Below are 144,179 nucleotides of genomic sequence, written 5' to 3' on the forward strand. Positions count from 1 at the left end.
AACCTCCTTCAACACCCCCCACCAGTAATTTTCTTCATCATTTCCTCACTTTTTTCAAGTTTCTTAGTCATCTTCTCTTTCACTCATTTTTTAACTAAGAGGTCTTCTGCTGGAGGCATGTGTCTTCCTTTTCCAACCTGACTATAGGACTTGGCACAGCAAATCCACAGAATCATTGTTTAGTGATTCCAATTTCTGTTTCTTGGTTTAGAGTTTTGTTTTATTGGAGTAAATTCTTCACATAACTGCCTGAGAAAGTTTAATAGTCATTAGTGCTGTTTACCATATATTTTTTTCCTCTGCACACACCACCCACCTTCTAGGTTTGTATGTTTCTACTGCCTAAAGTTAACTTGCTTTCTTCAGTGAAAAGCCTCTTTTGTGTGAGAGTCACCAGATAGTGGCAGTTTTGTCAGCCTGGTTTCTGGGGTGAGGATAATTTGACACACAACTTTCAATGTAACTGCAGTGGACATGGAACATGAGAGAGAAATACACCTTTATTGTTTTAAGACTGGAAAATTTTGGGGTTATTGCAGCATAACCTAGTATATTCTGACTGATGTAGGAAAGAAATGTGAGTTTGTCTTAATTCCTAAAATATTTGAAAGTCTGTTTTCTGAATACTTGATAGCTAATTTGGAGAGATATAAAACTCTAGATTAATAAAGTTTCCCAGAAAAAATAAGGCATTGATCTGTTGTCCTAGCATTTCTTGTTGCTGATGAGATGCTGGGGGAAGTACAATTCCTATTCCTTTGCAGGTAATCAAAAATTTTCCCTTCCCAAATCTTTTAGGATCTTCCATTTATCCTCGTTTAAAAATTCATGGTAATGAAAAATTTTATGCATCCAGCTTGCCTCTCCATTGGCTGTTTTTGAAGATCACATACATGTCTACTCTGGAAAACTTCATTGCATTGTTCTGCTAATTGCTGCTTTTAACCTTCTCAGTTCTTTTTTTCTTCAGTTTATCTTACTTGGACTCCTACCTAGATTAATACTTTCTCTCATTTCTCACATTTTCTGTCATCTTTGTCTTTTGTTTATACATTCTAAGAGATTTCCTTATATTATGTTCCAACATGTCTTTTGTTCTCACGTATTTCAAGATCAGCTACTGTATATTTATCTTTCAAGAATGTCTCTCTTGGCTTAGTTTCCCCCAGAAAGCTGCAGTTAAGACAAGGGCTTGCATGTTAGTATTTTGTTTCTAGAACTGATCCTATGAAACAGGAGTGTGGGAAAAGGAAAGTGACATAAGGAAAGAGGGAAAGCCAGTACCAGTACCAAGGTATCAACCTGGTCACTGTTGTGGAGAATTGGTTTCTATCCTGCTGGGACCATCTAGAGTGGTATGTAGAATAATGGTAGAGGAGAGAATGTATTATGGCTCCTGTCTCCCATTTGTCAAGGGTTCTGTATGGTGTATCTCTGCTCTATTTGGATGTTCATATGGTCAACAGAGCTTCTCATAGGTGTCCCACACAGTAACATCGGAGAGACTTGGGCAGAAAGCAAGATTGTGCAGGACAGCTGGTAAGTGTCTGGTTCTCTCTTTAAGGAAGCTGATTGATAATGCAGTGGCTGAAGGGAAACAAGGGTGGTGGGATAGAAAGCAGTGAAGAGGTGAGGTGGGGCAAAATTAATGATAACTATAGTCTACATTTTGCAATGCTCTTATCCCTTGGCGCCCTCTGTTAAATCCATTCAGTGACAGAGTTTTCAACATGGTGGCCAAGTTCAGCCTTTACAAAGGGGTGTTAGTAAGAACAACCTTTTGTCCTCACTGTGCAACTGGTTCTGAGGGAATAATAAGTATTTATCATCTTCCTCCTCTATTACAAATTTCATATTTCCCTCTCTGTGGGCCAGCAGTTTGGCTGTTTGTTCTGAATTATTAGTCTGATGGGATGACATGAGCCTTCATTCCCAAGTTACCTTAGCCTTCTTGGACGTGGTTGCTGCAAGTACATGCTTAAGAGTTATCAGTAGGCACTGAGTTCCTATCTCTCTGAATTTTCGGCATTCCTTTACATCTCCTGGGTCTTGGAACAATCCCTGTTTCTTTCCCATCATGTAACTGTGATCCTAATCAGAGTAATTGTCAGAGTCAGTTGTCCCCACTAATAACTATTTTCTGTCTCACTGATAACGAGGGGTCCAAAATGACCAAGTCATAGCTTTAGTTGGGTGGAAACCTTACTGTGTCCCCTGATAGATTTTTCTCTATCAACCCACCCTCAGAAGCAGAACTCAGAAGAAACTGGGCATTCAAGATTTTCAGGCTTTTTCCCCGACCCCAGGTCTCAGGGTTCCATTCTTTTTCTTTCCAGGCCCTGACTTCGGCACAGGAGGCCTGTTGAGGTTGTGAGTTGGGTCTCTTTTGTAGCTCTGCTATCTTTGCAATTAAATTCTAAACCTGGTTTTCTGCTGCTTTAGAAGAAGAGTCTAAACACTGCCAGGGAGAACTTCTGACTTTCACAGCATCTTTCGATTTGATACTTGTTTAAACTGAGCTGTCATTTTCTTTTTACAAGCCTTCTAAAACTGTTAACAAAGCTTTTTTCACTCTATATACTATGTAATTAACCGTTGTGCCCATATAGTCTGTAAGTCAGTACTTTACTTCCCCATTCTTTACTCCCCTGTATGAATCAAAAATTCTGATTTTACTGAATTCTAGGAGTTGTCACCCTTGCACATTTGTCACCCTTGCACATGTCATCAGCAGTGAGATGATTCTTGCCAGTTAGGAGTGAATTGTCCCATTCCCAAGTTTCATCTTGTGGGTCTGCTTTTAAAGCCAGTTCTGGTATATATGATATCAGTCTGTGTTCTCCTCAGAGCCTGAGATGAGGATCAGAATGCAGTAGTTTATTTTGAGAAATCCAAGGGTTCTAGGAGGAAAAGACAGGGAAAGGTGAAACAGGAAAGTCCAGGAAAGGGAAAAAGTCAGTACCCGTGTATTACAAAGCTAATCATCACTGTGGACAAAGTTGATCATCACTGGGACTTAATCCCACTGAGACCCAGTAAGCAGCTATGGAATATACTCACAGATGACAACCTGAAGGATAGGAGAGAGCTCCTGTTGAACATGCTGCTAGATTATACACATGAGTGCTAGGTGAGTTCGTTTAGCAGTTGTATGCAGTGGTGCATGGTGCAGAAAGTGAGAGATCTGTGCTATTAGGTTATAACTGTACAGTAGCTCCTTGTCACAGCAAAAACTGGAGGAAAAAGGGCTGAAAAGATACGAGATGGGGCATCAAAGGTGTGAAATAACAAAAGCTCTCCCTTTTTTCCGTTTTATTTTACAGTATATTATTGTATGGATTAAGTATTTTTGGTATCTGAAGTTCCTAATACAGTTAATCTTTCATTTTTAAAAATTCTGTCTTCATTATGTCCATTGTGAGGGTGGTAATGTGTGTGTGTGTGTGTGTGTGTGTATTTTAGTCTTCCTCTGCCATTTTATTAGCTTTCCCCAAATGTTTGCTAATCTTTGGTTGTCTGTTTATATTTAAGAATGAGGCAGTAGAATGACTCACTGGGATCTCTTTGTACCAGTGAAGGACTTGATAACTGGATGGACAATTTATTTCATTTCCTTTAGAAAAGGACCCAGATTTTTTTGGTGGTGGGGAGAATAAGGAGGGTAGAGGTATATAGGGTGTAGGGACCATAGTATAAGTGTCTAGCTTCTAGACTTTTTTTTTCCAACACCAGGATCCAATCCAGGATCATATGTTATATTTAGTTGTCAACCTCTTTAGTCTTTTTTAATCTGAGATAATCTTTTAGTCTTTTTTTCTTCCTCTTAATTTTAACACTTTGGATGAATTCTTGGCCAGTTATTTGATAGAATGATCTTCAGTTTAGGTTTGCTTGATGTTTCTTTGTGATTAAATTCAGATTATGCATTTTTGGCAAGAATACTGCTGAAGTGATGTGCTCTTTTCACTATCATTTTCATGAGGCATATGCTGTTTCTTTTCACTATCATTTTCATGAGGCATATGCTGTTAATGTATCTCAGTAATGATATTAACTCTGATCACTTGATTAAGATGATGTCTGTAGGTTTCTGCACTATAAAGTTACGATTTTTCCATTTAAAATTAAGTGTTTTATAAGGAGATACTTGGAGACTGTGTAAATATCCTGTTTGTCATCATGCCTTTGCCTTCCAATTTTAGTATCCATTGATAGATAATTCTTGCCTAGAACAAATATTACTGTGGTGTCTGCCTACTGGTGATTTCTGTATCCATAATATCTTCTATAATTATTAATTGGAATTCTCCCCTAAGGAAGAACTTCCCCTTTCCTGCACTTACTTATTTTTGTTTCTTTCAATGTAGATTTATGGATATTTCATTTAACCTATGGGTCATGATTATAACTATCATTTTTTATTTTATTGCTCAAATTACTCCAGATCTGATTCATTGGAGCCCTCTCCAGTTGCTTTGTATTTCCTTTTGACATGGTCCCATCATTTAATATACTTCAAGATGATTCGTGCTCATCTTGTACTTTTCTTGTCCAGAACTAAAATCAGTCATTTCTCTAGGAAGCCCTGATTCCTATTATTGAGGAATAATACCTAGAAATTAAGATCTGGGTTATAGCTGTGCTCATGGTTGCTGGGATGTTACTGCTTCTAGGCCCTTCCTGGCAGAGAGTTGAGAAATATATGTACGTACAGTGTAACTTTTATTGGCAGTTGAGAAAAAACATTTTGATCAGTCTAACAAAAAGGCAGGAAAAGGAGAATGCAGTGAGAAAAAACATGGTAATTAAATGTTAAATTGTTAAAGGTAAGTGCAAACTTTTAATGTAATACATTCATTTCATTTAATATACATTTACATTAAATATGAATTAAGTAAACTCACCTTTGAAGAACAAGTATCAGACTTTTTAATCCACCTTTTATTGTTTAAAAGAAAAATAACTAATACAAAATGACCTAGAGTTATTTTATATATGTGTATTTAGCCAGTACTAAGTGAAAATTAATGTAATACTATTAATATCAAAGTAGAATAAAAGATGCAAAGTACAACTTGTGATAAAGAGAAACATTTCTATGGGTAGAAGTAATTCACTACAAATTAACAAATAAGAAACATTGTAAGATTTTAGTATACCTCAGAAACTGATAAACAAAAAATTCGTATGCAAATTGATTGTTTTGGTAACAAAAGTTGGAAGTTGCTTATTTTAGCAACGGAAGTGACAAGATTCATCAATTGAATTCGGCCGCATGAATGTATATGCATTGTATGTAGATACAATGTATATACATTCTTTTCAAATGCAGATGAAAAACTTATAAAATTGAACTTAGGGTCACAAAGTACCTCTATAAAACAACTCTGGACTATAGTGCAGTAACATTTTTAAAAATCATTAAAAGGGAATACCCTTTCCCCAAACATAGACATTTAAGAGTACCGTTCAGTGTAGTAGACTGAGCTTATTTTAACTGACTCAACCCTTTTCCACTTCTGCTTCAATTGCATATACATCCTGAAGAATAGACAACATAGAACAACATACACAGTCAAATATGAAACCAAGAAAGGATATCTGCTAATTGTTAGCATAAAAGGAAATACCATAATAGATGCTTATAGGAGCTATAAAAAAAGTGGCTTTGGGAAAGAAAGAAAAAAAGATAAGGGCCTCAACAGTAGGCATCGAAATTTACTCTTATTTGTAGAGTGTAGTGACTTCAGGCTAAAATAAATTGTAATGAAACTGGTGATCCTGCTAGGCTGCAGCAGAGGCAATCAAAAAACATTCTGAAGGGATGCTTTCACAATACAGTATGTGTGGAATGTTTGCAGAAATCAATACCTGTTGAAGATTAATTCATGAAAACCACACGAGGAGATAACTGACTATACAAAATAGGATGATTTGCACTTAAAGATTATAGATAGAGAAAAAAAGTTGTTTAGACATGAAAGAGTGGTTAACATAAGAATGGACTGGGTTGAGAAGGATGTATAAAACCACCATTCTAAAATTCTAGAAATCAGAAAGTCATTTATTACATGAAATATAATTGATTATTTGAAATAGAACTGAATGGATGAATAGAAGAATGAACAAGATCAGTTGTAGAGAGAATTAGTGAATTTTCTGTTTTCCTGACTGAACCTTAGACAAAGGCTCTAGGAATTTCCAGTAAACTGATTAAAATATAGGTGTTACTTGCCAGCCCCTTACATTAGAGCCCTCCTAATTACCTGTTTTTCTAAAGCTCTCTTGTTTCTAATTGTTTTCCTGACCTTAGTCACCCATCCTGTGCTTCATTGCAGCATTTGTGATTGAGTCACTGTATTTGCCTCAGTTTTTGTCATTTCATTCCGACTGTTGCAACTTAAGCATAGCTCCAAAAGTCATCATCTTTGGGTTAGGATATTTGATTAATTTTTACCAGTTTATGTCATTTTCATTGATCTTAACTGCTTTGCCAATCACTCTGAGCCACTGTCATCCCCTGAATTCTTCAGATTTTTTACATATAACAAATTTACCCTTTGTAGCTTCTTGTCACCAAAGAAGAGTCTGTAGAAAAACACCACAGTAGAGAATGAGTGCAGTACATGCAAACAACAAACCTGAATAGACAAAAAACATACAAAAAGATGGCCAGTGAGATAAAGAATTAGTGATTGCCAATTGAATCAATGAAACACATTTCAATATCTTTTTGAATCGGTAAAATACATATCCACCATAGGAGAGGCACCAAATAATGGATCACTGTAGTGCTGGTTCAATGGCCTGTTGAACAGATTGGTGATGAGTGCAGAGTGGTTACATGTGGGCCTAACAGAATGACTCCCTCTAACCACTACTGCCCTAGCTATTACTGATACAAAGAATCTAGCCTGCTAGTGTGTCTATTCTGATGATACATTTGGAGATCAATGAGGCTACAGACTCAGTGGGCCTCCTTTGGCCTCTTCTTTGAGGCTGGACTTCCCTATAACCCCCCATTTCACAAACTTCATTTTAAAATTACTCATCTGAGTTTTACCATGATGCAGTGCCCAAAGGTACAAAATCTTTGGGATTTGAACAAATGAGAAATGTGGAATGCCATCTGCTGTGCCAGTTTTCAGTTTATTGTATCTCAGCTTCAGATTCAGCTTTGTGATACTGAATCTGAACACTGTCAACATTTCTTCTTTGCTAACTGGCTAAATGTTAAGCTTCATCAGTAGAGGACACTGGGGCGAGCATAGTGTCAGGGGGACCCATCCCTTTAAAGGCCTCATCTTTATTATTCAGTAATTTTTGTGACTCTTGTTGGATTTTAAGAACACGTAAAGAATGTCCTTCAAAATCCTAAAGATAAACTAAACAATATAAGAAAATTGGTAGTATATTTGTATTACTTATCCTTTAATAAATATTGCATTCTATATGGAATATGGAAATTAAAAGTCTTGGTTACATAGTTCCTGACATAGATGGACCCAGCTTCCTACATTATTATCAATCATTTGATTTTTGTCTTCGACCTCTGGTGCTTACATAATTCTGGTTGTAAACAATATATTTGAAATAAACAATACTAGCACAGAGATTATAAAGATGAAAAAACTTACATCAGTTCTGTCATTCTGTGTAACCACTTGGAGTTTTTGTGTTTAAATTTTTTGGACCTCTTAGACATTTGAAAGCCGCTATAATCTTGAAGAAACAAACACGTGGATAGTATTGCAATTTTTGGAATTTATAATGGGACTTTTGTGACTCTGCTAAATGTGTCTTTATGTTTACATCTTTTCCTAACTATAGTATTATATCGCTTTATGGGAAACTTTTCAAAATTAAAAGGAATGAGAATTCTTGATCACCTATGATTGGACATAGGTTTATGTATCTGGCTATATGGTCTAAGGATTGCAAAGATCAATTTTGACAAAGTCATTATTTGCAGAAATTACTTCATTAAGACAAGTGGATTGGAATTCAGCTCGGGTAGGACACGCAGAGCTTCATTATGCCTCAGGCTAATGTGTATGTGTAAGGTGTCGCTCCTTCTCTACCCCCTCCCCCACCTCACTATTTTTTTAAAAAGACATTAATGTAATTAAAGAACATTAATGCATTACTTTTTTCTTCTGTGTACTTTACTATTTTTTACTTTTTAGTGAGATGATTATATATTCCAAGTTTAATAAAAGAAAATATTCATTGTTTCCTTTCTGGATATTATTATTATAATTACAGTGATTATTGCTAAATGTAATTTTTTTGTATAGAGGAATGCTATAAAAATCTCCATATAATCAAAGTGCTAAGAATGCCTCATTTCCATCCAACTGTTTAAATATATCTCTTTGTCACGCAGAAGAGCTGCTCTTAACTTGATTTGCTTTTTCTTTTTGTGGTTTACTTTGTAAGTTGTGTTCTGAGTCTAAAGGCTCTATTACCAATATTTAAAGGCAAGCGCTGGAGACCTTTTTGCTATTTCAAATGCTTTCTTATGCATGGACTTTAAAAATTGTTGCACAAAATATTTGGCTCTTTGTCATCTGCAATTTGCTTTTCTATGTGACGTGAGAAAAGAATCAATAAAAAGGTTATGTAAGTTTCTGTTTTGATATCCTCAGTATCCCATGTATTAAAGGAGTTGGAAATATCTGACTTGACAAGGTAAGGCCAAAAAATGGGAGATTATTGTAGGGGGAGGGGAATCTTCTAACATTATAATCCAGAGGAATTGGACTAAATCTTGGCTGGGCCCCACCTATCATTTCTATTCTTTTATTTTGTGTCTTACTATCCAGTTATAAAGGGTTCAATAAAGTGAGAAAAGGAATTCAGACATATCCAAGGCTTTGTGTGGAAAATACCTTTTGTCCTTTCAACCAAAGATTTTACTGGTTGCATGGTTTTAGGTAGGAAGCCAGTTAAAACCATTCAGAATTCCTGTAACAAAGGAAATTTACAGGAAAGAATATTTTGTATTTCAAGAGGGTTGTGAACTATAAACGCAAAGGACTTGCCTAAACACTGTGCTAAGGCTCTTGACCAAACTTTAACTTCTCTTCCATCTGTACTTAGGTCATGGCTTGTGTCCTTAAGGATGGCCCCATCTCCTGTGTTGAGTCCTTGCTCAAGAAAATGTGATCCTGCCAAACAATAAAACATATATTGTCTAACTCACCTAGCCAAACCATTTTCAGTAATTTTCCACTTACTCCTTTCTGTAATTTTCCATTTCCACATAGCCCCCTAGTCCCTTTTTTTTTATTGTTAATCACCATACATTACATCATTAGTTTTTGATACAGTGTTCCGTGATTCATTGTTTGCATATAACACCCAGTGCTCCATGCAGAATGTGCCCTCTTTAATACCCATCACCAGGCTAACCCATCCTCCCACCCCCCTCCCCTCTAGAACCCTCAGTTTGTTTTTCAGAGTCCATAGTCTCTCATGGTTCGTCTCCCCCTCCGATTCCCCCCCTTCATTCTTCCCCTCCTGCTATCTTTTTTTTTTAACATAAAATGTATTATTTGTTTCAGAGATACAGATCTGTGATTCAGCAGTCTTGCGCACTTCACAGTGCTCGCCATAGCACATACCCTCCCCAGTGTCTATCACCCAGCCACCCCATCCCTCCCACCCCCTGCTACTAGCCGCAATGTCCACAATAGCCAAACTGTGGAAAGAGCCAAGTTGTCCATCGACAGATGAATGGATAAAGAAGATGTGTATGTGTACACACACACACACACACACACACACACACACACACACACACACACACACACTGGAGTATTATGCAGCCATCAAAAAGAATGACATCTTGCCATTTGCAACGACGTGGGTGGAACTGGAGGGTATTGCTGAGCAAAATAAGGCAATCAGAGAAAGACATATATCTAGTCCCTTTTTTATTCCTTTCTCTTTTTACTTGTCTATAGTTCTTTTTTGTTCCCAGTTGCTCTCTCTTTAAAAACCTCAGTCACCTTTGTCTTAGTTGGAGTTGAATTCAGTTTATACTGGAATCTCTCTTCCCTACTACAGTAGTGTGAATAACATCTGTCTTGCCACCTTTAACAAGTATTCAGCTGTGTTTTTCTTTGTCAGGGGCACATGTATTCTATTTGATTTTATTTATACAGCAGATACTTCTGAAAATGCATGGTAAAAACAATCAGGCTTCTTAAGTCACAGACTAAAATGCTAGTGAGTTTTTTTTCCACTTAAGAGATACATGTCCGTATTAAAGTAGAATTATTTGAGGATTTTTAAAATGAGAATTATAAATGGAATATAATCCATCTTTATAGGTAGCATGTCTCTTTGGTTTGATGAACAGAATTGAAGAATGACAAGAAGAATATTGAGGGAAGTAGATGTCAAAAAATACGTAGGATTATTTACTCCTTAGGGTAGAATGGATTAACTAATACAATATATTTAACCAAGAGTAAAAGTTTTGGGTGAGGCACAGGTCTATAAAATGTGGAGGAGAATCTGTCACAACTTGATCCACAGTGGTTGAATTAAATGGAGTGATCTTACTTATGCTTGCTAGCTTACTTGCCTATTATGTCTCAAAAGTCTATTCCCTTTTTTCTTTTGTTTGTTAAACTTTTTTTTTTTTTAAGATTTTATTTATATATTTGATGGAGAGAGAGAGACAGCGAGAGAGGGAACACAAGCAGGGGGAGTGGGAGAGGGAGAAGCAGGCTTCCCGTAGAGTGGGGAACCCAATGTGGGGCTCTATCCCAGGACCCCGGGGTCATGACCTGAGCCTAAGGCAGACGCTTAATGACTGAGCCCCTCAGGCGGCCCCATTCTTAAACTTTTGACAACAAGCAACATTTTATGACAAGGAAAGTAACAATTGCCACAGAGGCCAGTAGGAACCCAATCATATCCAAAGAGTGGTACTGGAACTAGGGTAGGTTGTAAGAAGCTGGGCGTAGGTACTTGGCTCCTTTATGACGAATGACAAACTCAATCCAGAGGACTGCTCCATCCAGAGGCTTTATAAGCTGATCATGATGAATGGTTGATAACCACATAGCATTCTCTTTATAGCTGAAAGAAAATCAAATGATTTACAGAACAAAGTAGAAAAGTGAAAATTTTCATGTGGATGGTAAAAATGAGTGCCACATAACAACTGGAAGAAAATTCTATTATTTTTTTTAGAGACAATTATAGAGATCTTTATGGGCTGGAATTTGTTGAATGTCTAGGATTTCAAACTGAAGAAAAAAAAGTTGGGAGATGACAAGTATTTCTAGCTTAGAAAGTGGAATGAGTTAAGTCCCCAAGGCAAAAAAAAAAAATTACAATATTTTGACATGCAAATTTTGAATTATCCAGTAAGGAATTGTTAATAGATCTGGTAAGCACATTTCAAAATACTATAATAATCCAGAGATAGGAGACAAAATCCTTGTGAGGTTCAGGGAAATGTCTGGGCAGAGCTGATCCAAGAGCTGGTAGTGACTTGATAACAGTGAATTAGTGGTTGCAAGTGTGGAATGGATTGTGTTGGTTTGGGTCTTGATTCTGACACTTTGCTTTTTTATCATTTCTGTTTCTCAGTTTTTATCATTTCTGTTTCTGTTTTTCATTTCTCTTTTATCATTTCTGTTTCTCAGGATAGGAATAGTACCTTTCTTAATCTTAACGATTTTGAGGAATAATGTATTGATTCCTGGAGATGTCCCTATCATTTAGAGACTCCGTTTGTGTTTGGTATTGTTTTTCTTGTTAGTACTGTCATTTTAGAATGTGGAGAGTGCTCAACATTTCTCTTGCAGGCATTGCCAGTTGCATTTGTTTCTACTGTTGAAATGATTATGGACTAACAGAAAGAAGAAGGATTAATAAAGAGGGCTTACAAACTTCAGATCACAATGTGCTATGGCACTGTAGCAAGAACTGTGGAGGTAACTTCTGTCCCTGTCCTGTGAAAACCACTGAGAGCACCACTGGGTTTTTGAGAGGAGGGAAGTAATCCTGAAACATATCTGTAATACAATAGGGAACAACTATAATGAAGAAGTTACTTAATCCGTACAAAGAACTTAGTACAGTGTGTACCAGTATCATAAACATTCAATACATATCCGCTAATAAATTTTCTTCATTTTGGGGGCACAGCTTTACCTTACTAAGAATTAAAAAATGTAAAAAGACATCAATTTTAGAAAGATACGCTTTTACATAAAACTGCCAGATCAAAGATATCCTTAAAAAAAAAAAACAAAAATGTGCTTCCCATGGTGCTTATTTAGGATGAGTAATAGTTGGGCTAAATTAAAATTAAATAACATTACTTTTAAAATGCAGATGTCCCCTGTGATATAACCAAACATTCACAAAATTTTATTTCTAAAGTCATGGAAAAAAAGGGGAAATATATGCTTAATTATGATATTAGTAATAGTAGGAAGAGTATAGCAAATTAATGTATATACTGAAATAATTTGGAAATCAAATATTTCTGGTCCAGAAAGTTTGGCTTTTAAACGGGCGCCTGGGTGGCTCAGTCGTTAAGCATCTGCCTTCGGCTCAGGTCATGATCCCAGGGTCCTGGGATTGAGCCCTGCATCGGCTCCCTGCTCAGTGGGAAGCCTCCTTCTCTCCCACTCCCCCTGCTTGTGTTCCCTCTCTCACTGTGTCTCTCTCTGTCAAATAAATAAAATCTTTAAAAAAAAAAAAGGAATATTCCAATAGATATCTTCCAAGTCAATTACTTTTTGATTTTATAGTTCTATCAAAACAAAAACAAGCATAACGAAAATTAAGAATATAACGGCATTTATAAGTAGTATTCACAAAGTTTTAATTGGATAAATCTGAAAGTTGTAGTTATTTATTGTTTATCAATGATGGGATCAAAATATTAGCATAGAAAATTTTGGAAGTGTTTAATGGGAATTTGAGATCGATAACATGCTGGTTTACAGAAATTAAACCATTTTAGAAGAGTTTAAAACAGTTGAGTTATGCTGAAAGTTGTAATTGTGCAGATTAGTACTGTTGTAACATTCATGGTTCCCTGCTTCAACCTGATTCTCAAAGCTTCCTCTTAATCTTTCTGTTAACCATTTTGGTGATTCTTTTTATTGATTATGTCAAAAATTTCTTTACTATCTTTAAACGTCTTACAAGCTTTTTCCCTAAAACTACCAAAAAAAACTTACTTTGACACAATGGATTATTGATGGTGGTCTTCAAAGCATTGAGCAAATCTTAGTCATAATTGTTTTCATATTTGGACTCATTGCTTCCTGCCTGCCTTTCATATGAGCATCTCTCTAGAAATAGTATCTAGTAAAAAAAAAATTGTACTCACGAAGGATCATTAATGACTGTCCTCAATGCACTGAGCAAATCTGTACTTGACACTGTGTTCAAGTTCAAACTAACAGCTGCTCCCTTGGCCTTCATGTGAGTGATGTTATCAGGTTGATCCGCAAACAAAGGAATGCCCGCCATAGGGATACCATGATAGATGTGGCCTTATAGATGCCATTGGTTCCACCATGAGTTATAAAAGCTTTGGTTTTTGGATGACCTAGGATTGAGTGAATTTCACTAAAATTATATCTTTAAAATGAGAAATGAACATTGTAATGGACTGAATCTAGAGGCAGTGATTTTCTTTTTTTAGATAACAGATTATTATACATGTGAAACTGCATTTAAATTACTTTCAGAACTCAGAGCAAGAAGCATGTAAGTCTGCTAGAGAGGTAGATGAAGATTACATTAAAGAAGTGTGTTTGACTTCAAAAATGAATACAAGATTGGCAGGCGAACAAATGGAAAGAACATTTTGGATAAAAAGAAACAGCATGTGGGGCACCTGGGTGGCTCAGTCGTTAAGCGTCTGCCTTCGGCTCAGGTCATGGTCCTGGGATCCAGCCCTGCATCAGGCGCCCTGCTCAGCGGGAATCCTGCTTCTCCCTCCCCCACTCCCCCTGCTTGTGTTCCCTCTCTTGCCGTGTCTCTCTCAAACAAAATCTTTAAAAAAAAAACGTGCAAAAAGAGGGGGGCATGTTAGAAACATTCTCTTAAATAAGTGATTGAGTCTGATATGAAGGGTGTGTCAGGGTAGCAGGAAGAGTGATGGTGGTGGCACTGGAACCAGAGGAAGGAGAAGCTACATTTAATCATAAAATGTGTTATTAATGCAAAATATTGTAGAATTTTTTCCTGTAGAAAATGGAGAACCACTGGCAATAGAAGAGCTGTTCTTTTTCAGTAGCATTTGAAGTACCCCTGCAAATAGGAGAAAGATAGGTATAATTCAAAGACAGCAACAATTTAGGATGTTACTGAAAAATTCACCTGTGAGGAGTAATTATACCTGAAATAAAGGTATTTTGATTCTGGCCATAAGGAATGTGACTATGTAATAAAATGCCAACTTTTATATTTTTTCCTAGGACTAGAAATAATACAAGTAAGTTTTATTTTTTAGTATTTCAATAGTAAATGCTCAGTAAATTCGTTTTTTGTTGAGCTATTGCTCTGCTCAGCTGTTATCAGCTGTCACCAGCTGTCACTCATGTTTTCAGTATTTGTTCTCCAGAGTCATACCAAGAAGGTCATTTTGGGGGATCCACTTATACAGCTGAGTATTGAGTCCTAAGGTTTGTGGTTTCTTGCCATCAAATCTCCATAGAACCTGTTGGGGTAAAAAAAATACCTATTCTATGAGTTGAACTTCAAAGTTTTACAGCATATTAGAATTCTAGAGAGATTTAAAGACCTCTAGTTAAATGCCTTCCATATGACGGCCGAGGAAATGAGGACAGGGGGTGTTAGGTAATGAGAACCAATAAAACACTGATGTAATAGAAATGCTCATATAACATGTACCTATTTTTTATGTTCAGATATGGAATAAAGTCATGGCATTTCACACATCGTGGCATAGACAAATAGTGGCATAAATTATCAATGACAAATTCATATATTTAAGAAATTGTTAGGCAATCATGATGCCAGTACAGAAAACAGTTGCAAATTATACGTTTATTTTGCTATATATACTGTTGTTTTCTAAACTTAAATATTAACCTGTATTTCTTTTTAATTGTCACAGAAGGGAATTTACTTATATCCACCTGTTTCTCAAGTTCTTATATTGGAGTTTTACATTTTTTGATGTACAAGAAGGCTAATCTATGCAATCAGGTGCTTGTGAGAAGTATTTGTGTTTCCTTATAAATTATTAATTCTGCTTAGGAAGTAAGTATAACTTCTTTTAGATTATAAATTGTTAAGCATTACCTCCAAGAAAAATTTGTTGATAATTTTTGACATGAACTCAGAGTATTACCACTATTGCTAGGTTTGGAAATTCTTTTGATTTAGAAAGAGCTTGTTGATAATTTACAAATAACAACATGGATGTTGAAAAAATTCCAAAATCGGAGTGCTAAAATTTATTCAGCTGACTTTTAACACTTCAAAAATGAGGCACATAGCATTGCCTATGCCAGTACCAAAATCTGGTGTCGACTTTGGAATTCCCAAGCAATCCCCATAAACTGGATTACAATTTATTAGTGTTTAACTTCTATTTGTTATGTGAATATAAAGTAACTTTAGATTCTCAGCAAAAAATTAACATAGGTGATTAGGTGAAGATTGTATCAGATAAGAAAAGTTACTTATATATTAGTAAAAACTAATATTTTATGGAGGAGGCATCTGAGCCCTTTTCATGCCAGTCTTCCTTCTGCCTGACCCCTTTTTTCCCTTCTTCCTCAATCAGGAGCAGTAATCTGATTGATTAGAAGCAGAGTCCATTTGAGGCCAGGGTTCACCTCAAGGACAGGACCCATATCCACCCTTGATCTTTTACCTTCCCATTTCAGACTTTGGTAGGGCCCATTCAACTGGGGCAGACCCATTTTTCTTTCTCTAAATCATTGTGGCTTGCTTGGGCACCCGGACACAGCTTGGTGAGCTCTGGCTATCCTTTCTCTGAATAGCACCCTGAAAAGCACACTGAATAGGCCTATCCAAAGTTTAGGGGAAATAAAAGAGGCCAGGATTACATGGAAAACACAAAAACTGCATGGTGCATTCAGATTTTTATCAATATTGCATAACATTGTGCTGGTACAGCTACTATTAAAGTTTAACTTTTTCCTGATAACATCTGTAGTGTGTACAGTGCCCTCAGGAATCCTTCATCGAAAAGAAACAAGTGACAAAATTTGGAGATTTTTGTACCTGTCCACAATACCATTATAATACCAAAATTTCATACTGCACCTCATATGTGTGTGTGTGTGTGTATATGTATATATCACAGTTTTAATGTCAAAGTTATCATCAATAAAATAATACCCTCTGTACTACTACAGCATCTGCCGTGTGTATTTTGGTTTTTAAACCGATATCTGAGATAAATTGTAGTTGTAATAGTTTACCTTTCTTGCAGGAAATGTTTGTAATCAAAACTTAGAGAGTTTGACTCATTAAGTAGCTGTTCACTAAAAGGTATTTTATCTACCTTTTGTGGAATTTGGCAAGAGCTGATGCAATCACATTGGCTCTTCTGTCATGTTACTGACCATCGACCCCAGAGTGAAAACCACAGTACCATTTTCTCCAGAGCTCTGGGCAAACTCTTCCATTTCCTGTGAAGAAAGAATTTGCTCCATCACAAAAGAGGAACAGCAAAGCAAGCACTGTTGAAAGGAGTACTATAAACAAATAGAGAAAATCAAATATAATCAGGAATTAAAGTAGCATCTTTTTTTTAAATCGTAAAATATATATAAATTTTACCATCTTAATTGTACCTAAGTGTACTCAGTAGGTATATTGTGCAATCAATCTTCAGAACTTTTTTATCTTCTAAAACTGGAAGTCTATACCTATTAAAAGAACTTTATTTCCCTTTTTCTCAGCCCTTGGCAATCCTCATCCTATTTTCTGTTTCTATGAATTTGGCAAGTCTAGATACCTCATATAAGTTGTACAGTATTTGTCTTTTTGTGACTGACTCATTTCACAAAACAACTTTGTCCATGTTGTGACAGATGTTGAATTTCTTTCCTTGTAAAGGCTGAGAAATATTCCATTGTTTGTATTTACCACATTTTGTTTATTAATCTGTTGATGGCCACTTGGGTTGCTTTGGCCTCTTGGCACTTGTTAATAGTGCTGCCGTGAACATGGGTCTGCAAATATCTCATCTGGATCCTGATTTCAGTTCTTTTGGATATATACTCAGAAGTGGAATGGGGGGGATCATGGGGTAATTCTGTTTTAATTTTTTTGAGGAAACTCCTTGTTTTCAGTAGTGGCTGTTTTATTAACAGACCTAATCCTCAGGTCCTTTGGAAAGAGATGTATGCATGAGGTCAATTCCTTCTATTATGTATATTTGTGTAAATGAGTGTGTGTGTAGGCAAGAAATGAAATAGAGCCTGTGCACAATTGTGAGGGGGAGATACTTTTAGACAATAATAGACAGTATACCCAGACTCTTATCAATAATGTTATTTATTACTATGGTAGATTCTTGGAAGTAGGACACACACAACAGGATCTTAAGTTAACTTTAATTCTTTATTATAGTTCTACTAAATCATTTGTTTTTATTCCAGACAGATTTTCTGGAGTATTATTTTAGTCATTAGTATTTCACTTCCCTGACTATGAGCACTAAGAAAATGTTACTTATGATTAAGATAACTTTATAACATTATCTCAGGCCTATAATCCTTTATACCTTACCTTAAACCTTGTCAAAATTTCCCAAACTCTCTCCCTAAATTACTAATCGCTGATATTGAGGAGTGTCATATTATAGTTTGGAATTTCTATGAAATCATCCTGCAGTCTTCTTTATAACCCAGAAATATATTGTGTCGTTACCTTTTTTGAGTAACAGTATTGCGGGTTTGTTTACATATGACACCCTTTGCCCTGAAATCATACTGTAAAATTGATGTCTCGTTAGAATGTGCTTTCTGTGACTGGCGGTGAGGGGCGGGGCCCTGGTCATCACCACAGTGAGGGCCCCAGGGAGCACTTGAACCACAGCAGAGCTGTGATCACCCTCCTGAGTAGCTCAGTTAAGACTAGATAAAGCTCCTGGTGAAGATGTGTTTGCCTGGAATTGTTTCAGAGTCATTTTGTCTTGTCCCTGATCCATGCCAATTAAAAAAATATATATATTTTACTTTCTATGCTAGAATGACTCCACATTGTTCAGTGTACTCTCCTTCCAAAGGGGGGAAAATGTAGTTTCCTGGATACCTGATCAACACCATATGCTTATCCTTTCTCCCTCCCTTCCCTTCCCTTGCCTTGCCTTGCTGGTGCCTGTGCCTTTTTGCCTTTTTGCCTTTACCTTTTTGCCTTGCCTTGCCTTCCCATCCTCCATCCTCCATCATCTCTTTTTTTCTCTCTGGAACATAATGATCTAGCTCTCCAATATAAAAGCTATACTTTCTCATCCTAATCATTGTCATAAAACTTTTCAAAATCATTTTTACAGAGAAAGGAAACAGTTTTCCAACTTCAGTATTTTTTTTTTTAAAGATTTTATTTATTCATCTGAGACACAGAGATAGAGCATGAGCAGGGAGAAAGGCAGAGGGAGAGGGAGAAGCAGGCTCCCCGCTGAGCCAGGAGCCCGATGTGGGGCTCGATCCCAGGACCCTGGGATCCTGACCTGAGCCGAAGGCAGACGCTTAACATCTGAGCCACCCAGGCGCCCCCAACTTCAGTAGTCTTGTATACTATATTTTGTAGAGCATTCTTCAAAAGTATAATTCCACCCTGATGGCATTTTCCTATGACTCACATAGTGCGTCCTGGTATAATGTGTGTGATTCCAGTGACTGTAGCTGCAGTTAAGATTACCTATTTTCAGTGTTTTCTTTCACTGGCCTAAAGCTTCTTCATCCATGCTGTGGAAGATTATTCCCTATAGTATTATACTAATAGATTTTCTGCAGATTAATCACTGATATGGACTGGTGGTTCTCATTCCCTGACATCCTTATGAAAATAAGCTTATTGCAAGAAAATTTGCGAAAGTATAAAAAATTGCAAAAAAGGAAATAAGATTTACTCATACTGTCTTCCTGGGGATATGCCTGGTTTAGAATTTGCTTTCTTTTTTTTTTTAATTGAAAAGTATATATAACATTGTGCAACTTAAGGTGCACAACATGTTGACCTCATACATTTATATATTGTAATGATTTCCATCGTAATTATAGCATCTCATGTCACATAATTATTTCCTTTTTGTGGTTAGGGTAATTAAGATCTAGTCTTTTAGCAAGTTTGAGGATTATAATACATTATTTTTGTATTCACTATACGGTGTATCAGCTAAGACATTACTGCTAGTTGCAAGTTTGTACCCTTAAACAGTATGTCTCCTATTACCCCACTTGCCAGGATGGTTAGCTCCTGATAACCACCATAACCGTTCATGATTCCACATATAAGTGATATCATATAGTATTTATTTTTCTCTCTTTTTGAAAAGATAAAGTTGACAAACCTTTTATATAGACTAAGAAAAAAAGACTCAAAATTAGAAATATGAGAGGAGACATTATAATTGGTAACACAGAAATGCATAGGATCATAAAAGACTACTATGAACAATTATATGCCAACAGGTTAGATAACCTAGAAGAAATGGATAAATTCTTAGAAAAACACAACCTGCCAAGACTGAATAATGAAAAGTAGACATTTGAACAGACCAATAATGAGTAAAGAGATTGAATCAGTAATCAAAAACCTCCCAACACAGAAATTCCCCAGGAACAGACTACTTGTGAATTCTACCAAACATATAAAGAAAAATTAATGCTGGCCCTTCTCAAATTCTTCCGAAAACTTGAAGAGGAGGAAGCACTTCCAAAATCCTTCTCCAAGGCCAGCATTACCCTGATACTAAAGCCAAATAAGGACGCAAGAAAGAAAACTATAAATCAATATCCCTGATCAATATAGATACAAAAATTCTCAACAAAATGTTAGCAAACTGAATTTAAGACCATACTAAAAGGATTATACACCATAACCAGGTGGGATTTATCCCTCGGATACAAGGATGGTTCAACATGGAAATCAATGACAGTAATACTGATCACATTAATAGAATGAAAGACAAAAATAACATGATCCTCTCAATAGAGGCAAAAGATTTGACAGAATACAGCATCATTTCATTACAAAAACCCTCAACATATTGGGTATAGAAGGGACACAGCTCAACATAATAAAGGTTATATATGGCAAACCCACAACTAACATTATATTAAATGGTGAAAAATTGGAAGCTTTTCCTCTAAGATCAGGAAGAAGATAAGTATGCCACTCCTGACACTCTTACTCAGTATGGTACTAGAAGTCCTAACTAGAGCAAGTAGGCAGATAAGAAATAAAAGGCATCCAATTGGAAAAGAATAAGATTGTGTTCATTTGCAGATGATATGATTTTGTATATAGAAAATTCCAAAGACTCACCCAAACTGTTGGAACTAATCAACTAATTTAGTAAAGTTGCAGATATAAAATTGACATACAGAAATCAGGTGCACTTTTACACACCAATAATGAAACATCTGAAAAATACTGTGCTATTCACAAGAGCATCAAATAGGTGTAAATTTAACCAAAGAAGTGAAAGGTCAGTACAAGAAAACTATGAGACATTGTGGGGAAAAAATAGAAGACACAAAGTGGAAAGATATCCCATGTTCATGGATGCAAAGAAAATATTGCTAAAATGTCCACACGACCTAAAGCCATCCATAGATTCAATGCAATCCCTATCAAAATGTCAATGACAGGAGCACCTGGGGGTGAACGGTGTTAGGAAAACTGCATATACATGCAGAAAAATGAAATTGGACCCCTATTTTACACCACTCACAAAAATTAACCCGAATATATCAGAGACTTAAACATAAGATCTGATACCATAACACTCCTAAAAGGAAACATTGGGAAGAAACTCTTTGACATTGGTCTTGACAGTGATTTTTTTGGACATGAGACCAAAACCACAAACAACAAAAGCAAAACCGAAAAGTGGGACAACATCAAACTTAGTAGCTTTCACACAAAGAGACAACAAAATGAAAAAGCAACCTACAGAATGGGAGATAATTTTTGCAAACCATATATTGGATAAGAGGGCTAATATAAAAATATATAAGGAACTCCTACAACCCAATTACAAAAAACAAACAATGTGATTAAAAAATGGGCAGAGGAACTACATAGACATTTTACCAAAGAAGACATCCAAATGGCCAACAGGTACATAAAAAGATGCTCAACATCACTAATCATTAGGGAAATTTGAATCAAAACCGCAATGATATATCACCTCATGCCTGTTAGAATAGCTATTATTAGGAAGTGATAAGTGTTGGCGAGGATGTGGAGAAAAATGTATCCTTGTACACCATATATGGGAGTGTAAATTGATTCAGCCACTAATGATAAACAATATGGAGATTCCACAAAAACTAAAAATAGATCTACCCTATAATCCAGCAATTCCACTTCTGAGTGTATACTCAAAGAAAAACAGGATATTGACAAGATATATGCACTCCCATGTTTGTTGATTATTTACAGCAACCAGTGGAAACAACCTAAGTGCCATTTGTGACCATATGGATGGATCTTGAGGACATTATGCTAAAATTTGTATGTTTTCATTCTAATCTTTACTCATATAATTAAATCTACATTATGAGGAACTTGCAAACTGTTTTCCAAAGTGGCTGTACCATTTTTAATTCCCAGAAGCAATATATAAAGATTTTAATTTCCCCATATTCTTGCCAACACTAGTTGTTATTTGTCTTTTTGTTTACAGCTATGCTACTGGGCATGAGGTTGTATCTTATTGTGGTTTTGACTTCTATTTCCCTGATGCCTAATGATGCTGAGCATCTTTTTCATGTGCTTATTGGCTATTTGTGTATCTTCCATGTAGAAATTTCTTTTAGATATTTTGCTCATTTTTGATTGGATTATTTGTCTTATTGAATTGTAGGAGTTCTTTATGTGTTTTCAGTACAAGCTCATTATCAGACATGATTTGCAAATATATTCTCCAATTCTGTGGGTTGGTTTTTTTTTTTTTTTTTTTACTCTTTTGGTGGTATCCTTTGAAGCACACAGTTTTAATTTTGATGAAGTCCCACTAATATAAATTTAATTTGGTTGCTTGTGCTCTTAGTGTTATACCTAAGAAACCATTGTTAAATCCAAGGTTACAAATATTGCCCCCATGTTTTCTATTATGAGCTTTTAAAATGATTATTCCATCTTACATTAGATTTTTGATCCATTTTGAGTTAATTTTTGTATATGGTTTGAGGTAGGGGGGTCCAATTTCATTCTTTTACATGTGGATAATTAATTTTCCTCAAAGAATTTATTCTGGATTGTAAAATCAATTCCAAAGATCTACGTCTATCCCTTTGCCTATAACACGCTCTTGAGTGCTGTAGATTGGTAGCTGGCTTTGAAATCAGGAAGTGACTTAGATCTTTTTTAATTTCCTTTCACAATACTTTAGAGTTTTCAACAGTATGAGTTTTGAATTTCTTTTGTTAAATTTATTTGTATTTTATTCTTCTGATGGTATTGTAAATGGAATTGTTTTCTTAATTTTATTTTGGAGTGGTCATTGCAAATGTATAGAAATGCAGTTGATTTCTGTATATTGATCTTGTATCCTGAAAACTTGCTTAGTTTGTGTTTTGATCCAATATTATTTTAGTGGCACCCTTTAGATTTTCTCTACATAATATCATGTCATCTGCCAATAGGGATAAATTTGTTTCTTCGTTTCAAATTAGGATTTATTTTATTTCACATTCTTGTCTAATGTCTTAGCTTAGTACCTACATAACACATTGAACAGAAGTGAAGAGAGTGGCTTTTCTTGTCTTTTTCCTTATCTATGAAAGAAAGCATTTAAGTCTTTCACCATTAACATTGGCATGGGTTTTTTGTAGGTGCTTTTTTTCAGTTTGAGGAAGTTCAATTCTATTCCTAGTTTACTGAGTATTCTTATCATGAAGTTTGTTGGAGCTCATGAAATAAAGAATTTGTTTGCATTTATTAAGATGATCATGCAATTTTGTCTTTTATTCTGTTGGTATGTGGTATTATATTAACTGATCTTTCAGATGTTAAAGCCACTTTGCTTTCTGGGATTAATTCCACTTTTTTGTGTGTGTATAATTCTTTTTATATGGTTAAGGATTTGGTTTGTTAGCATTTTGTTGAGGATTTTTATGTATATTCATAAGGAATACTGGTCTATTGTTTTCTTGTGATGTCCTTATTTGGTTTTAGTATCATGTTTTATTTGGTATCATGTATTTTCTTGTGTTTTTGGAGGATTTTTAAAAAGAAATGATACTAATTTTTCTTTAAATTCTTGGTAGAATCCATCTGGACCTGGGCTTTCCTTTGTGATAGTTTTTTGATTACTAATTCAGTCCCTCTTTCTGTTGTTATGGGTCTATTCGGATTTTCTGTTTCTGCTTGAGTTATTTCATAGTTCATGTTTTTCTAGTGATTTGTCCATTTGACCTAGTTATCTCATTTGTTGGCATGCGGTTTGTATTAGTATTCTGTTAGGATCCTTTTTATTTGCCTAAGGTTGGTAGTAATATCTCCAATCTCATATCTTATTTTAGAAATGTGAGTCTTCTCTTTTTTTGGGTGTCCATCCAGCTAAAGGTTTATTAATTTTGTTGATATTTGGAAAGAACCAAATTTTGGTTCTGTTCTTTTGCTTTATTGTTATTCTCTATTTTTTGGTATTCCAACTCTAATCTTTGTTATTTTCTTTCCTCTACTAGCTTTGGGTTTTGTTTGCTCTTTTTTTTTTTTTCTAGTTTCTGTGTTTTAAAAATCTGTTTTCCAGTTTTACTGAGATATATTAGCATATAACACTGTAAGGTATACCACTTAATAATTTGGCATATGTATTGTGAATTGATTACTATAAATTCAGTTAACATCCATCACCTCATATAGGTATAATTTTTTCTTGTGATGGGAACTTTTAAGATCTCTCTTAACTACTTTCAAATATACAATACAATGTCATTAACTATAGTCAACATGTTGTATATTACATCCCCAGATCTTATTTATGTTATAACTAGAAGTTTGTACTTTTTGACCACCTTGACCCATTTCCCCCAAACTCCAGCTTTGGCAACCACCAGTCTGTTCTCCATTGCTAGGAGTTCAGTTTTTTTTATTTCACATATAAAAGAGATCATACAGTATTTGTCTTCTCTGTCTGATTTATTTCACTTAGCATCATGCCCTCGAAGTCCATTCATGTTGTCACAAATGGCAGGATTTCTTTCTTTTTTGTGATTGTATAATATTTCTAGGTGTGTGTGTGTGTGTGTATATATATATATATATATATATCCATTCATCATTGATGGACACTTAGAATGTTCCTATGTTATGGCTATTGTAAATAATGTCAAAATAAACATGGGAGTGCAGATACCTTTTTGAGATAGTGATTTCATTTCCTTGGGTAGCTGGGTCATATGATAGTTCTATTTTTAATATTTTAAGGAACCTCCATAGTGTTTTCCATGGTGGCTGCACCAAGTTACGTTCCCACCAGAAGTGTACAAGGGTTTCATTTTCTTCACATCCTTGCCAACACTCACACATATATGGTCTCTTGTCTTCTTGATAACAGCCATTCTAATAGGTGTGAGGTGATATCTCATTATTTTGTTTTGCAATTCCCTGATAATTAGTGATGTTGAGCATCTTTTCATGTACCTATTGGCCATTTGTATGTCTTCTTGGAAAAATATCTATTCAGTTCCTCTACCCATTATTTTAATTGGATTGTTTGTTATTTTGCTATTAAGTTACATGAGTTCTTTATATATTTTGGATATTAACCCCTTATCAGAAATATAATTTGTAAATATTTTCTCCCGTTCTGTAAAAATTACCTTTTCTTTTTCTTGATGGCTTCCTTTTCTGTGCAGAAGCCTTTTATTTTGGTGTTATCCCACTGGTTTATTTTGCTTTTGTTGCTTTTGTTTTATGTGTTATATCCAAAAAATTATTGCCATGATCGGTGTCAAGGAGCTTATCCCCTATGTTTTCCTCCTTGAAGTTTTATAGTTTCAGGTCTCACATTTAAGTTTTCAATCCATTTTGGGTTAATTCTTGTTTTGTATGTGGCTGTCCAGTTTCCCCAACCACATTTATTGAAGAGAGTGTCCTTTCCCTATTGCATATTCTTGCCTCCTTTGTCTTAGTTGACCATATATGTGTGAGTTTATTTCTGGGCTCTCTCTCCTATTCCATTGTTCTATGTGTCTGTTTTTATGCCAGTATTATACTTTTTTGATTCCTATAGCTTTGTAATATGATTTCAAATCAGGAAGTATGATGTCTTTAGCTTTGTACTTGTTTTTCAAGATTGCTTTCACTGTTTGGGATCTTTTGTGGTTTCATACAACTTTTGGGATTATTTGTTCTATTTCTGTGAGAAATACTATTGGAATTTTGATAGAGATTGCATTGAATCTGTAGATTGCTTTGGGTATTGTGGGCATTTTAACAATATTAATTCTTCCAATACATGAGCATGAAATATCTTTCCACTTATTTGAATTTTCTTCAATTTCTTTCATCAGTCTCTTTAGTTTTCAATGTATAGATTTCCCATCTCCCTTGTTAAATGTATTTAAGTATTTTATTATTTTTTTAAAGATTTTTATTTATGAGAGACAGTGAGCGCAAGCAGGGGAGGGACAGGGACAAGAAGACTTCACACTGAGGGTGGGGAGCTTGATGAGGGGCTCGATCTAATGACCCTGAGATCATGACCTGAGCTGAAATCAAGAGTCAGATGCTTAACTGACTGAGCCACCCAGGTGCCCCAGTATTTTCTTCTTCTTGATGCAATTATAGAATGGGGTTGCTTTCTTAATTTCTCTCCCCCTTTTTTTTGGTAGTTTTATGTTTTTACTAACACAAATACAACAGGCACATAAGCTGTCTATTCACTTTCTTCACCCTGCTTTCTGGCATTGGGATTGATGACTCTGATGGCCAGCTGGGCTGCTTTTTCTGCAATGACTTTGTGGTTCTTGGAGGAGACATTGTGAGCAATCTCTGCACATCAGCAGCACTTCAAGCTCCTTGACGTCGTGAAGTAGGAACTTCCAGAAGCCACTGGGCAGCATGTGCTTTGTTTTCTTGTGGCTCCCATAACCAATGTTGGGCATCAAAATCTGGCCCCTGAATCTTCTGTGTACCCTATTGTCAGTACCTCTGGGTTTCTGCCGGTTGTGTTTTATTTTGACATATCGGTCTGACTGATGCTGGCTGAACTTCTTGGTCCTCTTTTTAATGATCTTGGGATTTACCAGAGGTCTGAGGGCAGCCATGATACTGAGTAGGAGATGGCTGCTGCCTTCTCAGGCAAAGCTGAGAAAGAGAGCTTAATTTCTCCTTCAGATAGTTGATGTTAGTGTATAGAAATGCAACTGATTTTTGTGTATTGATTTTGTATACTACAACTTTACTGACTTCCTTTATACTTCTAGTAGTTTTTTTTTTTTTTGGTTTATGCAACTTTATTGAAGAAAAATCAGTTACTAGCAGGGTTGATCACTCATCCATTGACAACTTATACCATTTATTCGGTGCTATATTAAACAGTGTGTTGGAAGACAGATTAACTAATAGCTCCAAACCTCCTAATAATTTAAATGAGGATTACAAAATGTTTGAGACCCTAGTTTTGAATACAAAGGGTGTTTGACTTCCAATTTCTATCCTCTCTAGAACAAGAACAGGTCATTCCTTTATTGACATGCATAAAATACATCACATTTTTTGTTCTGCTGATGCTATAAATACAATACCAATTTTCCAGCCACATCAGTATGAGCATAAAGTATATCATGTAACTTCGAATCAGTAACAGTGGAAAGCTTAAAAAAGACTGGGTGCTAGAATAATGCTGCTTCCTTTGATGTGACAACTGAACATCCATCTCCCTCCCCCTCAGATGATTGCTTCAGCATGTTAGAGCAGTGAGGAAACATGCTCCATTTTTTAAAAAATTCTGAATCTTGGACAACTGTTCTCTTGTAACTACTTTACAGTTTCTAAAATCAATTATTATTGAAAGCTGGAAGAACTTAAGTCTTCTCAGATGAGCATTGAATGAATGGAGGGAGGTAAACAAAAAATAAAATTAAAAAAGATAAGGTCTGATAGGGGAGCAGCTGGATAAGAATATAAAAAAAAAAGGAACAGTAATTTAAAGTTTATTCCAGCTATAATGCAGGTTATTTGACTTTAAGGTAGCATGACATGACATAGTTCTGAGTCCATTCCCAAGATATTCTGTTGTACTTATCTCTGCCTGTTTTATAGATCCATGCAATCTCTGGTACTAGGGGGTCATCTGGGTTTGAATCACATAGCAATGAACAAATGGATAAAAGAACTTTAGAAATAGTTAAAGCAGGAGGCCATTTTGATCTTAGACTATCAAGACAAATGCTGCCATTACTGTTAATATTTGGATGATAAACTTGTTGTAAATGCAACCTTAGGTGGTTTGAAGGTGTAATCTATAGGAAAATGAATTGTCAAAAAGAATACACTGTACATTGCCTTGATATGAGCTATCATTAAGTCCCATAATTGTTGCTTGCCAATGAAACATGCAATCCCCAACTAGACCTGCAGAACATTGTGCTGGTGAGTCATGGGCCAAATCACTAAATTCCTTATTAATCCGTTTCCCTGCTATAGTCTGTGCTTTTTGGCTGGCTCCTCACTGGCTCAGTGTGTACTCAAAGGTCCAGCCAAAACTCTTGATTATCCGGGGTAGCGGGGAAGGATTGTCTCTTCATCTCACACCGGCTCTGACAGACACAGGTGCAGAGAGTCTGGGTCCTCCCTCAAGCTGTAACCTTGGCCTCCTCCCCCTGGGGAAGCTGGTACCTCCACCATAAGGGCTCACACTCAGGCCACAGCCCTCATAGTTGGTTTTCATTCTTTCTGTTTTGTTTTTGTTTTTTTTTTGGTGGAGTCTTTATAGTTTTCTATATGTAATATTATGTTACCTGAAAATAGAGACCATCTTAATTTTTCCTTTCCAATTTGGATGATTTTATTTTGTTTTATTTTATTTTTTTAAAGATTTTATTTATTTATTTGACAGAGAGAGACAAGTGAGAGAGGCAACACAAGCAGGGGGAGTGGGAGAGGGAGAAGCAGGCCTCCCGCAGAGCAGGGAGCCTGACACGGGGCTCAATCCCAGGACCCCAGGATCATGACCTGAGCCGAAGGCAGACGCTTAATGACTGAGCCACCCAGGCACCCCTATTTTATTTTTTCTTGTCAATGCCCTGGGAAGGACTGCCAAGTACTGTATTAAATAAAAGCGGCAAGAATGGGTATCCTTTTCTTACTCCTGATCTTAGAGGGAAAGCTTTCAGTTTTTCGCCTTTGGGTGTCATCTTAGCTGTAGGATTGCCATATATGGTCTTTATTGGGTTGAAGTGTTTTCCCTCAATACCCACTTTGTTGAGAGTTTATATCATAAATGGATGTCGACTTTTATCGGTTGTTTTTTTCTTGCATTTATTGAGATGATCATATAACTTTTCAGCCCTGATTTTGTTGAGGTGGTATAATCAATACAGTGATTGACTTGCAGATGTTGAACCATCACTGGACTAAATCCCACTTGATGGTGTGTGATTCTTTTAATACATCCCTTTAATTTATTGTTGAATTCAGCTTGCTAATATTCTGTTGAGGGCTTTAGCATCTATGCTTATCAGGGATATTGGCCTGTAATTTTCTCTTCTTGTAGTGTTCTTGTCAGGTTTTGGTTTCAGGGTAATGTGGGTCTCATAAAATAAGTTTGAAATTCTTCTCTTTTATTTTTTTTGAAGAGTTTGAGAAGGATTGATATTAATTTTTCTTTAAATGTTTGGTAGAATTTGCGAATGAAGCTATCTGGTCCTAGACTTTTATTTGTTGAGAGATTTGAATACTGATTCAGTCTGCTTACTGATAATTGGTAAGTTCAGACTTTCTGTTTCTTCATGATTCAGTCTTGGTGGGTTGTGTGTTTCCAGGAATTTTCCCATTTCTTTTAGGTTGTTCAAATTTTGGTATATATTTTTTCATAGTAGTCTCTTATGATCTCTCACATTTGTGTGGTATCATTTGTGATGTCTCTTCTTTCATTTCTTAATAAAATTTTCTTTTGGGTCCTTTCTCTTTTTTCTTTATTAGTCTAGTTATATGTTTTCTAATTTGTTTATCTTTTCAAAAAAAAGGCATTTAGTTTCGTTGATCTTTTCTGTTGTCTTTTTAGTCTCTATTTCTGCTCTGATCTTTGTTATTTCCCTCCCTCTACTAATTTGGGTGTAGTTTATTCTTTTTCTAATTTATTGAGGTGTAAAGTTAGTTTTTTTTTTAAATATGGGATTTTTCTTTTTAGATGTTTATCCATATGAACTTCCCTCTAGAACTGCTTTTACGGCATCTTGTAAGTTTTCTTATTTTCATTTGTCTCCAGATATTTTTTGATTTCCTTTTAATTTTTTCTTTGACCTGTTGGTTGTTTAGTACTGTATTGTTTAATCTCCATGTATTTGTGAATTTTCCAGTTGTCTTTTTTGAATTGATTTCTAGTTTCATAACTATGTAAGGAAAAAATACAGTATTCTTCCTGTGTTTCTCCTTTACTTTTACACTACTACCATGCTCACAACACTTGTGACACTCTGGCCACCAAATATGCAGGGTTTTTGTTTTTTTTAACCACATCAAGGAATTCTCTGTGACACTACCTGGGTGTCCTTGAATTTAACTCAATTCTGACATCAGCTACCTGGAGACAACATCAGAGCTCACAGGTTAAGAGCTGTTGTCTCATGAGATGCCAATTACAAGTAGTACATCCTCTGGTTACCTATAGCTTCTGTTCAACTTGGATACAAATTGGAAGTTTTCATGGCCTCCTCCCCCTTGGTTTTGATTATTTGCTAAAACAGCTCACAAAATTCAGGGAAACACTAAATTATATTTATCAGTTTATTAAAGGATATGGGCAGCCAAATGAAAAGATACATAAGACAAGGTCTAGGAGGTTTTGGAGTCTAGCAGGCTCTATATCAGTGAATTTGGGGTGTATCACCCCCAAATACATGGATATGTTCTCCAATCTGAAAGCTCTCTGAAACCTATATTTTTGGGATTTTTATAAAGCTTCCTACATAAGCATGATCAATATTAACTCCAGTTCTAGCCCCTATCCCCTTTCTAAAGAAGTGGGGGTGAGGTTGAAAATTGCAAGCTCCAATTATGCTGTGGTTTTTCTGGTTTAGCCCCCTTCCCCATCCAGGAGCCCACCCTAGAATTACCTCATTAGAAAAAAAGATGCTCTTAGTGCTCTTATCACTTAGGAATTTATAAGGGTTTTAGGAGCCCTGTGTCAGGGACTGGGGTCAAAGACCAAATATTAGAACAAAAGAGGCTCCTAGTGCACGTATCACTAAGGAATTTATAAGGATTTTGGGAGCTCTCTGTTGGGAACTGGGAGCCGAGCCAATATATGTATTTCTTATTATTTCACAATATAACACTTCTGACACATCTGGCCACCAAATCAGGGAAGTTGCTTGATACGATTTCAATTTTCTTAATTTTATTTAGACATTTTTTGTGGCCTAACATATGTTGTAGTTGAAAAATATCCCAGAGCCAACCGATCAAGTTTTATATCTCCTGTGCTTCTGCTACAAAGGCCAGCATGGCAGTCATGTGTACAAGCTCATTCCAGTGAGACAGTGGTGGTCTGGAATGGGTGAAAGTGTGAGCATGAAAATGGCACCCACTGGACTCCAGGGAGGTTTGCAGTTTATTGCTAGATGTGTGCTGAATTTGAAGCCTGCCCCTTGGGCAGCAGCTTTTAAAGTACACAACTAGGCCTCTTTCAGGGAAAAACTGGGAGATGGGCATTTCTGTCTGCTGCCTCTGCTGAGCCCTGAGGGGCTAGCCAGGTTAATAAGACCTTACATCCATTATCAAAGGCTGAACATGAGAGTGAAAGCAACCAGGTGAATACTCTTAAAGGTCAAGAACAGGAAACAAATTGAGGGTCGCTGGAGTGGTGGGGGGTGTGGGAGGGGTGGGGTGGCTGGGTGATAGACATTGGGGAGGGTATGTGCTATGGTGAGCGTTGTGAATTGTGTAAGACTGTCGAATCACAGACCTGTACCTCTGAAACAAGTAATACATTATATGTTAAAAAAAAAAAAAAAGAAGAAGAAGAAGATAGCAGGAAGGGAAAAATGAAGGGGAGGAAATCAGAGGGGGAGACGAACCATGAGAGACTATGGACTCTGAGAAACAAACTGAGGGTTCTAGAGGGGAGGGGGGTGGGGGGATGGGTTAGCCGGTGATGGGTATTAAAGAGGGCACGTACTGAATGGAGCACTGGGTGTTATACGCAAACAATGAATCATAGATCACTACATCAGAAACTAATGACGTAATGTATGGTGATTAACATAACATAAAATTTAAAAAAAGGTCAAGAAGGGGAAAGAATTTGGTCATGAAATCAAAGACTTTCAGGTAGTTCAATTTTATAATAAGATGCAGGTAGTGTTGTTATATTTCTAATTCCACAAACATTTCACTGAAAAATGAGTAGGCCATCAACTTGCCATGTTCTTAGGTAAGGAGTGATGCTGAGGCTGGATCCACAGTAAGAGCCAAGGAGAATTAGTGGTCTTCCAAAACAAAATGGATGGGTAAATCATTTTACACAATTTCAACTATCTGTAGTTTCTCTAGCAAGGTACAAAACTACAAAATTCTGCACCAAAATTAAGTTAAAATATTCTGAGTATTTGCACAATAATGATATTGTGAATAACCTTCTTAATGTTCTTGTGTCCATGCCCAATGTTTGAAACACAGTTAAGCTCAATAATTTTTGGAGGGGGATGACTTTTGATTTAGAATAATAATTTTCAATAAATATCCATACAGTCTTATTTTTATTTTATTTATTTTTTGCCAGTTTTTCTGTGGGCATGACATATTTCTAACTCTTAAACAGGTAGTAAATCCCTTAAAAGCAGATTTTCATCTGAGAAGCTAAGTTGTGAAGTCATTTTGTCACAGGATGAAGGGAATCTTACATCACAACTTCTTTCTGGAATAAACTGGAGGAGTCCCATCTATGAGGCATACCAGCTTGAGGCCCCAGATACAATTACTCCTTTTTTTCCTTCTTCCCTATTTTTGCAAACTTCTGGTAACAAAACAAACAACACTGTGTGGTGACAAATAGAGCAGTTGCCACACAGGCCAGCAGGAACCCAATCACATCCAAAGAGTGGTACTGGAACCAGGTCAGGTTGTGGGAGGCTGGCCTGAGGTGTTTGGCTCCTTTGTGGCGCATGACAAACTCGATCCAGAAGACTGCTCGATCCAAGGGCTTTACAGGCTGATCGTGGTGAATTCTTGATAATTTCATAGCATTCTCTTTGTATCTAAAGGAGAAACATAAAGATACTGATATTGAAAGGAAGCTAATTTGCCTAATCATATAATTCCCTTGAAAGGTTTTTGAAAAGTGCCATACAAATGATTCAAAATAAATGCCATAGAATTACAGAAGTAGTGTGTTTTTTATTTGGGTCCACATAGGAGATTGGGCTTTTAAATTGGAATTTTCCCATCAACAAATATTTTAAAAAGTGAAAATGGAAGTTTAGTTAGGATAGTTTTATCTTTTCTAACAGAGAAAATGATATGGGCCATTGTAACAGCTATAAATGCGGTGGTGGGAATGCACTTATAGAATGATCCTCATGAAGCAGTAAAGGGAATTATGTCATGGTGAGTAAAATGCCACCTCACTGGTCCCTGTGTCTCCACTCGTCTACCCTCTACTCTTTATTTTCCATCATGTAGCCAGTCTGATTTTTGAAACAGATATCAGATCATGACACTTCCCTGCTCAAAATTTCCATCTGGCTTCTCATTACATTTAGAATAAAATCCAACTATGAATTTTGGACTATAGGATCTTATAGATACAGACCCTTAGCAACCTCTTCTCCTGTCACTTTGTCCCATGTACACTCTGTTGTAGGCACAGAGGCCTGCTAGCTGTTCACTGAAGTTGCCAAACATGTCCTCACCTTAGCACCTTTGCACTTTCTGTCCTCTCTGTCTCTCTGCTGGACACTATTCCCTATAAAACTCCAAGGCTGTTTCTACCTCTTGATGACCCAGCTTCATGTTCCATCTCAGAGAGGCTTTTCTGGGCACACTATCAAAGCACCCTTGGACATTTGTTCTGTGTGTGTGTGTGTGTGTGTTGCTATTTGAAACCTAGAATTTGAAAACATGTTATATTTTCCAGAAAAACATTTAAGTATATTACATAAGAAAAATGCACATAGTTTTAACTGAATAGCTCATAAATTCAAAATTAGCTAGAATATTATTGTGAAGTGGATGTAATAATATACCTACTACTAAGATATTGTTATAGGGTATCACAAGCTACCCAGAAGCACCCCATCTTCCCTGATCCTTTTAATCATCATAGATTAGCTTTTATTATTTATATATTGGAATGATAAGGTAACACTCATTTCCTTTTTTGTGTAACAGTTGTTGGTTAATTCTATCACTGTATAGTATTCCATCGTTTGGCAATACCACAGATTATTTCTTCATTTAACAATCAGTGGACATTTGTGTTAATAATTTTTTAGCCATTACTACTAATGCTGTCATAAAAATCTTGTGTATTTCTTTTGATTTACATGTTTATACAGTTGTGTTTGTATGTAATGTAGAAGTAGAATTGCTGAGGTGTATTTATGATTATGATTTCTTTATTGACTGAATTATGTAGAAGTATATTGCTTAATTTCCAAAATTTAGAGATGTTTCAGTTTTCTTTCTTTTTGACAATTTCTAAGTGAATTGCAGTAAGGCTGGACAATATACTCTTGATGATTTATATTTTTCAAATTTACTCTTGGTTTATGGCCCAGCATATGGTTAATACCAGTATGTATTCCATTCTTGAAAAATGTGTATTCTCTGTTGTTTTACATATAATGATGTATATGTATGTCAGACAGGTTATATTTTTAAATTGTGTCTTTCAAAACACAGGTATTTATCCATTCCATTACCTTTTTCTTTTTCCTTTCTTTCCTTCTTTTCTTTCTTTCTTTCTTTCTTTCTTTCTTTCTTTCTTTCTTTCTTTCTTTCTTTCTTTCTTTCTCTCTCTCTCTCTCTCTCTCTCTCTTTCTTTCTTTTTCATTCTTTCTTTTTCATTCTTTCTTTCTCTTTCTTTCTTTTTTGGTCTTTTTCTATGTTATTGAGAAAGATGTTTGAAAACTCAATATTATGACTATAGATTTGTATATTTGTTTGTTCTTTTGTCCACTTCTGCATTTTGATGTTTTAATAGTAGGTGTCACCAGTTAGTAATTTGTGTTGTTTTGATACAATCTTCTTGTACATTTCTATTTGAACATGTCTTATAAACAGTATATAATTTTTTAAAATGTATTCTGACAAAGTTTGTCTTTAAATTATTTAGTCTGTTTAGGTTTAATGTAAGTAGTGGCATATTTATATTTTCATCTACTGTCTTATTTCTATTTTCTTTTCTATTTGTCCAACCTGCCATATATTTCTTTTTCTTTCTTACCTATTTTAAAGTATTTTTATTATTTGATTGTTCTATCATTTTCTTCTCGATAATACATTTTTCAGTATTTCTTTAGATGATACCCTCCTAATATAATATTAATACTATAGCAGTAATAAATACTGAATTCATGGTTGCTGTGCTGGGCACTACAAATTCCCTCACATTGTTTTCCTCTGTAATATAGAAAATTTCAATATTTATCTTATCATATTTAAAAAGTTTTATCTTCAATAGGACACAAGAAAGTGAAAAATCAAGTCAACCAGAATGGAAGAAAATATTAACAAATCATATATCTGATAATATATTGTATCCATAACACATAACAAATTCTTTAATAAGGTGAGACAAGTAATCAAATTTAAAAATTATCAAAGAATTGGAATAGACATTTCTCTAAAGAGGATATATGAATGGCAATTAGTATATGAAAAGATGCTTAATAACTTTGGCTATAAGGGAAATGCAAATCAAGACCACAAGGAGGGACCACTTCACATCCACTAGGATGTCTGTAATAAAACAGATGATAACAAGTGTTGGTAATGATGTGGAGAACTTGGATCTCCCATACTCAGCAGGTGGAAATGTAAAATGGTGCATCTCATTTGGACATCAATTTGGCACTTCCTCACAGAGTTAACATATGACCACCAACTCTATTCCTAGATGTCTATCCAAAAGAAATGAAAAATTTTGTTCACACAATAACATATGTAGCAATATTTGTAATTCCTAAATGTGGAAATAACCAAAATATTCATGAACTGATAAATGAATAAATAAATTGTAACATATCCATACCATAGAATATTATTCAGCAATACAAAACTCCACATGAATGAAACTCAAAAACATGCCAAGTGAAAGAAGCCACATGCAAAAGACCATAACTTCTATGATTCCATTTGTATGAAATATCCAGAATACAGCAATTTGTAGAGATAGAAAGTAGATTGTTTACCTAAGGCAAGAGGAATGAGAAATGACTTCTAAGTCATATGTGATTCCTTTTTGGGCTAATGAAAATGTCCCAAACTTAGATTATAGTGATGGTTTCATAATTCCATAACATTTTTATACTTTAAATTTTATGTTACATAAATTACATATTATAAAATATATTAAAATAAGAATAAAATTAATTTTGGGGCAAAAAGATATTTTTAGTTTTAGAAATTTTTGGTACTGCATTGGAAGTTATTTTACATAACTGCAAATTCTTCATTCTTTCATTTTTTGGATTCTATTATATCTTTAAAAATGTTTTCTTACAATTACCTGTATGACTTTTGCATTTGTTCATGTGGAAAATTGCTGCAGCAATTGGTTACCCATTAAATCAATGGGGTTAAAATGCAACTTTGAAATAAATGGTTGAAAATAAAAGTAGATTTAAGATCAGTTAAATCATATTAAAATTTCAAAATTAGCCTCTTAAATATAGGATGAAACTCATAGTCACCATTGACAGAAGAACCTATCTATAAATACTATTAATGAAAAAAATTATAATACTCACGAAGTGTCATTAATGACCATCCTCAATGCATTGACCAAATCTGTACTAGACAGTGTGTGGAAATCCAGACTGACAGCTGCTCCCTTGGCCTTCATGTAAGCAATGTTATCAGGTTGATCCGCAAACAAAGGAATGCCCACCATGGGGATCCCGTGGTGGATTGCCTCATAGATGCCGTTGGCTCCACCATGAGTTACAAAGACTTTGGTTTTTGGATGACCTAGGATTGGATGAATCTCAGCACATTATTAATTATAAGTCTTAGAAATAAAATGAGAGTTGGGCAACATAAGGCATATAGTATTATATATATGAAACAGCATTAAAATGTCAGATCTCAGAGCAAGAAGCACATAAATCTACTGGAGAGGTAAATGAAGATTGGTGTGGTATTTGTAACTTGAAAAATGAATACAAGATGGCTGGACAGACAAATTAAAAGGGAACATTCTGGATAAAGAATAGCATGTGCAAAAAAAAAGAGGCAAGGAGGTGGTATATTAGACAATATTCTCTTAAGCAGTAAAGTCACTGAGTTAACATGTAGGGTGTCAAGGTAGCAGGAAGTGTGATGGTGGTTCAAATCAGGGGAAGGAAAGACTGCACTTTATCATGAAATGTGTTGTGACTTCATGAAAATGATTATGGTGTTTTCCTAGAGAACATGTAGAGTCACTGATAATTAAAGAAGGGCTTTTATTTTTCAGTGACACTGAATACCCATGCAGAATGAGAAAGGATAGGAATACGGTGGGAGAATTAGGAGACAGAGTGATGATCCAGGTAGTTATTAAAAAATTATTGGAGGAGGCAAGATGGTGGGTGTAGGGGACCTCATTTCATCTTGTCCCTGAATTTAGCTAGAAAACTATCAAATTATTCTGAACACCTATGAATTCAACCTGAGATACAAGAAAAGAATTGCTGGAATTCTACAAATAGAAAAGTGACCACTTTTTGCAAGGTAGGAGATGTATAAAAATGAATCTGAGGGTATATTTGGAAAATAAATGGTAGGGGGGCTCCATAAGCTGGCTACCAAAAATTGATATAGCCCCAGAGTGCAAACTCAGACCCTTTAGAAGTCTGCTCCAGGGAGAGACATTCCTGCCTGAAAGGTGCTCAGGTGGCGAGGTGGGGCAGAATCCTAGGTGGGACAGTGTGGTCTCAGGATCCCTGGGGTCACAGAAAGAATGGGGGTTCCTGAGCTGACAAAATTCCCAGCATTAGAAGAGAAACCAGTTATGTTCAGTGAGACAGGAGGGGGCTCTCAGCTCGGTTCACCATAAACTGCAAACTGCAGCATGATCGGGTGACCGTTCTCTGTGTAGGGGCCTTCCAAAGGGCAGAAATGTGGTGACTCCCCACCTTCCCCCAGAAGGGGCAGTGCAGGAGGGTGCACGACTGGGCTACTGCTCTGTGTGTGGGGGTCCTGAAAAGGGCAGAAATGTGGTGACCCACATTCCCCTGGGAGGATAAGTGCGGGCATGCACTGCAAGAGTCTGTAGAGTTTGGCACACACACAAGTGAAGACTGCTTATCCCTGAAGGTTTACAGAAGAGAGGAGGCTGCAATCTTTCAGCTCCAGGGCTGGAGATTGGGGTGCAGCCATTTTTATTTTCATCCTCTAAAGAGGTACAGAGGGCCTTCAGGGAACAAAAGCCACATAGAGCAATCAGAATCAGCTTACACTGAGCTCAGGCCCCTAGCAAGGGGTGGTGCAAGTCTGCCCAGGCAAAGACACTTGATAATCAGCACAATTGGTGCCCCTCTGAAGACCAGCTGAAACAAGAAGGGAACACCCAGTTTGTGGAGCACACAGGACTGCAAAACTCCAACACTAGGGGAAAATAGTATATAGAAATTGGGTTTTTTTTCGCAAGATTCATTTATCTTTCAGTTTAAATTTTTCCTTTTCAACTGGTTTCTTATTTTATTTTTTAAAGATTTTATTTATTTGAGAGAGAGAACAAGCAATGGGGAGGAGCAGAGGGAGAGAGAGAGAAGAAGACTCCCTGCTGAGGAGGGAGACAAATGTGGGGCTCGATCCCAGAACCTGGAGATCATGACCTGAGCTGAAGGCAGTTGCTTAACTGACTGAGCCAGCGAGGCATCCCACCTGGTTTCTTATTTATTTATTTATTTTTAAAGATTTTATTTATTTATTTGACAGAGAGAGACAGTGAGAGAGGGAACACAAGCAGGGGGAGTGGGAGAGGGAGAAGCAGGCCCATTGATATGCTGTCTGCAAGAGACATATTTTAGACCCAAAGACACTTCCAGATTGAAAGTGAGGGAGTGGAAAACCATTTATCATACTAATGGACATCAAAAGAAAGCTAGGGTGGCAATCTTTACATCAGACAAATTAGATTTTAAACCAAAGACTGTAGGAAGGGATGAAGAGGGACACTATATCATACTTAAAGGGTCTGTCCAACAAGAAGATCTAACAATTATAAATATTTATGTTCCTAACTTGGGAGCAGCCAGTTATATAAATAAATTAATAACCAAATTAAAGAAACATATTGATAATAATACAATAATAGTAGGGGACTTCAATACCCCATTCACTACAATGGACATGTAAGCAGAAGATCAACAAGGAAACAAGGGCTTTGAAAGACACACTGGACCAGATGGATTTCACAGATATATACAAAGCATTCCATCCTAAGAGAACAGAATACACATTCTTCTTGAGTGCACGTGGAACATTCTCCAAAATAGATCACATACTGGGTCACAAATCAGGTTTCAACCCATACCAAAAGATTAGGATTATCCCTTGCATATTTTCCGACCATGATTCTTTGAACTTCAACTTAATTACAAGAGGATATTTGGAAGGAACTCAAACACTTGGAGGTAAAAAAGCATCCTACTAAAGAATGAATGGGTCAACCAGGAAATTAAAGAATTAAAACATTTCAGGGAAATAAATGAAAATGAAAACACAACTGTTCAAAACCTTTGGGATGCAGCAAAGGCCGTCCTAAGAGGGAAGTATATAGCAATGCAAGCCTTTTTCAAAAAAAAATTAAAAAGTCTCAAATACACATGCTAACCTTACACCTAAAGGAGCTGGAGAAAGAACAGCAAATAAAGCTTAAACCAAGCAGGAGAAGAAAAATAATAAAGATTAGAGCACAAATCAATGAAATAGAAACAAAAAGAAGAATAGAACAGATCAATGAAACTAGAAGCTTGTTCTTTCAAAGAATTAATTAGATCAATAAACCCCTAGCCAGACTTATGCAAAAGAAAAGAGAAAGGACCCAAATTAATAAAATCATGAATGAAAGAGGAGAGATCACGACGAGCACCAAGGAAATACAAATAATTTTAAGAACATATTATGAGCAACTATATGCCAAAAAATTAGGCAATCTGGAAGAAATGGATGCATTCCTGGAAACTTACAAACTACCAAAACTGAAACAGGAAGAAATAGAAAGCTTGAACAGACCCATAACCAGGAAGGAGATTGAAGTAGTAGTGAAAAATCTCCCAACAAACAAGAGTCCAGGGCCGAATGGCTTCCTAGGGGAATTCTACCAAACATTTAAAGAAGAGCTAATACCTATTCTTCTGAAGCTGTTTCAAAAAAAATGAAATGGAAGGAAAACTTCCAAATGCTGAGGCCAGCATTACCTTGATCCCCAAACCAGACAAAGACCCCAACCAAAAAGGAGAATTACAGACCAATATCCCTGATGAACATGGTTGCCAAAAGTCTCACCAAGATACTAGCCAATAGGATCCAACAGTACATTAAAAGGATTATTCACAATGACCAAGTGGGATTTATTCCTGGGCTGCAAGGGTGGTTCAATATTCACAAATCAATCAATGTAGTACATCACATTAATAAAAGAAAGGAGAAGAACAATATATGATCCTCTCAAGTGATACAGAAAAAGCATTTGACAAAATACAGTACATTTCTTGATTAAAACTCTCCACAGTGTAGGGATAGAGGGAATATACCTCAATATCATAAAAGCCACCTATGAAAAGCCTACAGAGAATATCATTCTCAATGGGGGAAAAACCAAGAGCCTTTCCTCTAAGGTCAGGAATATGACAAGGATGCCCACTCTCACCATTTTTGTTCAACATAGTACTAGAAGTCCTAGCCTCAGCAATCAGACAACAAAAAGAAATAAAAACTCATTCAAATTGGCAAAGAAGAAGTTGAACTCTCACTCTTTGCAGATGACATGATACTTTATGTGGAAAACCCAAAACACTCTGCCCCAAAATTGCTAGAACTCATACAGGAATTCAGCAACATGGCAGGATATAAAATCAATGCACAGAAATCAGTTGCATTTCTATACACTAACAATGAGATAGAAGAAAGAGAAATTAAGGAGTTGATCCTATTTACAATTGCACTGAAAACCATAAGATACCTACGAATAAACTTAACCAAAGAAGTAAAGGATCTGTACTCTAAAAATTACAGAAGACTTATGAAAGAAATTGAGGAAGACACAAAGAAATGAGAAAATATTCCATGCTCATGGATTGGAGGAATAAATATTGTTAAAATGTCTATGCTGCCCAGAGCAATCTACACTTTCAATGCAATCCCTATCAAAATGCTATCAACATTTTTCACAGAGCTGGAACAAATAATCCTAAAATTTGTATGGATCCAGAAAAGACCCTGAATAGCCAAAGGAATGTTGAAAAAGAAAACCAAAGTCAGTGGCATCACAATTCTGGACTTCAAGCTACATTACAAAGCTGTAATTATCAGGAGAGTGTGGTATTGTCACAAAAACAGATACATAGGTCAATGGAACAGAATAGAGAACCCAGAAATTAACCTTCAACTCTATGGTCAACTAATCTTTGACAAAACAGGAAAGAATACCCAATGGAAAAAGGACATTCTCTTCAATAATTGGTGCTGGGAAAATTGGACAGCCACATGTTGAAGAATGAAGCTGGATTATTTTCTTATACCATGCACAAAGATAAACTCAAAATGGATGAAAGACCTAAATGTGAGACAGGAATCCATCAAAATTCTAGAGGAGAATACAAGCAGCAACCTCTTCAGCCTTGGTCACAGCAACTTCTTGCTAGACATGTCTCCAAAGGCAAGGGAAACAAAGCAAAATGAACTATTGGGACTTCATCAAGATAAAAAGGTTCTGCATGAGAGATGATGGACTCTGAAAAACAAACTGAGGGTTCTAGAGGGGAGGGGGGCAGGGGGATGGGTTAGCCTGGTGATGGGTATTAAAGAGGGCACGTTCTGCATGGAGCACTGGGTGTTATGAACAAACAATGAATCATGGAACACTGCATCAAAAACTAATGATGTAATATATGGTGATTAACATAATAAAAAAATTAAAAAAAAAAGATAAAAAGGTTCTGCACAGCAAAGGAAAGAATCAATAAAACTAAAAGGCAACCTATGGAATAAGAGAAGAAATTTGCAAACGACATATAAGATAAAGGGCTAGTATCCCAGATCTAACTTATCAATCCCAACACACAAAAAACAAATAATTCAGTCAAGATATGGGCAGAAGACATGAACAAACATTTCTGCAAAGAAGACATACAAATGGCCAATAGACACATGAAAAAATTCTCAACATCCCTTGGCATCAGGGAAATGCAAATCAAAACCACAATGAGATACCACCTCACACCAGTCAGAATGGCTAAAATTAACAAGACGGGGACAAATGTTGGCGAGGATGTGGAAAAAGGGGAACCCTCTTACACTGTTGGTGAGAATTCAAGCTGCTGCAGCCACTCTGGAAAACAGTATGGAGGTTCCTCAAGAAGTTAAAAATAGAGCTACCCTATGACCCAGCAATTGCACTACTAGTTATTTACCCCAAAGATACAAATGTATTGATCTGAAGGGGCACCTGCACCTCAGTGTTTATAGCAGCAATGTCCACAAAAGCCAAACTGTGGAAAGAGCTGAGATATCCGTGGACAGATGAATGGATAAAGAAGAAGTGGTATATATATACAATGGAATATTACTCAGCCATCAGAAAAGATGCATACTTGCCAATTACACTGACATGGATGGAACTGTAGGGTATTATGCTGAATTAAATAAGTCAACCAGAGAAAGACCATTATCTTATGGTTCCACTCATATGGCAAATATAAGAAACAGCACAGAGGATCATAAGGGAAGGGAGGAAAAACGGAATGGAAAGAAATCAGAGAGGGAGAAAAACCATGAAAGACTCTTAAATATAGGGAACAAACTGAGGGTTGCTGGAGGGGAGGTGTGTGGGAGGATGGGGTAACTGAGTGATGGGCATTAAGGAGGGCACATGATGTGATGAGCACTGGGTATTATATGCAACTGATAAGTTTTTGAACATTACATCCAAAACTAATGATGTACTATATGTTGGCTATTTGAATTTAAATTAAAAAATAAAAAAATTACCTTTGAGAAGTAATTACACCTGAAATAAAGATACTTTGATTCTGGCCATAAGGAATGTGACTGTGTATAATAACATGCTGTATCTTATCTTTTTCCCCCTAGGACTGCAAAATAAATGTAAGGAAGTTAAGTTTGGTTTTTGAGTTTTTCAATAATAAATGTTCAATCAATTTCCTTCTTGGGAACTCTTATTATTTTGTTTAGAGTTACTTTCAATTCAGTGTTTTCCAGATTCTTACCAAGAAGGTCATTCTGGGGGATCCACTTATATAGCCGAGTATTTGGCCCTAAGGTGTCTGGTTTCTTGCCATCAAATCTCCAAAGAACCTGTTAAAGAAAATACCTTATTTCATGAGTTGAACTTTGAAGTTATAGCATGTAGGAATTTTAAAGAAATTAAGAGATAATCTAGTTAGACCCCTTTCATTGACTGGGTAAGTAATAAGGACAAAAGTTATTAAAAATAAGACTACTAAAACACTGGTATAATAAAATACGCACATTTTTGTTCCTTATTCTTATATTCAATCAGGTATGATTGTAATCATGATGGTTCACACATAGAGATTAGACAAATGAGATTATCAGTGACAAATACAAATATTTAAGAAATTTTTAAGCAGTTATTATAATTCTAGTGCAAACAAGTAGGAAAATACTAAGGCCTACACATTTGTTTTGTTTTATCAATTATAATTGCTTTCATCTTCCAATGTCATATTAACCTATTTATTCCTTTTTAAGTGTTACAGAAGGAGTTCACTTATATCTACTTGTCCCATATGTTATTTTATTAGAGTTTTATGTCTTTTGATATACAAAAAAGCTAAGTATGCAATCTGCTTGTGAGAAATAATTCTGCTTATTAGTAATTTATTAATATAAATAATTTCTACTTAGTACATTTAATTTCTTTTACATTAATAATTATTAGGCACTACTTCCAAGAAAAAGGTAATTTATTACATGAATCCAGATTATTATTACTATATCTTGGTTTGGAAGTTTTTTAAATGTTACAAAGAAGAGCCTGTTGGCACTTCACAAATAACAGTGTAGCTGCTGAAAAAAATCCAAAACTGTGATGATGCTAAATTTTATTTAACTGATTGTTAACACTTCAGTGATGTACTACAAAGCATTGACAGCATTGATGAATATGAGATCTATACCCAAGCAATTTCCATTCCCAGTACCAAAATAGATTGATTTTAGAATTCCCCAGCAATCCTCATAAACTGGATTATAGTTTTCATTGGTTAACATATATTTGCTATGTTCAAGTAAAACTTTAGATATCAAGCAAACAGCATAAAGAGAAACTATATCAGTAAACTAAAAAGTAGTTCACAAATACCCAAATACTCCAGGTTTTTTTCTATATATTGGAAAGTAATTTACTACTATATTTTATGTAGAAAGAGGCATCTGAAACTTTCACTTGCTAGGCTTGTTTCTGGTTGACTCCTTAATATATTTCCATTTCCTTCCTTAATCAGGAAGAGTTAGTATTCTGATAAGTTAAAGTCCTTTTGGAGCCACACATTAGTAAGCACAGGGTCACCTTGAAGGGTAGACCCATCTCCCCACTTTTCATTTATCTTACTCTTTTACTCTTAATAGGGCCCACTCCACCAGTCATGTCAGTTTTTCTATTTCTCTAAATAATCTAGGCTGGATGAATGCCTAGACATAGCTTGGTGAACCCTGGCCATCCTCTCTCTGAACAGCATACTGAATAGGCTTATCTCAAAAATTTAGGGGAAGGAAAAGAAACCTGGATTATCCAGCAAGCATAAACTGAATGATGCTTTTCAGACTTTTATCAGTTCCTGCTTAACATACTGTTGAAATTTAACTCCTTTCTGAGAACATCTCTGAGGTATTCAGTGCCCTTGGAAATCCTGTAAGGAAAAGGAGTGAATGACAGGACAGAATTTGGTGATTTCTGTACCTGCCCATGATACCTTATAATAGCAAACTTTACACTGTACCTCCTAAATATATACCTTCTAAATATATTTCTTTCTGATCTCAATGTTAATACTAAAGTTATTGTCAAAACACCTTCTGTACTACTTTAGTATCTGCTGTGTATATTTTGCTCATATCTGAGATAAATTGGAGCTATCATCATGGTTTCCATGTCATGAAGAAAAGGGTAATCAATCCCTTTACACAGTTTAACAGACTTATTAAGTAGTTGTATACGATTAAGTTACTTTATCTAACCTTTTGTGGAATCTGGGCAAGGGCTGTTGCAATCACATTGGCTCTTTCCTCTGGCATGTTATTGACCATTGACCCTAGAGTAAACACCACAATACCATTTTCTCCAGAGCTCTGGACAAACTCTTCTATTTCCTGTGAAGAAAGTTTTCTCCATCACAAGAGAGGAACCAGCATAGCAAACACTATTAAAAGAATTCTACAAGGGGTGCCTGGGTGGCTCAGTCAGTTAAGTATCTGACTCTTGATTTCATCTCAGTTCATGATTTCAGGGTTGTGAAATTGAGCCCCAAGTCTGGCTCTACACTCAGTGGGGAATCTGCTGGGTATTCTCTCTCTCCCTCTGCTCCACTGCCCCCAGTCCCCCTACTCTATCTCAAATAAATAAATCTTTTTAAAAAAAGATAATTTCTACAAACAGCTGAAGAGAGATACCAAATATTATCAGGAGTTATTAGAATAATGCCTGTTTTTATCTTTAAATTGTGGCAAAGTACATACAAAAATTACCATTTTAACTATTCCTGGGTATGCAGTTAAATAATGGGTATATTTACACTGTTGGGTAACCAATCACCGGAACTTTTTCATCTTGCTAAACTGGAACTCTGTACCCATTATATAACAATTCCCCATTCCCTCCTTCACATCTTTAGTATTATACTTTGTATTTCTATGAATTTGACTAATCTGCATACCTCGTATTAGTGGAATCATAAAGTATTTGTCTTTTTGTGATTACACCTTTCACTTTGCATAATGTCCTAAAGTTTTCCACGTTGGAGTATGTGTTAGAATTTTCTTCTATTTTATGACTAATATTCCATTGTGTGTAAATACATTTAGTTTATGGATTTATCTGTTGATGGACACTTGTATTAGACTGAATAGAACTTTTGCTAGTTTTACCTCAGGATTTAGACCTTGAGAAATTTACCATATACACCTAAACATTTTGTAATCAAAATTGATATTAGGTTAACCATCAAATAAGATCTTAGTTTCATCTTATTACCAATAAGAAGGTAGACAAGATGTTGAAGAGCCCATAAAATCATTCAGTAAGTGATGCTTGTTTTTCAATTATGTCTTAAAGGTACAATATCAACTTAAAACATATTACATTATTGCTTTCTTTCAAAAAAAAAGAAAGCATACAGAACTCTTCTGTAATTTCATATTATGGATGTTTTTCAGATATAAGTGGTAGAAATTATTTGGTCCTTATTAAATATGCAGAATTTATGGTCCTTATTATATACACAGTGTAGTTTTCTCTGTGCTCATTTTGTCAGTCAGCTATAATGTTGAGAACCATGTTCCCCCGATGATCTTTACTGAGATTTTGTCCAGCCTTGGTGTGTGGCAGAAAACACATGTTCTCATAGGCTAAGCAAATCCTTTAATGCTCTAAGTTGTCAAACCTTGGGATCTCAAATGAATTGTGTAAATGTTGGAGTGACAGCAAGCAAACATTGGATTTGCCTGCAGATATTGTTGGGACACACAAACATTGTTGAGGAATGGTGTTTTTAAGCTAGAATACTGGTGAAATGCCTCAGAGAAAATAAAACAAAAGAAACAGGAATCAGTTACCTTAGGCAGGGGTTTGGCAGGTTTGCAGTGGAGTCCTCCAACAAATTCAAAATTTGGTAGGAGTGGGCGAGGAAATTCAAAATCCCAGTAGGTTCGAATGAGCCATATTTGAGCCTTTCCCATTAACTCACATAATGTAGTGGGTCTTCCTGAAGGGAAAAAACCAAACATCACATCAATAAGAGAAAGGATAAAAACCATATGATCATTTCCATATATGCAGAAAAAGCATTTGACAAAGTACACATCCATTCATGATAAAAACTCTCAGTAAAGTTGGTTTAGAGTGAACATACTTCAAAAAATAAAGGCCTTATATGGAAAACCCACAGTGAACATATACTCAATGGGGAACAACAGAGAGCTTTTCCCCTAAGGTCAGGAACGAGACAAGGATGTCCATTCTTACCACTTTTATTCAACATAGTACTAGAGGTCCTGGCTACAGCAATCAGATGACAAAAAGAAATAAAAGTCATCCAAAAGCAAAACCTGCACTATTTGCAGATGACATAACTTACCAAAAAACTACTAGAACTGTTAAATTAATTCAGTAAAGTCACAGGATGCAAAATCAGTGTACAGAAACCTGTTACATTTCTATATACTAATAATGAAGCAGAAGAAAGAGAAATTAAGATAATCCCATTTGTAACTGCACCAAAAATAATAAAGTACCTAGGAATAAGGATATAAGAGGATAAAAGGAAAAGGAAGGCATTCTGTGCACATGAATTAGAAGAACAAATATTGAACTGTATATACTACCCAAAGCAATCTATACATTTAATGCAATCCCTATCAAAACAGCAACAGCATTTTTCACAGAACTGGAACAAATTATCCTAAAATTTGCATAGAACTACAAAAGACCCCAAATAGCTAAAGCAATCTTGAAAAAGAAAAAATGGGAGCTATCACAATTCCAGACTTCAAGTTACACTACAAAGCTGTAATCAAGACAGTATGGTACTGGCACAAAAACAGACACAAAGATCAATGGAACAGGATAGAAAACCCAGTTACATGGTCAATTAATCTTTGACAAAAGAGGAAAGAATATCCAATGGGAAAAAAAGATAGTCTCTTCAACAAATGGTGTTGGGAAAATTGGGCAGCTACATGCAAAGGTATGAAACTGGACCACTTTCTTATACCATACACAAAAATAAATTCAAAATGTATTAAAAAACTAAATGTGAAACTTGAAACCATAAAAATCCTAGAAGAGAGCACAGGCAGTAATGTCTCTGACATCAGCCATAGGAACATTTTTCTAGATATGTCTTCTGAGGCAAGGGAAATAAAAGTAAAAATAAACTATTGGGACTACATCAAAGTTAAAAAAAAAAACCTCTGCATAATGAAGGAAACAATCAATAAAACTAAAAGGCAACGTACTGAATGGGAGAAGATATTTGCAAATGACATTTGAGAAAGGGTTAGTATCCAAAATATATACAGAACTTATAGGGTGCCTGGGTGGATCAGTCGTTAAGTGTCTGCTTTTGGCTCAGGTCATGATCCCAGGGTCCTGGGATTGAGCCCCTCATCAGGCTCCCTGCTTGGCAGGAAGTCTGCTTCTCCCTCTCCCACTCCCCCTGTTTGTGTTCCCTCTCTCTGTCTCTCTCTGTCAAATAAATAAATAAAATCTTTAAAAAAAGAACTTCTACAACTCAATACCCCAAAACCAAATAATCCAATTTTAAAAAGGACAGAAGACATGAACAGACATTTCTCCAAAGAAGGCATACAGATGTCCAACAGACACATGAAAAGATGCTCCACATCACTCATCATCAGGGAAATGCAAATCAAAACTACAATGAGATACCACCTCACATCTTTCAGAATGGCTAAAATCAAAGCCACAAGAAACAAGTGTGGAGGTTTCTCAAAAAGTTAAAAATAGATGTACCCTATGATTCAGCAATTGCACTACTAGGTATTTACCCAAAGAATACAAAAATATTCATTCAAAGGGATACATGTACCCCAATGTTTATAGCAGCATTATCTACAATAGCCAAATTATGGAAACAGCCTACGTGTCCACCAACTGATGAATGGCTAGAAAAGTGGTATATTTATACAATGAATATTACTCAACCACAAAAAAGAATGAGATCTTGGAGCACTTGGGTGGCTCAGTTGGTTAAGCATCCAACTCTTGGTTTTGGCTCAGATCATGATCTAGTGGTTGTGGGATGGAGCCCCTAGTGGGGCTCTGCACTCAGTGTCGAGTATGCTTCAGATTCTCTCTCCCTCTCTCTCCCACTCACTTTCTCTCTCTCTCTAAAATAAAGAAATAAAATCTTTTTTAAAAAATGAAATCTTGCAATTTGCAATGACACAGATGGAGCTAGAGAGTATTATACTAAGTAAAATAAGTCGGTCAGAGAAAGACAAATACCATATGATTTCATTCATATGTGGAATTTAAGAAACCAAACAAACAAAAGACAAAAATATAAAGAGAGAGACAAACCAAGAAATAGACTCTGAAATGTAGAGAACAAACTGAGGGTTACTGGAGGGGCAGTGGGTGGGGGGATGGGTTAAATAGGTGATGGGGATTAAGGAGGACACTTGTGTCCAAGAGTGAACTCTAATGTAAACTATGGACTTTGGATGATAATAATATGTCAATGTAGGTTCATCAGTTGTAACAAATGTACCACTCTGGTGGGGGATGTTTTATGCATGTGTGGGGCAAGGGTTATATGGGAAATCTTGACTCAATATACTGTGACTTAAAATTATTCTAAAAAGTAAAGCATATCAGAAGTAATATTTTCACTCTGTATTTAATAAATAACAAAGAAAGGTTAAAACACTTTATCCAGAAAAAAGTAAAAAAAATTTTTTTTAAGTATTACAAACAAACACACAAAGAATAGATATCTAATTGTTTCAAGAAATCCTTAGTGTTTTAATTTGTGGTTATTGACTTCCTGGAGTGTAATGTACTAAATAATGGACCACAGGGTTCTAACTGGCCCTGTCATATAAGTCTTTCCATAACATTTGTGCGGTTGAGAGATCATTTTATATTTTCATTTCATCATTGCACTTATAAAGGACAAATTCCTCTGACTTTATATTTATACAAACTCACCTTCCTAGGCACTAAGAATTAAAACTTCATGCTACCAGTTAAAAACATGACTTACCTAGTACTTCGCTGTAAAACAGATCCCAACTCTTCTCATTAAATGATTGGAACCAAAAGTCAAAATAAATCACATATATCATATTTTTTACTCTCTCCATGAATGTCATTTGACCACTTAATTCTGACATAATAATAGGCACGTAGGACGGAGGTAAAGGAAGTCCTCCACTATACTTTTCAAATATATAGCCAGGAGAGAAGCGGAGACTGTACACAAAAGGTATTTTAAGTAGCTCAGCCAGCAGTTCACCACAGGGTCCAATGGCATCTGCAAGAATGACATCAAACTTTGATTCTTGTAGTTTTGTCATGAGTTTCCTGTTCAAAATTATATCTTTACAGAACTTTTGAAGGCAGTCAGAATATTCCCACAAGGTTTCTTGCAATTGTGAAAAGTATCCCCAAAATGTATCTCTTGGCAAATTATATATCCATATGTCAATCATTTTCCTGAAAATATCCTCAAAATCCTTTCTCTGTAAATGTACAGGATAAATCTCATATTTAATAGTAGATGATTTGCTTGGATCAACAAGAATGGAAGCTGAAGATGTCAGAACAGTCACTTCATGACCTCTCTGGATAAGTTCATCCAGGATTGTCTTTATATTGATCCAGTGGCTATATTCTGTGGGCCACACTAGCACATTTCCACAACTTCCAGAGCTGAAGTAACAGCTCAGCTGTAGCAGCAGAACTGAAATCCATTTCATAGACATCCTAGTGGAATTCAGTGCTTCTTTTCCAATTCCTGTTTCCTTCTCCCTTGCTTGTACTTATATCCAAGGAGAAATCAATCAGTAGGTTAAAATATAACTCCTACATTTCAAAGTAAACACATTATATGAACAGTCAGAGCATCTGGATGGCAAGTGGAAAGAGCCAAAGGTAGATGATTTCATTTGTGTACAGATGTGTTTAATATTTGTTTGATGCTTATAAGTTCTAGCTAAAAGCCAATGACCTAGCATGTGCAAGTCACCTGTCTTATGTAATTTATCTTGGAAGAATGTCAGGGTCAGTGACGAGAGGTCACTGTCTGCAGTCTCCTTGACACAAGAATTAAAGTTATTATACAGGTGAATTATATTTCTTGGATATGATGGTTCAAGAGATTTTTTTTGTTTTGTTCATAAAAATTTGGTTGACATGTAATTCACATGCTATAAAATTGTCAGATTTAAAGTATACAATTCAGTGGTTCATAGTATATTCACAGAATTGTGCAACTACCACGATGATCAATTTTGGAGCACTTTTTTCACCCCAAATGGAAACCTTTACCCTCTAATAAAATTGCGTTTTCTGCATCTCCCAGCCCTAGTCAACATTTTATCTACTTTTTGTCATATATATTGTCTGTTCTCTTTGTGACTGTCTCCCTTAATTAGCATGATGTTTTATGTTAAAAATTTGTTTTCTGACTTTATTGGGATATCATTGACATAACAGTGTGCAGGTTTAAGGTGTACAGCATGATGACTTGATTCACTTATGTACTGTGAAATGGTTACACCATAAGATTAGTTACCACGTCCATCACCTCACATAATTTTTTTTTGTGGTGAGGACTTTTTAAAAATCTTTTTTTATTACTTTTTTATTAAAGCATAGTTCACACAAACATTTCATTAGTTTCAGGTTACAACATAGTGACTCAGCAAGTCTATCTGCTATGTTATGCTCACCACAAATGTAGATTCCATTTGTCACTACACAATGCTATTACAATAACTTTGACTATATTCCCTATGTTGTACCTTTTATCCTCCTGACATTCATCCCATAACTGGAAGCCTGTTCCCACTCCCCTTCACCCATTTTGCTTTCCCTCTCTCCCTCTTTTTTTTTTTTAGCAACCATCAATTCTCTGTATTTATGAGTCTTTCTGCTTTTGTTTATTCATTTTGTTTTTTTAGATTCCACATATAAGTGAAATCATATGGTATTTGTCTTTCTCCCTCTGACTTACTTCACTTAGCGTAGTACTCTCTCAGTCTGTCCGTGTTATCACAAATGGCAAGTTAACATTATTTCTTTTATGGTGGATTAATATAGCATTGTCTACATATACTACATCTTCTTTATCCATTCATTTATTGATGGACATTTGGGTTGCTTCCATATGCTGGCTATTGCAAATAATGCTTCAGTAAACATAGGGTATATATATCTTTTTGAATTAGTGTTTTTGTTTTCTTTGGGTAAATACCCAGTAGTGGAATTACTAGATCATTACTAGATCATATGGTATCTTTTTTTCTTTTTCTCTAGCTTTATTGTAATAATACAGTATATAATACATACAACATACAAAATATGTGAGTTTTTTTAAAGATTTTATTTATTTATTTGAGAGAGAGAGAATGAGAGATAGTGAGCATGAGAGGGAAGAGGGTCAGAGGGAGAAGCAGACTCCCTGCTGAGCAGGGAGCCCGACATGGGACTCGATCCCGGGACTCCAGGATCATGACCTGAGCCGAAGGCAGTCGCTTAACCAACTGAGCCACCTAGGCGCCCCTGTGAGTTTTTTTTTTTTTTCATATGCCCTCCTTTATTAACATCTAATGTATTATTTGTTTCAGAGGTACAGGTCTGTGATTCATCAGTCTTACACAATACACAGTGCTCACCACAACACATACCCTCCCTAGTGTCCATCACCCACCCCCCACCACCAGTTTGTTTCTAGTTTTACATTTTTGAGGAACCTCCATACTGTTTTCTATAGTGGCTGCACCACCAAGTGTGCACAGGCTTCCTTTTTCTCCATGTCTTTGCCAACCTTTGTTATTTCTTGCCCTTTTGAGTCTAGGCATTCTGACAGGCGATATCTCAATGTGGTTTTGATTTGCATTTCCCTGATGATTAGTGACGTTGAGCATCTTTACATGTGTCTGTAGGCCATCTATTTGTTGTCATCATCTTTTTCTCCTCCTCCTCCTTCTTCCAGATTTGTTCTTCTTTCTCAAGATTTCTTTGCTTATTTGGGGTCTTTTGTGGTTCCATACAAATTTTAGTATTATTTCTTTTGGTTCTGTGAGAAATGCTATTGGTGTTTTTTTTTTAAAGATTTTATTTATTTATTTTAGAGAGAGAGAATGAGAGATAGAGAGCACAAGAGGGAAGAGGGTCAGAGGGGGAAGCAGACTCCCCGCTGAGCAGGGAGCCCGATGTGGGACTCGATTCCGGGACTCCAGGATCATGACCTGAGCCGAAGGCAGTCACTTAACCAACTGAGCCACCCAGGTGCCCGCTATTGGTGTTTTGATAGAGATTGTATTGGCTCTGTAGATTGCTTTGAGTAATATGGACATTTTAACAATATTACTTCTTCCAGTATGTGAGCATAGAATATTTTTCCATTTGGTTGTGTCATTTTTTATTTCTTTCATCAATGTTTCATAGTTTTAAGTAGGTCTTTCAGCTCCTTGTTTAAGTTTATTCCTAGTTTTTTTATTCTGGGAAACTTTTTATCTCTCTTTCCATTCTGAATGATACCCTTCCCAGGTAGAGTATTCTTGATTGTAGATTTTTTCCTTTCAGTACTTTGAATATATCATGTGTTCTATGAGAGGGAGGTATTTGCAAAATGACCTCCAAAGGCCAGAGGAACTATAAAACAGAATAAAAAGGCTGACAAACCCAGATGGACAATAAATGGTTTATTAAGGATACTTATGGACAGAAGTATGTCTTGGGTGTCTACAAATAGATCTCTGTAACCCCACTTCCTACAAGACCTACTTTTATAGCTCTAGTGGCTGGGGGGTATATGTTGATAGACCACTGGGGAGGAGATGTTAGAATTATAGTCATATCTCTAAAGCAGATCAAGGACATTATGTCCCAAGAGTGTACATAAGGGTTGGTTAAACAAAAACTGTGACCAACTAACAGAGTTTACTTATTAAAATACAGCTTTCTCACTGAGACTAAATTTCAAGATCTCACCTCACTATGTCCAGAAACCCAAAGTTATGTCATAAACTTTGCCCAGTCCCAACAATTTTCATGCTTTACAAAGTTTTCCTTGAGATCATCAACCCAGGAGCCAACACCTTAGAATGATCTTCCCTTGACATCCTTCTCAAATCGTAGTAAAATCCTGTCAAAATGCTGTTCTCCTTTCTTGTTATATCAAATAAACCTAGCGTTGCTTGATCGATTTTTTATTTTTTTTGTATTTTTTTTGAGGAGGTGGCTGTTGACCTATATATTCAAAAAATCTGAACTCCTAACAGAAATCCTTGAATAAAGTGAAAGAATCTGTAACTAGCCTTCTTGAATTTGTATGTCACTCTGTGTCCAATATAGTTGTTATTGAATTGACCCTTATTTCTTCTTGGCAATTTTTCATGAACACTCTTTTGATATGTAGGCTTTCCTGATTTTGAAGGTTAAATATGATAATAAAACAATTATGAGATTACGTTTAATTGCTTTGTTAAAAGAAGGAAAGTGCTCTTGTTAAATCATCTGTATGCACATAAGAACCCTCAAATTATTAACCACAACATTTTCTGGTGTTTCAAATTCCCAATACCAACAGGCTCCCTAAATTTAAGCTTCAGCTAAGATTTATCTATTAATCTTTTTTTCCTGGTGATATTATTTTAATTGAATGAGACAGATTTATGAAAATAATTTTCCTTTTCTTAAGGTTTTATATCCTTTTTCTTTCTGCCTCATGCTCTGCTAATATCTGGCATGGTATATTAATCTCATTTCATATTAAGGAAATAACTTTTCATAACTTTCTGTACTTTGTTTCTTCCTATTTTTACTAAGAGTTCTAATGAAATTACAATGATGTGTATTAACATTATTTTTATACAAAATGATTAAATCTTGAATATAAAATTGATTCTATTTCTGATCCTGGCCCAGATATTTTGAGGGAACTAAAGCCATAATTTATAATGAATGTGACAAATTTTGCCTATAAACTACTTGTTTTGGGTGGATTTTACTCCTTGAGAGTGTGATTTAATGGATAAGACTTCTAATCAGTCTATATATAAACTAATTGGAGTCCATGGCATAAAGTTATTGAAAAGTTTCATTTATATTTCTCATTGTGGTTTGTTTTGTAGGTTAATATTAAACAGGATATTTCCTCCCCAATATCTTACTTATTGTATTTGTGCTTAAGTCTAGCTAGTGATACTAGGCAATTTAAATGATTGAAATAAAATTATCCAATTTATGCACTACTGAATGAGTTTTAATGCACCAGAATGAATAATTCCTGAGAGAGGCTTATTTCCATGAATTATATTATCAGGCTACAATGATCTGTGCTGTTTTGTGCTGTGAAATTCTTTATCTCATATGTATATGTCAGAAGGGATCCTTCTAGTTTAGATGACTGGTGACACTGCTTAAAACTTCAAATTGATTTTAACATTTTTATCTTATCCTTTGCTTTCAAAAATGAATTCTTTTTGTTCAAAGGGATGCTAATAAAAATTGAAATCATCGTAGCTAATATTTATTAAGCACTATGTTCTTGACACTGGGTAAAGGCTTTACATGTTTAGTTGATTCTTATTATTCACAGTAGTTATGTTCTCAAACAGCCCATGTTAGCAAATACTGACTCATTGCTCCCAGGGGAAATACAGAGTTAGGGTCCTGCAAGCTTCTCACATTTTCATCAGTTGATAAACACATAACCTTGTTTCATGTGTTTTTCTGCTTAAATAAGGTGTCCTTATTTAATATATATTGTTGATTCATTACCATTAAACTCATTGCCAATAGTGCTGTAACTAATGGGACTGAATGAAGTTTAGCTAACAAATATATTTCCTACCTGATGTACATCTTCTTGTCTCTTCAAAGGAACACTAGAAAACACTTTAGCATTGTTTTCAGGGGCCATTCTAAACAGTGAAATCACCAAGAAAAAGCATAAAGATGCAAAAAAAAATGTGTCATTAAATACACTAGGAAAGGGACACTTATTTACAATATGAGATGCAACAATAAGGCAATACTCTGTCTCAACTGGGAACATGCCTATTGGGTGAGTCAATATTTTGTTGTTCTATGCATATCCATGAGTGACCATGAAAGTACCACAAATATTGATTTTGAAGTTACAAGTAAATTTTAGTCAGTAGACAAGTTTAAAAATATGGCATCTGCAAATAATGAATGATTGTCTTAGAGATTTTTATTCTCACACCAATCCAATGAGATAGGTAAGTAAAACCCTTTTTTCCTTCCCATTTTTCTTTTTCTTGTACATTCATATTTTATAGGAAAGGTATTAATGCCAGGATTGGGGTCTTTGTATATTTGCTGGCTATCATAATATCATGCTTTATTTATTTATTTATTTATTTATTTTTAAAGATTTTATTTATTTGACAGAGAGAGACACAGCGAGAAAGGGAACACAAGCAGGGGGAGTGGGAGAAGGAGAAGCAGGCCTCCCGCGGAGCAAGGAGCCTGATGCAGGGCTCGATCCCAGGACCCTGGGATCATGACCTGAGCCAAAGGCAGATGTTTAACAACTGAGCCACCCAGGCGCCCCCATAATATCATGTTTTAAAACACAAGATTCTTTTTATCTCTAGCATAGACTTGGAATACTGTCACATATTTTCACTGTACTATAACATTATTAGTATGTGATAGTTTTGCAATTTGAAAAATTCATTAAGAACATTATATACCTAAAATTATGTTACATATTATTAAAAGCAAATTGCAGAAGACATGAACAGACATTTTTCCAAAGAAGACATCCAAATGGCCAAAAGACACGTGAAAAAGTGCTCAACATTGCTCGGCATCAGGGAAATCCAAATCAAAACCTCAATGAGATACCACCTCACACCAGTCAGAATGGTTAAAATTAACAAGTCAGGAAATGACAGATGTTGGCGGGGATGTAGAGAAAGGAGAACTCTCCTACACTGTTGGTGGGAATGCAAGCTGGTGCAACCACTCTGGAAAACAGTATGGAGGTTCCTCAAAAAGTTGAAAATAGAGCTATCCTATGACCCAGCAATTGCACTACTGGGTATTTACCCCAAATATGCAAATGTAGGGATCTGAAGGGGTAAATGCACCTCAATATTTATGGCAGCAATGTCCACAATAGTCAAACTATGAAAAGAGCCCAGATATCCATCAACAGATGAATGGATAAAGAAGATGTGGTATATACACAATGGAATATTATGCAGCCATCAAAAGAAACGAAATCTTACCATTTGCAATGACGTGGATGGAACTAGAGGGTATTATGTTAAGCAAAGTAAGTCAATCAGAGAAAGACGTGCATCATATGGTCTCACTGATATGAGGAATTCTTAATCTCAGGGAACAAACTGAGGTTTACTGGAGTGGTGGGGGATGGGAGGGATGGGGTGGCTGTGTGATAGACATTGGGGAGGGAATGGGCTATGGTGAACGTTGTGAATTGTGTAATACTGATGAATCACAGATTTGTACCTCTGAAGCAAATAATACATTATATGTTAAAAAAAAAAAGATAGTAGGAAGAGAAAAATGAAGGGGGGGAAATCGGAGGGGGAGACGAACCATGAGAGACTATGGACTCTGAGAAACAAACTGAGAGTTCTAGAGGGGAGGGGGATGGGGGATGGGTTAGCCTGGTGATGGATATTAAAGAGGGTACGTATTGAATGGAGCACTGTGTTATACGCAAACAATGAATCATGGAACACTACATCAAAAAAAAAAAAGAAAAAAGAAAATTACATAATTACATAATAAATTATCATAAACGACACCACTAAGACTATATAGAATGCCTATGACAGTTTGTTTCCTCTTGAGGTATTTCTAGAGATATTGGCCCTATCAGCTGGAATTTGTTAGATGTTTGTAGTTAAGTAATAATTGGAGGTAAGGGAGAAAAGACATGCTAATAGGAAATAGCATATAAAAAGTTTAGAAATAGGAATGTAGAATATGTAGGTTGAGAATACAGACTTTTGATCTCATTTGCTAAGCATGGTATAAGGAACAAGGTAGTGACAGGAAGCAGTATTGAGGGGCAGGTCTATGATAAGGGACGCCCTCTCCACCTACCCTGGTTTGGTCTGAAGTGTTAGTGGGATTATACAAGTAAAATGAAGCTGTCTTCCTTTTCTTCTTGGGCAATTATTCTCAGTTTTTTGTTCCACTGTGTTGCTAATTTTTTTTAAGTGGACTCTAGAGCTCTTCTGGGGCTGTTTTCCTTCACAGATAGTTGTCTAATTCTTGATCTTTGCTGGGGACCCCAGGAGTCTGGGGTCTTCTATGTTGCTGTTTGGATCTCTCAATGTTACTTTATTTTCTTTCTCTTGTTTTAAATTAAAATATACTAATATAGGATTTTTTTTTATTAAAAAGTAGCCTGATCAAAGTTTTATAAAATTATTTCCTTTTCTTCTCTATAAATTAGCAAATGAAATACCTGAAGTAATATTTCTTTACTGCTAATTGGCTATAGCTGCATGAGGAGAGTTATTCTTTATTTTTATTTCTCTATTTTTTGCTATATTGCCTCAATTCTTTGTAATGGTAATATCTGCAATATTTAAGGAATAAACAATAATTATTATTAATAAAAAATAAGGATTTGTGTCTCTTCAACAATAACTTACTTTCTTTAAATAAATTTAGTATTTCTTTGAGGTTGTAATCTATTGCCTATTAATAGTAGATGAATCAATATGCCTAGATAGAATTTGATAAGTATAAAGCAATTGTATTTGATATTGGTTATGTGCTGGTGATGACTTAAAAGTGTCAATCTAAAATTTGAATGAAACAATTTACTCCTTTTAAAACACTGTATGCTTCTCAGAAAAGAGTATCTTCTATATTCACGAAGGGTTGTTAATATCTGCCTTCGGGGTGCCTGGGTGGCTCAGTCAGTTGAGTGGCTGCCTTTGGCTCGGGTCATGATCCCGGGGTTCTGGGATCGAGCCCCGTGTTGGGCTCCCTGCTCAGCCTGTCTGCCTACTTGTGCTCTCTATCTCTCTGTCAAAAAATAAATAAATAAAATCTTAAAAAAAAAATAACTTCAAACTGCCTTCAAAACGTTAAGCAGATTGGAACTCATCATTGTATGCAAATCTACTTCAACAGCTGCCCCTTTGGCCTTTATAGGAGCAGTATTATCAGGCTGATCACCAAACATGGAAATTCCCACCACAGGGACTCCATGGTAAATAGCTTCATAGATCCCATTGGTTCCACAGTGACTGATAAAAGCTCTGGTCTTGGGATGACCTAAGAGGTAAAAAAAAAAATGTATCATTATTTAAAGTTGTGAGAATTTCAGAAACAGAAAGTCTTGACACCTATAAGCCATTGATTCAATTAGGCAGCATCCTCTATACAATTCTGTGTCATAAGGCTATATATAAATTCCTTTAAGCTCTAAAGAAGGCAGCAATTAGTTATTCCAGGCTAAGTAGCAATTACTTATTCTAGCAATTAAGTCATTTCACAAACCTCTGAGAAGGTCTGTGTGGACTTTAAATGATAGAGAGTAGTTGCCAGGTGGCCAAGTTGTTGAGGTGAGGAATTAATTAATAAAAAAGAATGGAGGGATTTAAGAAATGATACTCTTGTGTGGATAAGGGAAGGGGTGGTGGGATGTACATGGTTTCAGTGGGAGACTATTGATGTAACAGGCCAGAAAGATAGATTAGGGTAAGTTCATGAAGCACTGTGTTTAATAAAGTAAGATTTTGTATTTGATTTAAAATAATATAGAGCCATTTTTAATATTAGAAATGGTGAATAGGATTATCAGATTTTTCTTTTCAAACAGGGGAAGAGAGAAGGGAGGTGAGAGAAAATTGATACAGAGAACCAGGAGGCTGCTGCAATATTTTATGTGAGAGTTAGTGAGAGCCTGATCTAAAGGTATGTTGTCTCTGATTCTAAGGAGACAAGGAATGTATCATAAATGAGAGAATTGTAAATTCCATATTTAGATTGTAATTCAGAGTTTAGAAAAGATGCACTCATTGACCAAACTCTAGTCAAATTCCTTTGAAACCTATTCTTGACAAATACCCTGATTTCGGGGCTTCTGCATTTGTCTCTGCATTGCTCAATTTTAGCAAGAATCCTACTGAGTCAGTTTAGCTAGACTCTGCCAAGCTTGGTATCTGATCATCCTTTATAACTGATTGGTTTCCTCACCCTTCACCATCCCCTAGGTGGTATCTGATTATCCTGGTCTGTCTTCAGCAGGAATGTGCTTAGGTTGGTTTAACCAGAATCCTCCCTCGCCCTGATGTTTCCTCTTAGTATTTTTCTATACAGTGACCCCCACTCTGCTCCTTGGTGATAAAATCCCGACTTTTTCTTCTTGTATTCAGAGTTGAGTCCAATATCACTGCAAAAGCCCATGTACTAGTATCTATATTTATCATAATGGTCTTGAATAAAGTGTGCCTCCTAGCTTTAACAAGAATCATGAAGAATTTTTTAACAAGTTCCAGAAGAAAAGTGAAGAAGATATTAAGGATTATGTTTTGCTTGTTTTTAATACAAATTTGTTGTATTTATTTGTTATTGAATGATCATTCAGAGTATCCCTCATTCAGTTCTGTTTAGTTTTGCTTCTCTTTGGTCTTACCAAGAAGATCATTCTGGGGAATCCATTCATATAGCCAGGTATTGGGGTCCTAATATGTCTGGTTTCTTTCCTGTGTATTTCCACAGAGCCTGTTAAGATAAAAGCCTTTACTATTAGAAGATTTTCAGAATCACATCGTTTCAGAATGAGACACTTACTTAGAATTGATCTAGTTCAATGCCTCCATGTAGCAGATGAACAAACTAAGGCCTTAAGTGATTATATAATGAGTATTTAACCATTGAAACTACAACTGTGTTTTCAAATGTTTGCAATAATCCTAATAGACAAACTATCATCATCAGGAAAATTCTCACTTATTAGATGAAGAAACAAAAAAAGACAATCTATATCTAGAACAATTACACATTGGTGTTCCTAGACCATTCTTGTTAAGGGAATTTTTTTAAACAAAGTTTTCAGAGGCAAAGGGAAAGGGTGTTATAGTCACTTTAGGAATTTGTAAGTGTTTTGAACTTTTGTTATAAACTTGGCAGTAATATAAAAGTAAGCATTGTCTTCTTTATTGTGGTAAAATATATATAATGATACTTAGCATTTTAATGTATTGTAAGTATACAATTCAGTGACATTGAATGCATTCACAATATTGTGTAACCATTGTTACTATGTGTAATCCAAATTGTCTGTCCAGCATTCCCAACATAAACTCTATATCATTAAACAATAAATCCCTCTTCCCCCAACTTGGCAGCCCCTGGTAACCTCTCTTCTACTTTCTGTCTCTATGAATTTGACTGCTCTAGTTACCTCATATAAGTGGAATCATACAATATTTGTCTTTTCCTGACTGTCTTATTTCACTTAGCATAATGTCCTCAAGGTTCATTCATGTTGTAACATATCAGAATTTCCTTCCTTTTTAAGGCTGAATAATATTCCATTATGTGTATATACCACATTTGTTTATCTATTTACTTGGATATTGTGAATAATATTGCTGTGACTTTTGGTGTACTAATGTCTGTTTGAGTCCCTGATTTCAATTCTTTTGGATATATAGCCAGAATTGTAATACTGGGTCATATGAGAGTTTGATGTTTAACTCTTTGAGAAACCACAAAACGGTTTTTCATAGCCACTATATTATTTTGCACTCCTGCCAGCAATACACAAAGCTCCAATTTCTCCATGTTCTCATCAACACTTGTTGTTTCTCATTTTTTTATAATATCTATGCTAATGGATTTGAAGTAATATTTTAATGTGCTTTTGATTTGCATTTCCTTAATGATTAATGACATTGAGCATCTTTTCAAGTACTGATTGGCCATTGTATATCTTCTTCAGAGAAATGTCTATTCAAGTCTTTTTCCATTTTTGAATTGGGTTTTTGTTGTTGAGTTTTTGGAGTTCTTTATGTATTGTGGATGTTAATCCCTTATCAAGTACATGATTTACATGATTTTCTCCCAATCTTTATGTTGTGTTTTATTTTCTTTCTTTCTTTTTTTTAAAGATTGTATTTATTTATTTGAGAGAGAATGAGAGATAGAGAGCACAAGAGGGAAGAGGGTCAGAGGGAGAAGCAGACTCCCTGCTGAGCAGGGAGCCCGACGTGGGACTCGATCCCGGGACTCCAGGATCATGACCTGAGCCGAAGGCAGTCGCTTAACCAACTGAGCCACCTGGGCGCCCTGTGTTTTATTTTCTTGGCACTATCTTTTGTTGAAAAAAGTTCTTAATTTGAGAAAGTCCACTTTATTTTGTTGTTGTTGGCATGCCTCTGGTGTCATATTTGTGAAATCAGAGTTAAATCCAATGTGATGTCAATATCATAAAAGCCATCTATGAAAAGCCCACAGTGAATATCTTTCTCAATGGGGAAAAACTGAGAGCTTTTCCCTCAAGGTCAGGAACATGACAGGGATGCCCACTCTCACCACTTTTGTTCAACATAATACTAGAAGTCCTAGCCTCAGCAATCACACAACAAATAGAAATAAAATACATTCAAATTGGCAAAGAAGAAGTCAAACTCTCTCTCTTCACAGATGACATGATACTTCATGTGGAAAACCCAAAACGCTCCACCCCAAAATTACTAGAACTCATACAGTGATTCAGCAACGTGGCAGGATACAAAATCAATACACAGAAATCAGTTGCATTTCTATACACTAACAATGTGACTGAAGAAAGAGAAATTAAGGAGTCAGTCCCATTTACAATTGCACCCAAACCCATAAGATACCTAGGAATAAACCTAACCAAAGAGATAAAGGATCTATACTCTAGAAACTACAGAACATTTATGAAGGAAATTGAAGAAGACATAAAGAGATGGAAAAACATTTCATGCTCATGGATTGGAAGAATAAACATTGTGAAAATGTCTATGCTACCCAGAGCAATCTACACTTTCAATGCAATCCCTATCAAAATACCATCAACATTTTTCACAGAACTGGAATAAATAATCCTAAAATTTGTAAGGAACCAGAGAAGACACTGAATCTCCAGGGGACTGTTGAAAAAGAAAATCAAAGCTGGGGGGCATCACAGTGCCTGATTTCAAGCTATATTACAAAGCTGTGATCATCAAGACAGCATGGTATTGGCACAAAAACAGACACATAGATCAATGGAACTGAATAGAGAACCCAGAACGGACCCTCAACTCTATGGTCAACTAATCTTCGACAAAGCAGGAAAGAATATCCAGTGGAAAAAAAGGCAGTCTCTTCAATAAATGGTGCTGGGAAAATTGGACGGACATATGCAGAATGAAATTGGACCATTCTCTTACACCATACACAAAGATAAACTCAAAATGAATGAAAGACCTCAATGTGAGACAGGAATCCATCAAAATTCTAGAGAACACAGGCAGCAACCTCTTTGGCCTCAGCTGCAGCAATTTCTTGCTAGACATGTCTCTAAAGGCAAGGAAACAAAAGCAAAAATGAACTATTGGGACTTCATCAAGATAAAACACTTCTGCATGGCAAAGGAAACAGTCAACAAAACTGAGAGGCAACCCACAGAATGGGAGAAGATATTTGCAAATGACATTATGGATAAAGCGCTAGTATCCAGGATCTATAAAGAACTTCTCAAACTCAACACCCAAAAAACAAATAATCCAGTCAATAAATGGGCATAAGACATGAACAGACACTTATCCAAAGAAGACGTACAAATGGCCAACAGACACATGAAAAAATGTTCAACATCACTAGCCATCAGGGAAATACAAACCAAAACCACAATGAGATACCACCTCACACCAGTCAGAATGGCTAAAATTAACAAGACAGGGAAAAACAAATGTGGGTGAGGATGTGGAGAAAGGGGAACCCTCTTACACTGTTGTTCACAATGCAAGCTGGTGAAGCCACTCTGGAAAACAGTTATGGAGGTGCCTCAAGAAGTTAAAAATAGAGCTATCCTATGACCCAGAAATGGCACTACTAGGTATTTACCCCAAAGACACAAATGTATTGATCCTAAGGAGCACCTGCACCCCAATGTTTATAGCAGCAATGTCCACAATAGCCAAACTGTGGAAAGAGCTGAGATATTCATCAACAGATGAATGGATAAAGATGTGGTATATATATGCAAAGGAATATTACTCAGCCATTAGAAAGGATGAATACTTACCATTTACATCAATGTGGATGGAACTGGAGGGGATTATGCTAACTGAAATAAGTCAAGCAGAGAAAGACAATTATCGTATGGTATTCACTCATATGTGGAACATAAGGAATAGCGTGGAGGACCACAGGGGAAGGGAGGGAAAACAATGGGAAGAAATCAGAGAGAGAGACAAACCATGAGAGACTTTGGACTCCAGGAACTAAACTGAGGGTTACAGAAGGGAGGGGGATGGAGGATGGGGGAACCAGGTGATGGGTATTGAGGAGGGCACATGTGGTGATGAGCACTGGGTGTTATATGCAACTAATGAATCATTGAACACTACATCAAAAACTAATGATGTACTATATGCTGGCTAATTGAACATAATAAAAAAAATCCAATGTGATGAAATTATCCTTCAAAATTTCTTCTACAGGTTTTATAGCTTTACTTCTAAAGTTTAGGTTTCTGATCTATTTTGAGTTAATTTTTGTATATGGTGTAAGGTAAGTGTTTAACTTCATTCTTTTGCATATGGATATCAAGATTTTACCAGCACTATTTGTCAAAGACACTGTCCTTTCCCCATTGGTCTTAAAACTCTGTTGGAAATCAATTGATCATATATGTGAGGGTTAACGTCTATTCTGTCTTCTATTCCATTGGTTTATATGTCTGTTCTTCTGCCAGTACCACACTGTTTAGTTTGCTGTAGCTCCAAGTTTCAAAACTGAAAAATGTGAGTCCTCTAACTTTATTCTTTTTTATGATTGTTTTGTCTATTTATGGCTCTTGAAAGTCCATATGAAGTTGAGGATTGGATTTTCATTTGTGCAAAAGAGGCCTTTAGAATTTTGATAGGAATTTCATTGAATCTGTAGGTTGCTTTGGATCATGTTGACAACTTAACCCTGGTAAGTCTTTTATCCATGCACATGGTATGGCTTTACATTTATTTAGGAATTCTCTAATTTCTTGAAGAAATGATGTTTTGTTGTTTTCAGCATACAAATATTTCAACTCCTTGTTGAAATTTAGATTAATATTTGTAAGTATTTGATTTGTTTAGTTGCTCTTGTAAATGGAATTGTTTTCTTAATTTTATGTTCAGATTGTTCATTGATGTGTATATAAACACAACTGATTTTTGTGTATTGAGTCTGCAAATTTCTTAAATTTGGTTATTAGCTCTAGTAGCTTTTTGTGGATTCTTGGAGATATTCTATGTATAGGATAATGTCATCTGGAAAAAGGCATGGTTTTACCTCTTTTGTTCCAATTTGGATGCTTTTTTATTTCTTTTTCTTGTCTAATACCCCAGGCTATAATTTTAGGACCATGCTATATAGCAGCAGTGAAAGCAGGCATCCTTGTATTTTTCCTGATCTGAGGGGGAAAACTTTCAGTTTCTATCATTGAATATGATGTTTGCTTTGGGTTTTCCAAGTTTACTCTTTATCATATTGAGGAATTTCACCTCTATTCCTAGTTTTCCGAGATTTCTTATCATGAAAGAACGTTGGATTTTTGTCAAATTCCACTTTTGTGTAAGTTGTGTAAGTTGAACCTGTGGGGTATTTTTCCTTCATAAGTATTAATATGATGTATTTCATTGATTGATTTACTTCCGTGAACTACCCTTGCATTCCTGGGATAAATCCCATTTTATCATGGTGAAAACATCTTTCAATATTCTAGTGGATTTGATTTGCAAATATTTAGTTGAGTATTTTTACATCTATATTTGTAAGGGATCTTGGTCTCTAATTTTATTTTCTTGTTATGTCTTTATCTGGCTTTTCATTTAGGACGTGTTCCCCTTCTTCTCTTTTTTTTGGAAGAATTTGAAAAGCATTAGTTCATTTAATTCTTCCTTAATTGTTTGGTAGTATTTACCAGTGAAGCTATCTGTCCAGGACTTTCTGTCATTGAGAGTTTTTGATTACTAATTCAATCTCTTAATTTGGTGTAGGTTTGTTGAAATATTCTGTTTGTTTTTTTAAAGTAAATTGCATTTTTCAAGGAATTTATTCATTTCTCCTATGTTGTCTAATTTGTTGGCTACAATTGTTCCTAATATCCTCTTTTGCCAGGAATGGCCAGCAATCCCTGTACTGATGGATGGAAGATGACTCCAAACTTTACTGTGAAAGAGAGGAGAAGGCAAGGGGGTCAATGCTCAGAGACCAAGACCCTTTGCTTTTCTTTGCTCCTGCTTTCATCGGTCCTTCAGGATAATCACAAATCCTTATCACTGTTTCTCAAGCACATGATGTGTGACAAGAAATCTTACTGGAACTAGGAGGCTCTGTTTACAGGCAAGATATGATATGCTAATCTGCGTGTTTGATATGCTAATCTGCGTGTTTTATGAATCCAGGAAACATAGCCTAGAGGACAATGCATACATCTCTTAGATCACATGGTGGCTGTTTGGGCTAAGAAAGCTTCAGGGAAGGCAACTCCCCCCTCCTCATTCCAATGGCAGAGTGGTCACGCTGGCCTCAGCATTCCAAATGCCTACACACTTCGAAACCTTCCCACGCCCCCCAGTGGCCTCTGTGTTACATTTTAGCAAGTCAGGTATTACGGCTGATGTCATGCTCTACATTAACCCCAACACTCCTTTTTATCTATGTAAAGTCATTAGTAATCCCCTATGTTCATTTATGATTTTAATTATTTGCATCTTCTCTTTTTTTTCCTCTTTGCCAGTTTAGCTAAAAGTTTGAGAAATTTGTTGATTTTTTCAAAAAACCAACTTTTGGTTTCATTAATTGTCTTTATTATTTTTCTATTCTATTTTATTTCTGTTCTAATCTTCATTATTTCATTCCTTCTGGTAACTTGGATTTAGTTTGCCTTCCTTTTCTAGTTGTTTAAGGTGTAAAATTAGGTTTTGACTTTAGATCTTCTTTTTCAGTGTGGGCATTTAAACTATAACATAGGCTATAAACTTCCTTCTGAATACTGCTTTCATCGCATCTCCTAAGTTTTGGTGTGTTATGTCTTCATTAATTTTTAAAATATTTTCTAATTACTCTTATGATTTGTTTTTTGACCTGCTGGGTGTAAACTACAATAGCATACAAAAACTCTGTTCCTTTATAGCTCCATCCCCCACTTTCTGTTACTGATGTCACAAATTACATATTCATACACTGTGTTTCTAATAATAGATAAGATTAATAATTGCTATTCTGCATTTTTAAATCCTTGAGAAAATAAGTGGAATTACAATCAAAATTGCAATAATTGCCTTTGTTTTTACCTTTGCTGCACATCTTTATTTTTTTCACAGTTTTGTGTTACTATCTAGCAGCCTTTTATTTCTGCTAGAAAGACTTTTCATTTCTTGTAGGGGAGGTCTAATGGTAATGACCTCCCTTGCTTTTGTTTACCTGGGAATGTCTTAATTTCTAACCTCATATTTGAAGGAAATATTCAGTTGGCCACTTTTTCTTTCAGCACTTTGAATATATCAACCCACTACCTTTTGGCCTCCAAAGTTTCTGATGAGAAATTGGCTGGTCACCTTTGGTGTGATGAGTTGCTTCTCTCTTGCTGCATTCAAGATTCTCTTGTTGTCTTTGGTTTTCTGCAGCTTGATTATGTGTTTTGGTGGGGACCTCTTTGAATTTATTCAACTTTAAGTTCATTAACCTTCTTGGATTTGTAGATTTGTGTCTTTTATTTAAATTTGGGACATTTTAAGCCATTATTTCTTCAAATATTCTTTTTGCCCATTTTTCTCTTTTCTCATACAACGTGTATATTCATCCACTTGGTATTATCCCACAAGGCCTTTAGGCTTTGTTCACTTTTCTTCTTTGTTTTTCTTTCTGTTCCTCTTACTTGATAATTTCAATTATTCTTTCTTCAAGTTTGCTGATTGTCCTACTTGCTCATATCTGATTTTAAATCCCTGACATAAATATTTTATTTCAGTTATTATAATTTTTAGCTGCAGAATTTCCTTTTCATTCTTACAATTTCTTTCTCTTTATTGATATTCTCATTTTGTTCCTACATCATTTCCTTCTTTTAATCAGTGTTTTCCTTTAATTATTTGAGTATCTTTAAGATAATTGTTTTAAAGTCTTTATCTAGTAATTCCAACATTAGGCTTCCTCAGGAAGGGTTTCTTTCAATATATTTTGGTCCTTTGGGCCATATTTTTATCTATTTTTGTATGCCTTGTGATATTTTTTGGTGAGAACTGGACATTTGAGTTTTGTAATTGATAAAATCACTCTGGAAATCAGATTCTATCTTTCTTTAGGATTTGAGGTTTGTTTGTTTTCATTGTTGAAGGGTGTCTCTTTGCCAGGAATCAGGCTGAGGTGAATACTTTAGATCGTCTCAGGTCTTTATTTGAGCCTGTGTTTTTCTCTGGACATGCATATTGCTTTTTAAATTCTATTGTATGTGAGGTTGTTTTGAATGGGCTCTTTATTTTTTTTAAAGATTTTATTTATTTATTTGACAGAGACACAGTAGAGAGGGAACACAAGCAGGGGGAGTAGAAGAGGGAGAAGTAGGCTTCCCGCTGAGTTGGGAGCCTGATGCGGGGCTCAATCCCAAGACCCTGGGATCATTACCTGAGCCGAAGGCAGACCCTTAACCATCTGAGCCACCCAGGCGCCCCTTGAATGGGCTTTTTAATGTCTGGCTCCCAAATGGAGAAAAGAGGGGAAAAGGAAAAAAAAATAATGCTGCTTAGGCTAATAGGAGTTGAAACAATTGTGACCAACTTTTGTTCCTAAACCTCAGTCAGTGAAAGGCAGTAAGTAGTAATAAGAATGCAAAATCCTTTGGCTCAGGTCATGATCTCAAGGTCCTGGGATCCAGCCCCAGGTGGAGCTCCCTGCTGAGTGGGGAGTCTGCTTCTCCCTCTTCCTCTGCCCCTCCCCCTGCTCATGGTCTCTCTCTTTCTCTCAAATAAATAAATAAAATCTTAGAAAAAAGGAAATTCAGTATTCTTTGTGAAGATATTTTTAGATTAAATAAACAATTTTTCAAAGAAATTTAGTTCCACAAATAATTTTTCAAAGAAATTTAGTTATGAATACAAGCATTGTCATGATCATTTGGAACTTAAAAGTACATGTAACTGTCTATTTTAACTAAAGCTAGAAAGTAAAAAATGTCCCTGGTAATTTAATCACATTACTAAGTTATAACCTAGAATGTATTCATTTAAAAATCATATTTTGTTGGAAACATCATAGAGTGAACTGCATACTTTTTTTAACATATTACCATATTACTAAAATTTTAAATGGAAGAATCATTATTTAGGAGTATTCCAGGAATCTAATCAGTTCCAGGCTAAACCAGGGCTTTGTCCAAAACCATTAATTAAAAGGATATATAGTCCCAATCATGAAATAAGTCGATATTTTTTGAATATCTTTTCCTTTGCTCTTTATCATGTTAGTTAGAACTTGTATGTGTGCTTCAGACTTAAAAACAAACAAGAACAACAAAACAAGTTTAGATTACATAGAAACCTTAAATCGTAGGCACAGAGCTAACAGATTGCTTAAGATCAGTGAATGATTTATTTTAGCCCACTATTGGGAGGGAGAGGGAGAGACAGAATCTTAAGTAGGCTCCATGTCCAGTGTGTGAGCCTGACACGGGGCTTGATCTCAATAACCCTGAGATCATGACCTGAGCCAAAATCAAGAGTTGGATGTTTAACTCACTGAGCGACCCAGGCACCCCTATTTTAGCCCATTATTTAAAAAAATAATATGGCAATATGTGTTCCTGATAATGCCAGGTTTAAAGCAAAATAATAATCAAATATTTTAAGCCACACTTTCTAACATTTAATACTTTTTCCTCAAAGTTCAGTTAAATTGATACTAACAATACTAATAGCTTTTCTTACATTTGTTAAGTACATTTTTGAGGAGAACTTCATGGCTTTTAAACTGGCTGCCCCTCAAAAAGAGATAAGATTATCTGACCTGTGGAGTCTGGGCAAGGGCTGATGCAATTATATTAGACTTTTCTTCTGTGAGGTATTTGATCATTGACCCAAGAGTAAATACCACAATTCCATTTTTTCCAGAGCTCTGGACAAACTCTTCTCTCTTCTAACTCCTGTAAAGAAAATATTCTTCATAATATGAAAATTTAGATTTATGCAAATTAAATAGCCACATGCCTTTCTCAATGTGTTTGAATTATTAGAACAGTTCTAACTATTCTTACATTAACCATTTTCGATTATGAAATATGACCTGAAATCACTGGTTATGAAGCAAATAAAAATGATTTAATTTGGTGGTTCCCCTGCAATATGTTTTAAATATTTTTGAGCTATGTGTGTGTGTATCTGTGTTTACAAATTATTGACTACATGTTATCTCCTGCCATGTGCTGAGTTCTTTACATGCATCATTTAACTTAGATATATGATGATGTTAAGAAATAGGTATACATTTGTACATGAAGAAACTGTCTCAGAGAGGTTAAGTAATTTGTCCAGGGCTACACAGCAGTAGCTGACAAAGCCAAATTTCTGAGTTCAGCTTGTTGATTGTAAAGCCAATTACCATACTTCGTACTCTCTTCTGCCTCTAACACCCCCTCCACAATGACCAACATGAAGACCATTTGATTATAGCTTTAAATTAAATTGTTCTGGTGCTTCACTTTATATTGAGCATTGGACATTAAGAAGATTATCATGAACTTTTATACTGAATCAGTCAGAATAATGATATGCTAATGGTATATTTACTTTTTTTCCCTGTTTTCTAAATTTCAATTTTCTTTTGATTACATTTATACTTTACAACGCTTCCAAAACTACATTTAGGAATAAGGTGGCCATATAACTTACTGACCAGATAAGTAATGCAGAAATACCTGTAATACATACTCTAGGGATGATGGTAATATTATGGAAATATATGGCTTTGCATTCAAAATAAAAATAGCATATTTAATCATATTGAAGTCAAAAGAAATCTTTTTATCTGATATTTAAGTACTAAATAAACTAAGCCAATCAAGTAAGACAAGAAAAAAAATGCATGATGATTGAAAGGGGAAGACAGAGAAGAGATTTATTTTAAAGAATTGACTAATATGATTATGGTGGCTGGTAAGTCCAAAATCTGCAGAGTAGGCTATCAGTCTGGAGACCCAGAAAAAAACCAATATTGTATGTAGTTCAAGTTTGAAGGCTGTTTGCTAGCAGCATTCTCTTTTGGTTAGGAATGGTCAGTCTTTTGTTCCATTCACGTCTTCAAGTAATTGGATGAGGTTCACCAACATAATGAGGGCAATTTGCTTTACTCAAAATCTACCTATATAAATGTTAATTTAATCCAAAAGTACCCTTGCAGAAACACTCAGAATAATGTTTGACTAAATATCTGGACTTGGCCCAGGCAAGCTGACACATAAAATTTACAGGTGGATTGACATAATATGTAAAACTATCAATCTCTTTATTTTATTTTTACTATCAGTCTCTTTAAATTAATTTTCAATTATTTTTCTCATGATTTTCTTGAGAAATTGGTAAATATTTAAAAATGCATATAGAGGGATACCTTTCATAAATAATTAATGAACTTTGAAAAAGAAAAGGAAATACTTGGGACTACTTCAATCAGATAATAATATGTAATACAAAATGATTGCTACTAACCTCCTAATAGATGAAGTGAACAACAGAACAAAGCAGTAAAAGGCAGGAAGAGAACCATGAACATACAAATGTGATAAAGGTGATATCAGAAGTTAGTGAGACAAAGAGAAAAAAAATCACACTGAGTGGGTTGTTTATTAGGAGTGGTATAATAATATATTCACTATTGAGACAAAAAGGGGAAGTGAATCTTTATGTCATACCATATATTAATACAACATAGTAGTATGATAATAGAATCTATTCAAGCCTCAACTAATTGGACAAGGCTCATCCACATACTAGAAGGCAATTTGTTTTACACAAAATTCACCTCTTTTTATGTTAAGTCTTTAATATGGCAAGCATTTTCATAACGTTTCATTGTTTGAATAATTTATGTGTTTAATTTTGGTATTAGAATATTTTGAGATTTTCAGTAATATCTCTAATTATAAAAAGCAGATTAAGGATACAAAATCCACATGTTACATACAAATACAAGAGCCAATGTGAATGTACAAAGTAACCCATAATGAGGGTGAGAAATAAAGTAATCATGAGGTTTGAGACTCCAATAGAAAGGAACATAATGGGAAAACCTGGTTAAACTTGAATCTTTCCACAAATAATAACATTTGTGTGCTATTTTTGAGTTAGTGTTTGTATACTTTTATAGTGTCCCTGGGGTCCTACTGTGTTTTGGTGGGAGGAGATAGAGGAAATGAAATTTCATCAGAAAGATACACATTGTTGGTAAAATAAATAAGTACGTAAATACACACATAGATTATGTGTACACATATGTGTATGTGTTATTGGATCAATAATAAGGCAATAGGAGTGTTCTGAATATGATTGAATTATTAAGATACAGTAAATACATCTATAAGTAAGTGTCACACTATCACAAGTTGCTTTCTTTGCCTTTAGAACTGAATCTTTACAGTGTGCAGATCTTTTATCAAAAAGTATGAAATAAAATGAAGAAGGCTCAAATTATTTAAGTGCTTACTTTCTGGACAGAAGCAATAGCTTAGAATAATATAGAATGGATTTCCAATATTATTTAAGTTGTCACAATATTAATGTATACATATAACAGGATAAAGTAAAACTTCCTGTTACACGATTTAAAAATTCCAAAATAATTCTCAGTTTCTTCAATGAGTATTCCATATACTTTCTGGTCTTACCTGAAAATTGGGTTTTGCCCTATAATCCTTTAAGTATATTCTACTCATTCTACCATACCTGTATCAATCAGGATCCAGACATAGGTTTGATCTAGTTTCTCCTCTCTTCTGACTGCATTTCCAACGATTTCCTTTTCTATGCTTTAAAAAAGTATCCTCATTTTTATATTTTTATTCTGTATTATCAAAGACCCATGCTCCCTAATGCCAACTGTCAAGCTTTTAGGAAAATTCCTGTTCAGAGAGGCATCTGGTTCATAGTCTTGTGCTCCACCCAAGTTCTGTTTTTACTCTGGGTAGCTTAATGTTCATGATAAGCAGCCAATACAAAATCATGTTTTTTTATTCCATGGCATCCTTAATTTAAAACCACTGCTTATGGAAAAGGTAGAACTATGGAGGCAGTAAAAAATCAACCTCCAGGGATTTAGGGACAGGGAGGGATGAATAAGTGGAGCACAGGAGATTTTTAGGGCAGTGAAACTCTTTTGTATGATACTATAAGAGTGGATACATGACATACATTTATCAAAACCTATAGAATGTATAACACAAAGAATTAACTTTAAGCTATGGAAATTGGTTGATATTCATGTGTAAATGTTGGTTCATTGATTGTAACAAATGGCCACACTGGTGTGGGATATTTATGGTGGGGGAAGCTGTGTGTGGGAGAGGGGCAGGTGAAGGGTGGGAACTCTCTGTACTTTCTGCTCATTTTGGCTGTGAATGTAAATTGGCTCTAAAAATAGTCTATCAATTAAAAAAACACAAACAATGCATAGGTTGATCCCCTGAGATTAAGACACAGTATTCAATAGTTGCTTACCTAATATTGCATCGATACCTCAAATTTAGCATGCCAAAATATAACCACATTATTTTCCCTCACAGCTGCTCCCCTTTAGTTCTTCACCATAGTAACTCAATATTCTCTACTAAATTGACAGTAAGAAACAAATAAAGACATATACAAAGAAACAAAAAACCAAGGATTCATTCTTGAACTCTCTCCCTTAATCTCCACCTCTAAGGCAACCATAAAATCTTATTGACTTTCTTTGTATGTACTTTTTAAATCTTTCTATTTCTACTAAAAAAATCACTATCATATTGTAGTTTGGATCTCTATAATCTCTTGCAAGAACTATTGCTCAGCTCATTTCCCTATGTTAAATCTTGCTCCATACCAAACATTCAATAACCAATATTTATGAAAAGGTAAGCCCTATCACATTATTGTTTAAAAATTATACATTGATCCTTCATTGATCTTAAATTTGAAATAAAGAACACTTAGTATGGCCCATTTGTTTTTTTATAAACTATCTCCCAATTATCTTTTCAGTCTAATGTCTCTTCTCTGTTCAAACCGAACAGTTCATCATTGCTGAACTTCTGCCAGGTTTTTTGGATGAGCCATCATATCTCTATCTGATATATTCTCAAAATATTATAATTTCCCTACTACTATCCATTTCTAAGACTAGGTTATGCTAAATAACATGCAACTCCAAAATCTCGGTGGCTTAAAACAACAGTTTATTTCTTTCTCATGCTGTAGGTTCATCTATTGAGCTGCAGCTGGTACACATATTCTAGAACTCGGGTTGATATATTAGCTACTATCTGGAACACAGCCCATTGACATGACAAAGGAAAAGAGAACTCTGGAGTAACTGGATCTGACAATTAAATGTTGGGTCTGGAAGGGATACATGCCACTTTAGCTCAGACTCATTGTGCAGAGAGTACTCCATGGTTCCACTAAATTCAGGGTCTAGGAATCTCATTCTTATCATATGTGTGGCAAAATCAGTAACAGCTGCCATGATAATGTTATAAGATACCTATGGTAGTGTAATTAATAGTCTAAGAAAATAATGTCCATTAATTGCTGTGACCTTGTTTTCAGTTAAGGGATCAAATATAAAAAATAAGCTAGAAATAATTCCAGGAGATAAAAACTTAAACAAGCAGAAATAGGCATACTTAATTACCTTAGGTAGGAGCTTTGCAGGCTTGCAGTGCAGTCCTTCAACAATTTCAAAATTAGGTAAGGAAATTCAAAATCCCACTAAGTTTGAATCAACCACATTTCAGCTTTCCCCATAATCTCACATAATGTGGTAGGTTTTCCCGAATAAAAATGAAGGATAATAGAGGGAAAATAAACTGATATGTTAAATGGGAAATGTTTGGCCATCTGATTTTCTAAGAAAAATCTTTAAAGAACAAATATTGGGCCTATGTAAACCATACAAAATTGATCCACTTTCCCCCCTCCAAGAGTACATAATAGTGAGATTATGAATAACCAACCAAACAAGGATTTAAGTCTACAACAAGGCCAAAAGCCTGCTGCTCTCTCTCTCTCTCTCTCTCTCTCTCTCTCTCTCTCTCTCTGCCAGTAGAGTCCCTCTGCTTGAGCTAAGCCTGAGTTCTACTTCATGTTCAGAATTAGTAAATACTCTCAGCAGAGAAAATAAACAAGCCCTGACTCTTAGCTCATTGTAGTAGTGTCTCTTCCTTTTCTGGAATTACAACTTCTCTCATTCTTGTTGCTCCAAAAGCCTTTTGATATCTTTAAAAAATGACTTTAGTAATTTATCCATCTTTTTCTAGAGTTTTTGAGTGTACTGCCACAATAAATCACATCTAACCAGGAATGGAAATCTTTCAATAAATTTTTGAAAGTGATTATCTCCTTTGCTCTACAAAGTCAAAGTTTCTGTTTCACAAGACTTTGTCCTCTTTGATGGCAAAATATTAGCTATTCTTTTTGTTTAAAGATTTTGTTTATTCATTTGACAGAGAGAGAGACAGCAAGAGAGGGAACACAAGCAGGGGGAGTGGGAGAGGGAGACATAGGCTTCCTGCTGAGCAGGGAGCTGGATGCAGGGCTTGATCCCAGGACACTGAGATTATGACCTGAGCTGAAGGCAGACGCTTAACGACTGAGCCACCCCGGCGCCCTTGTGAGTCTCCTGGGCAGTAGGTTATAGGAGAAAATTGGATTAAAATGGGAGACATTTAGTCTCGAATGATATACAATGACTTTAGATTTTAATTTACAAGCAAAAATTTACTCAGGTTTTAAAGAAAATCAGTCACAAGATCAAATTTTTCCTTTAACAGTTCTGGCAGCTAAACATAAATTGGCATACAAAGATAAGAGTTTAAAAGAAGAGAAATGATTAAAAATGTGGATTAATAACGTAAACATGGAATCATAATAGCCTGAAACATGGGCAGATGATAGTAAATGTTAGAAATACAGTTGAAATTTATATTTATTGATTGGATCTGTGGCTAGAAAAAATGTATTAGAGCAAAGATATATGGTTTAGAAAAAGATGTGAAGAAATGTGGTTTCTGCCTCAGTAACTGAAAGGCTGATAATATAATTATGTAAAGCATAATACACAAAACTCACAGCAGGTCTAGGAATTAATATGATCTATTTGAGATTTTTTTCTTACGGTGATAGATTTAATAAGACAACTCTATGGAAATGTGCATATGCCCCTTAGATATTCAGATTTAGGTAGATGATAATTTTCCAAGATATGAAGTGGGTAATCTTTCATCTACTCATCTATCTATCCCTTTATGTTAATAACTAATGTACATTAATGTAAATTCTTTTTCCTTAACACATCCAATAGACAATTTCTACCTCTACTAAATGAAAGCTTTTCCAGAAGTTATGATGGGTACTCAAACTGCACAAGCTTTCATATTAATAGATGAATTTGGGAAGAGGGAAAGAGTATAATTTTTCCCATCTTGCATCATTGAGATGACTTTGTGAAGAACTGTGAATCATTGTGTGGTATGTGCATGTGAACGTGTGTGTATTTATGTGTGAAAAATGGAGGTAGAAGGAAAAATATAATATAGAATGGGAGATTATTTAGAGAGCCATGAAAAATGTCATATCTCATTTTTTATGTCTAATAATATTAATTCATTATTCCTACAATAGCAAATCTCAATAGAGGTTGGATTGCAATTATAACTTGACTGGGGGGGGGGGAAGAAGATATTCAGAATCTTGAAATAAAATTTCAAACATCAATACACATTTTGCCATTAACAAAAATCAAGAGCCCTCCTAGGAACACTATTTACCTTGCAATCTTCTCAAAGAGATTTTACTCATACTCTACAACCCAAGCAAAAGATAGCCCCTCTCCATGGTCCCTATTATTAGCTGAATACAGTATTGTTACCCTATTTCATTACTATCTTTTCTTTCTCAATACTGTTTCCTTCCAAAATCCCTAACACTCCACATATCTCTTTTGAAGACTTGGAATGTGTTGTACAATTTTCTTTTTTACTTAAAAAAAAATCTACCATCACACTGATAAAGAACCAACCAATGTTTAGATCTCTCATTTCTATAAAGTCTCCTTTATGCCGTTGACCCTCAACCTATTTCTTTTGCTATTTTCTGAGGTTGAGATCTTGTGTTATCCAAATGACTTCTAAGAATCTCTACCTAAATATCACTTTGGCTCTTTAAAGTGAATAAATTCAAAAGAGAACAGAGCATATTAATCTCAAAGAAGTTGTTCCTCCCAGTCGTTTTCTATTTCTGTAAAAGCCAACTCTGTTCAAATACACTCACAAGGTAGAAACCCCAGAATCCACCTTAATTCCTTCTCTTCCCTGGACACATTCCTTTCACTGAACTTTTTTCTATGAAAACAAACTCTGGTAGGAGATCTTAAAAGGCACATATTCTAATTTCTGTTGTTTATAAATGAACAAAAATAGCCATGTTAATAGTAGACAAATACAGAAAGACATAATGGTCATAAACTTCTCAATATTATTTTCATACCCATGCTTGTAATTCCTTTGTTTGGATCATTACTCATTTTTTATAGAGAAAAGTACAGTATTTAACTTATTAAGTATCATATCCTCTGTAATAACACAATGATTCTCCAAAATTCTTCCATATTTTCTCTAAAAATATTTGTTGAATGAGTGAATGAAATGAACATTGAATTAAGTTTCATATTTCTAGTCATTGTTCATTAACACATATAATTAATACAAATGTAATTACACTTATATAAATGTAATTATATGTATATATAAACATTTGTTTTTCACTTATCTTTGATTATATGACCCACAAAATAACTTTCAGTTCATATAGCTTTCTTACTCATTCTACTAAGATGAACATGTCTGCATCATGGAGTTGTTTTAAGTACTAGAGAAATGTATAAGTCACCTAACAAAATACCTGGCAATAGTTTATATTCAGTAAGTTCAAGCACTCATAGAATTTTCAGTATCTGCTCATTTTATTTAGCTGCTATTAATTCTTGTAAGTATTCAATTAAATAAGTTTAGATTTTCAGGTAAACAATTGTATCTGTACAGATAGAATCTCCTCAGTGATAATTCATGTGCATTTTAAAAAAAGTTAATGTGTTGTAGAAGTTTCCTTGGTTTGACATCACATGTCAATGAGAATACTTAAATAGTTTCACAATTATTCCTTCTCTACTTCTTGAAACACCATCTTCTCCTGGTTTCCTGTTATGTTAATCACCATACATTACATCATTAGTTTTTGATGTGTGTTCCATGATTCATTGTTTGCATATAACACCCAGTGCTCCATGCAGTATGTGCCCTCTTTAATACCTATCACCAGGCTAAATCATCCCCCACCCCCTCCCCTCTAGAACCCTCAGTTTGTTTTTCAGAGTCCATAGTCTCTCATGGCTTGTCTCCCCCTCCGATTTCCTCCCCTTCATTCTTCCCCTCCTGCTATCTTCTTCTTCTTTTTAAACATATAATGTATTATTTGCTTCAGAGGTACAGATCTGTGATTCAACAGTCTTGCACAATTCACAGCACTCACCATAGAACATACCCTCCCCAATGTCTATCACCCAGCCACCCCATCCCTCCCACCCCCCACCACTCCAGCAACCCTCAGTTTGTTTGTTGAGGGTTTGTTTCCTGAGATTAAGAATTCCTCATATCAGTGAGGTCATATGATACATGTCTTTCTCTGATCGACTTATTTCCCTTAGCATAATACCCTCCAGTTCCATCCACGTCATTGCAAATGGCAAGATTTCATTCTTTTTGATGGCTGCAAAAATATTCCATTGTATATATATACCACACCTTCTTTATCCATTCATCTGTCAATGGACATCCTAGCTCTTTCCACAGTTTGGCTATTGTGGACATTGCTGCTATAAACATCGGGTTGAACATGCCCTTCAGATCACTACATTTGTATCTGTGGGGTAAATACCCAGTAGTGCAATTGCTGGATCATAATGGTAGCTCTATTTTCAACTTTTTGAGGAACCTCCATACTGTTTTCCAGAGTGGTTGCACCATCTTGCATTCCGACCAACAGTGTAGGAGGGTTCCCCTTTCTCCGCACCCCCACCAACATCTGTCATTTCCTGACTTGTTAATTTTAGCCATTCTGACTGGTGTGAGGTGATACCTCATTGAGGTTTTGATTTGTATTTCCCTGACGCCAAGGGATATTGAACACTTTTTCATGTGTCTGTTGGCCATTTGGATGTCTTCTTTGGAAAAATGTCTGTTCATGTCTTCTGCCCTATTCTTGATTGGATCATTTGTTTCTTGGGTGTTGAGTTTAAGAAGTTCTTTATACATTTTGGATAATAGCCCTTTATCTGATATGTCATTTGCAAATATCTTCTCCCATTCTGTCGGTTGTCCTTTTGGTTTTGTTGGACTGATTCTTTTGCTGTGCAAAAGCTTTTTATCTTGATGGGGTCCCAATAGTTCATTTTTGCTCTTGCTTCCCTTGCCTTTGGTGATGTTTCTAGGAAGAAGTTGCTGTGGCTGAGGTGGAAGAGGTTGCTGCCTGTGTTTTCCTTTAGCATGTTGATGGACTCCTGTCTCACACTTAGGTCTTTCAACCATTTGGAGTCTATTTTTGTGTGTGGTGTAGGGAAATGGTCCAGTTTCATTCTTCTGCATGTGGCTGTCCAATTTTCCCAACACCATTTGTTGAAGAGACTGTCTTTTTGCCATTGGACATTCTTTCCTGCTTTGTCGAAGAGGAGTTGACCATAGAGTTGAGGGTCCATTTCTGGGCTTTCTATTCTGTTCCATTGATTGATGTGTCTGTTTTTGTGCCAGTACCATACTGTCTTGATGATGACAGCTTTGTAATAGAGCTGGAAGTCCGGAATTGTGATGCAACCAGCTTTGCTTTTCTTTTTCAACATTCTTCTGGCTAATCGAGGTCTTTTCTGGTTACAAACAAATTTTAGGATTATTTTTTCCATTTCTTTGAAAAAAGTTGATGGTATTTTGATGGGGATTGCATTGAATGTGTAGATTGCTCGAGGTAGCATTGGTATCTTCACAATATTTCTTTTTCCAATCCATGAGCATGGAACGTTTTTCCATTTCTTTGTGTCTTCCTCAATTTCTTTCATGAGTATTTTATAGTTTTCTGAGTACAGACTCTTTGCCTTTTTGGTTAGATTTATTCCTAGGTATCTTATGGTTTTGGGTGCAATTGTAAATGGGATCGACTCAATTTCTCTTTCTTCTGTCTTGTTGTGGTGTATAGGAATGCCACTGATTTCTGTACATTGATTTTATATCCTGCCACTTTACTGAATTCCTGTATGAGTTCTAGCAGTTTTGGGGTGGAGTCTTTTGGGTTTTCCACATAAAGTATCATATCCCCGCAAAGAGCGAGAATTTGACTTCTTCTTTGCCAATTTGGATGTCTTTTATTTCTTTTTGTTGTCTGATTGCTATGGCTAGGACTTCTAATACTATGTTGAATAGCAGTGGTGATAGTGGACATCCCTACCGTTTCCCTGACCTTAGGGGGAAAGCTCTCAGTTTTTCCCCATTGAGAATGATATTCGCTGTGGTTTTTTTCATAGATGGCTTTTATAATATTGAGGTATGTACCCTCTATGCCTATACTCTGAAGAGTTTTGATCAAGAAAGGATGCTGTAGTTTGTCAAAAGCTTTTTCTGCATCTATTGAGAGGATCATATGGTTCTTGTTCTTTCTTTGATTAATGTATTGTATCACATTGATTGATTTGTGGATGTTGAACCAACCTTGCAGCTCAGGGATAAATCCCACTTGGTCGTGGTGAATAATCCTTTTAATGTACTGTTGGATCCTATTGGCTAGTATTATAGTGAGAATTTTTGCATCCATGTTCATCAAGGATATTGGTCTGTAATTCTCCCTTTTGATGGGGCCTTTGGTTTGGGGATCAAGGTAATGGTGGCCTCATAAAACGAGTTTGGAAGTTTTCCTTCCATTTCTATTTTTTGGAACAGTTTCAGAAGAATAGATATTAATTCTTCTTTAAATGTTTGGTAGAATTCCCCTGGGAAGCCATCTGGCCCTGGGCTTTTGTTTGTTGGGAGATTTTTGATGACTGCTTTAATTTCTTTGGTGGTTATAGGTCTGTTCAGGTTTTCTCTTTCTTCCTGGTTCAGTTTTGGTAGTTGATATATCTCTAGGAATGCATCCACATCTTCCAGATTATCTATTTTGCTGGCGTAGAGTTGCTCATAATATGTTCTTATAATTGTTTGTATTTCTTTGGTATTGGTTGTGATCTCCTCTTTCATTCATGATTTTGTTGATTTGGGTCATTTCTCTTTTCTTTTTGATAAGTCTGGCCAGCGGTTTATCAATCTTGTTAATTCTTTCAAAGAACCTCTTCCTTGTTTTGTTGATCTGTTCTACTGTTCTTTTGGTTTCTATTTCATTGATTTCTGCTCTGATCTTTATTATTTTCCTCTCCTGCTGGGTTTAGGCTTTATTTGCTGTTCTCTCTCCAGCTCCTTTACGTGTAGGGTTAGGTTGTGTATTTGAGACCTTTCTTGTTTCTTGAGGAAGGCTTGTATTGCTATATACATTCCTCTTAGGACTGCGTTTGCTGCATCCCAAAGATTTTGAACAGTTGTGTTTTCATTTTCATTGGTTTCCATGAATTTTTTTAATTCTTCTTTAATTTTCTGGTTGACCCATTCATTCTTTAGTAGGATGCTCTTTAGCCTCCATGTATTTGGGTTCTTTCTGACTTTACTCTTGTGATTGAGTTCTAGTTTCAAAGCATTGTGGTCTGAAAATATGCGGGGAATGATCCCAATCTTTTGGTACCAGTTGAGACCTGATTTGTGACCTAGGATGTGATTTATTCTGGAGAATGTTCCATGGGCACTAGAGAAGAATGTGTATTCTGTTGCTGTGGGATGGAATGATCTGAATATATTTGTGAAGTCCATTTGGTCCAGTGTGTCATTTAAAGTCTTTATTTCCTTGTTGATCTTTTGCTTAGATGATCTGTCCATTTCAGTGAGGGGGGTGTTCAATGTCCCCCACTACTATTGTATTGTTGTCGATGTGTTTCTTTGCTTTTGTTATTAATTGGCTTATATAATAGGCTGCTCCCATATTGGGGGCATAGATATTTACAATTGTTAGATCTTCTTGTTGGATAGACCCTTTAAGTAGGATATAGTGTGCTTCCTCTTCTCTTATTATAGTCTTTGGTTTAAAATCTAATTTGTCTGATATAAGGATTGCCACCCCAGCTTTCTTTTGGTGGCCATTAGCATGGTAAATGGTTTTCCACCACTTCACTTTCAATCTGGGGGTGTCTTTGGGTCTAAAATGAGTCTCTTGCAAGCAGCATATCGATGAGTCTTCTTTTTTTTATCAAATCTGATAGCCTATGTCTTTTGATTGGGGCATTTTGCCCATTTACATTCAGAGTAACTGTTGAAAGATATGAATTTAGTGGCATTGTATTGCCTGTAAGGTGACTGTTACTGTATATTGTCTGGGTTCCTTTCTTGTCTATGTTGTTTTTAGGATCTTTCTTTGCTTAGAGGACTGCTTTCAATATTTCTTGTAGGGCTGGTTTTGTGTTTGCAAATTCCTTTAGTTTTTGTTTGTCCTGGAAGCTTCTTATCTCTCCTCCTATTTTCAATGACAGCCTAGCTGGATATAGTATTCTTGACTGCATATTTTTCTCATTTAGTGCTCTGAATATATCATGCCAGTCCTTTCTGGCCTGCCAAGTCTCCGTGGATAGGTCTGTTGCCAATCTAATGTTTCTACCATTTTAGGTTATAGATCTCTTCTCCCGAGCTGCTTTCAGGATTTTCTCTTTGTCACTCAACTCGTAAGTTTTACTATTAGATATCAGGGTGTTGACCTATTTTTATTGATTTCGAGAGGGGTTCTCTGTGCCTCCAGGATTTTGATGCCTGTTTCCTTCCTCAAATTAGGGAATTTCTCTGCTATAATTGCTCCAATATACCTTCTGACCCTCTCTCTTTCTTCTTCTTCTGGGATCCCAATTATTCTAATGTTGTTTTGTCTTATGGTATCGCTTATCTCTCGAATTCTGCCCTCGTGATCCAGTAGTTATTTCTCTCTCTTTTTCTCAGCTTCTTTATTTTCCATCATTTGGTCTTCTATATCGCTGATTCTCTCTTCTGCCTCATTTATCCTAGCAGTTAGTGCCCCCATTTTTTATTGCACCTCATTAATAGCCTTTTTGATTTCAACTTAGTTAGATTTTAGTTCTTTTATTTCTCCAGAAAGGGTTTCTCTAATAACGTCCATGTTTTTTTCAAGCCCAGCTAGTATCTTTAAAATCATCATTCTGAACTCTAATTCTGACATTGTATTAATCCTTATTGAGTAGGTCCCTGGCAGTCAGTACTGACTCTTGTCCTTTTTGTTGAGGTGATTTTTTTCATCTTGTCATTTTGTCCAGAGGAGAATAGATGAATGAAAGAACAAAATGCTAACAGGGTACAAATGTCCCCCGAAAATATACTCTAAACAAATCAGAAAAGACCTGAAACTGGAGGAAAAGAAAGGGAAAGAAAGAAAAAAAGAAAAGAAAAAGAAAAAGATAAAAACAAAAACAGAACAACAACAGCCAAAAAAAAAAAAAAACAGAATATGATCAAATATGACCAGGCTGGTGCATAGATTGGTGCCACACACTAGATTTTGGGTGTATTATGAGGATTTAAAAAAAAAGAAAAAAAGGGAGAGAATGTGATCTGGCAGGAGACTAGAACAAAGCCATACACTAGAGACTTAGTGTATATTTTGATCTGTTAGAAGAAACTGTATCTCAAAATTTTAAAGAGAGAGCAACTTATATATATATATGCCAAAAATAAGGATAACTACTATGAAGGGATAGAATATGACTCTAAAAATGAAAAATAAAAATGTTTTTTAAAAAAGGGATTGATAAGATGTCAGTTGAAAAAGGGAAAAAGAAAAATAAAAAAAAAAAGAGAACAGTTAAAAAAATTAATTTTGAAAGACTAAAGAACCATGGTAAAAAAGCCATGGATTCTATGTGCAGTATTCCGCTAGCGCTGGAGTTCTGTCATTCTCATTGATTGGTAAACTTGGTCTTGGCTGGCTGTTCTTGCTGATCTTCTGGGGGAGAGGCCTGTTGCTGTGGTTCCCAAATGTCTTTGCCGGATGTGGAATTGCCCCGCCCTTGCCTGGTCCGGGCTAAATAATCTGCTCGGGTTTGCTCTCAGGAGCTTTTGTTCCCTGCAAGCTTTCCGTTCGGCTTTGGAGGACGAGAGTGAAAATGGCGGCCTCCCAATCTCTGCTCCGGAGGAGCTGAGAACTTGGGGCCCCACTCCTCAGTGCGCCCCCAGAGAAAAGCAGTCAATCATTGCCGTCTCCCCAGTCTCTGGCCACACTCCGTGCTCACCCGGCCTGTAACCGAGTGTTTCTATCTCTGGCACACGACCCCGTGTGGAGTCTCCAAACCCAGCAGATCCCTGTGGTGCGCTCCCGCGCCGCTCCTCCCCGGGGATGAAGGGGAGTCTCCCCGGATCTGCCGCTTGTTGGGTCCCTGCTGGAAGAGCAGTGGCCCGACTGTGCCGCGGATCACGGTTTATGGCAACCCCGAGCTGAGAGCCCGCGCCTTTGCTCCGTCTCTGCAGCCGGCTTCCCCGCTCCGATACCTGGGAGCTCTGCCACACTCAGGCACCCCCGGTCTTTCTGTGACCCCGAGGGTCCTGAGACCACACTGTCCCGCGAGGGTTCCACCCCCGCTTAGCCACTGGAGCGACGTCCCTCGGCAGGTCCGACTTCTAAAAGTTCCAATTTTGTGCTCCGCGGCTCTAGCACTTGCCAGAAGCGGCCGATGGAGGCCTCCTCCCCCGCCGTCTATCCTCCTGAATATCGCCTCAGATTCACTTCTCCGCACATCCTACCTTCCAGAAAGTGGTCGCTTTTCTGTTCAGAGAGTTGTTGCTATTCTTTTCTTCGATCTCCTGTTGAATTTGTAGGTGTTCAGAATGGTTTGATCCCTACCCAGCTGAATTCCTGGGACCAGACAAAATCCACGTCTCCTACTCCTCCACCATCTTGCTCTGCCCCCCTAGTTTCTCTTATTCTCACTTTATATCTTCTATTTCTCTGTCTCTGTTCCCAATGGTGGCCCTGGAATGCTGGGATTATTCTTCATTTATCTTCCCAGATCTATTATTCTCAACTTTCTTTTCTAGTTTTGGGTCTCAGGAGGCTCAGCTCTGTGAACTATATCATGTGAACTCTTCTGCCATGTGGCTTCTGGTTGGATTCAGATAGTGGTGGAAGAGAGCAATTATATATATTTATATATTTTATAGTTCCTTTCCTGGCTTGGGACCTTGTCTTAGGCTTTGTCCTTCCATTACTACATCTCTTGCCATTGATTTCCTCCCCCACAGTTCCTATTTCACCAGCCTCTGAAAACATTACTGCTTTCTTTACATCTTAGCCTAGTGGGTTAGTAATGGCCTACACTGTTGTTTGTCTGGGGGCTTCACCATTCCTTTTAGTTCCCTTCATATTGTCCAGATATTTGTTAAGTATTCTTTTCATTAAAGTGTACTTGTTTGCAATGAGATACCACCTCACACCAGTCAGAATGGCTAAAATTAACAAATCAAGAAACAACAGATGTTGGCAAGGATGTGGAGAAAGGGGAACCCTCCTACACTGTTGGTGGGAATGCAAGCTGGTGCAGCCACTCTGGAAAACAGTATAGAGATTCCTCAAAAAGTTGAAAATAGAGCTACACTATGACCCAGCAGTTGTACTACTGGGTATTTAGCCCAAAGATACAAATGTAGTGATTCAAAGAGGCACCTGCACCCTAATGTTTATAGCAGCAATGTCCATAATAGCCAAACTATGGGAAAAAACCCAGATCTCCATAGACAGATGAATGGATAAAGATGTGGTGTGTGTGTGTGTGTGTGTATAGTCCATTAAATATGGGCTATTATGCAGACATCAAAAAAAGGAATCTTGCCCCATGCAACAATGTGGATGGAACTAGAGGGTATTATGCTAAGCAAAATAAGTCAATCAGAGAAAGACAATTATCATACAATCTCACTGATATGTGGAATTTAAGAAACAAGACAGAAGATCATAGGGGAAGAGAGGAAAAAAATGAAACAAGACGAAGTCAGAGGGGGAGACAAATCATAAGAGACTTTTAATCATAGGAAACAAACTGAGGGTTGCTGGAGGGGAGGGGGGTGGAGGGATGGGGTAATTGGATGATGGACATTGGGGATGGTATGTGTTGTAGTGAGCACTGGGTATTATATAAGACTGATGAATCATAGACATGCACCCCTGAAACAAGTAATACATTATATGGTAATTAATTGAATTTAAATTTAAAAAATTAAAAAAAAAGTCCCCGTTTGAAACACCTTAGGTGACTTTTGTTATCTGTATGGAAACTGAGTGATTGAATCTGATTAAAAAATGGGCAGAAGATCTGAATAAACCTTTCTCCAAAGAAGACATTCAGATGGCCAACATGTATATGAAAAGATTCTCAGCATAACTAATCATCAGGGAAATGCAAATCAAAACCACAATGAGACATCACCTCACACTTGTTAGAGTGGCCATTATAAAAAAAAAAAGACGAAGAAGCATTGGCAAGGATGTGGAGACAATGGAATCCTTGTGCACTGTTGTAATATAAATGTATGTAATATAATACATAGGAAAAGGAAAATGGTGCATCCACTATTGAATATAGTATGGAGATTCCTCAAAAAATTAAAAATTGATTTTTTGATATAATATAGCAATTCCTTTTCTCGATATTTATCCAAAAGAATTGAAATCACTATCTCAAAGAGATATCTGTATTCCCATGTTCATTGTAGCATTATTCACAATAGCCCAGATATGGAAGCAACCTAAATGTCTATCCATAGATGAATGGATAAAGAAAATGTGCTATATGCATAAAATGGAATATTATTCAGCATTAAAAAAGACAGAAATCCTGTCATATGCTACAACATGGAAGAAACTTAAGGACATTATGCTAAGTGAAATAAGTCAGACATAGAAGGAAAAATACTGCATGATTCCACTTATAATGAGATGTCTAAAGTAATCAAACTCACTGACAGAGAAGGCAGAGTGGTAGATGCTGGAGTCAATGGGAGTTGTTGTTCAAGAAGTATAACATTTCAGTTATGCAAGATGAACAAGTTCTAGAGATCTGTTGTACAACACTGTGCTTAATAACACTGTACTGCATATTTAAAATTTTGTTATGAGGGTAGATCTCATGTGTTGTTTTTGTTTACCACAAAAAAAAAAAAGAAAGAAAATCCAAGGGTATCTGCCATGCCTGTAGCCGATAACAATGTTAAATAAACTTTGACAAACTCCAAAAAGAGAATCCTAGGATTTTGAAGCAAAACTATGACCTATTTTCTTGGTAACTCTCCTTCCTAGAAAAAACAGCCCCTGCCTTCTTACTGAGTTCTGGCTGAGACTAAATACCTAACCATAGGCACCAAGTGACTATGCTACTTGTGATGGTCTGTGCTGCGGTAACAACAAAAATATGACTGAACATTAGCAGCAACATTCTACAGTTAAATAGATATACTATATATGAGAATAAGTCAGAGCAATTCCAGAAATACAGATAAATTGTCTCTGCAGATGGCTTAGACTCCTATGGAACCTACCAATGTTTTTAAATAAATCTGTCAATCCCCTTCAGACTCATAAGGGAATTCCCAAATGAAAATAGGGAAAACATTCTGACACATCCCAATTTATGTATGAGTACACAGGATATTCTCATAGCATCAGGGAGTAGCCACTGTTACAGCTCCACTCAAGGGTGTCTCTGCATGGTAGTGGTGGAGTAAAATCTTTCCAATGGGTAGACTATCAAGCAATACATCTAGGTGACTCCATTTTTATGGAGAAAAAAATTGGTCTCCTTTCAGATCTATAGATTCATAGGCCAAGACAAATGGATTGACTGGTTTGTCAAAGATTTGGGAATAATTAGAGGGAAGTTTAAAGGTAAGAACGTTTGAGGTAGAAGTATGTGAATAAACCTCTTGGAGCTTGCATGGATTATGAAGATATTCATATTCTGTGGAAATTCCCTCTATAATGCTACAGACAACTGTCTCAATAATAAGGTGGTTTGGGGGTGCTTGGGTGGCTCAGTCAGTTAAGCATCTGCCTTCTGCTTGGGTCATGGTGTTGGGGTCCCGGGATGTAGTCCCCTGTCGGGCTCCCTGCTCAGCGGGGAGTCTGCTTCTCCCTCTCCCTCTACCCTTCCCACTGCTTGTGCTCTCTCTCTCAAATAAATAAATACAATCTTAAAAAAAATAATAAGGTGGTTTCGATGAGCAGTCCTGCAAATGTTGGTGTCTTTTTCCAGACCCTCCAGAATTTGATCTTAAAGCTCATGCACAGGGGCGCCTGGGTGGTTCAGTTGTTAAGCATCTGCCTTCAGCTCAGGTCATGATCCCAGGGTCCTGGGATGGAGCCCTGCATCAGGCTTCCTGCTCAGCGGGAAGCCTGCTTCTCCCTCTCCCACTACCCCCTGCTTGTGTTCCCTCGCTAGCTGTGTCTCTCTCTGTCAAATAAATAAATAAAATCTTTGAAAAAAAAAAAAGCTCATTCACAAAGAAGCAATGGAGACTGGGGTGTAAACTATATATGAATGCACAGCACGGACTTCACCTCACCAAGCCTCATTTGGCTACTCCAGCTGTTACGTGCTCAATTTATTAACAGCAGGGATCCCCCCCACCTCCTTCCCAATATGGTAAACTCCCAAGAGTTCTAGCTAGCGAAAAAGTAGAAAAATTGCATTGGTCACCTTCCATCCTAGAGAATGCACCATTTTTTCTTCAGAGAAGTAGTTATAATTTCCAAATACCAGGTTTTCCCCTCACTTTCTCTGTAGTATTTCTGCCAGATCACGAACTGTGCACATGAAACCTTAGTAAAAATGTTGATGTTGATGTCAACATTGAGCATGACCAGGAAACATATTTACAATGAAGGAAATGCAACAGTCTAATATTCATGGAATTTGCTGATTTTTACCAAATTCCCCCTTAGCTAATGAGAACTTCTCAGGGTTTTAGCGGGGAGACAATATCCTATATATTTTAGGTGCTGTTTTAAAGGATGCAGTGTACGCTTCAAATCATAACCTCATATATATGCTTTTGTATTTTAGTTTGAATTCATGGGTTCAGATCTTAAGGGGCTGAAAGTGGGAATGAGTCCCCTAACAAGTATGCCTATTTCCCTTAGACAAGTTTGTTTTTCATTATTACAACTTGGAGTCTGGTGGTTTGGAGGCTGCATTTCTCAAGGGAGGAATGATTCCACCCAGGGCTATAGCCATGATTTACTTAGATTATTAACTGTGAATTATTTTGAGCTTGATTATTTTGAGCTCCTCTGCTTCAGAATTCAGTCAGAGAAGGTGTTACTCTCTTGGCTGTGGTCATGGGTTCAAAATACCAAAGATAAACTTGGCTGCTGACATTTATTTGGAGTGCATGAAGTTTTGGATCATTCTATCAGGTAAAGAATCCTAACCAGGGGAGATGCTGCTAGCAGATGAGGGGAACATGGAATGTCTATGAACAAAATGAGTAAAAGTATTAAGTGCAGCCTGTTGAATAATAATCCAGGGTCTGAGAATGTAAGAGCTATGTAACAGCGCTCTGGCTAACGGGACTTGGTTTCTGCTTATTAAGGATGAGAGTTTCTTCATCTGAAGAGTTTTGCAAAAGACAGCTAAGGAAAGTCCACGTATATATGTGTATATACGTGTATATACGTATGTGTGTGTTATTTTTATTTGTTTATTTGTTTGTTTATTATCCAAATATATGCTGCAGTTAGACTGACTAATGCAGTTGGTATCACAGAGGAATTATTGCCGGCTGCCTTCTGGTATTATTCAGGCAAAGGAAGAAATCTGCTGATAATCAGCAGGAGGGGAGAAAGCAGGTGAGCAGGGACTATCTCTATGCAGAAACAAATCTCTGTGTTGTGGGCAGCCAGTCTCAGAAACCAAATGGGTGCCTGAACTTGGTGGTGCTCAACATCATGAATGGCTAGCCCACCTCTCATTGTATCTTAAGCCATTTGCTGTATTCCAATAGCAGAAAATAAACTAGGCACAGAGCAAACATAAACAGCTTTTCTCAGGCCATAATCAAATTGTAAAAGTCAAAATACATCAACATGAATCACCTTTTAAAAATGTTAACATTTAACAAATAAATTTTTAGCCTTCACAAAAAAATTTAAGAATTTATTTGCATTTTTGGTAATGTACATGCTAAAAAAAGAAATACATGTTTTTATATCATATATCATGCAGTTATTTTTAAATTGGAGGTAATTTTCAATATGCCATGTTAAAATGAATATGAATTTCAAAATTTTCAGTAAGTGAACGGATGTCATTTATCACCTCAATTATATATGAAATACTGAAATTAAAACTTCAATTAGAATATATCATTAAATTTATAAGGGGTAAAGAAAGTGCAGTCTTTACTTGTTAAATTAATGCAGAGCTGATTCATTATGAATTTTAATTAGTGCTTTCCATGATAAATATTTACTAAAACATACCCTTAGTCAAGCAGATCTACTAATATCTTGCTTACATCCTTGGCATAATACTTAATTGATAAATTTAAATTTGTAAGAGATACAGACCGAAAAATAATACAATGATCTTACATTCCAAGTAAATATTTGTTGTTGCTAGAAAACTAAACCTTTGATTATAAAAAATGATTATAGATTATGGGCATTACTGATTTTTCAATATAATAAATCGACATTTAACTTTAATATTATCAATATACTGTTAATTAAAAATTTCATAAAAGTTTTTCCATATTTCTTAATTATTTTCTCTATAAATGATCTGGTCACCCTTAATATATTGCTGACATTCTCTGTCCCTGAGAAAAAATAATGACTCAATTAATCTCTTTTGTTTGAGGGCAGTCCCCAGACCCTTGCATTAAAAGGCACACAAGAGGGCTAGTTGATTGCAGGCAGGAACACAGGCCATAATTACCTATAGATTGAATGGGAATTTGTAGACCTTCCCTAGTATGATGCACTATAACCGTTGTTATCAATTTAGGCTCTGACCCCAATAACTTTGGGCAAGCAGAAGGGCTTATTTTTTATGAAAAAAGAAATCATTACACTTCTTATAGCATACTAATCTTCTATGGTGATTCCTTGATTTGTATATTCTATAGGAACTTGTGAATTTTATTCTTCAATATTCCCTACATCCATCACCTTCAACTCATATGTTGTGTGCTCCTCAGGATTCAGCATATTGTTAGTCAGCATATTCTTAAGGTTAAGCATAATGAAAAATATGATATTTTGAATAGAAGATACATAAAATTATTAGTGTACCTGTCATAGGAAAATAAGAAGAAGAGGGTAAAGGCACCTGGGAAAAGACAAAGGAAGCCTGGGACATGTTCACTAATTAATGATCATGTTGAATTCTAGGCTTTATCGCTAGGCTAAGGTAGAAGAATGGGAATTTTGAAAACAGGATGGAGATAATCTGTTTTCATTAAGGTCACTGTGGCTAGAATGAACAGGATTGCCCATTAAGGACTTTGCTAAACTTAGAAAGATCTATTCCCTCTTTTTCTTCTTTCCTGTTTTACCAAATTTTCGACAAGAGAACAAACAACATTTTGTGACCAAGAATATAGCAGTTGCCACACAGGCCAGCAGGAACCCAATCACATCCAAAGAGTGGTACTGGAACCAGGTGAGGTTGTGGGCAGCTGGCCGCAGGTGCTTGGCTCCTTTGTGGCGCATGACAAACTCAATCCAGAAGACTGCTCGATCCAGGGGCTTCACAGGCTGATCATGGTGAATCTTTGATAACCTCATAGCATTCTCTTTATAACTGGTAGGAAAAAATATAGAAATTAGAGAGTTTTTGTTTTCATTACAGGTAAGATGTGATACATGCTATATGTTATATAAGCCAAAGGCCATAGGTACATTGAGTTTGATGAGACATGAACTTTGTTGGTTGCATAGCATCTTAAGAATTGTGAAGGGAGGATGTAGAAGAAATATATTCTTAACAGAATATGGTGAAATGCAGACATAAAAAAATGGACTGTTTGTTGCAGATGTATGACCTCATTTTTCCAAGGAGGAATTTTGATATTGTGTATAGTTTCTAGGATTGTTCAAAAACCAAGACAGCAAATAACCCAAGCATGGTCTTTAATCTCTGGCTACTTCATGATTACAGACAAGAAGCTGATAATTGACATTAGTAAACCATTTCTGCAGTGTTTAAGATCTCGACACTGTGATAATTTCTCCATTCCACACACTGTGTCTTTGTGATGCAAAGGACAGTGTCTATATTGGCAATATCAAGATTGGTAAAGATACTAGGGTAATTTAAAAATTGAATTTTTAAGATAAATAGAAATATCTTGCTAGAACTAGAGCCCCCAATCAATAAGCATCAAAGTAGCAATGTTATATGGAGTTAACTCTAACATCTCAAACAGTAATGGGTAGAGGTATGTATTTGAAAGGCAGGTTTTATCTTCACTTGATATTTCTTAGTTGATGTGCCAGAATTAGTATATTTCCTTTTGGTTTTGTGTTATAAATAATAGTTGCGACTTGGAAACATAAAGATATTGGAAGGTAAGTGGTTTGTGAAGAGATGTCCTGGTGTGAGTTAGACATTGCTGGGATTGGAGAAGAAGAAATGTGATCATCATTCCCCAGTGAACATGGTATGCTAGATCCAGTAGGAGGGGATAATTTAGTTGTGTTCTTTTTTGTGTGCAATGAGAAAGAATAGTCATACTCTTTCAATTGGATTGAAATATAGGTAGGGTTAAAGCAGTAATTTCACGTGGTTTGTCCTAAAATATTTCAGCAAACTACAGTGGCAATAAAAGCCTATCTTTCCAAATCATATTTTTGTCCAAGGTTTTCTCCATTTATAGATAGAGATTTAAAATCTGAAATACGTATATACTAGATAGATAAACTTCTACTTGTGAATCCAAATAAAAATAAAGTATGCTTTCCTATAAATGAGACAAGAAAGGCCTATGCTCATATTTAAAATGATTATTTAACATTTTATTGTACACTAATGTTATATGACTGTTATCTTAAAATATTATCAGATATTAAAATTACTATGGTTTATGTATTTAAGTGTAATCTTTTGTGTTCCTTAATTCCTTTAAGAAGTAATAAATGGAACACAAAAACATCCATATATGCACTCTATACTAAACTCTATTGTTACCCGATGATTTCTGAGTTAGAATTAGGTTTACAGTTAATATTAAGATATTTTAAAATAAATAATTTTAGGTATTTTCTTGGAAAATCCTGAGTATTTATGTTTCTGTCTTTTGCATCAATAGTTTTCAAATCAATAATAAAATTTAATGGTATTCCATGAAATAAGGTAGAGTTCTAAAAAATTACAGAACTTACTCTTATTTAGTAAAATGAACCAAATTATCAGCATTAACAACTCAGTACTAGTTTAATGCATTAGACATCAAGATCATCATTTATGAGAAACAGAAGATCATAGTCAGCCTTCCTGAAGCTCTTAACACCAGCTCGGCTCCTGAGTTGATGATATCTATAATATTTTGAAAATTATGACTTAAACGTGCATCTTAATAAGAGTCATTTGATGGGAATGTGTGTGAGAGGGGGAAATGGACCACTAGCACTGACTTTTTAGGTTGGATTCAAGGCAAACATTCCCTTTGGGGGAGCAATACATTGACCCCGTTGTCTAAAAAACCCTGCAACTAAGGCTTAGAATACATAGTTTTACATAGACTAGTTTCACCAAAAAAAGCTGCACAAAATTGCATTTGAGTTGACCTTCTCACCCACCTCCTGAATTTCAGGTTTCAGTAATACAAATGAAATGTTTTAACTATCGTTTGAGTTTTGCCTCTGAATAAAAATAATTGAGTCTGAGGTAACCTGGAAACAAATTTAAATATAAGGCACTTATACAAATTCAGAGTAAATACTGAGAAAGCTAGATGAAAAATATGCCTTGATAACAACTTATACAATATGGGGGGGAACCATAAAAATGATGGACTTAGAATGTAAGTAAGCATAATACATAGTTCAAAAAAGAGGAGAGTTGAAGTAAAATAAGAATGCAAGGGTTATGAATAAAAGACAAAAATTAGGTTATAAAAAAAAGTGGTGATAAAGTGTATATAGGTGAGCTGTTGAAATAAATTGGCAAAAATACCTCTTAAAGGATTAATAATGAAATTAGAAACTGTAATTTTATTTTTGCTTCTATAAGACATTTATTAGATTACATTTCACAGAGTTCATGTGATTTTCCTATGACAGGTACACTAATAATTTTATGTATCTTCTATTCAAAATATCATATTTTTCATTATGCTTAACCTTAAGAATATGCTGACTAACAATATGCTGAATCCTGAGGAGCACACAACATATGAGTTGAAGGTGATGGATGTAGGGAATATTGAAGAATAAAATTCACAAGTTCCTATAGAATATACAAATCAAGGAATCACCATAGAAGATTAGTATGCTATAAGAAGTGTAATGATTTCTTTTTTCATAAAAATAAGCCCTTCTGCTTGCCCAAAGTTATTGGGGTCAGAGCCTAAATTGATAACAACGGTTATAGTGCATAATTCTGTAATTAATAGTAATTCTGTACATTTTTATGATTTCTCTGTAAAATACTCAGATCCGTGTCATATGTCAGCTGAGAACTAGAATTTTTACCTTCTTTTTTTCCCCCCCATTTAAACTAATGATGTAATGTATGGTGATTAACATAACATAATAAAAAAAAAGAAAAAGAAAAGAGAGGAAAGTAACAGCTGTCAGAAATGTGACCAGAGAAAGGAGGGTCTAACCTAGAAACTGTAATTTTCTAATGGCAAAAATAGTAAATTTACTAATTTATGGATTGAGGGAATCCCAGTGAATTAAGAAAAGTAGAAAATGATTAGGACACTTAGAAAATGATAGAGAACGAAACCAAAATATTTTAACATAGAGAATGCTGAAGTTTGATGTCCCTGAAATACAGATAAAAGGTGGAACTAACATTCTAACAAATAACAAAAAAATAATTTCTGAGAAGAAAAATAATTTTTAATCTAGATTGATGGTATTGAAAGGACATATTATAACCCAGGGAAAATGTAGAAAATAATTTATCAAGATACATCATTAATTAGGTTTCTGAATTTATTTTAAAAATGATTTTTTTCCAAACTGAAAAAGAAACAAATAAAAATGATCAGACAGGCCTCAAATTCCCACAGAAGGATTTAAAGCCAGGAGACCATGAGTCATATTTACACAATTCTGAAGAAAAGAGAGAGCTAAATATCTTATATTCAGAGAGGTGAGATATCATTCTTATATCAAGGTAATCAGCAAATATTGCTAAACGATCAGGAAATTTATATCCATGAATCTTTATTGAAAGAAAATTTCATATAATATATTCAGTTAAAAGTGAATCCAAAATATTTAGGAATAAAAATCTCAGAATTAATGGCAAATATTGATTCCTTTAAGATGCAGCAAAAGACTAAATTTGAGGAAAATAAGTGGCATAAATATTGACAAATTAAAATCTTAAGTAATACATATTAGAGATGAGATTACTTCTATATTTTTGAGATGAGATTATTTCTATAGCAGGAGTTCAACTGTTGCTAAAATAAAAAATACATAAAAATGAAAAAACTGTATTCATATATTAATTCTTAACCTTGATGAGATTTTTCAGAGAAAAAATAAGATACAATGATATATACTTAAAGTTAAATATAGTTTATAGATTCATTTCAATTAATCTTTAGCTAAATCAGATAAAATTCAAAATTTTGTTCACACATAGTAATAACCAGTATTTGTAAAATTATTACCTACTTAGTATCTCTCCTCCCTGTGTATATGCATATACTGATGAATGATATATAGTCAGTGTTAATGATGGCTATTTTTGAATGATAAAGTGAATTATCACTTCCAATTTTGTACTTACTTATAATACTTAAATAGGCATATATACATGGGTCTATACAAACAAGCAGATTGTTCAAAAAATGTCGGAGAACTTATGTGATCATTAAAATGATTGATTTTGAAAAAAGCATTGATAAAATATTTGAAGTAATAGTATTTTTTCCCCAATTTCAGCAAATTACTTCAATGTTAGGGAACTGAAATAATAAAGGCACTTCCATATTGGTCATGTTATAGTTGTTATTTGAAAATAAACCTGTTAACAAAGTCAGGAGACATTGAACATTTCCAAGTATGATGGGTAGCATAATCAATGGTAAGCCTTTTAAAACAGTAGTACTCACGAAGGTTCATTAATGACTGTTCTCAAGGCACTGAGCAGATCTTCACTGGTCATTGTGTTTATGTTCACCTCCACAGCTGCTCCTTTGGCCTTCATGTGAGCGATGTTATCAGGTTGATCAGCAAACATAGGAACTCCCACCATAGGAATCCCATGATAAATAGCTTCATAGATCCCATTGGTTCCACCATGAGTGATAAAAGCTTTTGTTTTGGGATGACCTAGTTTGGGAATTGGGTGAGGATTTCATTATAATAAGGTAACAGAATTTTAGAGGGAGATAGGGAAAAACCTACGGAGTGACTCAATGAAGAAAGCATTTTCTACAAAAGCTGAGAGCACATGGGCTATTGCTATTTCAGAAAACTATGATCCCAGGAAAGGAGAAATTAGCTCCCTCTGCATTGTCTGGAAGGACTTTACTGAGGAGGAAATATTCAAACTGAGACTGAAACTTGAAGAGTGATGAGAGTCTTAACTGAAATGCTATTTTGTGAATCAAAGAAAGCATTGAATCTATAAAATTAACTGCCAATTCTCGAATTATTTCTGCTTTAAAACTGCAAGTAAAATGTGACATTTTATTTTTTCTAGCTTTATTTATTTATTTTTTTAATCTTATTTTTAATTCCAGTATAGTTAACACACAGTGTTATATTAGTTTCAGGTGTACAATATAGTGATTCAGCACTTCCGTACATCACCCAGTGCTCATCACAGGTGCACTCCTTAATCTCCATTGCCTATTTTATCCATCCCCCCATGCACATTTGCTCTGGTGACCATCACTTTGTTCTTTATAGTTAAGGGTCTGTTTCTTGATTTGTCTCTCTCTCTCTCTCTTATTTTTCCTTTGCTCTTTTCTTTTGTTGTTTTTCCTTAAATTCCTCATATTAGTGAAATCATATGGTATTTATCTTTCTCTGACTTATTTGTCTTAGCACTATACTCTCTAGCTCCATCCATGTTCTTGCATATGGCACAATTTTATTCTTTTTGATGGCTGAATAATATTCCATTATATATATATATATATATATATATATATATATATATATATACCACTTCTTCTTTATCCATTCATCAACTGATGGACATTTGAGCTGCTTCCATATCTTGGCTATTGTAAATAATGCTGCTATAAATATAGGGGTGCATGTATACCTTTGAATTAGTGTTTTTGTATTCTTTGGGTAAATACCCAGTGGTGTGATTACTGGATCATGGGGTAGTTCTATTTTTTGCTTTTTGAGGAACCTCCATACTGTTTTCCACAGTGACTGCACCAGTTTTCATTCCTAACAACTGTGTAAGAGAGTTCCTTTTTCTCCACATCCTCTCCAACATTTGTTGTTTTTTGGGTTTTTGATTTTAGCCTAAAATGTGGCATTTTTAGCTATTAAATACTTATTGAATTATTTGCTGTTAAACAGTTACTTTACTTGTCCATTATCCAACTGTACAGCTTTTCTTTCCCCCAGTCTTACCAAGAAGATCATTCTGGGGTATCCAATCATAGAGTCGAGTATTGGCTCCTAATGTGGCTGGTTTCTTTCCTTTGTATCTCCATAAAACCTGTTGAAGACAGTGCTTTAATGTTGCAAGTAAAAACACACAGTGAAGGCATCTTAATGCTGTAGAATTATTTATAAATCATGTGGCCCACCACTACTTTATGTGCTGGTGAGAGAAGTGGACATAAGGGGTAGTTTGCAAACATGGAGATATAGTAGGACTGTTTACATCAACCCTGTCAAAAAGGGCTTGAACTAATACTCTATTAAGTATGGTTTATTCATTTTTATATTTATCACTTAAAAGTTTTGAGGTATGAGTAAAGATATATAAAATGAAAAGACAAGTTTAATCAATCAGAACATGGGGGTTTAAAAAGTATTAAAATAAACATGAATACTGTGTAAATTTACTAATGTCATAACCTCTCATGTTTCAAATGTAATGTTTTCCAAAATATAATTAGCTTTAAATTTTTGTTGTCTGGTTGCTGAATGATTGTTTTTCCTTCTTCCCTCTCTCCTTCCCTCCACCCCTCTCTCTTTTCTCCCTCTCTTCCTCCCTCCTTTCCTCCCTTCCTTCCTTCCTTCCCCCTTCTCCCTTCTTTCTTCCTTCCTTCCTTCCTTCCTTCCTTCCTCCCTCCCTCCCTCCTTTCTTTCTTTCTTTCTTTCTTTCTTTCTTTCTTTCTTTCTTTCTTTCTTTCTTTCTTTCTTTCTTTCTTTCTTTCTTTCTTTCTTTCTTTCTTTCTTTCTTTCTTTCTTTTTCTTTCTTTCTTTCTTTTTTTCTTCCTTCTTTCTTTCTTTCTCTTTCTTTTTTTAATATTTTATTTATTTGACAGAGGGAGACACAGCGAGAGAGGGAACACAAGCAGGGGGAGTGGGAGAGGGAGAAGCAGGCTTCCCATGGAGCAGGGAGCCCGATGTGGGGCTCGATCCCAGGACCCTGGGATCATGACCTGAGCCAAAGCCAGACACTTAACGACTGAGCTGGCCAGGAGCCCCTCTTTCTTTCTTTTCTTTCTCTCTTTCTTTCTTTCTTTCTTTCTTTCTTTCTTCTTTCTTTTCTCTTTTTTCTTTCTTTCTTTCTTTCTTTCTTTCTTTTTTCTTTCTTTCTTTTCTTCTTCTTTCTTTCTTTCTCTTTTCTTTTCTTTCTTTCTTTTCTTTCTTTCTTTCTTTCTTCTTCTCCTTCCTTCCTTCTTCCTTCCTTCCTTCCTTCTTTCTTTTTTTCTTTTCTTTCCTTTTTCTTTCTTTCTCTTTCTTTCTCTCCTTATAGTTTTGAGGGAGGAAGAGCTGGAGGTTTGCTTTATTTCATTTTTTAATGAAGTATCTTGTTAGGATGTTAACCTTTTGTTACATACTTTTTGCAGGTGGGGGGAGCTCTGTAAGACGAAGTTCAGATTAAATATTAATAGGTGGCAAACTTATTTCTTAAAGTGTTTATTTTATTCAACAATTCCATACCTCACCCACTGATCATTATGACAAGTGCGCTCCTTAATCCCCATCACCTATTTAATCCATGCCCCCACCCACCTCCCCTCTGATAACCATCAGTTTGTTCTCTATAATTAAGAGTCTGTTTTTTGGTTTCTCTCTCTCTCTTTTTCCCCATGCTTATTTGTTTTGTTTCTTAAATTCCACATATGAGTGAAATCATATGATATTTCTTTCTTTGATTTATTTTGCTTAGCATTATACTCTTTAGCTCCACTCATGTCTTTGCAAATGGCAAGATTTCATTCTTTTTTATGGCTGAAAAAATATTCTATTGTGTATGTATACCACATCTTTTTTTTTCAAATTTTTATTTACATTTTAGTTAACATAGTGTATAATATTGGTTTCAGGAGTAGAATTTAGTGATTCATCACTTACATAATACCATATATTCCTTATCCATTCATCTGTCCATGGAAACTTGGCCTGCTTTCATAATTTGGCTATTGTAAAGCTGCTATAAACATCGGGGTGCATGTATCCCTTTGCACTAGTGTTTTTGCATTCTTTGGGTAAATGCCCAGTAACACAATTACCAGATCATAGGGTAGTTCTATTTTTAACTCTTTGAGGAACCTCTATACTGTTTTCCACAGTGGCTGCACATCAGTTTGCATTCCCAACAGTGCAAGAGAGTTCCTTTTTTTCCACATCCATGGGTGGCAAACTTTTTAATAAAAAAGTTAAGAAATAAAAATTCAAAGATTTAACAAGCCTAATTAGTATGCTCACCTTTATGGAGTTTTATATATTTTAACTAATATACCAATATGAATAGTTCTAGGGTATTTCATGAATAGGAGTATATAAAGAGTAGAAATCTAGAACTATAATGACAACAAAATTAAAGTTAATTAAATATCATAAATCAGAAAATATATATTGTTTGATAATAATATTGGGATTTTTAACTGTTTTTAACTGTAGAAATTTCAGTTTAGAAAGATTAGGCTTCTACTTCTAAACCAACTAGATCCTGATACAGCGTCAATTAAATCTAAAAATATAAAGTATATCCTTGAACATAATTCCTATCTACTCTATGTATAACATCTCCCTTTTCCTAGACCTTGGAGCTAACACACTGGAGAATTTGGGGAGTAGTCGATGCAGGTCACAAGATTTCAAATAGTAAAAAGTTATTAAGATCTTAACATTTTCATCTCTACTTCACTGAAAATAAATGATTGTATAAAAAGATGTATTTCCATAGTAATACAAAGGCTTACTAAGCAAATGATTAAATGTGCCTCAATACATCATTTTAATGTTTTAAGAAATTTTTACTTGAAGGTGGTACCAGTTAGGCTCAGTGTCTCAGCTTTGATCTAGAAAAAGTACTGTTAGTCACACTTTCTCTCCAATTGGCAAAGTAACTGTTCACCAGGACCCAATGTTGTACTGACCTTCTGTGGAATCTGGGCAAGGGCTGAGGCAATGAGATTGGCTCTTTCATCTGTGAGGTTTTTGACCATTGATCCCAGAGAAAACACCACAACACCATCTTCACCTGAACTTTGGACAAATTCTTCCATTTCCTACAGTGATAAAATTCTCTTTACTACAAACATGCAGGATCACGGGGTTGGGGGGGGTTTCATCTATTCTAAATAGGCAGAGTCAAGAGATGTGTCAGAGACATTAGACTCGTTCTATCTTTTGCCACAGAGAACCATCTAGTATCTTTAAGAGGAAGTATGTTTCTGAAAACTACGGCTTGAATATATAATGACTGATTACAAATAAAGGCATAGAACCAAACCATTATACAAAGAGAATGGGCAATAAGAGACAGCTCTTCCCATGGTTCATGGAACTCTTACCCTCAAGGCTTAATTTTATGAACCAGCAGAGATGTTTGCAAACAAAAATATTCCTTGTAAGGAAATCCCAAAAAAGGGTCCTAACCAGACTTATAAAATGTGTACCATGTCCCTTTACATCTAATAAATTATTAATAAATCAATCTAACTCCCTGTTAGGCATTCAGGGTATTTTTCTCATGTTCTTTTCCTGATTAATGGGGCTAAAAATGATTTTTTTTTTAGAATTGAGATATATAGCAATATATTTTAAAAGGTAAACCTCTGCTTTTTTTTATCATGATAACATTTATGAAATAGTGCTTCTCTACCTTCCCACAAGTAGCTGACATGCCTTAATTTGAACCTTAGCACAGTGGCAAATATAAACTTCTCTACAAATAAAATCCTCTGGGTCACCACTTAACAATTATGCAAGTTGGGCACTGCAAAATCTGGGACTGGGGTCTTTTGCATTATAATCTATGTGAATGTCAACTTCTAGAGATGTGTCATGCATTCCCTGTGCATTTATTTGTGGCTTCCATGCAATATTTCTCAATATATTTATTATATTTCTCAGTTTTATTTATTTATTTATTTATTTATTTATTATTTATTTTTATTTTTTATTTTATTATCAATGTATTTCTCAATTTAAGGCTAGTAAAATTACTAGGGAAAGGATGATGTCATAAATAAAAGCTATCTTTTAGCTTAGATAATGTTAGGAGAATATCTCTGAAGTCCCAGGAATTGGTATTTTGCCATTTTGATTCATCTCCCTATGACACAGTGATGGAATAAACACACACATGCACGAACACACATATACGAAAATTTACAAATCTAGCAGTTGGGTTTAGATTCCTGATTTGGCTGTCTTTCATTGCTTTTTTTCTGTGTATGCAGTGACTGGCATAAGGTTTTCATCAGAGATATAAGCTTTGATTGGTGTTCATATTGCCCAAATGTTTGTATTAGTAATTGGGTTTGGAATGGAATAATTTCTCCCTCTTGTAAAACATGTCTGAGTTGTTTTGTGAAATTGTGTATATGAAAAATGAGGATAGGAGGATGAATATAATAGTGTGGCACAGAATATTATCTACTGAGCCGAGGACATGTCCTGTCTCTTTCTGTACCTTTGTTTAGATATTGGTTTATTATATGCTATAATAACATTCAATAGAGCTTACCTGCAGCTATAACTTGACTGGGAAGAAAAGCATATTCAGAATCCTAAAATAAAATTTAAACTTAAATGTGCATATTACCCTAAATAGAAATCAAGAACTCTCCTGAGAACACTATTTAACCTGCAATCTTCTACAGAGATTATGCTGTCTTACCTACAACCCAAGCAAATGAGTGTCTGCCTCCTCAATCCCTTGATAATGATAGTTATTGATAAAGATAGTTAAATACAATATTTTTATCATGTTTATCTATTATTCTCTTTTATGTTTCAATATTGTCTTCTTCCAACATTTTTGGCTGTCCACATTTATTTGTTGGTGACTTTGGAATGTGGCATCCTTTTCATTTCAGAAAAGCCAGACATCATGATCTTAAAGAAAGAATTCAGGGTTTGAGTCTCTTAGTTCTATGATGTCTTTATTTTGATGACTCCTAATCTGTTTCTAATGCTCTTTGTTAAAACCTAGACCTTGTATTACCCAAATGATTACTAGAAATATTCACCTGAAACTTTCTTTGGCTCCTTAAAGTGAGTAGGTCCAAAAGTGAATTCATCATTATCATTGCAGAAGAGTTCTTCCATGAATTATTTTTCATCTCAGTAAAGATCACTATTACCCAAGAAGTGCTACCTGATTCCATGTCTTCTGTCAACACTTACTTCTTCTTACTGACGAAACTCTGGAATCTACCTGAGAGTTCTCATGAAAGTATCTTTATCACTCAAACAATCAGAGTTAACTTTCCCAATTCATAACTCCATCATGCTTGTTAGGAAGACTATAGTAATCTCCTGAGTAATTTCCAAGGCCCTACCTTCCTGTTGCTTCAATCCAGTACCCAAACTGTAGACACACTGAAATTTTAACATGCCACTTGATTCACTTCTTTCTTTAGCCATAATATAAAAGTGAAGTCCAAAAAAGGTAATACCAGTCATAAGAGACACCTATGATTTGTAAAATAGATTTGGAGTAGCAAACAGCATATATCTGTTATTGAGACAGTACACCTTAAAGGAATATCAGCATTATCTCATAAGGTACAAAAGAAATATTCCACTGTAATAGACCTACCTTAGGTAATGGTTTGGCAGGTTTACAATGCAACCCTCCTACAAACTCAAAATTAGGTAAGTATGGACGAGGAAATTCAAAATCCCAATATGTCCGAATTAGCCAAATTTCTGCTTTTCCCATAATCTCACATAATGTAGTGGGTCTTCCTGGAGAAAATGAAAAAAGTTGTGTGAAGGTTATTTATATATATTTTTGTTGGGATACAATTTACACTAATTTACTGACAAGCTATTAAGGAAAAAATAAATCTATGTCTCCTAGATTATTTATCACATCTAGATGTTAAAAGGAAGGGGAAATTACAGATTTTAGGACTAGTTCTTCCATTTCTTTGAAAAAAGTTGATGCTATTTTGATAAGGATTGCATTAAATGTGTAGACTGCTCTAGGTAGCATTGACATTTTTGCAATTTTGTTCTTCCAATCCATGAGCATGGAATGTTTTTCCATTTCTTTGTGTCTTCCTCAATTTCTTTCATGAGTATTCTACAGTTTTCTGAGTACAGATTCTTTGCCTCTGGTTAGATTTATTCTTAGGTATCTTATGGTTTTGGGTGCAATTGTAAATGGGATCAACTCCTTAATTTCTCTTTCTTCTGTCTTGTTGTTGGTGTATAGGAATGCCACTGATTTCTGTGCATTGATTTTATATGCTGACATTTTACCGAATTTCTGTATGAGTTCTAGCAGTTTGAACTGGGGTGGAGTCTTTTGGGTTTTCCACATAAAGCATCATATCATATGCAAAGAGTGAGAGTTTGACTTCTTTGCTGATTCAGATGCCTTTTATTTCTTTCTGTTGTCTGATTGCTGAGGCTAGGGCTTCTAGTACTGTCTTGAATAGCAGTAGTGATAGTGGACATCCCTGCTGTGTTCCTGACCTTAGGGGTGGAGTCTTTTGGGTTTTCCACATAAAGCATCATATCATATGCAAAGAGTGAGAGTTTGACTTCTTTGCTGATTCAGATGCCTTTTATTTCTTTCTGTTGTCTGATTGCTGAGGCTAGGGCTTCTAGTACTGTCTTGAATAGCAGTAGTGATAGTGGACATCCCTGCTGTGTTCCTGACCTTAGGGGAAAAGATCTCCATTTTTCCCCACTGAGAATGATATTTGCTGTGGGTTTTTCATAGATGGCTTTTATACTGAGGTATGTACCATCTATACCTACACTGTAAAGAGTTTTAATCAAGAAAGGATGCTCTACTTTGTCAAATGCTTTTTCTGCATCTATTGAGAGGATCATATGGTTCATGTTCTTTCTTTTATTAATGTATTGTATCACACTGATTGATTTACTGATGTTGAATCAACCTTGCAGCCCAGGAATAAATCCCATAGGTTGTGGTGAATAATCCTTTTAATGTACTGTTGGATCCTACTGGCTAGTATTTTGGTGAGAATTTCTGCATCCATGTTCATCAGGGATTTGGGGCTGTAGTTCTCTTTTATGATGGGGTCTTTGGTTTTGGGATCAAGGTAATGCTGGCCTCATAAAATGAGTTTGGAAGTTTTCCTTCCATTTCTATTCTTTGAAACAGCTTCAGAAAAATCGCTATTATTTCTTTTTTAAATGTTTAGTATAATTCTCCTGGGAAGCAATCTAGCCCAGGGCTCTTGTTTGTTGGGAGATTTTTGATTACTGCTTCAATTTCCTTAGTGGTTATGGGTCTGTTCAGGTTTTCTATTTCTTCCTGGTTCGGTTTTGGTAGTTTATACATCTCTAGGAATGCATCCATGTCTTCCAGATTATCTAATTTGCTGGCATAGAGTTGTTCATAGTATGTTCTTATAATTGTATTTCTGTGGTGTTGGTTGTGATTTCTCTTCTTTCAGAAAAGACCCTGAATAATCGAAGGAATGTTGAAAAAGAAAAGCAAAGCTGGTGGCATCACAATTCTGGACTTCAAGCTCTATTACAAAGCTGTAATAATAAAGACAGTATGGTACTGGCACAAAAACAGACAAATAGATCAATGGAACAGAGTAGAGAGCCCAGATACGGACCCTCAACTCTATGGTCAACTAATCTTCAACAAAGCAGGAAAGAATGTCCATTGGAAAAAAGTGTCTTCAACAAATAGAGTTGGGAAAATTGGACAGCCACATGCAGAAGAATGGAACTGAGCCATTTCCTTATACCACACACAAAAATAGACTCAAAATGGATGAAAGACCTAAATGTGAGACAGGAATCCATCAAAATCCTAGAGGAGAACACAGGGAGCAAACTCTTCGACCTCAGCCACAGCAACTTCTTCCTAAAAACATCACCAAAGGCAAGGGGAAATAAGGGCAAAAATGAACCTTTGGGATTTCATCAAGATAAAAAGCTTTTGCACAATAAAAGAAACAGTCCACAAGACCAAATGACAACTGACAGAATGGGAGAAGATATTTGCAAATGACATATCCGATAAAGGGCTAGTATCCAAAATCTATAAAGAACTTATCAAACTCAACACCCAAAGAATAAATGATCCAATCAAGAAATGGGCAGAAGACATGAACAGATATTTCCATAAAGAAGACATCCAAATGGCCAACAGACATATGAAAAAGTGCTCAACATCACTTGGCATCAGGGAAATCTAAATCAAAACCTCAATGAGATACCACCTCACACCAGTCAGAATGGCTAAAATTAACAAGTCAGGAAATGACAGATGTTGGTGAAGATGTGGAGAAAAGGGAACCCTCCTACACTGTTGGTGGGAACGCAAGCTGGGGCAGCCACTCTGGAAAACAATATGGAGGCTCCCCAAGAAGTTGAAAATAAAGCTACCCTAAGACCCAGCAATTGCACTACTTTGGTATTTACCCCAAAGATACAAATGTAGTGATCCAAAGTGGTATGTGCACCCCAATGTTTATAGCAGCAATGTCCACAATAGCCAAACTATGGAAAGAGCCTGGATGTCTATCAACAGAGGAATGGATCAAGAAGATGTGAGATATATATATATATATATATATATATATACACACACACACACACACACACACACACACACAGTGGAATATTATGCAGCCATCAGAAAAGAATGAAATCTTGCTATTGGCAACAACTTGGATGGAACTAGAGGGTGTTATGCTAAGGGAAATAAATCAATCAGAGAAAGGCAAGTATCATATGATCTCACTGATATGAGGAATTCTTAATCTCAGGAAACAAATTGAGTGTTGCTGGAATGGTAGGGGAAGGGAGGGATGGGGTGGCTGGGTGATAGACATTGGGGAGGGTATGTGCTATGGTGAGCGCTGTGAATTGTGTAAGACTGATGAATCACATACCTGTACCTCTCAAACAAATGATACATTATATGTTTAAAAAAAAAAAAAGAAGATAGTAGGAAGGGAAAAATGAAGGGAGCGAATCGGAGGGGGAGATGAACCATGAGAGACTATGGACTCTGAGAAACAAACTGAGAGTTTTAGATGAGAGGGAGGTGGGAGGATGGGTTAGCCTGGTGATGGGTATTAAAGAGGGCACGTATTGAATGGAGCACTGGGTATTATACGCAAACAATGAATCATGGAACACTACATCAAAAACGAATGACATAATGAATGGTGACTAACATAATAAAATAAAATAAAAAAAAAACAGCTGAAGTATAAATTTATATAATCATTGTTGAGGTATAAATTTTTGAGCAAAGTCTGAGATTACCTGGTAGGGGAAAATACATAGTTTATACTTTATTTATACTATTGCTCTTATACAGCAGGAGACATATACAAATGTTCATAACAGCAGTATTACATTAAAGCTGTACACAGCCAGATGTCCATCCACAGAATAGCATGTAGTTACACAGTAAAACACTATCTATAGATAAAACTCTATCTATAGAGCTTAAAAAAAAAGAAAATACATGATTTCATCACCAAAAGAATATTGAGCATAAGTAGTGAATCTGTTTGTATTTGTATATTATTCAAAAAACTAAACAATAGTTTTGAGAGAATTACATATAGATGGCAGATGTAAAATTTTCAAAATTGTTCACCAAAGTCAGGCTTATAGTTTCCACTGGAAGAAGTGTGTTTCTAAGGTACTGACAACAATCTATTTCTGAACTTGGTTAGGGAGGATACAGAAGTTTATTTTATTATTTCTTTCAACTGTACACTTACATTTTATATACCTTTTTTGTTGGTGTGATATTTTCTAAAATGCATATTTTTAAATGGATATAAAATATTTTTATGTCTGTCTAAATTAGTTGAAAGTTCCCAAGTCAAAATATATTTGTATTACATATCATAGAAAAAAGGCTTAAATTCCCTGATATGTTAGTTACAGGTCAGTAAGATAGATAGATCCGAAGAAAATGGAATTGCTATGCACCTCAGAAAAGGTCTGAGGATAAAAGCTAAATGATTCAGCAATTTTAGAGAACACTGTGGCAAGGATATAAGTGCAATAAATTTAGGACAATATTTTTTGTAATACCAGATTTGGAACAAACCAAGTAGCTCTCACAACTAGACTAGTTCAATGATTTGTTACATCCATTAAAATGAATACTATTATGTGAATGTAAAGAATAATGTAAATTTCAAAATATTTTGTAGAAAGATGTGAAATCTAGATTTGGTGAAAAGAAAGGCAAAAATGAATATTTAGTAATTCCTCCTATTAACAAAGAAAAAAAGATGTATATAAATACTTGCGTTTAATAATGCATAGATAATGTCTTGATGTAAAGACAAGCATAGTTAATAGTACATATTTAAGGGAGATATGAAGCCAGTTATCATTCATTATATATATTTTTGTTCTGTTTAAGTTTAGCCATTTGTATTAATTATTTTTATTATGAGATTGAGAATGAAGTTATACTCATGGTGCATTAAGAATTCCCTGATAAAGAACATGAGGGAATGAAGGAATGAAAATCAACAAAAATACATATAGCAAACAAACAAACAAACCCATTAAATACGATAGAGTTAAAAATTTGCCATAGATCCTAAGGACTACATATATTCCATAATATTTATACACACAGAATCCTATAACTTTCCCCTATTTATCATAGTATGACAAATGGCCTAAAAACTTATTGATTAGAACTGGAAAAGCATCTCTAATTATCAGAATATATTTATTTTTCTATGTCTTTCATTTATTTCTGAGAATAGGATTGAGGCCAAAATCCTGTCTTCTTTACTTTAAATCCATAGAGCCCTACACACTGCCTACACTCAGGTAGTGCTTCCTGGTTCTTAAATTATTTATGGTGAAATCAGAATAGTATAAATTTAAATCATGTATAAAGCTAAGGTTTTTAAAGTGGATTCCTTTGAATATTAGTTTGTGAAAGAAAGGATCTATTGGAAAGTCAGTGTTATGGACTGACTTGTGTTCCTCTAATATTCATGTTGAAATCTGATTATATTTTGAGATAAATTCTTTAAAGTCAGAATGAATTCTTAAATTGAAACGAGGTCCTAAGAGTGGGTCCTAATCCAATATCACTGGTCTCCTTATAAGAAGAGGAAGAGACACTGGGTTTATGCATGCACAGAGAGAAGACCATGAGAGGATATAGCAAAAAAAAAAAAAAAAAAAAAAAAGGCCACATACAAACTAGGAGGACAGACCTCCAGAGAAACCAGCTCTGGCAACACCTTCCTTTGTCTTGGACTTCTAGCATCCAGAACTGTGAGAAAACAAATTTCTGTTGTTCATGCCACTTAGTCCATGGTATTTAGTTGTGGCAGACCTAGCAAACTAATACAATCAGGGAGTTAAATTAGTCAATATTTCTAATACTCCAAATTATCTTTTGCTTGTCAGTTCATGTTTCTTTATGATTCTCAAAAACAGTTGGAATAGAAGCCAGCCTCAGTTGATGAAATCAAATGAGAGCTATATATATAAAACTTGCAGAGCAAAACCATTCATTATTAGAAAAAGCAAGCAATTAAAAAATAGAATATGTGTAATTAGTGACATAGAAAATGCTATCTTTCAACAACTCAAGCTGTAAACATTTTTAGTTTTCTATTTAATTTTTCAGTTTTCTGTGTAGTACTCCCTTAAGAAGTATAAAGCATCTTGAAAACTTTTTGGTATGACCAACTATGATGAAACAATTCACATAAGACTTAATAAAGTTTCATCCCACATTTATGAAAGAGATAAGAACGGCAAAGAATGGTCCAACAGGAGAATAATATACATTTTGAATACAATAATCAATGAGTCTCAAAATTTGTGGGTCAAAATTCAGACAAAGTAAATCATATGCCAAAGTTAATCCCATCGTTAATATAGTTCAGATTTCAGTTTATTACTGGAATCAGGCAATGAGATTATCTTACTCTTACAACAAACATTACAATTTTTGATCAATAAAAAGTCAAATCTCCTCCACTATGAAAACTCAGTATACAAAACTTACTTGTGATATCCTATATCTGATAAAAAATACATCTTCCATTAGATTGACATTAGTGTGTTTTATATTTTGTTTTGTTTTGATAACAGTCTATTAGGTATCAAGGTATCTTAAAAAATGGTTGGATGACTGTAAGAAAAGGGTAACATGACAATATATTTCTTGCCTCTCCCTCCCAATTAGTTATTGATAACAGTTCATTGTTATCACCTATAAAGTTTTATGTGGAAGTGAGATTTTTAAAACTTTTCATTTTCTAGATTTTCTTAAACCTCCTAAGTTTCTTTACATAACTACCTTAGAATGAAAAGCAGTCTCTTACCTAATGCTTCACTGTAAAACTGGTCCCAAAACTGAGTGTCCAGTTGGTGGATCCAGAAGTTAAGGAGAATGGAAAACATTACATTTTGTACCCTTTGCAGAAAGGTCATTCTGTCTGTTAGTCCCGCCGTGGCAACGGGCACATAGGAAAGTGGGGCTGGAAGTTTCCCACAGTATTTCTCCACATTGTCACCTATTGAAAACCTTAGCGTGTACACAAAAGGGACTGTCAGTAACTCAGCAATCAGCTCTCCACAGGGTACCGCAGGGTCTATGACCATTACGTTGTAGTTGGTTGCTTGGAGTTTCTTCATGAATGATTGGTTGTGGACTACACTCTCACATAGGAGTTTTAAACTTCCAGTTACTTTAAGAAGGAATTCTTGCAGTTTTATGGCTGACTGCCATCGTGGCAATGTTGGTATAATGTTAGTAGCCATGTCTAAAAAATCACTGAACCTTTTTTCAGCAGTCTCTCTGTTATATGGCATAGGGACCACCTCAAATTTCAGTGTGGAAGGCTTGCTGTAGTCAATGAGGAGACTCTCTGGAGAAACCAACACAGTCACCTCATGGCCCCTTTCCGTGAGTTTCTCCAGAATAATCCTTACATTGAGCCAATGGCTCATGTCACAGGGCCACACCAGCACCTTCCCACAGAATCCATAGCCAATGTAGCAGAGCTGTAGCAGTACAGTTACTGAAATCCATTTCTTAGATACCATGACAGCAGTTCCCTCACACACTGCTCTACAGAGGTTAAATGTTTGCTGGGCACAGAAGTGAAGAGGCAATTTCAATACAGATCAAGTTAAAAATTAATTTCTCGAGTTAGGAAATGTCTATGTGTAGAGAACTTTGTCATTGTTGATGGGGCACAGTACTATAGAATATTTGATCAGGAGGAGATATGAAATATTTAAATATTTTGGAGGAAATGGCTGCAGCATTTTAGGAGTTAGTTTTAAATATATTAAAATAAAAATGATATATTTTAATTGACAATTTTTAAATATAATAAAAGAACGCATTTAATTAAGTCTAGTAGATAATATGGTTTATCTCATGGAATATGATGATTGATAATTTGGGAAAACAAAAATGTAGATCTTGACATAAAGTTGGTTACATGCTAATATATGGATAAGATGCATACATCACATAATAACAAGAGGAATATGTTAATATTATATTAAGATACAGCATTTCAGTGCCCCAGAAGATGCTGTTACCCCAATGTGAAAAAAATCACAAAAAGCTTCAGGATGTAGGGTGCATTTCACCTGAGCCCAGAAGCAAAGGTGATGGAAGGAGGGTTCTGAAAGAGAATGAAAGAACAGGAGAGAAAGAAAGTTGATATAGAAATCATGGCCATTTATAGATACAGTTATCATTTCAGGATGTTTAGAGTGAAGGCTAACACAGAAGTGCAGACAAGGAATATACTAGTTAAAACAGGACACTTTGGAGAGTCTTGAGTGCTATACTCTGGGTTCAATTTTAATCTCCACAAAGAGGTCTACTGAAATTTTCAAATCAGGTTCGGAAAATGATTATATGTGTCCTATAATGAAGCTATTCTAGCTTCTAAATAGGATTTGAGTGGTAGAGAAAAAACAATGTGTAAGGGGCTAAAAGTAAATATTAGGAAAGCAAGGTCTGATGAGAATATCAGGGAGAATATAATATTGGTTTGTGAATGGAAAGCATAGAATGATGGCTGTATGATTGATGAGAAGTGAGAGATGACTGGTAATTAAAAAACAATGAAGTGCTCAGTTTATAGTTTGAGCAACCAGAGTATGATAATGACTAAGCAAAACCATGATATACTAAAAGAGTAGTAGCTGTGGAATGGTTTTTTGACCTGCAGTGTGTGAGTTAATAATTGGACATGTCTGTGGAAATATTGATTTGGCTGTGAACACTAAAATCTCAAGGGAGGGGTAAATTTAGAAATTTAAATTTTGTGTCCAATCATCCATCTATATTTCAACCTGATTTCAATTCCTCTACAAATCCATTAATATTTCATACTTTCAAAAAGCAATTTTTATAAAATGATCTCACTGATACGTGGAATTTAAGAAACAGGGCAGAGGATCATAGGGGAAGAGAGGAAAAAATGAAACCAGACAAAACCAGAGAGGGAGACAAACCACAAGAGACTCAATCTTAGGAAGCAAACTGAGGGTTGCTGGAGGGGCAGGAGGTGGGGTGGGAGGTGGTGCTGGGGTGGCTGGGTGATGGACACTGGGGAGGGTATGTGTTGTGGTGGGTGTTGTGTAAGACTGATGAATCACAGACCTGTACCCCTGAAACAAATAATACATTGAATGCTAATTTAAAAAACAAAACAAAACAAAAACAAGCAAAAACCAAAAACAAACAAACAAAAAAAAGCAATTTTTACCACACAGTGTATGCCAGATTCTGTACTATGCACAGGGCATAAACAAGAAACATCACTTCCAGTTCAAAATGACTTCACAGATTACTGTAGAAAATGTCAGTTAAGCCAATACTTATTCTACAAACATGAGGGGGATGGATCTTAGATGGTCAGGATGAATTGAGGAGGGCAAGCCCATGAAGGAAGTTGCTTAGTGGAGGAAGAGAATGATGAAATAATGCTTTAGCTAAGTCTTTAAGAGTGGTATTTAGCAAGTTGAAAAGTATCACTTGGAAGTAAAAGAGAATACTAATGTGTCTGTGTTCTAAGAAGTATACATAGTTATATCAATGTTTTATATTCAGTTGCAAAATTATATCAAAATATTTGACAAGGACATATTGAAATTCCAAATCTCTTGAGAGTTTTTCTGTTGTGCTAAAAAGATGATCCAAAGTAGAATTGTTTAGAAGATGCAAAGATAAATCTAGGGTCAAATCTCCAATCAACCCTGATCAATTAGAATTTGTTTATAAGGAAACAAGGCTTCAAGACTGCGAACCAGCAAAACCAACAGAAAACACAAATATTAACACAATGATTTGAAATATTATTATTATTTGAAAGGAGATATAAAATTATTTTGTTTAATACGTTTGGGCAAAACCTGAAAACATAAGCAAGGAACAAGAGATTAAAAAGAATAATTGTGAAAATTTGCTAAAGAGACAAAGAGAATTTCTAGAAATTACAAATTCAACAAATGAAATTTAAAGAGTAAATTAGACACACCTGTAGAAATAAACAGTGACCCAGAAGAAGAATCTAAAGATATTACTTAGAATTAAGTTCTGAATAAAAAACATGGAATAGAAAATATGATAGAACAGTTAAGAGACATGGAGAATAGACTAAAATATCCAAATCTAGTTGTTGGTTTGACCTACTTGGTGTCTCCTCTCTCAACTCCCTTTCTACTTTATGGAGTAGTAAAGCTGGTCCTTTTCATGCAACCAGCCTGCACAACTTAAGCCCTATGTTTAAGTTCTTTCAACCAAATTTCCCAGTTTCGTTCAATTTTTTATAATCATTTTAGGCATAAGAAAGTTACAAATGAAGTATAGAGACTTCCATATACCCTGAAGTAATTATTACTATGGTGTTTGCCTAATGGTGATTTACTGTTTTAATTATTCCTTCTTAGTTGTTAATTGGAATTTTACTGTAAAAGATTGAGAAAGTATGTGTAAATATATGGTTAGTATGATTTGCATAGTCTCACGGTAACTCCCTACAAGATACTTATTGATTACATAGGGAGGATCCTGAAAGATACCATCTTAACTAAGTGATCACAATTATTGTCACTAGGACTAATCTATCTATATTATGTGCCTCCTGATATGCCACACTGTAAAGGACAGAAGACTGCTTCTGTAACATTCTTACCAAAAATGCATAATCTCTCTCTAATCATGAAAAAATATCAGAAAAACCCAAATTAAAAGATATTCTAAAAAAAAATAACTAGCCAGTAGTCTCCATAAACAAGAGGCAAAGAAATACTGTGGCAACTGTCACAAGTTGGAAAAAGTAAGGACACTGGACAAATAAATTCAAGACGGGAGTCTGGATTATATATCAGAAAGAAAGAACATTAGGATAATTGACAACGTTTTAATAAGGATTCTTAGTTTTGATCATTTTATTATGGTAATGTAAAAGGTTAATATTAAAAACTTAGTCAATTAAAAATCTTTCATTCTATTTTTATTAATTGGAATTTAAGAAATTGCCTGTTTATTACAATTATTTATTTACTTGTATCAGTAGAACTCATAAATTTATTTTAGTTTATATATTTTATTCAGTTATTATCATTATTATTTTATTGCTCAAAGTGTCCCAGATTTTGGAAACTGTTTTATGTATTGATTCTTATGTCCTTCTGATATGACTCCATTCTTTCATTTTTAGTTTTTTAGAGATTTTATTTATTTATTTGAGAGAGAGAGAGAACACGAGTAGGGGGAGGGGCAGAGGGACAAGCATACTCCCTGCTGAGAGGGGCGGCCTGACATGGGCCTCCATTCCAGGACCCTGAGATCATGACTTAAGCAGAAATCAGATGCTTAACCGACTGAGCCACTTAGGCACCCCTGACCACATTCTTTTAAAGCATTTTTTTTACTTTATGTCACCACAGGATACTTCTGGTTCTACTATTTTCACTGCCTCAACCTTAAAACCAACCATGTCTCCAAAGAGCACTACTTCATTTTATTAGATAACGGCATTTATGATTTCACTCATATGTGGAATTTAAGAACAAAACAGATGAACATACGGAAAGGAAAATAAAAGAGAGAAGGAAGCAAACCCCTGCTCCTTTTGTGTTTTTTTTTTAAGATTTATTTATTTATTTATTTTAGAGAGAGAGCACGTGGAGCAGTGGGAGGGGCAGAGAGAGAGGGAGAAAATCCTCAAGCAGACTCTGTTGAACGTGGATCCTGACTCAAGGCTCCATCTCACAACCCTGGGATCACAACCTGAGCCAAAACCAAGATTTGGATGCTTAACTGACTTTGCCACCCAGGCACCCAAAGAGACTCTTAACTATAGAGAACAAACTGAGGGTTTAGGGCGGAGGTGAGTGGGGGATGGGCTAAATGAGTGATGGGTTTAAGGAGGGCACTTGTGAAGAACACTGGGGGTTATAGGTAAGTGATGACCCACTAAATTCTACACCCAAAACCAATTTTATCATATATGTTAACTAACTAGAATTTAAATGAAATCTTAAAAAGAAAAATAAAAGTTAAGAAAAATTTTTCAAAAAATCAGGATGAGTATGCTAAGTGTGTTCATTGCTACTGACGTGTTAGTTTTATTCAGCAGATGAAACTAGTAAATATAACTACACATCCTAATACTGTCATATATGCCTATCTATAGTTACTTCTATATCTAACCTTTTCTGTTTATTCCCAAGTCCTTTCAACAGTGAGAAACCTGTCTCGCAGCACCACTCTGTGCTTACTTTATTTGGTCGGTTTTAGTAAACACATAAAATAGTTTCAGGATTGTTAGCCCATAGACCTGTAAAAAATTTTTTTGCAACCAGACAATATTTGTCTTATAAATTTATCTTATTTTATTTATTTACTTGAGAAGAAAGCGAGTATAGGGAGGAGCAGAGGAAGGAGGACAAGCAGACTCCACATTGAGCGTGGAACCTCATGCAGCGCTCGATCCCATGACCCCAAGATCATGACCTGAGCCGAAATGAAGAGTGGGTTGCTTAGAGCCACCCAGGTGCCCCTAAATTTATCTCTTAATAGAATTGAGACAGCAGTCAAATTACTTTGCACAAAGTAAATAGTACACCCATATGATTTTATAGGTATACTCTAGCAAAATTACAAGTAATAAATCTTGTTCCATAGGCTGGGGGGGGGGGGTGTGTAGAAATATTCACTTCAGTCATTCCAAAAAGGTAATATAGTCTTATTAGAAAAGGAATGAAGGAGAAACATTTTCAGGATCTGCAGGAATTCACAGTGCCTGGCTAGAGGAGATTTAATAAACACATGCCACTTTGGATAAGATTAGTTGAAAAGCAAAGAAGGGGTGTCTGGGAAACTGGGCCCCTTTAAGTTTTCTGGCTGAAAACAGGCAGATTCTTGTTGGGGCTCAATGCACTCATCCAGGGAGTACATGCTTGACTTAGAAGAAGCATTTATCTTTGGAGGTCACGCTCTCCATGCACTCCCTGTCTGCCCGCCCATCAGGAGCCAGCTTGTTCTATTCACACAATACTCCCTTATGCCACTGTGCCGATTATTACAGTTTCATATTCTTTCTTGTTTTTCGTATCCCCTTGTTGTATTGATAACATTCACAATAAAGGTGGAGGCGGAGTGTGGCTCGGGACCTTTCACCACTAGAACGTCTGGTCCCTAGGCCTCTCCTTTCTCCTTCTAAGGTGTCTGGAGTAATCTTTTCATTCGCTGTCTCAGGTTTGCTGGCCAAACCCAAGGATCTATAATCACTCATGAAAACAAAGGTGAGTATTTCTATTTCTATCAAAACATGAGCAAAATAGATTCAACGATGAACAAGAAATATAAAATATCAATATTGCATTGAAATTAGTTCAATGATAGAAGAAAACTCTTCAATGTTATATACAATGTTTGCAGATTAAAAGAAAAAGAGAAAACCTTATTACTATTTCATTAATGTATAGAAAAAGCATTTGGTAAAAGCTTAAATTTTCAATGAAAAACATTTCTTTTTTTAAATTTTATTTTATTATGTTATGTTAGTCACCATACAATACATCATTAGTTTTTGATGTAGTGATCCACATTTCTTATAAATTAGAGAAAAAAACTTCTTTGAACTAATATGAATGGTTATATATTTAACTTTGTTTTAAGTGAAAGGAAAAAGTTAAAAGCATTCTCTTTAAAATCAAATATGAGATTGCCCTAGAATGACCACTTCTATTTAACATTAAGTGGAAAGTCTCAGTCATCACCAGAATAATATATTAAATACCTAAGAATTAAAAAGAATATAACTGCCATAACTTTCAAATGCTCTAATTGTCTATATTGAAATTCAAAGAAACCTGCAGCCACTGCCTGTTTACAATTCTGCATAGAGACAAGCTTTCAATTTATATATATATAAATTATTATGAATTATAAATATTATATATAATATACAGAGATATGTTAAACATCTAATGCTATAATATTATAATACCATGGTCAATATATATAATATTACATATATTATGATATAAGATGTTATACATATGTGCTGTTTTTTAAGTTGAACATATGTGTATTTAACTATATAATATATAATACCTCTTTATATAGATTGATATGTTCCACTTTAAAAAAACACTATTGGGGCACCTCGGTGGCTCAGTGAGTTAAACATCCTACTCTTTTTTTTTTTAAGATTTTATCAATTCATTTGACAGAGAGAGAGAGCATGCACACAAGCAGGGGAAGCGGCAGGCAGAAGGAGAGGGAGAAGCAGGCTTCCCACTGAGCAGAGAGCTCTGACATGGGGCTTAATCCCAGGACCCTGGGATCATGACCTGAGCCAAAGGCAGACGCTTAACCGCTTCACTGACTGAGCCACCCAGGTGCCCCTTAAACGTTCTACTCTTGATTTCTGTTCAGGTCATGATCTCAGAGTCATGAGATGGAGCCCCACGTCAGGTTCCCTTCTGAGTGCGGAGTCTCTCTAAAAAATTAAAACACAATAAAAATAAAAAAAACTAACAACAACATCACTATGAACATAGATACACACACACACATATGATATTGATGATTTTGGAATCAGAAAGTCATAAGAATAACAAGTAAACCATTATGAATAATTTAGTAAAACAATGCAATTCATGATTGCAATGTCAATTTCTTAGTAAAATGTTTTCTCCATACCCTGTAATCTTAAATATGTAAGTATAGCAAATATTCCAAATATAGCATGGAAGTATTTTATTTTAATTTACTTCCCAGATTTAAATGGATTTTGAGTAGATATTGAGGATTATATAAAAAGAAATGAGCTCAAATCCTACCTAGTGTGTTGAAACTTTTACGAGAATTTATTCTAGTAGAGGCTTACCTTTCTCTTTGTTTTAAAGAGGATTTACCAATAATAACAGCTCAATCTAAACATGGACATTCTTCCAGCATTTTTTCTCCTTATTTCTGAGGCAGTTGGAATGGAACCACATGCATCCAGACCCTTACAAAGTTTCCTTTGCCCCAGATGTGCTTTGGGTCATCTTTATACCCCATGATTTTCCACTCCCACCTCCATCCCATTACAGTCATGCTGACAATGCCAAAGCTATCTTTGTCATTTCCCCAGGACCATAAGCGATCATTTTTTTTTGCACCACTACTATGCCATCTCCTACTTTTTAGAATCTTCATTAGAGTTCTGCAGATTTTATGATATTTGCATTTTCCATTTGGAATCCCTACAAATCAATTCAAATATTGATCTCCCTCACACTAAGTAGAAAAAGTTTATAAACAGGGAATTATGAAATAAGCATCTAAAAAAAAAGAACTCCAAGAGAAATGCAAATAAAATGATACATATTTTCAATAGTAAAACTGATTAAAAAATTAAAACCACTGATTATAGCTGAGTTGTCAAGGACATATTAAAATTCTACATCTCAAATATTTTATTTGGTTAGTAGCTTGGTATTAGGACAAAACCATGAATGAAATCCTATAGCTTGGAGAAATCACTCAAGAACCGGTACTGCAGTGCACACACATGCACACACAATTGCATTATATATCAATTATACACATATCTATGTGAAAAATTATTACATTGTGGTGTTTCCCAAAGAATCCATGACTAAGTGACAGAATATTACTTAAACACTCTTAATAACTGGCATGTGTTTTCTGTATGGGATCCCCCACTCCCTAGTTATAGAAAACATTAATATAACTTTCTTTACTGTTCACTTTTGAAGGAATTTTTTGTCATTTTCCTACTCTGGAAAAGAAAATCAGTGTTACCTGATTCAATATCAAATGATTTTTTTTCTTTTTTTTTGTCTTCCCATTGACTTCTTTTTCTAAAAGCAGGGAACTAAGGCTTGAGTTAATCCTAGAACCACAAGGATTTCTATGAGATATTTTAGCGAAATTAGTTGGGTGGACTTCGGGAGTAAATAGATGTATGTTTTTGTATTGGGCAAAATGATGTTTATGAATGAGAGACTTAATTTTTTTCAACTTTTATTTCATTACCCATAAAAATGGAAAAATGATAATAATTTGTTAGTGTACTGAGAAGATCATAATAATAACAAATATTTCGAAAGGTGCTTCAGTGGAGGGCTAAATCATCATAGATTTTATTTATTTAAAAATTTTTTTTCTTCTTTTTTAAAAATTTATTTTATTTATTTATTTTTTGCTTTCTAATGTCTTTAAAAATTTTTTTATTGTTATGTTAATCACCATACATTATATCATTAGTTTTTGATGTAGTGTTCCATGATTCATTGTTTGTGCATAACACCCAGTGCTCCACGTTATGTTAGTCACCATACAATACATCATTAGTTTTTGATGTAGTGTTCCTTGATTCATTGTTTTCGTATAACACCCAGCGTTCGTGCCCTCCTTAATACCCATCACCAGGCTAACCCATCCCCCCATGCCCCTCCCCCAACACCCTCAGTTTGTTTCTCAGAGTCCATAGTCTCTCATGGTTCCTCTCTCCCTCTGATTTCCCCTCTTCATTTTTCCCTTCCTTCTCCTAATGTCCTCCATGCTATTCCTTATGTTACACAAATAATAAAATCTAAACTGAAGATTGTGCCACAAGAAAGTAAGCCATCCACAGATTAACCACTTAGACATTGATATTGAGAAATAGGTTAGTGACATTTGCACATTCCAAAGTATAACAGAATTCATAATATTATTTTGAACAATAGTAGTATTAACATAATCATAAAATTGACAGACAAGAAAAATATGCTTAGTATGGAAAATAGAAATTAAGAATGAAAGTTACATGTTGTTGATGTTAGCCATTGTGACAGGTGTGAGGTGGTATCTCATTGTAGTTTTGATTTATATTTCTCTGACGATCAGTGATGTTGAGCATCTTTTCATGTGTCTCTTGGCCATTTGGATGTCTTTGGGAAGATGTCTATTCATGTCTTCTGCCCATTTTTTAGTTGGATTATTCATTTTTTGGGTGTTGAGTTTTAAAGTACTTCATATATTTTGGGTACTAACCTTTTATCAGATACATCATTTGTAAATATCTTCTCCCATTCCATAGGTTGTCTTTTAGTTTTATTCATTTCCTTCACTGTGCAGAAGCTTTTTATTTTGATGAATGCTAATAGTTTATTTTTGCTTTTGGTTCCCTTGCCTCAAGAGATATCTAGTAAGAAGTTGCTATGGCCAATGTCAAAGAGGTTACTGCCTGCATTCTCCTCTAGGATTTTTATGGTTTCCTGTCTCACATTTAGGTCTTTAATCCACTCTGAACTTATTTTGTGTTTGGTGTAAGAAAGTGGTCCAGTTTCATTCTTTTGCATGTTGCTGTCCAGTTTTCCCAACACCAGTTGTTAAAGAGACTCTTTTTCCCATTGGATATTCTTTCCTGCTTTGTCAAATAATAATTGATCATATAGTTGTGGGTTCATTTATGGGTTTTCTATTCTGTTCCACTGATCTATGTGTCTATTTTTGTGCGAGTGCCATACTGTTCTGATCTACCATTGTATCATACAGAATAGTTTCACTGCTTTAAAAATCCCCTGTGCTCTGTCTATTCATCTTTTCCTCCCCTAATCGTTGACAGCCACTAAACTTTTTACTGTCTTCATTCTTTGCCTTTTCCTGACTATCATATAGTTGGAATCATACCACATGTAGCCTTTCCAGGTTGGCTTCTTTCACTTACTAATATACATTTACAGTTCCTCCATGTCTTTTCACAGCTTGGTAGCTCATTTCTTTTTAGTGCTGAATAATATTCCACTGTCTGGATCTACCACAATATATCCACTCACCTACTGAAGGGCATGTTGGTTGCTTCCAATTTGGGCAATTACACCTAAATCTGTTAACACATCAATGTGCAGGGTTTCCTGTGAACATAAGTTTTAACCTCCACTGGGGAAATACCAAGGGGCATAATTCCTGGATCATATAGTAAGATTATGTTTAGTTTTGTAAGAAAATGCCAAATGTCTTCCAAAGTGGCTATACCAGATTGCACTTCCACTAGCAATGAATGAGAGTTCCTGTTGCTCCACATTCTCATTAGCATTTGCTGTAGTCTGTGTTCCACATTTTGGCCCTGCTAATAAGAATGTAGTGGTATCTCCTTATTGTTTTAATTTACAATTCTCTAATGACAAATGATGTGGAGCATCATTTTATACGCTTATTTGCCGTCTATTTTCTTTGGTAAGGTGTCTGTTAATGTCTTTGGCCCATATTTTAATTGGGCTATATGTTTTCTTACTGTGGAGTTTTAAGAGTTCTTTTGACATTGTAACTGTTCTTTATCAAACATGTCCTTTACAAATATTTTCTCCCAGTCTAGAGATTGTTTTCTTTATTCTCTTGACATTGTCTTTCACAGAGCAGAATTTTTTAATTTTAATGAAGTCCAGCTTAAAAATTACTTCTTTCATGGATTGTGTTCAGAAGGGAAGACATAGCATAATATTACAAATATTACAAATATTCCTAAACTATAAGTAGCATAATTCTAATATTGCACCATTAAATTGACATGTAGATCAAAATATTTCTTTTCAAATTTCTGTTTGAAATGCTGCCTTCATAAAATAATACAGCATGGTCAGGTATCTAATTTCTATTATCTTTACTAAGGGCTAGAAAAGTGTGATGCATCAGGGATCCAGTATTTCCTTGGATGCCCCATTGTCAAATGTTAATAAAAAGCATGCCAACAGGACACCTGGGTGGCTCGGTCAGTTAAGCATCTGACTCTTTTCAGTTCAGGCCATGATCTTAAGGTTGTGAGATTGGGCTCTGTGCTGGGTGTGGAGCCTGCTTAAGAGGCTGTCCCTCTCCTTCTGCCTCTCCCCCTCGTCCCTCTAAAAAAACATAAACAAAAACGAAACATGATGGCCTTTGTGTTTTCCATTTTTAATAGTGTCCAAATGGTCTTAAATTTCAGATTTAGTGCACATTTACATTATCTGTGAAATATATAAGCAGTAAAAGTCATGAGACATGCAGAACAGTTGGCCTGATCTAAAAATACTAAATTCTAAAGCAATTACTAATTTTTAAATAAAAGAAATTTATGAATACTATATGAGATACTCAATTGTTACTTATCATTTTCTTTCTCTTTTATATAGGTATCCAGTGCATAGGAGACGTTTTATTGAAATTTCAAACATCTTGTTGCAGTGTTTAAGATTATTAGATAGCATAGTATTTCCTAGAAAATGATCTTTCCTAGAAGGTAAACTTTATCGTAGTATCTTGGAAGATGTTGGGAAAGGAGAGCCATTCTATCCATTTGACTTTTCAGAAGTATTTAAAAAGTAACAATTTTCCTGAAGAGTAAAAAATGATGTATGTTGGAAATGCACATATTGATAATATACATAAGTGGAGATGGGAGTGATGTAGCTATAAAAATGAACTACAGAGGAGGGCATTTATTTATTGCCCAAGATTTCTCTTGGGGAATAGATTTCTCCAAGAGAGAGAAGCTTCTGCTTTACTAAGAAAAGAATTTGTATATGCTTGCATTTGTATCTGGGTATAATATTTATAGGCCCAGATACTAGTCTGCAGCATGTGTTGAAGAGTACAACATTTTTCAGCATTATAAAACTTGTGTCCACGAACTTTGGGCATATTAATGAATCAAAGCCGGTGTCATAAAGGGATCTGCAAGAGGTTATCTGGCCTGACTATTACAGGCTCATGAAAGTTAATTGTTAATTTCTATGTGTTTTTCCAAGCTGGCTGTTATATCACCACTAGCTTGAAATTAGTCAAGGTGGGAGGAGTTACACCACAGATATTAATAAATGTTATATAAATGTGTTTTTTTTTTCTTTTTACACCACAGAAAGCCAATTGTTAAAACATTTATAGCACATCACTGGATACCAAAGCGCAAAAAAGAGAGTGCATATGTAGAGGTAGAAGCAAAGTAGAGGTCCAGGATTTAACAAATGGAGTACTTCAAACCTAGAAGTCTTTTTATTCATTTTCTATTATCAAATGACAAACTATGCAAAGCCTTATAGTCTTAAAACAACAACTCTCTATTTACCTCTGACTCCGCACAATTCTGATCTAGTCTAAGCAGAGCTATTCTGTGCTGACCTTTTTTATGATCACATGGATCTGAGTCATCAAAGGGCTAGCTGATACTAGAGGTTATCACATGCATGTTTTGCAGTTGTTTGGCTCATATCTTTGTGGGTAAATACCCTGAGTTGTGTGCCTTGCCATTCAGCATGCTGGAAGGTTAAATCACAAAATGAAAAGTTCACAGCAACATGCTTGGACCTTGAGGACATCATGCTAAGTGAAACAGGTTAGAGAAGGAAAAATAGTGTATGATCTCACTTATATGTAGAATCTAACAATAACAACAACAAGCTTATGGATACAGAGAACAATTGCTGGTTGCTGGAGGCACAGGGTGAGTGAAATGGGTAAAGGGAGTCAAAAGCTCCAAACTTCCAGTTATAAAATAAATACTCATGGGGCTGTATGCCCCATGCATGCTGTAATGTACAGCACAGTGACTATAGTTAATAATACTGTATTACATATTCGAAACTTGCTAAGAAAGTAAATTTTAAAAGTTTTTATCACACAAAAAAATTTTGTAACTATGTATAGTGATAGATATTAACTAGACTTACTATGGTGATTATTTTGCAATATATACAAATATTAGATCATTATATTGTACACCTGAAACTAACATAATGTTGTATGTTAATTATACCTCAATTAAAAAAATAAAAATAAAAATTTTTAAAAATTTAAAAATTATAGAGTCAGAATTTGGTCTATGAAATGTTCTTTCAAAACTTACAACTATTTTAAAGGAAACTTGACAAAGGTTTTCTCAAATTTGGCAATAATCCTGAAAGTTTATCTGATATGACCCAAAAGCAAGTTGTGAAGCAGAAAAAAATTTTTCTTTAATTATCAATAGTAAAAAATAAATTTTGATCAACCATGCTAGAGAGCAGTTTGAATTATCCTTATTCTCTACAGAAAATAGAATTATAAAATGTCATGTGAATAAGGCAATTAAAGAATATTCAGCCAAAAAAGTTACAAAAAAAGCTTATAAAGAAATGCCAGGAAGTAAATTTAAAAATGTGATTTTTTCCTGGATTTTGTGTTGCTTATGGCATTTGTCAGTTTTTACAAAATCAATATTTTGTAAAGGTTTCTTATTCTAAATAAATATTTCCATTTATATATATATATATTTAAATATCACAGAGCAGGGAGAGTAAGCTGCTTGCAAGAGGCCACTTGTATTACATTCACTAAAGTTACACTGGCCAAAGCAAGATAAATAGCCAAGACCAGAGTCAGCATGGAAGATGACTACATATGGGAATGCATTACAGGGAAAGTAGAAAAATCGTAGTAAAAAGGAACTCTAAAAATGTAAAGAGAGTAGATATAAAGAAGACACTTAAGGGGCAGCTGGGTACCTCAGCCAGTTGAGCAACCGACTCTTGATTTCAGTTCAGGACATGGTCTCAGGGTCAGGAGATGGAGCCCCGTATAAGTCTCTGAAGGGAGTCTGCTTGAGATTCTTTCCTTCTCCCACTGCTTCTCCCTCTACCCCTCCCCTGGCTCATGTGTGGTCTCTCTCTCTCTCTCAAATAAATAAATAAATCTAAAAAAAAAAAAAGACACTTAAAAAGTCAGTTACCAGGACTCTAAGAAAATACATTTGATGACTTAAGGATGGATAAAATTATATTATCTATCTATCATCTATCTATCTATCTATCTATCTATCTATCTATCTATCTATCTATCTATCATCTATCTATATCTATCTAACATTAACCAAAATTGACAGAAGTCAAAAAAGAAAGCTTCTAAATTTTAGGAAGTATATATATTGCCAAGCATTCTCTTGCAATAAATTCCTCAGCTCAAGATATTTTACAGAAAATTATAACAAGCCCATTGCTAACATCATCCACAATGGTGAAAGATTGAAAGGTTTTCCTCTAAGATCAAAAACCACAAGGATGCCAACTCTCAGCATTCCTATTCAACATAGTACTGGAAGTCCTAGTAAAAGCAGTCAGACAAGGAAAAAGAAATAAAAGACATCTGAATTAGAAAAGAGGTAGTAAAATTTTCTCTGCTTGAAGATGACATCATTTTATAGACAGAAAATTTTAAAGACTCCACCAAAAATCTGTTAAAACTAATAAATGAATTTAGTAAAGATGCAAGATACAAAATCAACATACAAAACTAAGTTGTTTTTATACACTAACAACAAAACAGCAGTAAAATTAATTTTTAAAAATTATTTTTATCCTATTTACAAAACAGCACCAAAAATAATAAAATACTTAGGAATAAATTTAACCAATAAAGTGAAATATCTGTACATGGAAAACTTTATTATTTTTTACTTTTAATTCCAGTATAGTTAATATACAGTGTTATATTAATTTCTGGTGTGCAATATAGGGTTTGAACAATTCTATACATTACTCATCATGATAAATGTACTTTTAATTCCCTTTACCTATTACATCCATCCTCCCCCATCAACTCCCCTCTGGTAACCATCAGTTTGTTCTCTATAGTTAAAAGTCTCTTTTTACCTTTGTCTCTTTTTTCTTTCTTTCTTTCTTTTGTTTTGTAATCTTTTTTTTTATTTGATAGAGAGAGACACAGTGAGAGAGGGAATACCAGCAGGGGGAGTGGGAGAGGGAGAAGCAGGCCTCTCGCTGAGCGGGAAGCCCGATGTAGGGCTTGATCCCAGGACTCTGGGATCATGACCTGAGCCTAAGGCAGACGCTTAACGACTGAGCCACCCAGGCGCCCCTGTTTTATTTTTTAAATTCTACATGTAAATGAAATCATATGGTATTTGTCCTCTGACTAAATCATTTCAATTAGCATTATCCCTTCTAGAACCATCCAGATTGTTGCAAATGGCAAGATTTCATTCTTTTTCATGGCTGTATAGCATTCCATTGTGTGTGTATCTATTCATTTATTAATGGACACTTGGGTTGCTTCCATAATTTGCTGTTGTAAATAATGCTTTAATAAACATAGGGGTGCATATATATTTTTTGAATTAGTGTTTTCATAGTCTTTGAGTAAATACCCAGTAGTGGAATTACTGGATCATATGGTAATTCTACTTTTAATTTTTTGAGAGACTTCCATACTGTTTTCCACAGTGGTTATGCCAGTTTACATTCTCATTAACAGTGCATGAGTGTTCCTTTTTTTCCACATCCTGTCAACACTCTTTTCTTGTAGTTTTGATTTTAGCCATTCTGACAGGTGTGAAATGATACCTAACCTCACCTGCTTTTGATTTGCATTTCTTTGATGATGAGTGTTGAGCATCTTTTTATATGTTGGTTGACCATCTGTATGTCTTCTTTGGAGAAATGTCTATTGATGTCTTCTACCCATTTTTGAATTGGATTATTTGTTTTGGGGGTGTTGAGTTGTATAAATTCTTCCTATATTTTGGATACTAACCCTTTGGATATATCATTTACAAATACCTTCTCCCATTCAGTAGGTTGTCTCTTAGTTTTGTTGATTTCTTCCTTCACTGTGCACTGTGATGTAATCCCAATAGTTTACTTTTGCTTTTGTGTCCCTTGCCTTAGGAGACATATCTAGAAAAATGTTTCTATGACCAATGTCAGAGAAATTACTACCTGTGCTCTCTTCTAGGATTTTTATGGTTTCAGGTCTCACATTTGGACCTATAATTGTACATGGAAAACTTTAAAACATTGATGAAAGAAATTGAAGACACAAATAAAGGGAAAGACATCTTGTGTTCATGATCATACAAATTAATATTGTTAAAATGTCCATACTACCCAAAGCAATCTATAGATTCAGTGTAATCCCTATTAAGATTCCAATGGCATTTTTTACAGAAATAGAAAAAGTACCCTAAAATGTATGGAACAACAAAAGATCCTGAATAGCCAAAATAATCCCAAGAAAAAAGATCAAAGCTGGAGGCCTCACACTTCCTGATTTTAAACTATATTTACAAGGTACAGTAATTAAAATAATATGATAGTGACATAAAAACAAACACATAGATCAATAGCTCAGAATTGAGAACTCAGAAATAAACACATGCATATATGGTTAACTAATATTTGGCAAGGAATCCAAGAACACTCAATAGAGAAAAGATAGTCTCTTCAATAAATGAAGCTAGGAAAACTGGATATCCTTACGCCAAAGAATGAAATTGGATCCTTATCTTACACCACTCACAAAAATGAACTCAAAATGGTAAAGACAAATATAAGACCTGAAACCATAGAACTCCTAGAAGAAAACATAGAATCAGGGCGCCTGGGTGGCTCAGTCATTAAGCGTCTGCCTTCGGCTCAGGTTGTGATCCCAGCATCCTGGGATCGAGTCCCACATGGGGCTCCCCGCTCGGCGGGAAGCCTGCTTCTCCCTCTCCTGTCCCCCTGCTTGTGTTCCTGCTCTCACTCTCTCTCTCTCTCTGTCAAATAAATAAAGAAAAAAAGTCTTAAAAAAAAAAAGAAAACATAGAATCAAAGCAGCTTGATATTGGTCTTGGCAATGATTATGGATATGACACCTCAACAACAAAACACAAGGACAAAAATAAACAATTGGTACCACATCAAACTCAAAAGCTTCTGCACAGCAAAAGAAACTAAGTGAAAAGTTAACCTACAGAATGGGAGAAAATATTTGCAAAGCACATATCTGATAAAAGGTTAATATTCAAAATATGTAAGGGACTCACAGCAGAAGACCCCAAATAATCCAATTAAAAATGGGAAGAGGACCCAAAGAGATATTTTTCCAAAGAAAACATAAAAATGGCCAACAGGTACATGAAAAGGAGCTCAACATCACTAATCACCAGGAAATGCAAATCAAAATCACAATGAGTTATCGTCTCACACTTGTTAAAATGGTTATTTTCAAAAAGACAAGCGATAAGTGTTGGCAAAACTGTGGAGGAAAGGAACCGTTGTGCACTGCTGGTGGGAATGTAAACTGGTACAGCCACTGTGGAAAACAGTATGGAGGTTCCTCATAAAATTAAATGTAGAGGTACTATATGATTCAGCAATTTCACTTCTGGGTATATATCCAAAGGAAATGAAATTACTGTCTTGGAAAGATATTTGCACTCTCATGTTTATTTCAGCATTCTCACAACAGACAAAATATAGAAACAACCAAAGTGTCTGTTGACAGATGAATGAAGAAGTTGTGATGTATATATCACACAATGGGACAGAAATTAGCCATGAGAAATAAGGGAAACCTGCCATTTTCAACTAGGTTCAACATGGATGAACCTTGAGAGTGTTATGCTAAGTGAAGCAAGTCAAGCAGAGAAAGACAAATTCTGTCTGATCTCACCTGTATATGGAAACTAAAAAAAGTCAAACTCATCAGAGAGTAGAATGGTGGTTTCCAGAGGTAGAGGTTGAGAGGTGGAGGAAATGGGTGAAGGTGATCAAAGGGTACAAACTTCCAGTTACAAGATAAATAAGTTCTGGAGATATAATGTACAACATGGTGACTATAGTTAACAATACTCTATAATATATTTGAAAGTTGCTAAAAGAGTAAGTTCTACCACATACACACACACACACAACTGCAACTATATGAGGTGATAGAAGTGTTAACTAACTTTCTTGTTGTAGTCATTTTACAATATATGCATCTATCAAATCATTACTTTGTACACTTTAAATTTGCACAATATTATGTCAATTATATCTCAATAAATCTGGAGGAAAAAGAATAGAAAATTATACTAAACCTTAAAATATCAAAAATAAAAAAGCTTTTAAAGTGTGACAAGCATAGAAAAAGAAGGAAAACAAAGGTTATTTTCATGAAATGTCTATGATATGGTTCCAAAATCTTAAAGAGATTGCATAAAAGTGGAATATTTTTTATTCTATTTCTATGCAGCCCTTCATTTATCAATAAAAATATATCCAGCAAGATATTAATGATTTATACAAAAATTATTTAAAATCCTTCCAGAAATAATTCAATAATAGGAAATCTATTCATATAATTCATCTATTAACTTGTGTAGAAAATCAAATAATTCTTGCCATAGGTGGAAGAAAAAAGTTGACAAAACTTGACACAGTTCTGATTTACAAAAGAAAACATTAAGTGTGATAGTAATTAAGTAATTGATCTTTTCTTCACATGGCTCATAAACAAGCAAGTTAATTAATGAATAAAATTTAGTCATTTCAACTAAATTTAAAAATAAAAGATGAAGACAACTATCTTCACTATTATTAAATAAGTCTGAATTTATCAGAAGTAAAATTAGACAAGAGAAGGTGACCAGTGACATAAGAATTAGAAAGGGAGATGTAATTTATTTCTAGTATCAGTTTAATGAACATGTGTCTGGATGACTACTGTGAAGCATAGGATAATATGGACAAATACCAGGATATGAAATTGAAATTGAATGATAATTAGGATTTATGTATACAAACAATAACCAATAGAAGAGAAAAGGAAGAGGGAACCCATTTATAAGGCCAACAGCAAAGCACATCAGTTGGCTGAAATTTAACAACAAATATGTAAAACCTACATAAGAAACATTGGTAAACACTCCAAAAGACACATAGATGATTTTTAAAAGTAAAATAATAATATATTCTTGTAATGGTGACAGTTAAAATGAGAGTTTGAACCAAACATTTGCACTTAACTGTATGCCAATGCAAATAACACTAGTTCTTTTCCTCCTCAAAAGCTAGTTAAGATTATTTCAAAATTCCTATAACACCATAAGCAAGCAGGAAAGGCCAAAGGTACCCAGGACTTGCATGCCATACCCTGAAGACAAAGCAAAGTTCAGCAAACTCAGGACCACACACTTCTCTGTGACAACAGAGACAGTTTGTACCAAAATAATCAAAGATTTTTAACTTGCAAAACAAAGTCTATCAAGTTGAAATAGTCACAGCAGTGCCCTCAAAAAAGTTGGGTGAGAGAATGCTCACAGGAAACACCAGGTCACCAAGCAAATAGTGGGAGTTGGGCAGACTTGTTTCTTTCTTTTCCCTACCTATGACTTTTCATATTAAAATCCTGGAAATTATGGGGCGGTCATTATTCCTAGGAATGTGAATTTCTTTATGTAGTGGATTTAATATACATAAGGTCTTCTCAGTTTCGGTTATATATTTGGTGATTTCAACAAAATCCTTAATCTTTCTGAATTTTAATGGCTCCAATGTAAAAGATAATGATCATTCTTGGCTTGTGTATTGGATTAGTAATAATGTCTGCATTGTACCTACCAAAGCTCTTGGTAGGTGTTTAGTAAGAGTAGCTATTTAATAAGTTAATAGCAAAGATGGTACAATTAGCAAGGGTGTTAGCTGCAGAATCACTGAATAGAGCTAGACCAAAGCTTCTTGATGGAGCACAAACTGAATATGAGTGACAATGTAATCATGTTACTTTTGGAGTTAAAATTATTAGATAATGCATTTTAAAAGCCCACAAAAGGAAAATGGAAATCAGAATGAAGAATAAAAACTAAGTGGTAAGAGTTACTCATTCTGAAAAGGTGTGGAGAACAGCATTTTTAGAAAAGGAATCCCAGAAATTGATTGATGTGCTGGTTACAGAGATATATACATTCAACAAAACAAATCACACTGTATACTTTATACACTTCCTTTTACCATGTATAAATTAGTTTCTAATCTTTTTTAAAAATGAGATAAACCTATACATCAACAGCATGGTTATAATTTTTTCAAAAGGCAAAAAGAAAATACTAATTGTTAGTAAGAATGAAGAACAACTGGAATCCTAGTAAATGGCTGATGGGATTATTGATTGGCACAAGCACTTGAGAAACTAGATTTTAACGGTATGTTCTAAAGCTAAGCAATGCTTACCCTATGACCTAGCATTTCCACTCAGGTATGACACACGCATATTTGCCAAAAGACATGTAAAAGAATGTTCATAGCAATGTTTATCATAAATAGCCAAAACCAGGATAGTCTACATGTTTATCAACAGCAAAATGGATAAATAAAATGTGGTATGTTAATTCAATGGAATTTACATAACTCTGAGAATGAACAAATTATACCTCTATGCAAAAACTTGGGTGAATATAAAAAACATTAGCAAAAGAACCAAAATGCAAAAGAGTACACAATGTGTGGTTCGTTTATACAAAATTTAAAATCAGGCAAAATTAATCTGTAGTGTTAGAAGTCAAGTGGCTACCCTTAGGAGTTGTAGAGACTGGTATGAGGAGAAAGAGGAGTTATGGGTAAGTTTTGGTTCTTGATTTGGGTGCTGGTTGCCTGGGTAGGTTCATACTGTGAAACTTCAGTAAACTGTAAAATTAGGATTTATGTATTACTTCAAAAGATAGGTTACACAGAATTTTAAAAACCTCACAGCACTGATCCTAGGGAAATTGCATGTGAGAAGGAATTAGAAGCCTTATGTGAGGGAAGATTAACAGAGAGATAGATACAAGTTTTCCAGAAAAAGGATGGGAGATTGACAATGGGGATTAGAATGTATAACAAATAAACAAAACACTGGGTCCAGAACGGGAAGCAGAAATCAAATATATATTAAAAAAATGTGATTAATCTAGCCCCATTCCAGGCAAGTAAGGTAGAGAAGAAATGTTAAGAAGCTTTAAAAAGCTTTTTGTTTTGTTTTGTTTTGTTTTGTTTCGTTCTGTTTCTTCATGGACTGGGAAAGGTAGCACTAGTTCTAGGGAATCCATTTAAAATTTTGCAAGAGGGAGAGAAAGGGAGCAACATGGAACCAGTGTGGTGCTGATGTGTAAAAGTGGCTCCACTGGCCAAACGGTGCCTGGATTAGTACTGGGCTTTCTGCTCTCTTATCTGCAGTGTGCTTGGAAAGATGGAAACAGACTGGTAAATAAAAAGACACGGACAAATGGGGACATGCCATTGCTATACCTGTTTGGTTCCACTACAGCTTTCAGGCCCTCATCCTTCCTATAGTGGTCGCAAAGGTGAGTCCCAAATTCTGTCCACATTAGAGCTATCTACTTGCCGGTCAGCAGATCTCTCGGGGGCTGCGGAGAGATCAAGCCCAGTGCAATTTGAACGTGCCCTGCGGAACGCTGGGCTTGAGCAAGATTAATTAGAGGTTCACTCCTGTATATGAATAGCAATGATTGTCATATTTCCAGATAGGCCTGTTCCATTAGGTGTTAGAAGCATATTTAAAATTGAATTCATGAATTTTATTTGCTTCATCCATGATATTTAAGATCTCACTGATAAATAAAACAGGATTTTTAACCAGTACAGTTAGATATTTCCTTCTAACTTACTTGTTTCCTTCAATATAGAAACTTGGAATTTTTCTTTATCACACTTAAACATGCTATTTTTCTAGTTGATTTTTCCCAGAGAACTAAAGATTAAACATGGAGATGGAAACTCTCCTGCAATTTGATGTTATTAAATATCCTGTGCTCTCCTGTGTTTGATAATAATATCAAATGTAAGGTACCTGACCTACTTCACTATCAGTTTATAGCTACCAGGTGTCCCTAATACTTTTAAGAATGTAATTGCAGTCAAAAGACAAATTAGATTATACTACTCCCAATACTTCAATTTGAAATAAAATATCCAAGGCAATTATTTGTTGTTCAAGTATGTTTAGTAACATGAGGAGTATAAAGGATTAAAGTAAATATGATTTCTAATTTCTCAGGATATGGGATTTCTGGAACTAGATTATGATCCTGTGAAAATGAGAAGATAAGAACATTCTGTTTTACAAAGGCCTTTGCATACATTATATAATCTGTCATGATTCCTTCTGAGAAGGAAGAGTTAGTATACCCCAGAGGCTATTTATTCTTTGCTTATCTATATTGACTACTTAGTAAGCACAGAACCCGGGTTTTTGTCATTTGCAGAGTTCTTACATAGTTTGCTATAAATAACATTTAACATAAGTACAATTCTTTATAATTGACATAGCATATCCATATATCATTTGATCATCCTGAAGAGTCCAATGAAATAATTACCCCCTTTTAAAAAGGTAGAAATGTTGTGACTCAGAGTTTAAATCACTTGCCTGAAATTACACAGCAAATGGAACTTGAACCCAGAACCTCATGTGCTTTCCAAACCTTCACCACCTTACTTTTTGTATCCCCTTGTTTAAGGAACAGAGAGTGTTATCTCACTCAATACCTGCAATAGTTGGTATGTGATGCATCTATGGGCAGAAGTAATTATTAAAGGACACATTGCAAATGTCTTGGAAAATAACATCTAAATTTAAATCAAAATATGTCATTGGGGCACCTGGGTGGCTCAGTCGTTAAGCGGCTGCCTTCGGCTTGGGTCATGATCCCAGGGTCCTGGGATTGAGCCCCCCATCGGGCTCCCTCCTCAGAGGGAGGCCTGCTTCTCCCTCTCCCATTCCCCCTGCTTGTGTTCCCTCTCTCGCTGTGTCTCTCTCTGTCAAATAAATAAATAAAATCTTTTTTGAAAATAAATAAATAAAAAATAAATCAAAATATGTCATTGAGGCATATGAAATTTGGAACCCAGAGAAAAAGAAAATGTAGTTAAGTGACATTATAAGGAATATAAAAACACATTTTACTTTTAAAATTCTAATTACCGTATTTTTAAATGCATATACAAATTTGAATTATCTTGCATATCTTTTATTTATATATGTGTGGTAAGTTCAGTATCTTCCCTCAGACAACTCTATGAAGAAATTTAAAAGTTTAAGTGATGGAAAATTGGATGAAGAATATTCCAAAAACGAGGAAAGAAAAAAACATATACAAATTCTGCTTGTGAAAGGGAAGATTAAGGTCACGTTACAGTGAGGGTATTCCTGCTTCGATGGCTTGCCACAGATCTTTCCACTTGTTCTTATGGATGTCTAAAATGTTTTTCCCACAGAGATGCCAATGGCTCTCACACTCACTGCCCTCAGGTCTTCATTTGAATGTCACCCTTTGAGACCCTCCCTGACCACTGGAGTTAAAAGTATAACCTTCCTCCCAAAACTACATATTCTTATTTTACTACATAGCATATATCACAGTCTAACATCTTATATTTTATTTATTTACTGTCTGTATCCTCTTACTAAAATGTAAGCTCCAAGGGGAGTAGAGATTTTGATCTGTTTTGCCAATTGTACCTAGAAAAGTGGCAGGTACCGGGTTGGTGTTCAATAAATACTCTTTTTTTTTTTTTTACACAAAGAAAGCATAGTAGAAGAAAGGAAGGAAGGGAGAGAGGAACGGAGGGAGGGAGAGGAGAGGGGAAGGAGAAAGAAAGGAAAATAAAGAGGGGGAGGGAGGAAGGCTGAAAGGTATGTAAAAGGACAATATTTTGCATATTATCTTTGTGAGAAAGCACCATTGGTAGTATCAATGGTTAATTTCTGCTGTTAATTAATATCCCTGGTACTTAATACTGATAAATCTAGAGAAAAAAAAACCTTCAGGAGAGAAGAAAATAGAAAAATGAAGGAAGGTTCATGAGGATCAGAAAGATAAACAACCATACAGAGCTGTTTGCATTATTTTATTTGATCCTCGCAGGAATATGTGAGGCAAGGAAACTTGAGGATTGCCGAAGGATACAGAGACATTAAGCTGGAGATGAGATGTGCTAGTCTAAGCACCCAGAGGAGCCTAAGATGGAGAGATAGTGAGAGATGGGGGAGGGTGTAAACTCAGGTTTCCAGTGCCCAATCCTAGGCTTTTTAAAGTTTTCTGCAGACAATGAAAAGAATGAGGAATGAAGGAGGGAAAGGAAATCATGTATCACTTCAAAATGTTTGCCAGGTATTTTTTAGCAGCGCCGCAATTCATCCTAGTAAAGGCACTTTCATTTATATTTGAAGATTGATTCACTCATTGAAAACCCATGGCCTAAACAGGCACAAAATTATTTACTTTGAAGCACTAGCATGCATAATAATACCACCATTACATTTTTAAGGACTTTATCCAAAAAGAATGATCTTGTATGAGGGTATTATATATAACGAGTATATTTACTTCAGCCTGGCATGTGCAGTGGGACAGACACCGTTTGCTGTTTACCAACAAGAATAAATGGGATATCTGGAGACATTAATAAGATAATATTTTAGAGACTTACCTAGAACTTTGCTGTAGTAAGAATTCCATTCTCCCCAGTAGGACTGAAATATGTAGTCTTGCAGAGGATAAGAGAGAGTATTTTTAACCCTCTCACCAAAGGTCATCTGGTCAGTGAGCTCCGACAAAGCTGCAGGTACATAGGAGGCAGGTGCTGGGATTTTCCCACAGTGTCTCTCAACTGTGGAGGCTGGAGAGAACCTCAATGTGTACACAAATGGAATTCCTAATTTCAGAGCAATGAGGTCCCCACAGAGAATTACTGGGTCTGCTACCAACACATCAAAACCACCTTTCTGAAGTCTTGCCATTAACTTGGGGTTGTTTAATACTCCATCACAGATTTGTATATTGATTCGAAAAAAAGTATCTAGAAGATTTCCTAGTTCTTTATAGAAAGTCCAGAGTGTGAGAGGAGTTGGTCTGTGGTCTAGCCACAGCTTTATCATGTGTTCAATTAAGGATTCTATATTGGTCTTCAAAAGGGAGACAGGTATCACCTCAAAATTCACAGGAGAATCAGGATTAAAGTTGATGTATAGAGCTGTTGATGAAGCCAGTACAGTCACATTGTGATTTCTTTGAATCAGCTCCTCTAGAATGATCTTAATATTTAACCAATGGCTACCATCCGTTGGCCAAATGAGCACATTTCCACTTAGAACAATTTCAGTCAAAGTCAAATTAAAAACGAGCAGCTGGAAAAACTTCTTAGGCATGGTGATATCCATTCTGAAAACCATCCTACCGTAGATCTTTTAAGATAAAAAGAAATTTTCAAAGTATATTTAGGTAGATTATTTTTTCAAATAATGTTTGATGTGACGGGTATACTCATTCATAGGTCAATTCATCTATAGATTAAAAGGAAAATAATATAATTCAAGCCATTATATGTAATAATATTATTATTCTAGCAACAGAAATAAATCAAGTCCTATTTGAAAGTAAAAGAAGAAGTCAAGTTATAAGCCTGGGGTCTGTGTACTCTGTGATAATAATTGTAAAATGTGTCTTTAATTTTTCTTTCCTAAAATTAGGTTAAACAAAAAATAATAGTTCTTACTGCTAAAGCCACTTTCTCAAAACTTACAGTAACTTCAAGTTAGATATCTATTATGAGGCATTTTTACATACATTGTCTAATTCAGTCCCTTCCAGAGTTGTGTGGCATAAATTACTTGCTACATTTCATAGATAATGAAATTAATGTTGAGTTGCATACCTTAAAAACATATGACAAAGTAGGGCAACTGGGACTATTATCATAACATCATTTGAGAAATTGCTGGATTTCCACAATTATTATTATTATTATTATTATGTCTCATCTTTGTAAGTTTTAGAGACTTTGGCAATGCACAATGACCAGCATTATTATTACTTCCCCATGGCTCATATTTAGGAAGAAAAACTAAAAACAACCTTCACTTAGAAGAGGTTTTCTCAAAGATTTCAAGATGTTTTAGATTAATTGGGTTATAGAGCAAATTATTACACATTTGTCAGAGGAGAGTTTTCTTCTCTGATAAAGCATACTGATAATCATCTCCTTGCACAAAATTTTTCATTTTCTTTCATATGACATCTTCATATACAAATCAAGAAGATAGGGCCTAGCCCCTCAAGAAACCACACGCTTTTTCACTCAGAATTGTGTAGTAGCTTAAATTGGGTGGACACTAGAGTTCAATAGCCCCAGATTCAAAAACTGTTCTTTTACAAGCTTTGTGACCCTGGAAAATTACCTAGACCCTTTCAGCCTTGGTTTTCTCATGCATAAATGAGAGATAGTGATGTTAATTTGTTATATTACTTTGTGGATTAGCAATAATATCTGCGAAGTTGCTTTGTAAACTGCTTGGTTCAAAGCAAAAGTTTGGTAATGTTTGTAGATTAATAAATTTGCCTGAAGATTGATCGGTAAACCAATGGGCTAGCTACAGAATGACCAGCTAGACGTAGATAAAATGATATCTGTCCGTTGAGATTCTTAGTAAATGCCAAACTATACAAGGGCAACCATATATTGATGCTATTTTAAAAGCTGAAATCATTAGAAGTTGCCATTAAAAAGAGAAAATAAGAACAAATAACGTGATTAAAAGGATAGAAACCAGGAATTGAGAATGGAAATTAAGCGGTTTGTTTTCTTTTCATGCTCTGTTGCCTTTAAACTGACTAATTACAGGACTTTGAGTAACAAAAAGACCAGAAAGACAGAGAAAGGGGAAGAAGAGAGAGAGAAGTGATGCTTTTAGAATTATTGTATTTGTGTCCTTTCAAGAGTCAGCCTCAGTTTGAATATAATGTCTGTACTTTTAGAATTAATTAGATTTTGAAGCACAACAGCAAGAGAAGAGTATGAGTAATCCCAATGACCACTAATATAGGCCTAGTGAAAAGAATTTGATGTATCTTCATAATTCTGTTGCTGTCATGACCTTCCAATAAAGAGGTGACAAAACACAACATATAAGGCATAACCAAAAGTTTATCTATAAAATACTTAGATTTGTCCAATTATTGAGGTCCACGTAAGTAGAATATAATAATTAATTAGGGATTGTTCTTTAGCAACAGTTACATTAGCACTTAAAAGCTTATCAAAATATATCCCCAAATCAAATACATGACTTACCCTGAATAAAAGAAAAAAGAAGTGTTCAAGGAGTCCGTTTGCCACTGTTAAGTGGCCTTTTCAGGACAGTAACATAATTATCTAATTTACTGAAGAGCAATTGCAGATAATAGAATTTATTAATAACTAACATATCTGTTTTTTGTTTTCAAAGTATACTTCGATGTTACAGTGTTTAATTTCACCAGTGTCAATGTAGATGTCTGTTATATTTATTCCCCAGTTCCCTGTATGCCTGCAATATATCATTGCAAATTCAAACATCTTAAGAAGATAAAAAATAAATTATGTTTGGGGATATATGTAGGTGTAATCATAGATTTAATTTCCATCAATGGGAAAAAATAATAATTACTTCCAAATATTCCTGATTTCATGACAAAAATGAAGTTCATTGATTTAAAATGATCACGTTTGTTTGCTTCATGAGTTCACTAATAGCTTTTCTGAATAAGAAGTGGTAAGAGCATAGTGGGGTTGGCATTCTGGAGAGAGAATGAGTTCAGTTTGGCCAACTCCATCATTTTATATGTAAGAACACAGATCGAGAAAGTTTTAAATAATCTCAAAGTTGTATTGCTAGTAAGTGGCAGATGAGATGAATGCCTAAGTATTCCAGTTCCCAGCCCAATGTTCTTTCTTCTTTCTTCTATTTTTTAAAATGTGAGATACAGTTTATAACAGCAAAAATTAGAAAACCACTACATTTCATAATTATGACTATTTGATAATATGACATCTTAAACATAATTAAAGAGCCCAGAAAATAATATTTTTAAATATGCCTATGAAACATCAATATATGAGTAGCCTGGGTGAAAAATAAGTCAGCCAGAGAAAGTTTGCACCAATTAGAATATTGTCCTTATACTTTGAATCAAGTTCTCATTCTTACCCTGCTTGCTTTGAAAGGAAGTACTCCAAATGGTAATAAAATAAAGTTCTCAGAATCATATTTAATAAGATTTATGTTGTTAAAAAGAGAGGCACAGGCCCAAATGAAGTCTTGTTAATGTCCCACGTCAGTAAACCAAGACTTAGTCTAACTGCACCCCACCCTGCCCCAGGCATGTAACCTCTCACCTGCCAACTGGAATTTCCTGGTCAACACTAGGAGGTAATCTGCTGACTTTTCTCTTCCCCTTAGGAAGGAAACTTTGCCTAAAACACTGCATTCTTTGCTAGTAATTCCCTGCAATCTGCCCTGTTTAAACCTTTCTTTTCTACAGCTCTACAGAGTTCCCCTCTACTTGCTAGATGAGATGCGTCCTATCTCTGAACCATTTAATAAAGCCAATTAGATACTCAAATTCACTCAGCTGCATTTGTATTGTTTAACAGTATATATAACACTTGCTCGAGAATGTGTAGTTCATCTGTATAAAATTAAATTAAGATTAAAGTTCTTTAAAATATGCATAATGCTATTAGTTTGAATTGAGAATCCTTGAAACAACATTTTTGTATGCAAGTTTTTTCTTACAATTTTCCCCCCAACTACATACCCTGAGTTACAGGTCTCCTCTTCCTGTGAGCATTTCAATGAATGGCTAGAATTTAATTGTGCTAATTTATTTCTCATTGTCTCTTGGATTGGAGGTGGTCCCAAAGGCCATAAAGATGTCCCAAAGATGGCTTGGAAACCATCTTTCATACTATTTTTAAAAACTGAGTAATCAACTCCTTAGTAACCTTAGAATTTTAACTTCACATTAGAGCTTCAACTTTTTTTTTTAGTTCCTTGAATGCATTTAGTTAATGCATTCTTGAAAGCTTAAAATTTGATGTACTTTTTCTTCCCCTTTGTTTTATTGTATATAAACTGAGTATCTTTCTAGAACTTTTCTTTTAGCTCAGGGTCTCACATCAAATGTGTCACCACTTTCTTCATTGTAACCTCAGGTGAGTTACTCAGTCTCCTCATTACAAAATGGTGGAGAATCCTGGTGCTTATTTCTTATAGTTGTGAGGACTGAGTGAAAAAAAAAAATGCGTGTACATTATTTGGAACAGCATCCATGCTCAATAAATGTTAGCTGTATATGATAACATAGGGAGAGAATCTTACTTTAAAAACTACCAGTTTAACCAGATCTCATCACCTAGACCCACTTCTTCCACTTCCCAGATAATCGTCCTCTGGGGTGTCTGAGCTTTGGTGCAGGTCTTCCCAAACACCACAAGTTCCTCTACAGGTGTCAGTCATGCTCAGTCTTGAGGCACATCACGAATGATATGTTACTAACAATGTATTCAGTACCAAAGTTCACAAGTGACTTATTTTAAGGAATACACACATAGAAAACTCAAGATTATATCCATAAAAATGATCATCTCCATTCCCTTTCATTGAGTGGGAGCAAAGAGTGACAGTGCCCTTGAAATTGTGCATGTCCCATAGCAAATTCCATCTTGGATGTCTTGCTTATGGCTGTCATCCCATTCATGGGTCATTATGAAAAAGGGGATGCTAATAAGGTTACTTGAAAGATTCTAACCAAACAAAATTAATTTACATTGAAAAATAGAGGAAGAAAAGAGGAAGAGAAGATAGAGGGAAACAAGAAAAAGACTGGGAAGAAAGAGAGAAAAAAAAAAAGTTCCAAACCAACATGTAGTACTCTTCAGGGAAAGAATCCCAATACATTTTTCTCTCCTTTAAAATGACTATTGGAAATCAAACACTTTAGAGATATACACATTCACATTTGTTACATTTCTAACACTTCATTTTACATTAATTACCTGTGCTCGGTGTTTAGTTCACGTAAAGATCTGAATATTATAGTCATAATTTTTTTTGAAGATCTATTGTTTTTTCTATTACACTTAACAGGAAAGTCTGCTGTTATAGATGGCATTAGTTCTTAGAGATTAATCACCTACTTATTCATGTATAATAATACATTATGTATTCATATAAATCTAACATATAAAGATTATTCACACAAAAAAGCTATTTGTTTCTATACAGGCCAAAAGGTATAACTGTTGGTAGCAATAGGTATGTTTATGGATTATAAATATTTTTACTGGCATTAAAATGCTACATTATTTTTTTCTTAAACATTCCCCCAATTTTGGTGGGCTTTTTTGTTGTTAATATGTACATAAAAACAATATTTACCTGGCTCAACTCTAAATAAATACATTTGAAATCTGTAGAAGCCTTTTCTTTCAGTTAAACATGGCATTTTAAGTTCTCTTAGGACCAGATACCTATCCTCAGGCAACTCGCCCCAGGGAACAGTCATATGGAAACCTTTGCCTAAAGAAACAGCAAGTTACCTAGTGATAATACAAGCCAATTAAACTCCAGTTAGCAAATTTAATATAAATAAGAAATAGAACAGCAGACTTCAAAAGCTAAATTCACTGAAAGGAAGAGGAAAAGTACTGGAGAAAGTTTAAACCTAAAATATCCTGAATAATTGATAGATTTGCACCTGAAATTTTAAAAAGAGAGAAAAATTTTTCTAGCAGTTGTGGTGTCAGACTTTCATTTGAAAACTATTTTCTCCTACTAGTCACTATATAATTTTATTTTAGCAACTGATATCTCCCAGCCTCAATAATCTCATCTGTGATAGTAGTTTTTTCTTCATTGCAAAGATTAAGAGATATAACATGTGAAGGACTTATTACAGTGTCTAGTACACAGGAAGAAATCAACAAATATTAATTATTATTGCTATCATGATTTTGAACCATGAGTTTGAACCAAATGCCCATATGCTGAAATAAAAGAAGTTATTTAAACATTATAATATCTGACCTAGCAATTAGCAGAGATTAAGGACTCCTGAGGTTATTGCATTCCACTGCAGAAAGGTAATCTTACAGGAAGTTGTCCCATTTATATACTCAGGTGTGATAATTTGAGACCTGTGGACATGGGCTCATTGCAATGACTTTGTTTAGAGCATTTAAACTAAAGTAAAAAAAAAAAAATCAAATTACACATTGGAAAGAAGTGATTTTTATAAGTCAGTTCCATTTATCATTCCCATTTATCATTCTACATGTACAAAGGCTTGCACAAAAACGAATTACTCTGTCATTTAAGTACTTTTGTTTCTTACCTGGTCTTTTGAATATGAGTGTTCATGTCCCTGGACATCAGTAAGAATATCGTTTGTAAAGACAAACTTAAATAGTCATTTTAAGTCAAAAGAGTGTAATTTGATTAGAAACATGATATTATCAAAATCAGAGGATAAGAACATTTTTATAAATCTTCATTACGTTCCCATGAACAAATTGTTAAGAAAGATTAGTCTCATGCCTTATGACTGGGAAAATTGTGTGGTTTTATTACCAGTATTCACTTACAAGCATAATACAATGGAACATGTGATTCTGAGACTGCCAGCATGAGGAAGGTTTATCTGGCTAATAATGTCACCAATATGAATAAGAAGCATTGTGATCATAATTGTTATTCCAAGACTGAGAACAAGTCGTTGATAAAAACATAAGTAATGAGATAAAAACGTAAACCTATATCGTGACTAAGGCACTATGTACACACTCCTCTATTTCATTAACTGAGATTCTGCACATATTCAGATGTGTTTGTTTACTACATGCATGAGCAGATTAAAGAGATTTTGCAGATCCTGACAGCTTGATTGTCTCATAAAATTGCCATTTCTTCATCCATTTTCTTCATTTTTTAAAGATCTAGTTTTAGCCCTTCAATACTGACCATTCACTTCTATCTTCGTAGGGTAGTTTATAATCAACATAGTAGATATGCTTATTTTCTCTGAATAACAGAATAGCTCAGTTTTCATTTATATCCCAGGAGACAAACATCTATTTTTGAATTTGGGGACAACTATTTAGCATACCCAGAGGGGATGATGAACCAATTGTAATTAACGCTTCTCTTAACAATCCTTGCCAAAGAACCCACACTTAAATGGTCAATTAATTCATTACAAAGAAGCCAAGAACACACAATGGGGAAAGGACAGCCTCTTTAATAAGTGGAAAACTGGGCAGCTATATGCAGAAGAATGAAACTGGATCACTTGCTTACACCATACACAAAAACCAACTGAAAATGATTTAAAGACTTGATCAATAAGACCTGGAACCATAAGACTCCTAGAATAAAATATAGGTGGTCAGCTCCTTGACATCAGTCTTGGCCATGATTTTTTGGATTTGACACCAAAGGTAACAAAAGAAAAATAAACAAGTGCAACTACATGAAACTAAAAAGCTTCCACACAGCAAAGGAAACCATCAACAAATGAAAAAGCAACTTATCTAATGGGAGAAAATATTTGCAAATCAGACATCTTATAAGAGATTAATATCCAAAATGTATAAAAACTCATATAACTTAATAGCAAAAAAAAAATGGCTAGAGGACATGAATAGATATTTTTCCAAAGAAAACATACAAATGACCAACAGGTACATGAATATGGGCTCAACATCACTCATCATCAGGGAAATGCAAATCAAAACCACAATGAGATATCATCTCACACCTGTTATTTATTGATTGATTTTTTTAAGTTTTTATTAAATTCTAGTTAGTTAACATATAATGTAATACTGGT

The 144,179-nt window shown here is 35.2% G+C and overlaps 3 protein-coding genes and 3 pseudogenes across 7 annotated transcripts in view; all 6 read right to left on the reverse strand.

Moving 5' to 3' along the window:
* Positions 1 to 10,758: 10,758 nt before the first annotated feature.
* On the reverse strand, positions 10,759 to 19,497 carry LOC113925568 (annotated as a pseudogene).
* Positions 19,498 to 26,123: 6,626 nt separating this feature from the next.
* Positions 26,124 to 26,501, reverse strand: LOC113925815 (60S ribosomal protein L32-like). The gene has a single exon (XM_035726327.1). It carries the CDS (start codon positions 26,499 to 26,501, stop codon positions 26,124 to 26,126), a length of 378 nt encoding a protein of 125 aa, XP_035582220.1.
* A 909-nt stretch (positions 26,502 to 27,410) lies between these two features.
* Positions 27,411 to 27,874, reverse strand: LOC113925567 (annotated as a pseudogene).
* Positions 27,875 to 32,143: 4,269 nt separating this feature from the next.
* Positions 32,144 to 50,562, reverse strand: UGT2B4 (UDP glucuronosyltransferase family 2 member B4). Its single transcript, XM_027600475.1, has 6 exons — positions 49,815 to 50,562; positions 46,642 to 46,790; positions 45,049 to 45,180; positions 43,056 to 43,143; positions 36,369 to 36,588; positions 32,144 to 32,654 (listed from the first exon to the last, which is right to left on the reverse strand). The coding sequence occupies exons 1-6, from the start codon at positions 50,533 to 50,535 to the stop codon at positions 32,375 to 32,377; spliced, it is 1,590 nt and encodes a 529-aa protein (XP_027456276.1). The 5' UTR covers positions 50,536 to 50,562; the 3' UTR covers positions 32,144 to 32,374.
* An 8,306-nt stretch (positions 50,563 to 58,868) lies between these two features.
* Positions 58,869 to 75,030, reverse strand: LOC113925566 (annotated as a pseudogene).
* Positions 75,031 to 90,567: 15,537 nt separating this feature from the next.
* Positions 90,568 to 144,179, reverse strand: part of LOC113925968 (UDP-glucuronosyltransferase 2A1) — a 55,089-nt gene continuing 1,477 nt past the window's right edge. Inside the window, exons 1-6 of one of the 5 annotated variants that reach the window (XM_027600726.1) lie at positions 135,964 to 136,681; positions 103,817 to 103,965; positions 101,145 to 101,276; positions 98,215 to 98,302; positions 96,729 to 96,948; positions 91,789 to 92,233 (exon numbers count right to left, since the gene is read on the reverse strand). In XM_027600726.1, coding sequence (XP_027456527.1) covers positions 91,954 to 92,233; positions 96,729 to 96,948; positions 98,215 to 98,302; positions 101,145 to 101,276; positions 103,817 to 103,965; positions 135,964 to 136,681 — 1,587 coding nt within the window. In that variant the 3' untranslated portion in view covers positions 91,789 to 91,953. Of the gene's footprint in view, positions 92,234 to 96,728; positions 96,949 to 98,214; positions 98,303 to 101,144; positions 101,277 to 103,816; positions 103,966 to 110,552; positions 111,297 to 135,963; positions 136,682 to 144,179 lie in introns of those variants that run through there. The other 4 variants (XM_027600725.1, XM_027600724.2, XM_027600727.1 and 1 more) reach the window with 4 other exon arrangements.

This window comes from Zalophus californianus, chromosome 2, assembly GCF_009762305.2.
Source record: "Zalophus californianus isolate mZalCal1 chromosome 2, mZalCal1.pri.v2, whole genome shotgun sequence".
Classification (NCBI taxonomy): Eukaryota; Metazoa; Chordata; class Mammalia; order Carnivora; family Otariidae; genus Zalophus; species Zalophus californianus.

What these genes read in the sequence shown, in the direction of transcription:
- UGT2B4 (XM_027600475.1), bottom strand. Translation starts at nt 50,535, where the DNA reads ATGTCTATGAAATGGATTTCAGTTCTGCTGCTACAGCTGAGCTGTTAC. An exon ending in CTGCCAAACCCCTGCCTAAG is followed by an intron (nt 45,181 to 46,641) that starts GTAACTGATTCC and finishes CTTTCTTCACAG; the next exon opens with GAAATAGAAGAGTTTGTCCA. An exon ending in ATGGTCATTAATGACACTTC is followed by an intron (nt 32,655 to 36,368) that starts GTGAGTATTATA and finishes TTTCTCCTTTAG; the next exon opens with ATACAAAGAGAATGCTATGA.
- LOC113925815 (XM_035726327.1), bottom strand. Translation starts at nt 26,501, where the DNA reads ATGGCTGCCCTCAGACCTCTGGTAAATCCCAAGATCATTAAAAAGAGG.